Source organism: Solea solea, chromosome 10, assembly GCF_958295425.1.
Source record: "Solea solea chromosome 10, fSolSol10.1, whole genome shotgun sequence".
Lineage (NCBI taxonomy): Eukaryota > Metazoa > Chordata > Actinopteri > Pleuronectiformes > Soleidae > Solea > Solea solea.
In genome coordinates this window covers 271,602-393,497 of record NC_081143.1, presented here as the reverse complement: position 1 = coordinate 393,497, position 121,896 = coordinate 271,602, and the positions used below count along the sequence as shown (strand labels likewise).

Sequence of the window (121,896 nt, the reverse complement as noted above, 5' to 3'; positions counted from 1 at the left end):
TTCACTCTCACACTCACTCCTATGGTCAATTTAGAGTGTCCAATTTACCTATCCCCCCTTGCATGTTTTTGGACTGTGGGAGGAAGCCGGAGAACCCGGAGAGAACCCACGCACACATGGGGAGAACATGCAAACTCCATGCAGAAAGGCCCTTGTTCCAACCTGGGCTCGAACCCGGGTCTTCTCACTGCAAGGTGAGAGTGCTAATCACTACACCACCGTGTGGGCCTTTTTATAAAGACAGTTTATTAAAAATATGTTGAAAATATATCATGTGAAAAGTGTCCATAAGGATTAAGATCCTCTTGCTGGCACATTCATTTTTCTTAAATGTTGTTATTTTTAATGACCGCCCTGTACGCCTTTAACTGACCCATGGGACAAATTGAGTAATGCATTACAACCACATCCAGTTCATTTCAGATATCGCCACAGTACAAATTGAGAAGGCAAATTGTAATCTGGCTCGTGCTTCCACTGCAGGGTGTGTGGGCCACATACAGTAGCGATAGCTGTGCCAGCTACATAAATAGCGTGACATCATACCATTTCAGAACAGCATAGACTGGCAATAAATTCACTGAAGAAGAGGAGCGTGACCCTGTAAACAGAGGACAACAATGGCAGACATCCAGCATTTTGAGTTCTTTCTTCATTAATCCTCTCACTGATTTTAATCCTCTCATGATTACATTTAAAAATGGCATGTCTCGTGTTTTCCCCCTTCCATTTTTATTATGTCAGTCGATGGACAGCAGCCAGTGTGTCCAGCTCTGCCCTTCAGGTCAGTGGTTCTCTATTATTTTCTGAGGACAGAAATGTTTCACGCCCCCCGAATTAAAATACCTGATCATTTTTATTTATTTATCTGTATAAACCACTGTATGAGTTGTCCTGCCCTGCCTCTCACGCACCCCTCAGGGGGGCCCACCCCACTATTTGAGAAGTACTGCTTCAGGTGCAGGGCCACTATTGGTGCATTTCCACCGGCTCTACTCACCTCGCCACGCCACAGTTTATTCTAGGCACAATCAAATCAAAAAAGAACCAAACTACTGGATGGAAATGGACCTTTAGTTGTGCCACATGCAGGCTAAGACGCTGCAAAGAGCGAGTCGACTTTTATTTTGAAATAGCCCAGCCGGAAGCTGTCAGCACTCACGTCTCATACACTGACAATTAAAATGTACAGACTTACTCTTGAACTCGAGCTCCTAACATGTTTTTACAGATGACTCGAGCAGGTCCGGGTCTGAGGACACGACCGCGAGCCTGTGGAACAGTCATGTCTGCTGTGGACAAAGTGTTTGTTTTGGGAGGTGGACGACACCACGTTCCACGCGGAGGGGGGCGTTTTAAACAAAACACTTCAATAATACAGAAATGAGCTTCATATTATTAAACATAGCTGATTTTATTCTCCCACCACAGGACAGACAGACAGACAGACAGACAGGCTTCTCTTCCATTGGAGGGGAGGGAGACACACGAGGGGGAGGAGGTGAAGTGAGGGGGGGTTGTTTAACAATTCCACTAACCGTCTTTATGCCCTGTTTATCCGCCATACAACACCCTCCCGCCCGGTAACGACACCAAACTAACTTCCTGGATGCGGTGCGGGGTTACCCGGCGGGATTCACGGGCTGAGCGGCGACCGCTGCCGTTGTCCGCGCGGGCTCTTCTCCTCCTCCTCCTCCTCCTCCTCCTTTTCCTCCTCCCTGTGGATGGTGCGCAATAAAAAAAAATCACCCGGAGAGGCCGAGGCCGACATTTTACCCCGGTCCGGAGGAGCCTTAACTCCAAGGGGACATCCGAGGACACGCTGTGAGGTAAGAGTCTCCCAGCGTTCCTCTTGTTCGCATTCAAACCCACGTTAACGTGAAGTTTAGCGAGCGAGCAGTGAGTGACACAGTAACACGGGACATATTACTGTCAGCTAATGTACGCTTTTAACGCTCTTCAGTCATTAAAATGGCTACTTTCACATAGATTTACACACACTATTCTGTATCTTCCTGCTACAGCATGACACGCTGGACTTGGGATTTTCAAAATGCACCATGTTTAAATGTTACTGTTCGCTTTATGTAAAACATTGTAACGTGTGCATTTATCAAAAACATGAAGTATTTTGCGCTAAAAGTAGCTTTATTTCAGAACAAGCCGCCTTTCACAACACACTTCTACTTTACTGTACATTTAATGTCGATACTACTACATACACACGCCTTATGTTTCAAAGTGTTTCAGTTGTTTTCTTGTTTCTCCTGAAACGGTCAAGTGTTGTGTTTATAGCAGTAACACGAACCACCACCAACCGGCAGCAGCAGCACCTGCAGGTGGACAAACAGCAGCCAAACTTGTTGGCTCGTTGGTCATTTATCTATCCTTCACTTCAACTTTATTATTTCACTCAAGTGTCGAGAAGAAAACAGCGTGGACAGGGACACACGTGACAGCTTAGACGCCGAAGCCGAGCCCACATGCTCACAAACGAGCCCTATTAACAATTAATATTGGACATCCGGTGGCACTGCCAGCTGCGCCCCATTTTTTATTGTTGTCTGTGCGCTGAAAGGAGAGCCGTTGTCTCGGCTGGGATACTCCCGCGACCCGAGGAGCGCTGGCTGCTGTTGGTAGGGATTGTTCTTCTTTATTTGATCATCATAAATGAAGAGAAATGGAGGAGAGGGGTGTGTATGTTCGCCGTGCCATGCGGGACTCGCTGCTGGCGGCTCTGCCACCATGGCACCGTCTCCGGCTGCTGTATCCAGCTGTGCGGACACTCAGCACCGCCATGTCTCTCTGCTTCTCTCCCGCATGGTCGCCACCATCGCTCTGCTTGTGTTTGTTTATGTATTTGTCTGAGATCGTTTCGGAAGAGAGTTGTGAAGGCGCGGCGCAAGGCGAGGCTGAGGGCGGCAGACATGGAGCCACTTTGGCTCTCTCCATCGGCTCCATAGGAAACGGAGCTCCAAGGACAAGGACAAGGGGGGGCGGGGGGGGGTCTTTCGGTTCATGATTTTCTTTAAGTTGTTTATTGTAATTGGAGGGTGAGGGTTAGATTTCCTAGGCGAGACGGAGCGTTGTCCACCGCCTGGGTTTTTCTTTTTTTGTTGGGGAGCTTTAATTTAGTAAATTGGTTTCCAGACAGACGTCAGCCAGATCATCTTCCCCCGATCTCACTCTGCTATGCAGCCTCTCTAAATGTTTTTTTTTAAACTTTTATTCTTTAAACTCTCTCTGTCCACCATCATTTTAGAAGCATTGATTCTTAAAAACATGTTTAAAAAAACAACAAAACTCTTGCTGAAGGTTTTTGTGGTTTCACAATCAACTTTCATTCAATCACACAGAAACTGCATGTGTATTTAAGATTTTATTTCTTTGAGTAAAAAATATCACACCAAATAAAAACTAAAGAAAGAAACAAGTGATAAAATTAAAAATACAAAATAAATAAGGCAAACATATTAAGCCGAACACTGCACATGAAAACAAGTGACATAATTTGAATTAAACATACAATATAAATATGCACAAAATAATAAATTATGAAACCAGTGCATACACAACATAAGAAAAAAAAAAGAGAGACCTCTTGATTCACTGCTATTTACATGATTCCAATAGAGGGGGCTGGGCTGTGCAGAGGTAGACGGGACAGCAGCACCTGATGCTGTGTCACTGGGCTGTGCAGAGGTAGACGGGACAGCAGCACCTGATGCTGTGTCACTGGGGGTGGTACTGAAATATTTTAAAAGTGCATCTGAAGAGAGAAGAGAAGTATATGTGACGACTGCATGTTACATTTTAATAAAAAAAACAGATGCTTGGTGTGCTACACATGAGACTAATATAGACTAATAATGAAAAGGTGATGAGATTCATTCAACTTTATTGTCATTGCAATGCAATTCAGTCTAACTAGAGTGAAAAAACCAGTAAAGTGCAGTGAAATGAATATATATATGTATATATATAGCCTATGAATGATATGGGAAAGCTAAGGTATGAAATATTAACAGTAATACACTTTAACTGCACTTTAACACTGATGTAAACTTTAACAAACATAAACTATGACACATAAAACCAAAGGCTTACAACCACCCTGTTACAAAGGGGATGGACAACAAAAAGCATTTTAACTGACATACAAGCAGGAAAGACCCCTGTAAAATAACACCTGAACAGGCCTAACGTTAAGCTTCCAAACGTCCCTGATGAATTTAAGGTGCAGTAACATTAACACACGTCCACTCAGCTATTTATTGATTATTAAACAATGTTGCTATCGTCCGAAGTAAGCTAGCAAGCTAACACTCTGCTCCAACAACGGTAACTACGATGCATTAAACTATTCATTTCATGCACTTCAGTCTTTTGGACATAATTCTGATACAGTGTCATTAATCTTTTTCTTCGTCTCTGGGTCACGGTCAGGTCAGATTCAGGCAGCTGGCCTCTTGACCCCGCCCCCCTCACAGAGGGCAGGTACAGCGCAACGGCTCGTTGAACCCAGAAAAAAGGCTTCTGCATTATTTAATAGTCTTTGCTATGACTTTATGTTGCTGTGGGCCTATATAAAATTCGAAATAATAGTAATAATGGCACTGGTAAAAAAAAAAAAAAAAAAAGTAGTATGTATTTATTTATTTATTTATTTATATATACAGTGTATATATATATTTCCCCCCCTGTTTTCGGCGCCACCTGCGAATGACGGCGCCCCTAGCATTTGCCTATACTGCCTATGCCCAGGGCCGGCTCTGCTGCAGAGAAACACTACGTTGTTCTTTTACACTATTGATAAGCATGTAACTCACTTGTAGTTTTAACCTGTTTGTAAAAGTCATCCATTTGTCATTTAATCTTTAGTAGTGACTATTTTGTTAAATGAATCAATAACTGATCTAGTAACTGATGAGTGTTTGGTTTTTTTAAAATAAGTCACACACAAAGACATTATGGTTTCTTTGGTCCCACATGACAATAAACAGAATTTCATTTTGATTTTATGGACTAAACAACTAGAGCTATTTTCATTACTTATATATAATTAATTAATTATAAAAGATTTTAGTCAACCAAAGTGAACAGGGCAGGTTATGCATCATAAATTCCATTACCTGTATTTAACAAAATACATGTAACTAACTAAATCAGCTGTCCAGTCCCTGAGAAAGGCCGTAGAATTCCGAAAATGTAAATAAATTACATATTAACCAGCGCTTACATTTACAGTATGTAATAAACCCTTTAGAATTCCAATTTTTCCCAGCAAGTTGTCATCAGCTGTGACTATTTCACATGGAAAAGTGCAAGAAATCTGCTTTTAGTTTATTGATGAACAATTTTGAAAAAAAATTCAAACTCTGGACATAACAAAGTGCAAAGCCCATAAATAAAACGTTCACGCTTGCACAGAGGTTTGGGATAGCCACGTAGCGTGGTTCCAACAGATTAACAGAACTCAGCATTTCATTCACGTTCACACGCTCACACACCACACATGACATTTCTCACGCTAAGAAGTGATCAAACTTCACCGCACATAAATCAGTAATCTATGAATCCATGATGCAAAGGCAGATTGCTCTGCGTAGTTCGTTCATACAGCGGTCTTGATTTAGCGACCTATCAGCCAATCAGAAAATAGTATTTGTTGTTACTGGGTAAAGTCTGAAAATAGGTTTCTGCTCTAAGCACTTGAATGTCTTCATCACGCTGCCAAACCTAGTTCTCAGTCGGAGAGTAAAGCCTTCACGCCGCAGTGAAAGGTTTGTATTAAAAGGTTGATCATGGGTTTTATGAAGCGTGATAGAACATACCATAAATGAAGTCTTTGTATTTAAGCTTCTGTCGAGAGAATTAGTTGCAATTGATTTTGTCTTAGGTGAAAGTGAGTTAAAATGAACTGTTGGTCAGTTGGATAAAGTTATCACATGGCATTTATTGATGTATTTCAACTGACAAAACAAATACACATTTATGCAAGTGTTAATTAATTAAAATAAAATTGCACTTTTTTAAATGGTAAACTGAAAGGGTGTAGACTGATGTTGATTAATTATTAAATCGTCACAAAAACAAAAGATCAATTGTTTTCATTATTGTCGGTCATAGCATTAACAGACATCCATTAACTGAACCATAGTCTATATTGTAAGATTAAATTAAAACACTTTCTAACAAAAACTCAGTAACCCTAAAAATTGAATGATGAATGAGTCACTGATAAAATAATCCTTTAATCCTTGAACGTAGCAGGATGTGTCAAAGCATGTTTCACATTCATTTGAATACCCTGCTGCCCTATGTTACATAAGTGGTTGTTGCTATGCTAACAGGGTATATTTTCTTCAGGATTACAATTATGTTATTCATATGAAGTGTGCAAATTTATGGAAAACAATCTCTATTTAGGTTGAGAAGACATTTGCACATTTCTTTTCTGTCCGGCACTAACCGGATATATATATATATATATATATATATATATATGAGAGAGAGACTTTATTCATCTTACAGAGAAATTCACAGTTCAGCAGCTCCAGAATATGTTACAAGATAGAAACACAAGAGGCATGCAAGTCTATGTACAGTCTAAATATAAACTGAAACATATGTATAAAAAGGAAAAAAGAAAAAATATATAAAAAATATAAAGACGTTAAAAAGAATGAGATGAACCTGTACATGTGTGCTTGCGTGTATGTGTCATGTATGATGCAGGTTGAAGAGTATATGTATGTATGTGTATATATATATATATATGTGTGTGTATATATATATATATATATATATATATATATATATGTATGTATGTATGTGTATGTATACATGTGTGTGTATATGTATGTGTGTGTGTATATATATGTATATGTATATATGTATGTATGTATGTGTATATATGTGTGTGTGTGTATATATATGTATATACACACACACACACACACAAAATCCACGGCTTCGGTTCGGTTGTGTTTTTTTTTTTTAACACTCATACCATGTATCAGCTCTAGGGATGTTACTGGTATGACGACGGTTAGTACTACCGTTTCAAATTTTAATTATCATTAAAACCGTGATTGATTACCGCAACTGATTGCAGAAAAACTCTGATACTGCTTATTTCCTGGAGAAGCAGCAGCACCTGAACGGCACTCGCTCAGAAGCGGGCGCGCATGCGCAGTTTCCACTGTCTGTCCTGTGACAACACGGCTGAAGCCACCTGCGCTCCAGAGATCCCCCCCCCAGTAAAAAAACAAGATCAGAAGTCAGGGCATATTTTTGTATCTTTAAAGGATGTTGACAGTAAAATAATTGAAGACAATCAACCCTTGTGCAGAAAATGCAAAAAAAACCCAAAAAACTCCGCAAAGGGGGGTAACACTTCCAATTTGATGAGCCATCTCCGTGACCACCACCCACAACTTTTCAGCGAGTAAGTCAACAAAAAACGGGACTTCGGAATAGTGGGAAACGTCATGGTTTGTCTGTAAAACGTTCCTATTTTCTCAATAAAGGAAACCTAAGTTAAGCGTTACCTAACGTTACTCCTGTAAAAATACATGTTATTGGGCGCTATCAGCGAAAGCGAGTAGTGTGTGCACACGACACGTACCGTAGCAGAGCAAAATGTGTTTGTTTCTGTGTTTTTTTATTTTTATGCTGTGTACGACTGCTGCTACTTCATTATTGTCCGACACAGAGTGTGTGTGTGTGTGTGTGTGTGTGCGTGTGCGCGCGCGCCGGTCAGTCAGATGATAATTAATAATAATAATCATCATCATATAATATAAAATATATTTTTTTTAAATAAAACTTTGTTAAAAGATTTCAGTGTGTGTGTTCAGTACTCTTTGAACATTTTGAACACATCTAACAATACCGTGATAATATTGATAACCGTGATCATTTTGGTCACAATAACCGTGATATGAAATTTTCATATCGTTACATCTCTAATCAGCTCTATAGCCTAATAGTTAGATTTTTTTTATCAGATATTGTTAAGGACATATCATGCAATCTTGCAAAAAGTAAAAAATGAGGCAGCTTGATTACAGATTAAGAACATCATTGTAACAATCCAGAGACATTTCTATATTTATTCTAGTTTCCATTGTGTCACTGCTTGTGTCAGTGCTTCACAAAGATGTTCACTTGTGCGTCTTTCATAAAGTGGGTGGGTCATCTTCTCCTCTGAATGAATGAGCAGTGACAGTTAGAAACCTTTCAATGGCCCTGGAGCTCCATCCATGTAGTCAGAGCCACGTCAGCTGTGTGTTTGTCATCGTGTCTCTTCATAAAGTTCAGGAGTCACTGTGTTGCTGAAGTGACGGCTGGATGGAATATTACACCACGGCTCAACGACACCACGGCAATCCTGCGCCCTCCACCACAACATAAGACTGCATATCTTTCACTATAAACACCCCCATCACTTGACTATCTTTGTCCTGTCTGACTTCTCACCAAGCGTCTTTTTAAATGCTGTCAAACGTCACACTGGGGTGACGTCTCCACAGATGTGGTAGCATGTTGTCACTAGCATAAGTAACACGTGTTGTGCAGTGCTTACATGTAGTTACAGTTTTGTCCACCAACAGTATATCTGAGAACGACACCATGCTGCCTGCACATTAGAGATGTTCCGATACCATTTTTTCCCTCCCGATACCGATTCCGATACTTGTGCTGTGGGTATCGGCCGATACCGAGTACCGATACCGATACCAGTGTGTTATAAAAAAATATATATCATACTACGCCTGCATGACTGTGATATGATTATCATCACCAAATCCTTTACCGTATCAGTCACGGGTGTCAGACAGTGGAATAATCTGGATGAGGAGATGAAAAAATCAGCAAAACGGAGTGTATTTAAAAAGAAGTATGTAGAGATGACCATTAATCGATACAGAATGACCCAGGAGGAAAGTATGACAAAGGTCAGAGACAGAAATCTGTAGACACCATGTGGATACGGCAGTGGAAGCAAATGTAACCAAACAACAGCTGACATACATGGAGTCTGATTGACTGTCTAGAGCTAGACTGCATCTCTGAGTGCTACCTGATGCTGAAACATGTTTTTGTCAAAATGTCATAAGAAAAAGAAAAATGATGTATTGTATGATGAAAATATGTATTCTGTGGGTAATGGGGACGGGACTAGATAAGCTTTTGCTTCTCCGGCTTTCCCTTTTGGTTATGTGTATTGTGTAGACTACGCTAAGATGATGTGTGATGATGAGTGATCTAACTGACATGACCGAAATAAACATATATATATATATATATATACATATATATATATATATATATATATATATATATATATATATATATATATATATACATATATAAATAAATCATTGGTGGTAAGGTTTGGCTCAGGTTAAACCCTCTGTAAAACATGAACGAATACAGCAAATGGACATCATTTATTGTTACCAGTGATATGTTATTTAGTTTTTCAGCTTGTACGTTTGTTTTCACTCTGGTCCAAACACCGCAGCACTGGCAGAGCTTCATGTTTCCATGACGACTGACCGGGAAAGGACGCGCGTGACATCATTTTTACTTGTTAAAATGAGTCTCTGAAGTAACGTTAAACTTTAAAAACAGAGGCATACATACGCAGGACACAGGTACGCTGGTTAGTTGTAGCGCTGCTCTTTTCGTTTAATAAACGGGCCGCTCCAGTTTGACGTTAGACGCGCTAACGGAGCTAGCGCAGCTAACAACGCTAACGGAGCTAACTGGTAAATACTGCCAAACCGCCGACATGATGAGCTAACGTTAGCTCCTTGTCTACAGGTGTCGGGTGATCCGTTCTTCTTCACGCCTCTAAAATAGCACAGCGCAACTGTTTCAAGAGCGGCGAAGAAGAACTGCGTCAGAGCTAACGGAGCTCTATTAAATAACGTGGTATCGGATCGGTGCATGGACTCCAGTACTCGCCGATACCGATACCCACATTTTCGGCTGTATCGGAGGCATTTCCGATACCGGTATCGGAATCGGAACAACTCTACTGCACATCCTCCAACTCTGGGGCTCCTGACAGGAATGAAATGAAAAACTTCACTGAGTTACTGGTGCAAGGCTTACACTGTGTGTCATAAACCCAACGGTACACATGTGTCCTGAACCATGACACGCGCACCAAACGGGACGGATTTTTTGAATGAACTGTTTCACCCCTAATATATATACATATATATATATATATATATATATATATATATATATATATATATTGATTAAAAATGAATGGAATTGACAAAATTGTATTGAAAAAAAGTCTTTAATTTTAAGCCTAAAAATTTGTGTTACAGCAGAATTTGACCACATTTATAGTCAATATCATACGTAAATATCCCTCATTTAAAGAAATAATGCAGGTATTATCTGAAATGAAGGATAAGAAGTGATTTTTAAGATCATGTAATACAGATAATTAACAGTAGATATTATATTTTATAGTGTATTTACATGGTACTGTATTGTCACTCCAGATAAAGTCCAGAGGAACAACCTGTGTGCAGCTTTATATCCACATATATCTGCATAAGACTTAAAAAATATCCATATATTATTATTATTATTATTATTATTATTTACAAGCCCAGCTCTAAGCGAACCCACGTGTTTGTTTACATTCTGTGTTTTGAGTGTTGCATAAGCAGGTGTGTTGTTTATAGAAGGATCCAGATGGTTATTGACCTGCTGGCTGAGCTTTGAGATAAAGCAACTTCCCTTTGCCTCCCTGTTGCACAGCCTGACTCTTCCCTGAGAACTCTTCCCTGATGTGTGTGTTTATGATCAGCAAGCAGACAAACTTGACCAATGCTCGCGTTGAATCAACACACAGTAAATCAGCGCAAGAATGCTTGCTCCTATACGAGCTGCGGAATGAGCAAAAAAAAATGTATGTGTATATGAGTGTGTGTATACACATACAATATATATAATAAGAGTTTGTTTGGCACATTGGGTTTTACTACCTAAATTTACCAGCTAATACACAGAAGAGCAATGCAGTGAGATCACATGATTTTAAAGGGAAAGTTCAGATGTTTAGAATTGTGGTTGTATTAGATCCTGACACACAGTCAGAGCTGACAGTTTGCTGTGTGAGCCCCTGCAACTATATTGAATATAATATAATATTAAAGAAATCAGTAATAATCGAATGTTGTCATTACTGTTGGAATGTGTATTTGAATTTTTTTTTTGAATACACGTGTTAAAACGTGGCGACACAAGCCTGGACCTCTTTTCTCTGCCTATCCACGTGTGAAAAACAAAATGCTTTGCTCACCACGTACGACCCCTCGCAGAACAATAACTGAATAACAACAATCTCACGTTCAGTCAGAAACAACGGCGGCAGTACACCCACGGAGGTCACAACTCCTGACCATCTAAAAAGCGATGTGTGGAAAGTTTTTGGCGTTCTATCAATAAACTGAAAATAACAAATAAAGATATCGTATTCTGCAGAATATGCAACTTCGAAATGAAATATCACTTATCACAACATTAGGGGGACACCTACCGTCAATGCACCCTGACAAACGAGCCGAGTTTATGTCCAAGCAGTCAAGAATCCCTCCACATCGCAGAGCTCACAGCTGCTCGTCAGAATGCTCTTACAGACAAACTGGTACGCTTTATTTGCAAAGACATGAGACCGATTAACACCTCGCAGGGGTCTAATTTCACGGACTTCATCAGAGAGAGCCAAGGTACACGGTTCCTAGCCTCGAGACCATCAGCGACAGAGTTGCCACGGAGGCAAATGTGACACCGCACATTTCATAGACATAGATATAATTCTCAAAACTCAGACAAGCCACACGACTGAAAACGTTGCCATATTAACGCCGTCGCGAGGCACCTGCAGGCTACCAATGTCCCATGCATGGCCCAGTGGAAAAGCACATATTAAGTTAAAATGTATTAAAATTTTCATAAAAAATTCGAATATAATTCTTAAATTCTTAAAAATAATAAGGAATACAATCGGACATCAAAAGTCTTGCTATAGATCACACACACACGTCGGCAGGAATGCCATTGACATTCAGCCACAAAACTCACAACATTAGCAGCACGTAACACCTCCCACACCAAAGCCCCTTTTCCACCTACGGTCCCAGCTCAACTTGCCTTGACTTGGCACGGTTTAGGTTGTGTTTCAATTACAATATAGTCCCTTCTCAACATGGGCGGAGTCATCACTGCACGGTTGCATGAAACTGCTGTGAGTTTGTGACCAGTGACTGTAAAGCAGTTGTTTTCAGTGAATCATTAGAATCAGTTCATTAAAAATAGTCTGTCCTTCGTGACCAGCGGCAGGGTTTGTGATGCGGCTCGCCAGTCGTGATCGGGATCAGCAGTAAATACACCAGACTCCTCTTTTAAATATTGAGATTTCCCTGGTTACTGTTGGAGATTAACCCATGTTTTTAGGATTGTTAAGTTTTTGGCATTGTTCTCTCTGATTGTTGTGTCGGCACTCTGACCAATCAGTGGCCAGCAGTCTGGCGACGTCACGCATAGTATTGCCCTTGGAACTTCACCAGAGCAGGTACTAAAAATAGTTCCTTGTACTATAACTAATGGAAACAAAATAATCGTACCGTGCCGAGGTGAGTCAAGTAGTGCTAGTGGTAACACACGTTACAAGCAGAACACAGGCGAGCAAGCAGAACAAAGGCGCTCCGATGTCAATCACTGCATAGCAACTGCCAAGCCCATGGAAACCATCCCCAGCAGCGTCGCGCTTTCCTTTAGATTCCAATAAATAATTATGACGTTAGCATACATTAACCATGTTTGGAAGGCCAGGCTACCTGGACGGCCGATTGCTGAAGTGTATCAATTTCACCGGCATGAACCATTTTAGAAGCATGCCTTGCCCCGTTCTCAATTAATGTGTCAAGCACGCCAACGGAACTTTGCTTGTCAGCTCCACTAAATTGCTTTATTTTTATTGAGGTACTTAAAAGTGTTATCTCTGTTTTTGGGCTGTCTCTGAGTTTAAATATCTTGTGTCAAGGTCACACACTGCCAAGATACAAAGGTATAAAAATGACCCATCAAGAGTATATGGTGTAAAAAGAACAATGTTCCCTTTGGTACCCTTAGAATGGCCAATTTTCACCTTAAATTCCAAAAACTGCACCAACCCCCTGCTTGATCGCTTCGCTCCCTTGCCATCACCATTACGCTAAAATAAAATCATGGCTACCTTAAGTTGGAAAAGGCTGTCCAACGGTGAGAGAAAGTGACAAATCTATTCATATTTATGTGAATCCTTTGTTAAGTGGCTGAAATCAGTTTACCCTTGTGTCCATGTTGTTGATGATGTCGGTCTGTCTGCCTATCAGCCTGTCTGTCTGCCTGTCAGTGCAGAGTGTGTGTCAGTCCGTACGCTTACATGCACAGTTTAACTGAGCTAAGGCCGTAGTCTTGAGTACACGTGCAGAGGAGAATAACAGTCTGACTCTGTTAGATGGTGCTGTATATCTCTATAAGCTAGTATGTATTCAATCAGTTTCTTGTAAACAAACACCGAATGGTTCTGTATGTGTTGTACATGTTAATCATGATACAAATGAGGCTCTTGTGTTGTGTTGTCTGAAGAAAGAAGCCACCACCACATCATTTCTGGCAACGGTACTGCAGTGTAATGTCGTCTCCTTCTACTTTTGGGTCAAAGACAGGCGAGGACATTTTGGTGAATGTCTGACTCCAGTCCGACTAAGTGTATACATGCAGGAGTAATTGGACTCTATGCATTATCTAGGTATGTTAGTCCGACTAAGACTAGCCCAATTTAAGTCAGACTAACGTGTTTACGACATTAAGAAAATGGAATTATTGTCTTAGTCTGACTAAAATCTGACACACAAAGTGCCTCATCCAATCACACTTCAAAAAATTAAGAACAATGTCACTGAGATAATAGATAAGTTTGCTTCTTTTGCAGTGTCCCTGTCCTGCATCATTATGTGCTTCTAAAATAAAAACACAAACACTCGTACCATGAGCGAGTCAACTGTGAACTCATATGAAACAGAGTGGAAACCTGTAAAACTGAAAGGTTGTTACATTGGTTCTAGGCGTTTGTTATCGACTTAAAAGTGCTGTATGCTTTGAGCAGTGTCTGTGTACACTGTCTCTCTCTCTCGCTCTCTCTCCCTCTCTCTGTGTGTGTGTGTGTGTGTGTGCCAAACACCAGTTTTCCATGTGGCTCGCCAAGGCAGTGTCATAACTGCTGCCTGTGCTAGTCCTCATTTCCTCATTCTTGCAATACAGCATTGTTCTCGAATCAATAAACTGAGGTCAGCGTGAACTGGTTTCTCCTGGTTCTCCACAGGTATTGAACAGTAAGTCTGCTCTGTGTGTGTGTGTGTGTGTGTGTATACGAGAGAGCGAATGAGCTAGTGAGTTAAAAATAAGGGAAATAAACATATCTACATGCTCAGAACTCTTGCTCTGCGCTTTCATGCAATATTTTCCGCTGCCGAAAACAGTCGTTCTTGCGGTGCAGAGGTTTAATTAATGCACAGCAACAGTAGATCTAAAATAAACTCACACTGTCTCAAAGTTTGGTACAAATAAACGCACCCTGAATGAATTAAATTAATTAGTGTGTGTGTATATATGTATACATATGTGTGTGTATATAATAAAAAAGTGTGAGTAGACTTTTAGTTTAGTTACACTGTTGGCATTACAACAGATGAGTGACAACAACAGTTGCAGCAGTACAGTAAACACTGTGACATGTACTTTGTGATTGATTTTATTGAAATATTATATTAGCCTTTGCAGCAAGACCCGGGTTCGAGCCCCAGTTGGAACAAGGGTCTTTTTGCATGGAGGTCCCATGTTCTCCCTGTGTCTGCGCGGGTTTTCTCGGGCTTCCTCCCACAGTCCAAAAACATGCAATATGGGGATTAGGTCAATTGGGCACTGTAAATTGACCGTAGGTGTGAATGTGAGAGTGAATGGTTGTTTGTCCTGCGATGGACTGTCCAGGGTGTGACTCTGCCTATCACCCTATGTCAGCTGAGATTGGTACAGCTCCCCCCATTTACTACTTTGTTTAAAGAACTATAAGTAAACTTTCCTAGTTCTTAATCATGCTGATCCAAGACTCAAGGACAGTGGTGATACGTCACTGTATTTTCATTATTATTTTAAGAATGTGTATTGAATTTGGCACACATGTTAACTTGGTGTCATACATGCAGATTTTGACTGCTTTGGAGAGTGAAGGCAAACAGCAGTTGGGCAGTGATCCTAGTGTGTTGTTATTTCTGTTTGCTGCCATAGTCTACCTACACATGCTATGGTCATTATGGGCTGTTAACATATGTAACTTGTACAACTCTTCATCCTCACCGCAGTACGAAGATGTCAGAGGAGCATAGCTCACTGACATTGTATTGAGTTTGCTGTCGCTGCTGTAGAGACAGTGGTTATTAACATGTTTGATTTCATGGATCTTCATGCTGTGATAAGTATGTTTCTCCATGTCATGCTTTGTATCCGTGGTTTACAGTTTTTTAAATAGATCAAGCATGTGCAGTTGCCAAATCTAACTGTAATAAGTATTCATTAAGCATTGGGACTTGAGCTTGAGCTTTGTGTCTGCTCAGTGCATGTCTTCCTGAACTCCTCTCCTTTATTGCTCCATCATTTTGTCGCGTGACACATGGTAGTTGGTAATTAATGTATGCCGTCGTCTGTCTCAGAAGGTCAGCTGGAGTAAGGCAGCAGCCACATGTTGGGGTGTCATGTTAGATAGAGTAAGTTCATGGGTCATTGAAATGGCAGCCAGTTAAAGACGTACTTCACCGGTGGAAAGATGAATGTCTATTAAATATGGCAGAAAAATGTCATTTTGGCTCATGTAGATGAACGACAACAACTCCCAGCATGCACTGTGCTCGCTGCCCCGCGAGAGTCTCGCTGTCTCAAGCTTCGAAGCAGACAGCACTATTTGTGTCAACACAAAAATCCCTGTGAGGAATTAAATATATAAAAATATAAAAACACAAAACAAAATGTTTTCACTGAAATGCAGGTCTTTCTTCCTGCAGCCACATCAGTTTGAAAACGATCATTGTTGTTCTCGGTTTACTCTGCAGAGCAAGAGCCAGTTAGCTTAACTGTTAGATGATGAAGAAGAAGAAGATGGCAGACACCGTGTTTACATTCTGGCAATGAAGTCTCGCCCCCTTTGGGTGAGTGTGAAAAGTGCAGAACTGGTGTTTTACTTTCAAACCTTGCATCGCGTCATGTGACTCAGCGTAGGAAAAAACTGAGGGAGGAAGCAGAGTTTTTAAAAATACTACTGCTATTCTAGCAAAACAACAAGCATTGTCACTGTTTTATTGCTGTTTATTTGACTTTGTGTCCTCTGACTGTCCTCTAACTGTCCTCTAGGCTGGGAGGCGGAGAGCTGCAGGACTGCGACATGTGAAACAAGCTCCACCCCTTGACCCTCACAACTCTCGACTTAAGTAACCTTTCTTCCTTGTCTCCTGTTCACTTTTTCTCGTGCTCTCTCCCTTTTCCGCTCCTGTGTCCTTGATCTCTGTCAGTGTTGAGATCTGAGCTTGATTGTGTTCTCTGCAGCAGAACACACTTGATCCTGCGCTGTGACTGCGGCCTGACGCCCTCCTGCCTCGGGCATGCCTCAGGTAAAGTCGTCATGTTGCTGAAACTGTCACATCTGAGTCATCTCTCTGCAGCTCATGGTCTGTGTGTGTGTGTTTGTGTGTTTCCTCCCTCTCAGCCGGGTATGAATGGGATGGAGCCTGCGTTTGGCGAGGCATATGGGGGACACAGGGGCTTGCTGAGCCCCTATCCTCTGGCTATGTCGCCACAAGGGGGCAGGACTGAGTATGATCAGGTGAGACGATGGATACATCCTCAACCTTTGATTTACATTTACAAAGAAAACAGTGATGAAGTGACCTGCGTTCGCCTGCTAAAATGGTTCCTATCAACTCAGTATTTCTACTATTTCTATTTCTATTTCAACTTTCTATTATTTTGTTGGTCTCAAAACAAAGAGACTGAAAAGTCTCTGGTGATTTGAAACTCGGCCATATTTAAGTATATTCCTTTCTCTCTCCCCTTCAGAGCGTGCTCCTCATGCTGGGCTCCCCGGCGTCACCACGGAAACGGCCCTTCGAGTTGCTTAGCGACCTGGTGGACGATGGTGGCTTCGGCGAGGACCTACACCCGGAACGCTGGGACGTGTCTGCGCTGGATGAAATGGCTAGATATACCAAGCTGGGCCTCGGCGTAGGAGGGGAGCTGCTGGCCTGCTCCGAGGAGGCCGTCCTGATAGGCCGCTGGGGGAGGAGCCAGGAGGAGGAAGAGGAGGAGGAAGAAGACCGGAAGAGGAGGAATAGACACATGCCACCTCCCATTACCCAGGAAGTCCAAGCCATTGCCGTGGGTAAGGAAGTAGGGCGAATGTCTGTTGCCGTGACAACGGGAAGGGAGTTTTTCGTTGCAGAAAGATTGGTGGAAAGAGGTCAGGATGGCGGGATGTCAAAGGAGCGTATGGTGGAGGTGTATCAGGTGGCACAGGAGGAAGAGGAGGCAGTTGCAGCAGTGGCCGCAGGTTTGGCTCTGGAGCACTGCAGCGAGGAGCACAACTACTCCCTGAGCCAGGGAGGAGAGCCAGCAGCAGCTCACAGCTCTCAGACTGAGGAGGTGCAAGCTGTGGAGATACAGCAGCAGGAGGTGCGGGGCGGGGAGGAGAGCCAGGCCAATACTAAGCTACATCTGGAGGACGAGGAGCAAGAGGAAGGCGGGGAGGAAGAGGAGGACGAGGACGAGGAGGATGAAGGGGAGGAGGAAGAGGAGGGAACAGAGGAGACGGCAGTGGAAGCTGAACTCTCCAGCTCCTCAGAAAGTGAATGTGGTGAGTTGTTTGACGATGTCTGTTTGAGCTCCGCCCCCGTCTGAATCTGTCCTCGGTCCAGACCAAGAGAAGCGTCTGTAACCACAGCACTGCTCTGTTGTTTACTGTGTGTGAAAGTTGGTTCAGATTGTTAAACAGTAGAAAAACGCTTCACGATCGATTCTCAGTGCGTTAAATCAGCAGCTGCTCTGATAACTGACGAGGGTCATGTGACGTGTGTCTGGGTAACGCTGCTCCTGAAAGGTGAGTGATAGATGTGCTGTATGAAAGTGTGGCTGAACTGTTGTGTAAAGCACCTGAGAAAAGTGTTGTATAAATACAGACCAGTTACCATTTATTCATTTTTTAAGTAAAGGATTATTTGATCATGATAATTCTGATATACTCTCTTTCATACTCAACTGTTTCATACATTGACTTTTTCATGGAAGGAGAGAATAATAATGAAATGAATGTAGTTGTTGTTGAGAAGCATGTCTGTTACTGATCACATGGTGAAAGTAAACCAGTATGCACCCTGAATGTGAGGAAGAGAAATGGAACTCATTGGTTATTTACACTCCTGTCATTTGTCAAACTGCCTTAATTCAGCTGGTGTCCTCAGCTTTGACCTTTGACCTTTCTTCCACGTGCAGTGATGAACTAAACAAAAATATTCGACCCCCATGTTTTGATATTTTGAATAATCTCATAAAAGATAATAATAATAACCAGTTGTCATCTGTGCCTCATGATGGCCGTACATGTTTATACAGGTCTGGAAGACGGGGCATTTAATGGACAACACGTATGGAGTTGCACTCTGGGAAAATGTAGGACAATAGTAGTTAGGTTATCTGAACCTCTGAGTTTTGAATTGTCCATATTCATTTTCTCTGCTTTTTTATTTTTAAAGGAAAAGTTGAGCTGTTTTTGAAGTATGTGCTCACTCACCTGCACCAAGAACCACCATGAGACACTGAGACACACGCTCACTGAAAACATGGCTGCACAACAGCCTTCTGTCTGTACTTCTGTCTGTACTTCTACTTCTGTCTGTACTTCTGTCCATACTTCTACTTCTGTCTGTACTTCTGTCCATACTTCTACTTCTGTCTGTACTTCTGTCCATACTTCTACTTCTGTCTGTACTTCTGTCCATACTTCTACTTCTGTCTGTACTTCTGTCTGTACTTCTACTTCTGTCTGTACTTCTGTCCATACTTCTACTTCTGTCTGATGTAGAAGTATGAAGTATACTTCTGACTTCTTGTCCCATTTCTACCACACAACACTGGAGACCTGGAGTGAGGAGTGCATACAATGGTGCTGATGATATGGTGTTACATACTACATCATAATCTGTGTGTGTGTGTGTGTGTGCGCGCGCACGTGCGTGCGTGTGTGTTAGGCGTTAGGCGACCTCTGTCTGTCTCTCTCTCTCTGTATGTCTATCTCTCTCTCGCTCTGTATGTCTGTCTCTCTCTCTCTCTGTCTGTCTGTCTCTCTCTGTGCTGGTGGAGCGTTGGTTGCATGTTGTATTATTCATGATGTCATCATTCATGGCTGTGTGACGTGAGTCTGCAGCTGCTGAGTACACCCAGGCATGTGTTTCTGTCTTCATGTCTTCATGATTTCATACCAGGCAAACATTAATATGTGCATCTGTCACATGACATTGCAGGATGGGTGGCTTTCATGGTTTCATCTCCTTAGTTAATGGTTATTCAGTTTTTTGACATGATGTGATTCTGGAGCAAGTTATGTTCATAGATTTTGTAAATATTTATTTATTATATGGACTATTGAGGACATCTTTGCTACAAAGCTGTGGAACTATAATAGAATTTGAACTTAATGCCTGCACAGTATCTCATCTCTGAATCTGAAATACTGTGTGTGTATTGTAGATGGGACCAAATATCAATATAGCAGCAATATATGATCATGAATGTGCTGCTGCCAGCCAAATACTGTCATTTTAATGAAGAAATATTGGAACACGGAGCTAATTTCCCTGCCAGTGCAACTCAGCAGCATCACAACATCATGGAGCTTACCATGGTCATGAAGGTGATGTAAATGTCAGTGAATTTGCTCGTGTAGAGGTTGATGATGTGATAATGAATAGAATTCCTCATAGTCCGTACTTTTCATTTAGAGAGATATTGCATAGTTTTAGGATCATCTTGCAACATGTCAATTCAAACCAAAACCAACTTATTATTTTTTCATTACTCTTGTCAAGTCATTTCTAGTCACTACATCAATAAAATGTCAGAAATAAGGTAAATAAAAATAATACTTTGTGTTTCCCAAACCTCAGTCTGTTACAGTCAGGTCCATCGACACAATTCTCTTCTTTTTGGCACTATACACTACTACAATGGATTTGAAATGAAACAACAAGATGTGCTTTAACCGAGACTTCCAGCTTTACTTTGAGGGTATTTACATCCAAATCAGGTGAATGGTGTAGGAGTTACAACAGTTTCTATATGTGCCTCACACTTTTTAGGGCAAATAAGTGGAATGTTATGCAATGGCCAAGTCAATCACCTGACCTGAATCAGACTGAGCATGCATTTCACTTGCTGAAGACCAAACTGAAGGGAAAATGCCCCGAGAACAAGCTGGCAGAGCATCACCAGGGAGGAAACCCAGCGTCTGCTTTTGTCTATGCCTTCCAGACTTCAGCCTGTAATTGACTGCAAAGGATTTGAAACCAAGTATTAAACATTGAAAGTTTGATTCATGATTATTTAGTTTGTCCCATTACTTTTGGTCGCCTAAACATTGGGAGGCACATATAGAAACTGTTGTTCACCTGATTTTAAAGCTGAAAGTCTGCAGTTTTTTTCATTTCATGTATAGAGCCAAAAAGAAGAAAATTGTGTCGATATTTATGGACCTGACTGTATCTTGTTTTGTCCATAAACCAAAGATATTCAGTTTATTGTGTTAGAAGAGCAAGGAAACAGAACATGTCCTCAACATTAGGGTCAACAGAGGCTGTCACAGGCTAAGAGGCCTGGACAGGGTGCACATCCATCACAGGAGACAAATCCCTACGGTCCATTTAGGGTCCAATTAAGTCCAATTTATCTCTTCATGTTTTTGGGACTGTGGGAGGAAACTGGAGCAAACCCACACTCACCTTATTAATAATAATAATAATAATAATAATTATAATACATCACATTTATATAGCGATTTTCTCGACACTCAAAGACGCTGTACAAACACAAAACAAAAACAAAGGACAGGACTGAAATAAAACAATGAGAAATAGACAGTTAAGTGTAAGCAGTTCTGAACAGGTGGGTTTTGAGTAATGATTTGAATGTCTGTAGTAAGTCTGAGTTCCTGATGAGTTGTGGGAGTGAGTTCCAGAGAGTGGGGGCGGCTGCAGCAAAGGCTCGGTCCCCCAGGGTTCGGCGCTTTGTCCTGAGGGGAGTGAGGAGGTTGGAGTCAGCGGATCTGAGGCGGTGGGTGGGACAGTGCAGGTGGAGGAGGTCGGTGAGATATGAGGGTGCCAGGTTATGGAGGGACTTGTAAGTGATGAGGAGAACCTTGTATTGTATGCGGTAAGGAACAGGGAGCCAGTGGAGTTTTTTGAGGATGAGGGTGATGTGGTCACTGGAGCGGGTGTGGGTGAGCAGACGGGCAGCAGAGTTCTGGATATATTGTAGTTTTTGAAGGTAAGTGGAGGGGAGACCGTAGAGGAGGCTATTGCAGTAGTCGAGTCTGGAGGTAACGAAGGCGTGGATGAGGATTTCTGCAGTGGATTGTGAAAGGCAGGGACGGAGACGGGCAATATTGCGGAGGTGGAAAAATAATGTTTTGGTAATATGGTTTATGTGGGGTTTGAATTAGAGGGTGGAGTCCAGGATAACGCCGAGATTGCGTACAGAGGGGGAGGGAGTGACTTAGTGGCCGTCTAAAACCTTAAACCCACGCTCGAACCAGGATCCAAACTGCTGACCTTCTTGCTGTGAGGCAACAATGCTTGCCACTGCAGCACTGTGTGCTCCCCATTTAAAACAAACACTAAAACTGGTCATTGATTGTCAAAGTAGTTGACTATTCATTTAGTATGAATTGTTGACTGAAGCTGATTTTGTAGAGTCACCGTCATGTTGTTGTTGTCGTCCATGTATTGGTTTTGTACCATTTTGTTTTTTATTGTTTGTGAAATATAAGCAGGAGATAAGATCTACAAACCAGTATTACAAAACAAATATACAAATACACAAACACCTTTACAAAAGCCACAGTTCCTACGGAAAGGGAATGACCCATTTGCTGTGAGTGACCCGGAAATGATACCGTGAGCGCTCGGTTGTGACTTGTGTGTGTGGTAAGAATGGATACTTGTGAGGTTTTGTCATGGATGTATTACAAGAACTGGATATTATTGAGCTCGCCAGACCATCTGACCAACGCGCAATGCATTCTGGGGGGTAAAGGCAAAATGCCAGTAGTCCGACTGTTTACTACTTTGGTACAGTAATATGTAACAGCAATAGTTAAAGAGACACCTATAAAAATGTCCACAAGACACCTGGAGACATGGACACAGTCATTTATAGATCTTTATATTCTATATTTTTAATTCATGGAGTTTCACAAAGGCTATAAAAAGCCCAGAAAGAAAATCTTAGAGTGACGTCACAGCTGTGTACGAGCACAGCAAAGCACGGTCATGTGACGTCTCGGGAACGGCTACTGTCAGGGAACCGTACCAAAACCTTATGAGAAATGTGAATAAATGAAGACAATGATGGGTTTTCTTTTACATTTTTAAAATATTACAACAAAACAGGTTTTAGTTATTCATTCGTCACTCATGAGGATTTATTTTCAAACTTATCGATGTATTAACAAGCTGCTGTGTGGATTCATGCTGACATCGTGAACACGGGGCAGATGACGGTGTGATGACCTGAGACCTGCGCTCACTTCACCACTGATGAACACATGAATTACACTATCTGTTCATAAAGTTACTGATAAATGTGATGAACATATGAATTAGAGTGAAATAATCTCGAGTTATAAAACTACTTTTAACACAATGTTATTGTTCCAGCAGCTAAACAAAGAAGTAAACCGGACTACCGGCATTTTGCCTTTATCCCCAGAATGCATTGCGTGTTCCGTACATGGTCTGGTGAGCTCAATAATATGATCATGAGTCTACACAACTTTTTAACATATGTGAGTGAGCAACTCTATAGGAATGAAGGGTGCCAAAGGGGCGGAGCTACATCCAAGTGATCGACCGAGTGCTCACGGTCACTCGCAGCAATTGGGACATTCTCTTTCCATAAGGATTGTGGCTTTTGTTCATTTGTTTGTGGATTTGTAGTAAAAGTGTTTTGCACTTCCAGGCCACCGTAAAGATCAGACAAGAAAACACAGCATCAGAGATCATTGTGTGTTTGTTTTGGTTTTATACTGGATGGAGAGCCACTAATCTAGACATATACTACAAGAACAAAATGGCTGTAATTTTGAAAATGTGCTTCTAGAAGACAAAGTTTGGAGAATAACAAGGTACGCGTGTAATATTAAAGGGGACATATTATCCAAAATCAACTTTTTAATCATTTTAATACTTATATTTGGGACTCTGGAGGCCCTACCAATTCAATTCAATTCGCCTGCTAAATGACATGTAATGTAATGTAATGTAATTCAATTCAATTTTATTTGTATAGTGCCAAATCATAACATACATTATCTCAAGGCACTGTACATAGACAACATCAAGGAGAGCAAAGAACCCCAACAGTTCACACATGAGCCAACACTAGGCATCAGTGGAGAGAAAAAACTCCCTCTTAACAGAAGAAGAAATCTCTGACAGTCACACATTTTTAAGAAAAGGTCAAATAGAGCTCATAACTGACCATTCTGACACGTCCTAATTAAAAATATTTGTTCAGTACATCCTCCATGACCGGAGCACAGACTCAGTCTGATACAGTCACATACAGCGGCAGTTTATGCAGCGATCAGCGGTGGCAATCAGCGGTGCTGTCCCTAAGTGTTTTTAACTGATTTACAGTTGGTCAGTGTTCGGCTTGATCCTTGTGTCGGACGTCTCTTCCTGTGACGACACTCTCGCTGCCATGTTGATATTGTCAGAGAACTAGTGGAGGGAGGGGGAGAGGAATGGAGCGGAGGGAACAGGAGCTGAGCGAGGGAGCGCAGTAAAAAGGACAAATCAGAAACCCCCTGGAAGAAGTGGGCGTGTGTTTGCCTGTGTCTCATTTGCATATAAAGGGACCATGCACAAAACCGAGTGTTCTGAAAGGGGCGGGTTTTGGCAGGGTTATTGAACTGCTATGGTGCTTCATCCTTATGGTATTTTGACCAAAGCATGTCACAGACATGTTCATTAGGACACCAGGGAACTATTTTAACTTGGAGAAATAGGGTATAATATGTCTCATTTAAATAGTACAAGTTTGTAAAAATAATAAAATCAGAAATAGTCAAAAAAGATTAGTTCTTTTTCCTCTGATTGCATCTTCTTCTTGTTTGAATTTAAATAACATCTCCTGAATAAGAATTTCACTCCTAAACACCAGCGACCCACTACACTGAAATTACAGATTCAATCTCCCAAAGTTTTGTGCCAGAATTTAAACTATTATTTATTTGCGTCTCCAGAGGTGGAGGCGGAGCCAGCCAGGCAGCCAGGGGAGCGGCCACCGAAGCGCCGCTGTTTCTGGGAGTACAGACGTGCTCGAGAGTCGGCCACGAAGAAGAAGCTGAGCGGAGACGTGCACTGGTCTCTGTCCTGGAGCTCCAGCACTTTACCCAGCACACTGTACCGCAGAGAAGGTGACAATCACACACACGCACACACACACACACACACACACATCAATCAATCAACAAACAACACAGTTTATGCACGGAAATTCTTACTGTTTCGTTAGAAAAAGCACAACATTTTTTATTTTATTTCAAACGAGTACTTTGACAAAATGAACATTTCAACGTTCTGATGAATAATATAGATAATCAATAGATTTATTGTTAATTGCATTCCAAATCAATGAGGGGTTAAATAGAGAGCAGCACACTGCAGCAGCGTCCCATTTCTCTTCTTTATGACACAAATCAGATTGGGACCCTCAGGCTTACACTACATTCAAGTTTTATGTTGAATTCTGAATCTTTTAGCAGCAGCAGCGTCTCACTGGAATGCACATGAATGTTTTTTAATATGAATCTAATCAAATCTACAGTGAGGTCATGTTGGGGGAGGTGAAGGCAATTCTTCTATCATGTAAATTAGGGGATCTGACTGAAAACTTGAAATTTGTTTCCACCCTTTTACCAAACAATTGGTTATAATTACTAGTTACTCCTCCCAAAATGTACCTGAGTTACTGCATTGTAAAAGTAACTAGTAACCAGGCAAAGTAACTACTACTACATTTAGTGTAGCAGCAGTTAACAGACATTGTAGCAGACATTAAACTACACTGCTGAGATGTGTCACTTCAGTTCATGTGTTTTTAGTGCATCAGTGCAGCAGCACACAGGCTACAGTCTATGGGTCTAACTTTAGCAACTGTAGGAAAAAGAAGACTTTGAACAATCATTGCGCTTGTTTCCATCCCGGCGTCAAACACCAGTGTAGAGCTGGAGAGACTCCAAGTTGAGAGTGACAAAATCGGTTTTATCCTTCTCGGTCCATCTTGGTCTCGCTGGTTTTCCGCAGGAGGACTGCGCTGAAATGGAGCGGGTTTGAGAATGTGAAATTGTGAAGGGAGTTCATTTTAATTACAGACCTGTCAACTTCTGGACAAAATGTAACGTTAATGATGAGGCCGTTTTAATGTAATGCTAATAAGATCGTCAACAGTTAAGCTAGAAAGTAGCGAGAGCTGCGGCCACACGGCTGCGTCTCTGATTGTTAAGTGTTTCTAAAGTGTAGCCCGCACTCCGGGGGCTGAAGTAATAAATCCCTGGTAAGTTGCTACTCAAAAAATGTTTTCAAGTTTGGCAGGAGGTCTGTTAATGTTCAACTATGACAAAGAATCTGCATTTACTCTGGTGGAATCTCACAAGTGTGATCTGTATTTTGATACCAAGCTAATTCACATAGAGCTTGTAATTGCAGAGATAGACTCTGTTTAGTTTGGGCACGTCAAAATATCTGAGAAAATATGCCTTTGTGTTAGTACTTGTGTTACACATCAAGTAGGGATGTCCCGATCCGATATTGATATCGGATATTGCTCCGATATCAGCCAAAAAACGCATATCGGATTATATCGGAGTGCCACTAAAATCTCCGATATAAACACTCCAACAGTCCATTCCGCTCCAGCTCTTCTATCCGGCAGCGGCGCGTGTGCGCGTGTGTGTGCGTGCGTGCGTGTGTGCGTGTCTGCTATTTCAGAGGTTAAACATTTTAATTTAACCTCTGAAATCAGAGGCTACGAAGCCGCACAACGAGCGCGAGTTTGCCATTAGCACCATGCTAGCTCATCCTGAGGCGAGCTGCTAAAACGACATTATTTCATAAACCAGCGCCCCCTGTCGACTTTTAACAGCCTCTGCTTGTTAATTATACCCAAAAAAACAGCCATGCCGAGAGCTTTGTGTGTTTTAAATGTGTCCTGAAGCTCCACACACCGAGCTAAGTACGTCTGCGGGGCCGGTCCTCGGGCTCCGGGTTTACCTGCGGTACGAGTCACTCACCCTGTGGGGGTTGGGCTAATCCAAAATAGTGAAAACAGGGAGGGTGTTCTCTGAAGACACGCTGTGACCTGTGAAACACAGCTGCTCTGGAAACACCCCCATTAGCACTTGGTACTTTCCTCCTGATGAAATTAACCATAGACTGTATGAAATTAACATGGAAAAAAAATCCAATATTCTTATGTTGAAGGTTAAAATTTAACCTTTGGTTAATAATAAATGGGTCAGTTTTTCCATATACCTACTGTTGCTGACTATTGTTCTCTGTTTATGTAATATCACTTGATCAAGCCTATTCTAATATTTCACACTACAAAATATGTAATTAAAGTATGTATGATTCATGCTGATATCAAATCGGATCAATATCTGTATCGGCCAATACTCAAGGCTGCAATATCGGTATAGTATCGGAAGTGAAAAAGTAGTATCAGGACATCCCTAACATCAAATATTACAAGCTTCAGTATTAAGATGAAAAGATGCGACTAATGATTTATTGAATCGATTGATATCCCTTCGTTCCTCTCTGCACAGGCAAAAAAGGACGCCGCAAAGCTCGCAAGACAGACGCCAGCGACTTGACCCCAAACCCCCAGAAGCTCCACAACATCGGGGAGCAGCTGCAGAAGCTCAACGCTGCCATAGACGGCATGGGTCCGGTCAACGACCTCCCCGCTGTGGCTCGGGCACGTTCGAGAAAGGAGAAGAACAAGCTGGCCTCGAGGTATCTGACTCTACTTATTGCCCTCACACATGTTCTGCACCAAGTCACAGCCCCAGAGACTCTGTATGCATTCATCAGGCGTGAGCAGGCATTTTCAAGAGCTTTCTATGTTTCTACGTGCCAGAAAAATGGAATGCTGGAATCAAAAGAGAATTCTTTTTTTCTCTGTGTGGTTTGGTATCTGCAGTCTACACTGTAGCCTCGTTGAGATTGGTTTTCAAATATGCAGTGCATTTAAAATGGTTGACCTTCTAATGCCATTTCTGAAAGACACAGAGAGGGAAGAACACATAAGAAAAGAACATTGCAACTGACGTGAATTTGTCTTATTTGAGGCATCAAGCTTTTTACATCACGATTTACAGTAAAAATGCTTTATAAATTTCATACAGTGTTCACACAAACATGCTTTAAATCATGGGTGTACTTTGTGTTAACCGTCTCTTTTTAACGGATTTGCGATGGCTGTCATCAAAGTGGAATAAATGAGGGAAGGATGGAAAGAAGCCAAGGAAATGAGATGGAGGAAAGCAGGATGAATAGAAAGAAATCAGGGCAGGACTGAGGAGGCAGACAAGGATTTAGATGAGGGAGGAGAGTGGGGTTATTTAAAGTTCATCTGTGGAGGATGGGAGGAAAAGAGACGGTTTAAGTAGGAGGGGGACTCAGGGAATATCCTATTATTCCAGTCATACTTCATACAAGCAGAATGTTGGCAGGAACATAACGTGGTGAAGGGAAAGGAGGATGTTTACCAGCGGTCACTGAAATATCTAGACAAAATCACGTCCTGCTCACTGACCTAGTATTCAGTCTCACAAGCGCACACTATTGTTAGGGAAAACATGAGGAAGTCGATATCACTTTCATCTGTGTGTGTTCAGACCAATTCAAGAAATATTTACATGAGTTTAATTTCAACATTATTCCAATGTACAAAATGCAGTTTGAATAATGTATTGATAAAGCAAACACAAAGCAATTCATTTAAAACAAAACAGTTTTAGATATTTTTGAGTTGAAGGTCTGACCAGACTCTGTGGAAGGTCCTTGTTCTTAGTGCTCCTTCAAAACGAAAAAAAAATTAAGTATAGTAAACAAGAGCATTCTCAATCTCCAAGTTATGCAACCTTTCACATATATGACATAATTAATCAATCAAGTCAGTGAATCAGTCAAGTAAGGGGACATATTATGCTAAATCAACTTTTTAACCATTTCAATACTCATATTTGGGACTCTGGAGGCCCTACCAGTCGCCAAAGTGTGGAAAAAGAATACTCAGTCATGTTTTCGTGGTCCCCCTTAGTGTAAGTATAGGCGTTAAAACACTCGATGTTGAATTCCCTGCGCTTATGACGGCAGCATGCGCATTTCACCGCGAATGTTACCACCCACCAGTAAGTTTACTTGGAGAGCTCCACCTTAGCTCCACCTTAGCTCCACCTTAGCTCCACCTTAGCTCCTCCTTGTCCCTGCGAGAGTGCAGGCGAGGGAGGAAGAGCGGTATTATGTCAACGTGGAGGGACAAGTGTGCTGTTGGTGGCTGCACAGTGGAGCACAGTGTGGCGATCAGTCACATACAGCGGCAGTTTATTCAGCTCGCCCGCGCCGCTGGCGATCAGTGGTGCTGTCCCTAAGTGTTTTTAACTGATTTACAGTTGGTCAGTGTTCAGCTTGATCCTTGTGTCAGACGTCTCTTCCTGTGACGACACTCTCGCTGCCATGTTGATATTGTCAGAGAACTAGTGGAGGGAGGGGGAGAGGAATGGAGCGGAGGGAACAGGAGCTGAGCGAGTGAGCGCAGTAACAAGGACAAATCAGAAACCCCCTGGAAGAAATGGGTGGGTGTTTGCCTGTGTCTCATTTGCATATAAAGGGACCATGCACGAAAACCGAGCGTTCTGAAAGGGGCGGGTTTAGCAGGGTTATTGAACTGCTATTGTGCTTCATCCTTATGGTATTTTGACCAAAGCATGTGACAGACATGTTCATTAGGACACCAGGGAACTATTTTAATTGGGGAAATAGGGTATAATATGTCCCCTTTTAATAAATGAAGTAAACCAATCAATGCATGGATAATGAATCAATAAATAGAACTGAAAAACAATATTACATGTGTATCTGATTTATTATTATTATTATTATTATTATTATTGTTATTATTGTTATTATTATAATAATAATAATTATATTATTAATATTCTTTATGTGCTGCATTTCTTTTATTTCTTATCCCAAAAACCTCAAAGTCAGCACTGCACATGCTGGTTCTCTTAGTGAGCCGCCTGCCAAGTTATGACATTAACAGACAGTTAATGAGTGGTAGAAAAGGCACTGTATGAAAGTGTGAGTGAATGGGTGAATGTAAAGCAGCTTTGAGTGGTCATCAAAACTAGAAAAGTGCGAAACCATTTCCTGGTCCTTGCATTTATCCTTAGATCTTATGCCGCTTAGGGCTGTAATCAACCAAAGAAATTCATGGTCAACTGAAGCCCTGAAATTTGGACTCAAAATCGACCAGCCTTTCTGTCTCCTGTGGGCTGGGCTAATCCAAAATACTGAAAACAAGGGGGATGTTCTCTGAAGACACGCTGTGATCTGTGGAACAGGGGTGCTCTAAAAACACCCCCATTAGCACTTGGTACATTCCTCCAGATGAAATCAACAGGGCAACGACTTATCAGAATCTGAATCGAACCAAAACGTATCGACTGATTAATGGACCAGTCGACCGGGACTTTACAGCCCTAACGCCGTTTTTCCACGACATGAAGTCAGCACGACTTAACTTAACTTGACTTGGCACGGCAGGTTTTTTTTAGTACCTGGTACCTGATCCTTTTTTAGTCCCTGCTCTGGCGAGGTTCCAAATGAGCTGAGCTGATACAATGTGTGATGTCATCAGACCTAACAATGCCGAACTGTAGATCCATTAAAAAGACTTCAAATTCCTGAAAACTTAATATCGTTAACGGATGAAGTGTGTGCTCTGGTCATGCAGGAAGTACTGAACTAATCTATCGAATGAACTGAGTCTTTACACGTCACTAGTCACTAGTTTGTGTGTCGCATGTAAAACTATAGTAATTTGACTTTTTATTGGCTCCGTTTGTGAATGCAACATGCACAATAAACATATGTGTCATAAATAATAACTGGATGGAGCTAAAATAGTGGATAGTTTTCTTTTAAAATCTGTAAAAACCTGTAAATGTAAGTGAAGTCTTGACAGCGCTGAGGTGTAATGGATCATATCACTGACATATAACACACACAGCATGTTGCATGGTAGAAATCTGCTTATATTAACAGCAGTGACATATTTTCTTGTTATGCAATAATTGTGCAAATTGACACTGTCACCAGATATTTAGTCTCACCGTCATCACACAGTGCATATGCAAATACAATGTAACTGTGCCACACTCACACACAGTTAAGTGAATTAAAATGTCTCATTTGAGCTATCTTCTGTTCTGAATCACTGTGATTTGTTGGTGGTTCCTCGTGTTGACACCTCAAAGCATCTTTAAGGAAGAGCAGACTCCATATTCAAGTATATTTTCAAATACGGAGTAAATGTAATGACAGTCTCTCTGCTAGTCACAACACTGAAGTGAGAAGTTAATAAAAGTACTACAGAACCAGAAACCATTTAACAACCCCTGAGTGAGTGAGTGAGTGAGTGAGTGAGTGATGGATAAATAAATAAATATGGAAACCCTGAATAAAAAATGAAGAACCTGAGTCATTAAAAAGTGCACTGTGCCTCATGCCACAGATAAACAGTAGTAAGTTTATCTGTGGCAGTGTTGATGGCCTTTTTCAGTTCAGGCAGTGCTTTATTCTCATTAAATCAATCTGCAGATGTAGCCATCACGATGAGTCACAGCATATCAATGTTACATTATTGGGACTGTGGGTAGTATAGGGAACAGGATGAAAAATATTGATCAGTGTTTGTCAAACCTGGAAATTATGTTCTCAAATTTCTTGTTTTGTCCACAACCCAAAATGATTGAATTTTAATTATTGTTATATGGAGCAAAGAAACCAGAAAATATTCACATTTAAAATAAGATTATCAAAGTAGTTGATAATCAATCCCTCAGATCCACCTCCTCCCGCTCCCTAAGATCCACCTCCTCCTGCTCCCTCAGATCCACCTGCTCCACCTCCTCCTGCTCCCTCAGATCCACCTGCTCCACCTCCTCCCGCTCCCTCAGATCCACCTCCTCCTCCTCCTCCTCCTGCTCCCTCAGATCCACCTGCTCCTTCTCCCTCAGATGTAATGCTTCCTCGGGTTTCATTCAGCACTCACAGCTGCAGGAGTGTGTAGATTCGTCCCCATGAGAGTTTATTCATTTTAAACAGGCAGTGATTTAGTGAGTTATTCGCTGCTGTATTTAGTTTTTTTAAACTTCAAATATCATGAAACCAAACCAGCATATCTTTTTTATACTTTCATCCTTTTCATGGTGTGAATGGTACTTGGAGAAGTGGAGGGACACAATGCCTCCTCATACATCCCAGCTGCTCACAGTGAGAGAGAATGACGGTGGTTTGTTTTCCCCTGTTTTCAGGGCGTGTCGGCTGAAGAAGAAGGCCCAGCATGAAGCCAACAAGATCAAGCTGTGGGGGCTCAACCAGGAGTACGGTCAGTATCTTTAGCCCTCTTTAGCACAGCAGGGCACGGTACAGTTTAGTTTGGTTTTCCACTACAAAATTGTACCATCACTGCACGGCTGCATGAAACTGCAGTGACTGTGTTTTAAACACGACACACAAACGAGTGACCAGTGACTGAATCATTAAAACTACGACGGCACTCTGACCAATCAGTGGCCAGCAGTCTGGTGACATCACACATATTATTGCCTCAGCACGCTTGGAACCTTGCCAGGTTATCGCCTCGAGTTGAGGCGAGGCGAGGCGAGGCGAGCCGGCTGAAACACATCATTAGACAAAGAGCTGATCATTCAGAGAAAGGCTTTGAGAAGTGGTTTATTGTTGTTGCTGTAGTGCTGCTAGAACCAGACAAAGTGATTTAAAAATCCACTGAAATTCTGGGCCAATATCGATCTTTAAAATTACAATTTTGCCAAAAATGACACTTTTTAAATCTATCTTCAAATCTCTAAATAAGTGAAGTGTTTTAAAATCCTGTCATCGCTTGTTACTATCACATTATCTCTGAATAATTACAGCTGCAGTGATGCATAATAACCTTTATTACTACCTTCAGTCCCAAACAATGACAGTATTGTTAGAGGCCTTTCAACCTGTTATTCAACTAACAGCAGTGTGAGTGTCAGTGAATCATCCTATTAGCTAACATTAAACAAGGTAACACACACACCAGCATACAGTGGTGCAAACACGTCACACACACATACACACACACACACACACTCACGCACACACACACACACCAGCATACAGAGGTGCAAACACGTCACACACACATACACACACACACACACACTCACGCACACACACACACACACACCAGCATACAGTGGTGCAAACACGTCACACACACACTCACGCACACACACACACACACACACACACATTAGCATACAGTTGTGCAAACACGTCTTACACACACACACACCAGCATACAGAGGTGCAAACACGTCTCACACACACACACACCAGCATACAGAGGTGCAAACACGTGTCACACACACACACACACACCCCAGCATACAGAGGTGCAAACACGTGTCACACACACACACACACACCCCAGCATACAGAGGTGCAAACACGTGTCACACACACACACACACCAGCATACAGTGGTGCAAACATCTGTTTCAACAACAACACGTGTTTCCCATGTGTGAGCTGGCCAGCACATGCAGCGAGAACCTTCCCACACACTCCGTCGGGTCCAGTGGCTTTCCTCTGGTTCACCTGGCGCAGTACTCTCCTCACGTCGTGTTCTTGGAGAGTCAGTGAGGTGGTGCTGAAGGCTGGCGGGGGCACTGGTGGCCTGTGGGCCTCAAAACGAGCAAAGAAACTGTTGAGTTCCTCAGCCATGGAGGCATTAGCGCTGGTGGTGGGGGTGTTAGTGCCCTTATAGTTGGTCATGCGCTGGATCCCCTGCCACACCTGCTTGGGGTTATTGTCCTGTAGGTGTCCCTCTATTTTCCTCCTGTGTTGGTCCTTAGCACCTCTGATGCCTCTCTTTAGATCTGCTCTGGTGTGGGAGTACAGCTCCTTGTCCCCCTTTTTAAAGGCTCTGTCGCGGGCTTTGATGAGGTGTCGCACGTCACTTGTCATCCAGGGTTTTTGGTTGGGGAAAACCCGGCAGCGTATTTCCACTGTGACGTTTCCATAACAGAAAGAGATGTAAGACGGAACAGATTGTGTGTACTCTTCAACGTTCTTACTCTCAAACAGGGTCCAGTCGGTGACACTAAAGCAGTCTTGCAGTTGGGAGAAAGCGTGTTCTGGCCAGGTGTTGATCCTCTTTATGAGGGGTTTGGATCTCTTTCTGATGGGGACGTAGGCTGGGACGAGGTGGAGTGAGAGATGGTCTGATTGTCCAATATGAGGCTGTGGCACTGCTCTGTATGCCTGTTTGATGTTGCAGTAAACATGATCTAAAATGTTCTTCTCCCTGGTGGGACATTTGACAAACTGATAGAATTTAGGGAGAACTGTCCTTAAGCAGGCTTGATTAAAATCACCAGCGATAATGCGTGCACCGTCTGGATGAGTCTTCTGTAGCTTAGTGATATTGTTATGGAGGAGAGACAAAGCTATGCTAGTGTTAGCATCGGGGGCTATGTAAACAGCTGTAATAGTTACCACCGTTAGCTCCTGTGGTAGGACAAAGGGCCGACACAAGATGGTCAGATAATCCAGATGAGGGGAGCAGTCGTGTGCAGTCTAGCACACGACTGTGTGTGCACCAGTTGTCATTGGTGTAGATCAGCAGCCCTCCTCCCTTGTTCTTACCGGAGTCTCTGTTTCGATCATGACGATGTGCTGAGTGTCCCGCTAGCTGCACGGCTAGCTCCGGTATCACCGGGGAGAGCCACGTTTCTGTGACGATCATCACGGGCAGTCATGCACAAAGTTATGAGTAGCTAACCGGAGCTCCAGGTCGGGCATCTTGTTTGTGATGGATCTGATGTTCGTCAGGAAAAGGCTGGGGAGTGGAGGTTTGTGTGGGTTCCTTTTTAGTCTGGCTAGTAGGCTACCACGGCAACCTCTCCTTTGTTTCCTGTCTCGCCGCTGTCGGCGCCTCTTGGTCGGGATGACGATCCATGGAGAGCTCTGGCTATGTAGTCCGGGATGGTGTACTGCTGTTGAAAGTGGTCCGTAGTTAGCGAACTGCATTATAACTCACATTTATCAGGTCCTGTCTGTCGTAGGTAATCTTTGTGTGTTATAGTGTGGTAGAGAGAAAAAAAAGGAAAGCACAAAAGTAGAAAAAACACATAGTGGAGAGCAAGAGCCGCAGCTACTACGAGCGCTGCCACCAATAGAACCTGACTGAGTCATAGATGAATAATGTGCTCAGAACTAGAGCTGAAACAATTCATCGATGAATCGATTATTAAATTAACCGACAACTATTTCAATAAGCGATAATCGGTTCAATGCTTTTTTTCATGATTAAAACAAGATTTCTGATTGTGAGTATTTTCTTCATTTCTTTGCTCTGGATAATAAAGAAATCATTCAAAGTGAATCATTTTGGTTTGTGGACAAAACAAAACATTGGAGAACATCATCATTTCCAGGTTTGACGAACACTGATCAACATTTTTTAAGGTTTTCTGATATTTTATGGACCAAACGATTCATGGAGAAAATAATCGACAGATTAATCGATTATGAAAATAATTGTTAGTTGCAGCTCTACTCTGAAGTTCACTGCTCCGTTAAGACGACTTCCTGCCATGAGCAGCTCTTTGTAAACAGACTGTCCTGGTACTTTTTTAGCACCTGCTCTGGCAAACTTCCAAGCACATTGAGTAGGTACAATGTGATCTGTAGATCAGCATTGTCGGCTCCAGAGGAGTCTGGTTTATTTAGCACTGCTGATCACGATTGTGACCGGCGACCGGCATCACTGTACTTCAGTCCAGGGACTGTGTCAGGCGGAGTCTGTGCTCTGGTGATAGAGGAACTGAGTTTGCTCTAGACCAGGGGTGTCAATCTCAAATGACCTGGGGGCCAATGAGCATCTAGTCTGGTCAAGCGGGGGCCGCCATAGAGGAAAAAAGGGAAAAAAAATAACTATTTAGTAGCCGGTGGTCAATATAAGATATTCATTATGATATTAGACAGAATTGCAAAGTAAATGTGCTTGTTTTGATATAAAATGATTCACAATAAAAACATATTTATGATGCACAAAAATGGAGAATTAAATTGAAAATTTTGCAAATGAGGAGGATAATTGTGATTAAAACAGCTTAAATATATGTAATTTAATGTTGAGTGTAATACATTTAATTAAGCAATGATTACAACCGAATGTCTTATTACTATTATAAAAATATTGCCGGCAAATACATTTAGTCTTATATTCTGTCTCTATTCCATCACCTCGCACAGTGGTGGGCGGGCCGCATGTAATTGTTTGACACATGTGCTGTAGACTGACAGACACAAAGTGAAAACCAGCTGTGATCATCATCATTTTCATCTGATCACCAGGGTCTGCCATGCATTAGAAAGGTAAGTGTGCTGAGTGATGTGAAGAGTGGCCCTCAGAGAATATTATACAAAGTGACATGTCCTTCAAAAACATTCCCAGCCTCTGCTCAGAACAGTAAATCTAGTAAGTAAGTAAGTATATATGTGTGGCTTTTGCTACATGATGATATATGATTAGTTTACTCACTATATTTATGTTGTGAGTATTAATTGTCTTAGTCAGAATGTGAGTTTGAAAAAAACTGGTTGTTGAACCAAAGTGTTCAAATATCAGAGTGCAGAATGAGCATTAACATCTGTCCCCAATGATCCAATCTCAGCCACATTACGCTGAGTACCTGGCATTAGAATGAGTTCTGGATAGATCTCACAAAACCTGCCCCTTTATTCAAATACACAGTCATGTTTAAAAGAACAGAATTACACTTTTAATGAGCCTGAATGCAGCACTGTGTTTCCACTGTCACTGTGTTTCCACTGTCACTGTGTTTCCACTGCCAGTGAACCATTAGAAAAAGGAAATGAAATAGTGAACAGTGTTAATATTGTGGGGCTGCAAATAAATGAATCAGACAACGTCAGCTGAAGAGGTGGACTCTCATCAGTCCTTAGGACAGATTAGACAGATTTTGCAGAATGTGGACAAATGTGTCCTCAAACCACCACAGAAAGTAGTTTTTGTGAGGACACATTGGGAGCATTCAGACCTGTTTGTCTCCACAATTTAAACACAGACTGACGGTAAAACCTGATAACAATGACCTTGTTTTTTGATAAACCACACCTCCACTCTGCCAAGTTTGTCAGCCTGGTCCCGCCCACTTCCGCCCGCCCCATCTCCTTGTCTTTTAACTTGAGCCTGACCAGTCACCATCCAGCTTCCTTTGTTCCCTTTTCCAACATTCCACTTCAAACAAGTGGGCAGCCTGCCAAAGCCTCACAGTGTGTGTGCATGTTATACATCTTCCCACACACACACTCCCCCACTGAGCAATTCACACAATGACAAGTCAAATCCATCCCAGAATAATGAACGCCCACAGGAGAGGTGTCATGTCACATGGCCCCCATAGGGAGGGAGGAGTCAGTATCACTGATGATGTCAGCTGTCAGCAGTGGATTCTGTGGAGAGAAAGACTGAAAAAACAAATATGAGAACGTTGATTTCAGCTTGTCTTCATGTTAGAGCAGCTGTAAGATTGTAAGACAGCAGCTGTAAGATTGTAAGACAGCAGCTGTAAGATTGTAAGACAGCAGCTGTAAGATTGTAAAACAGCAGCTGTAAGATTATAAGACAGCAGCTGTACGTGCACATTTGTAGCTTGTGCCTGAAACACTGTTAAAATGATGAATCGATTTTGTATCTGTTGGATCGTTTTTGTGTCCAACGTGATTTTTCATTTGCAGATATTTCAGGAACAAACTCACGGATAAGTTGGCTAGAAACAATTAAGTCAATGGATTATCAGAGGTTTACAGCTGTGAAGTGATGACAGTCACTCTCATCCTACCATAGGTTTTATTTTCATTGATGTATGTTCTTGGCATTTTCTCTTGAATGTTCATCAGGAGGCAAAAATGATATTTGAGGTGTTTTGTGATTCTTATGTACTGCAATTCAGCAAGTATATAAGTACAGATGCATCTCGGTCAATTATAATATTGTGGAGAAGTTCATTTATTTCAGTAATTCAACTCAAATAGTGAAACTTGTGTTGAGAGGCTTGTCGAGCAAAATCAACCATTCAAGAATTTGGATGAACTTCACAAGGAATGGACTGAGGCTGGAGTCACAGACTCTTGTTAAGCCACTCCTGAACTGCAGACAACGTCAGAGGCGGACTGTGGTCCAGCGTCCTCTTTTCAGATGAGAGCAAGTTTTGTTGAACCATAGTCCTAGAGTCTAGAGCACATATGTCAGAGTCAAGGCCCGCGGGCCGGATCCGGACCGTGAATGAGTTGTCTCTGGCCCGCGGGATGATATTTAATTACTATTAAAACTGGCCCCCAGTATTATGTGCCCGCAGCACCATAATACTACAAATCCCAAGATGCACTGCGAGTGCCCGCGTCTTCTCTTCATGAGCAGCAGCACAGTCACAGTGGAGGACTAAACATCGCCGTTAATTTTCATCTCCCTCTCCCCCAAAATGGCAAGGTAGAAGGTAGACGCTGAAAACATGGGGTTTCAAGACAGGTGGGAGACAGAATACATGTTCACCGAAGTAAAAAGTGTGTGGAGACAGCGTGTCTGTTATGAAAGAATATAACTTAAGAAGGCAGTATGAAACATCAATGAAACACACAGACGCACAGAAAGACAAATCTTGCCTAAGAAATTAATGCAACTGTTTTGCACTTTTTCAAGTTTGCACTAACTTTTCTAATTTTATTATAAAAGACAGACATTGGTGAGGATCAGAGCAGCACACTGATTTGTTTTTAATGCATGCTGTTTCATTTTTGCATTTATCTTGCCATTGAGCTTTGAAGGAAAATTACATTTTGCTGTTTACCTGTTAAAAAAAAAAGAAGAAGAAAAAACGTTTTCAATTTGTTACTGAAAGAGCCTTGAGAAAATATTGCAACTGATTTTATTTATGTTTTGCTTAATTTAATTCAATGATTAATGTTAAGTGCAATATAGGCTGTGTTATTGGTATTGGTTCAATATGTGCAATAATTGCGAGTTTTAATAAACATTGAACCAGCCTGGCCCTCCACTTGTACCATTTTTTTTTATTTTGCCCCCCGGCCGCTTTCGGCTGCTCCCTTCAGGGGTCACCACAGCGAATCAACCTCCTCCATCTCACCCTGTTCTCTGTATCCCCCTCTCTCACACCAACTAACTTCATGTCCTCTTTCACTACATCCATAAACCTTCTCTTTGGTCTTCCTCTGGACCTCCTGCCTGGCAGTTCCAACCCCAGCATCCTTCTACCAATATACTCACTATCCCTCCTCTGTACATGACCAAACCATCTCATTCTGGCCTCTCTGACCTTATCTCCAAAACATCTAACATGTGCTGTTCCTCTGATTGACTCATTCCTGATCCCATCCATCTTCGTCACTCCCAAAGAGAACCTCAACATCTTCATCTCTGCTACCTCCAGCTCTGCTTCCTGTCTTTTCCTCAGTGCCACTGTCTCTAGACCATACAGCATCGCTGGTCTCACCACTGTCTTGTATATCTTTCCTTTCATTCTGGCTGATACTCTTTTATCACACATTACCCCTGACACTTTTCTCCACCCATTCCAACCAGCTTGAACACGTTTCTTCACCTCTTTTCCACAATCTCCACTGCTCTGGACTGTTGACCCTAAATACTTCAAATCCTCCACCTTCTTTATCTCCACTCCCTGTAGCCGCATGGTTCCACTTGGGTTCCTCTCATTCACACACATATATTCTGTCTTGCTGAGACTAACCTTCATTCCTCTCCTTTCTAGAGCATATCTCCACCTCTGGAGCTTTTCCTCCACCTGGTCTCTGCTCTCACCACTGATCACAATGTCATCTGCAAACATCATAGTCCATGGAGATTCCTGTCTAACCTCATCTGTCAGTCTGTCCATCACCACCGCAAACAAGAAGGGACTCTGATGTAGTCCCACCTCCACCATGAACTTCTCTGTCACACCTACAGCACACCTCACCGCTGTCTCACAGTTGGCATACATGTCCTGCACCAGTCTAACATACTTCTCTGCCACTCCAGACTTCCTCATACAGTACCATAGATCCTCTCTCTTTTTCCAGATCTACAAAGGCACAATGCAGCTCCCTCTGACCTTCTCTGTATTTCTCTACCAGCATTCTTAAAGCAAATACTGCATCTGTAGTACTCTTTCTAGGCATGAAACCATACTGTTGCTCACAAATGCTGACTTCTGCTCTCAGTCTAGTTTCCACTACTCTTTCCCATAACTTCATTATATGGCTCATCAACTTTATTCCTCTATAGTTACTGCAATTCTGAACATCTCCCTTATTCTTAAATCCTAATCTCTGCTACTTCATGGTTCACAGTAGTCACCTCTTCTACCCTTTGCTCTCTTTCATTTTCCTCATTCATTATCTCTTCAAAGTACTCTTTCCATCTTCCCATTACTTCTGTGGCACCTGTCAACACATGTCCCTCTCTGTCCTTAATCACCCGAACCTGCTGGACGTCTTTCCCATCTCTATCTCTCTGTTTTGCCAACCTGTATAAATCATTCTCTCCCTCCTTACTTTCCAACCTAGCATACAAGTCATCATAGGCCCTTTGTTTGGCCTTTGCCACCTCTACTTATAAGAGTGGAGGTAGGAGCACACAGGTAGACTACATCTGGTATAGACGATGTAATCTGAAGGAGATCAGTGACTGCAAAGTAGTGGTGGGTGAGAGTGTAGCAAGTCAGCATAGGATGGTGGTTTGTAGGATGAATCTGGTGACCAGGAAGACGAAGAGGACAAAGGCTGCATCTTGTGCTGCATCTCCCTGTACTCCTGTCTGCTCTCTTCAGTCTCCTCAGTGTCCCACTTTTTTTTTTTTCTTTCTCCTTATCTACTTTCCTTCCAGACGACACACCAAGTACTCTCCTACCTGTCTCCCTGATTACATTAGCTGTAGTTGTCCAGTCATCTGGGAGCTCTCCCTGACCACCCAGATTCTTTCTCAACTCCTCCCTGAAAGCCACAGAACAGTTCTCTCTTTTCAGCTTCCACCACTTTGTCCTTTGTTCTGCCTTTGTCCTCTTCGTCTTCCTGGTCACCAGATTCATCCTACAAACCACCATCCTATGCTGACTTGCTACACTCTCACCCACCACTACTTTGCAGTCACTGATCTCCTTCAGATTACATCGTCTATACCAGATGTAGTCTACCTGTGTGCTCCTACCTCCACTCTTATAAGTTACCCTATGCTCATGCCTCTTCTGGAAAAAAGTATTCACTACAGCCATTTCCATCCTTTTTGCAATGTCTACCACCATCTGTCCCTCTGTTTTCTGTCCTGGATACCAAACCTGCCCATCACTTCTTCATCACCTCTATTTCCTGCACCAACATGTCCATTGAAGTCTGCACCAGTTACCACTCTCTCACCTCTGGGAATATTCTGCATCACTTCATCTAACTCACTCCAGAAAGTTTCCTTCTCCTCTAATTCACATCCCACCTGTGGGGCATAGCCACTAATAACATTTAACATCAAGCTTCAGACTCATCAGCCTATCTAACACTCTTTTCACTTCCAGGACATTCCTAACAAACTCCTCCTTTAGGATAACCCCTCCTCCATTTCTCTTCCTATCAATACCATAGTAGTACAACTTAAAACCTGCACCTAAGCTTCTCGCCTTGCTACCTTTCCACCTGGTCTCCTGGACACACAGTATATCCACCTTCCTTCTCTGCATCATGTCAATCAACTCTCTAGCTTTTCCCGTCATCGTCCCAATATTCAAAGTCCCAACTCTCAGTCCCAGACTCTTGCCTTTCCTCTTTTCTCTCTCTTTCTGAACCCGCCTTCCTCCTCTCCTCCTTCAGCTTCGACCCACAGTAGCCCAATTTCCACTGTTACCCTGTAGGTTATCGGCACCAATGGCGGTCGTTGTTAACCCGGGCCTCGACCGATCCGGTATGGAAGTCATAGGTTTGATTCGCAACGATTAAATTCAAATGTTTTTTTTAAATTGGTCTTTTTGAGATACTGAATTTTGGGTTCTTGTTCAATGTGAGCCAAAATTATTAAAAACTACAATTAAAACTTACTTCAGTCTGTGTATTTAGTTTATATAATACAGAAGTTTCACCATTTGAGTTAAATTACTGAAATACATTTTCCATGATATTCTAATTTATTGAGATGCACCTCAGAAATGATATGATATTTTAAATTGTATGTATTTAAACACAGGTCTGACCTCGACTACAACAAAAAGTGCCGCTCGGTTTTGAAGAAGTGTACAGCGAGCTACAACTAAAAAACACAAATACTCGCTCGTATTTAAATATACTCATTGTCGTTTTCAGTAAACTCTGCAGAGCAAGAGCTAGTTAGCATAACTGTTAGCAAAGATGGCGGACACTATGTTTAAGTCTCGTCCCCCCATGGATGAGTCTAAAAAACCTTGAACTGACTTTTGCCATTGGCGTCATGTGACTCAGCGTAGGGCAAAATTGGAAAAGGAAAATTAGATTTTTTTTACAACTCAGTGGAAAACTGAGGGAAGCAGAGTTTTTAAAAAATACTACTGGTATTGTAGCAAAACATGCAAATCGGTGACTGCATGAACTTTAGAGGAATCTACTTGAACATGTATGAAAACAGTTCGTACAACAATGATTACGACACCATGCCTGCACAAACATACCACATTTAGTTAACTAAGAACCCATTTATGCTTAAAGGTCCCACAGAATGGTCCTTATAATGAGACATTATATCGACATCTAGCGGCGCTGCCATTACTGCAGTGGCGTCGTCTGTCACTCTCTGCTCTGCTCAGTGGTCACGGTCACTTCTCCAAACTTGTGTCTGCTGTCTGGATATTCATTCAAACTGTCGCCTACTCAGTAGTAAGTTATATTTAAAAGTAACTAAGCAGATGACAATGGAATGTAAAATTACAGACTTAAGAAAAACTCCACAATAAATGACAGTGAGTAGTAATTATTTACCTCCACCACTGATGAACTCAGCGTGAAGTTTCCTCACGGCTATTGGAGCAGCTGAGAATTGCAAAGGCTCTTCCCGACCTCCTAGACATTGTTGTCAAAATGAAAGCTGCATAAATTCATTAATTCATTTATTTAGAACATATAAAACTTAACATTGATCATGTGAACAATCTTTAAACTGTCAAACAAAACAAACACTTGCTGTCCATAACCTTGGCTCATGCATTCTGCACTGATAGTCAGCTAAAACTCAGGCAGCTTGACACTGACACTCTGCACCCTGCCTTTGGACACCTAATGTTTCTAGACTTCACTCTGACATTTGTGAGAGTAGAGCATCATATTTTGGGGAAAAACTAAAACAAGATTTCTGATTGTTTAAACTTCTTAAATGTGAATATTTTCTTCATTTCTTTGCTCTGGAGAACAAAGAAATCATTAAAAGACATTTGAGAACATCATCATTCATTTCACACTGATCAAGATTTTTTAGGATTTTTAGATATTTTATGGACCAAGCGATTCATTGATTCATCGAGAAAAGAATCGACAATTTAATCGATTATGAAAATAATCGTTAGTTGCAGCTCTAGTTGGTTCAAAGTTGGTAACAAACACAAAACCTTCTTCACTCAGCTGGTTTTCCTGACTGAAAGGTGCTAAATGAAACACTATAAAAACAACAAATGTGTGATAAGTAGTACCTGTTGTGCAAATCAAAACCCTGATCTTCTTGCTGATGGGGAGCGTTTGATTTACAAACTGCAGGCTCACCTGAAAAGACAAATAATATGTTTACATATATTTTACTGGCTCATACATTACATTACATGTCATTTAGCAGACGCTTTTATCCAAAGTGACATTTTATTTTTTTTATGTCTTAGTCAAGGTAGAGTCGAAAGAAATGTGTTTTAGTCGGCGGCGGAAGATGTGGAGGCTTTTCGCTGTCCGGATGTTGATGGGGAGCTCGTTCCACCATTTGGGAGCTAGGACAGTGAACAGTCTCATTACATTACATTACATGTCATTTAGCAGACACTTTTATCCAAAGCGACTTACAATGGAATCAAGTACAATTAGCCAGGGGTGGAATCGAACTTGCGCACACGCAGGGAGACCAGCCAGGAGGGAGTTGCAGTAATCCAAGCGTGACAAGAGCCTGGACCAGAACCTGTGCCGCCTTCTGGGTTAGGAGAGGCCGTATCCTTCTGATGTTGTACAACATGTATCTGCAAGATCGAGCTGTTGCAGCAATGTTGGCAGTGAGGGAGAGATGGTCATCAAGTGTCACACCCAGGTTCCTTGCGGTATACCACAGAGTTGTCGAGGGTGATGGTTAGATCTGTGGGGGGAGAGCCCTTTCCTGGGAGAAAAAGAAACTCCGTCTTGTTGAGATTGAGTTTCAGGTGATGGTCAGACATCCACTGAGATATGTCGGTCAGACAAGCGGGGATCCGTTCTGCTACATGTGTCGGAGCTGGGAAAAGAGAGAATGAGTTGGGTGTCATCGGCGTAGCTGTGATAGGAAAAACCATGAGAGAGAATAACAGAACCAAAAGAGTTGGTGTATAGAGAGAAGAGGAGAGGGCCCAAGACAGAACCCTGAGGGACCCCAGTAGCTAGAGGACAGGGTTCTGACACAGATCCTCTCCAGGTTACTCTGTATGTTCAGTTTTGAAGATAGGACTAGAGTAGGGTAAGTGCAGATCCTGAGACACCTAGTTCTTGAAGGGAGGAAATAAGGATCTGGTGGTTAACTGTGTCAAACGCTGCAGAAAGGTCCAAGAGGATGAGCACAGAGGAGAGAGAGGCAGCCCTGACTCAGTGACAGCAAGAAGTGCAGTTTCAGTCGAGTGACCTGCTTTAAAACCAGACTGAAGAGGATCAAGAAGCTTGTTCTGGTGAAGGTAGGAGGAGAGTTGATTAAAGATAGCACGCTCCAGAGTTTTAGAGAGAAAAGGGAGAAGAGAGACAGGTCTGTAGTTATTTACTTCAGACGGGTCAAGGGTGGGTTTTTTAAGGAGGGGGGTCACTCTGGCCTCTTTAAGAGAGTCCGGAAAGCAACCAGTTGATAGAGATGTGTTAATGAGATGGGTGAGGAAAGGAAGAAGATCAGAAGCAATTGACCGAAGAAGGTGAGAGGGGATAGGGTCAAGGGGGCAGGAGGTGGAGCGGGCAGAGGTTATTGGGGAAAGAACTTGATCCTGATATCTCATGATCAAGTAGGCTCTTGACATCTTTCCAACAAAGAGAAATCAAGCGTCTAGCCTGTACTAAACATAAATCAGTAAATTTCCTCTCCTTGCTGTTTAACATACAATCCTTTGGATACAAATTAAGAATACAAAGTATAGGACAGTTGGGTACTGGATTCAAGGTCATCTGAGAAGTGCATTTTATAACTTCATTCCAGAACTTTCGTATCTCAGGACAGTCCCACAGACAGTGAAATAAAGTGCCCTTTTCAACATTACATTTAACACAGCTGTCAGGAATATTTGGATTCATCTTATTCAGTCTATCCGAGTGACATAAGTTTTCATAATCCAATTATATTGAATCAGCTTGAGATGGGTATTTATTGTTAGCAGTTGAGCTCTCGAACACACCTCTCTCCATTCCTCCTCTGAGATAACTTTTTGCAAGTCATTTACCCATTGAGTTTTCCTATGCTCAGTAGAGTCTTTATGATTTTTCACCAGTAAGTTATAGAGTAAAGATATCTGACCCTTACCAGTACAATAATTCACTGCTAGGTTTTCTAATATGGACAAATGGGGTTGTGTATAGGAGTGCATCTGTGCATAAACAAAACTCCTTAACTGTAAATATTTAAAGAAGTGCGTTTGAGGTATATCATATTCATTTTTAAGTTCCTCAAATGAAGCTAGTTTCATTCAGCTTTTTTTATATAAATCCATAACTTTACAGATGCCCTTTGTTGCCCACATTTTAAAACCTTGGTCTTTTTTGCCAGGAGAGAAGCTATCAGTCCCCCATATTGGTGAGAAGCCTGAAAACTAAGCAGATTCACAGAGGAATGGCTGTACATTGTGCCAGACATCAATTGTGTTTCTCACAAAGGGGTTATCAGTGAGCCGCTTCAGTTTGTTGACAGATGCAGAGTATAAATAAGTGTCGAGTCGCAGGCCTTTAGTGCATATACTTTCAATTTGTACCCATGGTAAGTAAGGTTCAGGCGAAAACCAGTACATTGCAGCTCTAATTTGAGCAGCCCAGAAATACCATTGTAAGTTGGGTAATTGTAACCCCCCTCTCTCATATGGCAGGTAAAGAAGTGATAGTCTCAACCTTGACCTTCTGTTATTCCAAATAAACTTTGTAAGTAGTCGCTTCATTTTTAATTTATCTTTAAAGATCTTATGTGTTGGACTCAGCAACACATGTCCACGGCCTTCCAGTTGATATCTATCAACTGGAAGGCCGTCTGGGCCTGCAGCTTTACCGCCCCTCATATTGGCGTCAGCAATTTCTGAGGCATCTAGTTCCCTATCCATATGTCCTTTAAAATCGACTGTTATGGAAGGAATGCAAAGACCATGCAGGAATTCAGATGGTTTTTCCAAACTTTCTGGGAATTCAGATGTATATAATACTTTATAGTAGATAGAAAAAGTATCACTAATTTCCTGAGGGTCTGTTGATATTGCTCCACTCTGAGTTTGAATTGCAGTAATTGCCCTGTCTGATGCCAATTTCTTTATTCGCCAGGCCAACAATCTCCCTGCCTATTACATGTTTATTCACTGAATGTCTACACTGAATGATTGGGTAGGACAGGTTATGCATGTGCAGACCAGAGCGCTGCCTGCGGCTGAAACTCAAGAGAGAAGATGGGAAATCAGTCAGTCGGTGGAGGCATTTGGAACGTCCTGAAGAAGAAAGAAACCACTGGTGTACTCAGCAACACATGTCCAACATGTAGACCAAAACATCAGAGACATTGTGAGAGCTGTAAAGAAAGAGCCTAAAACAACTGTTAGTGACATCAGAGGGCAGGAGTGAAGCTATCACAGAAGACTTCATGAACAAAGCTACACCAGAAGATGCTAACCACTCATTAGCAAGAAGAACAGGAAGGCCGAAAAGTAAAGAGACGAGCCTCAAACATTCTGGACTGGTGAGACAAAGATGAACTTTTACCAAAGTGATGGAAAGACTAACGTTTGGAGAAAGAAAGCATCATCTGTGAAACACAGTAGAGGTCATGTCGTGGCTTCTCCTGGACTCATTCATCTTCATTGTCCTGCGCAGTGCGTCACACACAGTGACCTGCTCGTCACATAAGGAAGCTTATTTCACAGCTCCACCCTTTTCCCCAAATATTCCATGAAGGGGGAAGAATCAGAAGAGTCAAAGTGTCCTCAAACCCTTTACAGCTTTAGAATCATTTTAGGGAATACTGTGATTTAACGTGGAGCACGTTGCTGTGTAGCTGTTCTCTATGGACGACAGTTGTCCATCTCATCAGTGACGTCTTTGCACTTGTCTTTGTAGAGAACCTGCTCGGGGCTTTGCTGCGGATCAAGGATGTGATCAGACGACGGGTGGAGAGCAGCGAGGAAGAGGACACAGACGAACGAGGAATGACCCAGCGCCTGGAAGACATCCTCCGGGAGTCCAACGGTGAGAGGAAACACACACACACCACCACCACCATCTTAATCATTCACAATGTAGCACTTACAACAGGGCTCTCAAATTCAAATGATCATCTAGTCTGGTACATACAGTATATTGTAATATCAAGCACATGCTTGATATTACAATATACTGTATGTATATATATATATATATATGTATACATATATACACATACATATATATGTATTGAATAGTATTACATTACATTACATGTCATTTAGCAGACGCTTTTATCTAAAGCGACTGACAATAAGTGCATTAAACATTTGGGTACAAACAAGAGCTTCAAGTAAGCCAAACTATAAAGTGCTCGTCATAAGTCCGATGTATAAGCAAGTTTTTTTTGTTTTTTTTGTCGTCGTCGTCTTAGTCGAGGTAGAGTTGGAAGAAATGTGTTTTTAGTCGGCGGCGGAAGATGTGAAGGCTTTCCGCTGTCCGGATGTTGATGGGGAGCTCGTTCCAACATTTGGGAGCTAGGACAGTGAACAGTCTCGAGTTCTGCGAATGCCTCTGCGATCCTCTCAGTGAGGGGGCAGCGAGCCGATTTGCCGATGCAGAGCGGAGTGGGCGGGCTGGGGTGTAGGTTTTGATCATGTCCTGGATGTAGGCTGGACCGGATCCGTTTGTAGCATGGAACGCAAGCACTAGAGTCTTGAAGCAGATGCGAGCAGCTACAGGAAGCCAGTGAAAGGAGCAGTGTAGTGTGGGAGAATTTTGGTTAGTTGAAGACCAGTCGAGCTGCTGCATTCTGGATCAGTTGCAGAGGTCGTATGGCACACGCAGGGAGACCAGCCAGGAGGGAGTTGCAGTAATCCAAGCGTGGGATGACAAGAGCCTGGACCAGAACCTGTGCCACCTTCTGAGTTAGAAGAGGCCGTAAAATGTATCTGCAAGATTGAGCTGTTGCAGCAATGTTGGCAGTGAGGGAGAGATTGGTCATCAAGTGTCACACCCAGGTTCCTTGCGGTATGAATAGAATAGTATGATTACTCCTGCATGTATACACTTAGGTCGGACTGGAGTTGGATTTGGCGTTCTGCACCAAAATGTCCTCCCTGAACTTTGATCCAGAAGTAGAAGGAGACAACGTATCAGTACTCAGAAGGAAATCATACCACACTGTCTTTCTCTGACTTGATATGACCTGTTTCTCCACCTGTTCCAGTGGAGATATCCTGTATCCATGTCCTCCATGTGCGTTAGCATAGTTTGACAACACGAAGTCTTGTCGGGGAACGCAAAATATTTGCACACCAGTGATTTCAGAGAAGCGGGATGTGGTTCGAGTTCGGTCAATGTGTCACCCAAATCAGCAGTTGCCATGATTACTTTTATTTGGCAGCAGCTTTGGGTTAGCGAGAAGAGGTAACGTGTAGTCGTGCAACAAAAACTGTGTTTTCCCCTATGGCACTCCTGTAGGACTTCACACTTGGGGCGTGGTTAAATCCTCAATTACACCTTTGCTTTCCAAGGTCGAGATTTGACGTCTTTTTGATCAAAATTTCGAGGTTTAAAAATAGCATATATACCTGCTCCACAAAACTCCACAGAATGCCCCGACATTATTATCTGGATTTCATATCTGAAATGGCTTTTATTTGTTTTTTCCTGTTATGTCCCTTTCTTTAATGTGATTTCCTGACTCATTTCCATGACAACCACAGGGCCTTTAGTCGCCGGACGGACCAAAGACTTTGTGCAGAGGATTTTGGCAGCCAGCGCGGGCAGTCAGAACCAGCGCAAAGACCCCCCGCAGGAAGGAGGGACAACGGGGTAAATTCTCTCAGCACCCGCCTCCTCTCCCCTTTTCCTCCTTACTCTTCCTGCACCAACCAACCTGACCTGATGGGGCTTCTCCTCACCTTCACCTCCACACTGTCATGTTGTTAAAGTAAGAGCAAAGAGGTGAAGCAGAGGCTGGGAAATAGAGGAGGAGGAGGAGGATGAGGATGACGAGGACGAGGACGAGGAGGAATAAGGAGTAGCCTAAACAAAACAGGAGTAAATTGCCACCCTGCTCCCTGTCCTCCTCCAAACAGCAGCCTCCTCCTTCACTGGTCTAACGGCTGCACCACAACCACCACCAGGCCAGAGCTGCTGCTGCTGCTGCTGCTGCTGCTGACGTTTTTGTGTTCTGTCTGTTTCTGTGTGTGTGTGTGTGTGTGTGTGTGTGTGTGTGTGTTGGACATGTACTTATACTGTATGAACATATGTGACATACTGTATAGTGTTCTTCTCTCCCTCCATGTGCTGTATTTGTACCCCATTGTGCCTCTGAATAGACATTGCACTGTTTTGTAGATGGTTGTAGTTGTCAGCAGGGAGCGGTAGTGAGCTGAGGGCGAGGGGGCGTCTGAGGTCACAGGAAGTGCTAAAATAAGGAAGTGGGAGGAGCCCAGGTCAAGAAAACAACTAGACGTGTGTGCATGTGGGTTGTTTTTGAATATGACTGGGCTCCTATAGAAACACTACATACAGGACTAAGCAAGTGACAGCTGTGTGTGTGTGTGTATGTATGTGTGTGTGTGTGTGTGTGTGAAAAAGTAAAAGTCCTCACACCATCAAAAACATAAGAGAAAACTGCACCTTAATTCAAACTGACCAAAGATAAGTGAGACTGCTGAATCACTGATGCTGCAACCATCACCACATCGTGACATCACCACATCGTGACATCACCACATCGTGACATCACCACATCACATCACAGCATTAATCACACATACTTTAATGACTTATTTTGTAGTGTGGAATGTTACAATAGTCTTGATCAAGTGATATTACTTACACAGAGAAAAACTAACCCATTTATTATTAACCAATGGTTAATATAATAATTTGGTTATTAACCAAAATTAACCAATTTTAACCTTCAACATAAGAATATTGGATTGGACCCGTGTTTCACAGGTAACAGCGTGAACACCCCCCTTGTTTTCACTATTTTGGATTAGCCCAACTCACACAGGGTGAATGTAAATCCTGGGGCCCGGGGCCCGAGGACCGGCCCCGCAGACGTACTTAGCTCCGTGTGTGGAGCTTCAGGACACATTTAAAACACACACAGCTCTTGGCATGGCTGCTTTTTGGGGTATAATTAACAAACGGAGGCTGTTGAAAGTCGACAGGGGGCGCTGGTTTATGAAATAATGTTGTTTTAGCAGCTCGCCTCAGGATGAGCTAGCATGGTGCTAACGGCTAACTCGTGCTCGCTGTGCGGCTTCGTAGCCTCTGAAATATCAGTAGCACACACACACTTGTTGTGATCATGTGATCTACATGCATCCAACACGCAGAGCCCACGTGATCACAACAGGCGCTGCTGGAGCGGAATGGACTGTTGTTTTCAGACTCCATTATATTGGAGATTTTAGAGGCCGTCCGATATAATCCTATATGCGTTTTTTGGCTGATATTGGAGCAATATCCAATATCGGATCGGAATATGACATCATGACATCATGACATCACCACATCACCACATCATGACATCAAAACAAATGAAGGAACAAAGGATGACATCACTGACTTAAAGCCCCTTAACCTGAATGCAGTGTGCGTGCGTGTGTGTGTGTGTGTGTGTGTGTGTGGAGCCTGGTACTCCTCAACCACATGACTTTCACTCCAGTAATTGTGTAAATGATGAGTTTTACATAGTTCTATCAGTTTGATATAATTCCACAGCTCGTCTCGGTAGGTCGGTTGTTGAGTGTGACGTATTCAAAGCCACAGCCGGTGCTTTACCGACAACAGAGACTGTGTGAACTTTAGCAGTGGCTTCATTTTCAGCCTAAAAGGGAACGTGCCCTCAGTGCCTTCCCCAAGCCCTCTCCTCAACCCCTGCCCTGGTTATGTAGCGCACCTTCCTGAATTGCAATGACAAATAGATGGAAAAAAAAAACAAAAAAACACTTGTAGATCTAGAAAGCAAATACATTTATTTGTTTTGGCTTTTTTTATATTATTATAATTGTTATTGTTCTGATTTTGTTTTTGTTTTTTTGGCAATGCCACAGCCCACAGAGAGAGATGAAATCTGTGGTCTTTGCTGAAGCTGTAGACTAACTTATACACGGTCTCTAAACATTGTCTGACATAAAATGTCAAGGACCCTTTTGATTTGCACTGTGGTCAGAGCAACTAAGCACCTTTTGAAGTGTTCCTCCAAAAGAGAATAACAAAGACTCTTGGCACCTTTTCTTTCTTCTTCTTCTTCTTCTTCTTCTTCTTCTTCTTCTAAAGACAGATAATGATTGAGACACTGTCTAATGTCTAATGTTCTGGGATGGTTTCAGTAAAGTGCGACTGTGTGACAGACCAAACTAAAAGCATCAGGCAGTAACCCTGTGGGCTCTTATTGTTGTAACAGGCAGTTGTTTTTCTGAAGTGCCTGAAGCTTAAAGCCACAGGGATCTGTGCCGTTATGCCTGATCTGAAACCGACGACTACTGCTCCAGGCTTCAACCAAAATATTCTCCTCTCAGATTAAACCCAAGCTGGAACTGGTTTCTGTGAACATCATCTCTGGGCTAAATAATCCTCTTATGTTTTTCAACCTTGACAAGCTCCTGACTTGGCTGCATTCCAAAGCCGTTTGCCTGATTTCCTGCCACAGCCTGAGAGAGGAGCCGTTCTTTCACTTGTGGTCGGTGTGAAAGTTCAGGGCAGTTTACTGTGTCTTTTTTTTATGAAATTTGAGAAATGTAGGCTCATGCTCGTGTGAGTACAGAACTGTACTGTAAACAGGATTCCTGTCGATGATCTGGAAAAGTCTGAGTCTGTGAGAGGCTCATACATGACTGAGGCTTTTCAAACACAGCCATAGAACCCTGGTCAGGTTTGGCTGTGTTTGATTTCACGGCAATAAAAACTAAAAAAGAGATGGGATGTAAAAAGGTGAAAGGTGCTCTCTGCGCTCTTCCTCCTGCTGAGAAGGCGGAGAAGAGTCGCATGATCTGTCACATGATCAGCAGCCTCGCTCACATGCCGTCACACAGCAGCAAACAAAACAACAAACAAGTGTACACATGATTTAAATGTTGTGTCTGTGAATACATTAGTGGTTACGCAACACAAAACAATAACTGCTATATGCATTTATCTTTATGCCAAAACTTAGACTGAAGAGGAAACTGTTGTAAAACAGTCAATTCATGATCCTGTGAAAGATGCTGCTGGATGTGATGTGACTAATGTGAGAACATGTCAAGGTTTTAGTGATTTCCTCTTCATAACATGGTACGTCCCTTAAACTGTGAGGCTGTCGTAGGGAGGGGCCAAATGTCTCTGCTTTACATTCCTGACTGAGTTTTGTGTGTTTGGACCTGGAAGAAGGAGGACGACGATCTGCTGTTTGACCACGTCTCTGTGTCCTCCTTCATGATGATGGTCGTGATGGGGTCAACTGAGGAGACAGAAGCAACACTCTGACCTAATATAGACAAATAATATGACCCTTACACTCTGATCTCTGTGTGTTCACCTGCATGTACACCGTCGTGTTCACCTGCGTGTTCACCGGCGTGTTCACCTGCGCGTTCACCTGCGCGTTCACCTGCGCGTTCACCTGCGCGTTCACCGTCGTGTTCACCTGCGCGTTCACCTGAGTGTTCACCTGAGTGTTCACCTGAGTGTTCACCTGGGCGTTCACCTGCGTGTTCACCTGCGCGTTCACCTGTGTTCACCTGCGTGTTCACCTGCGTGTTCACCTGGGCGTTCACCTGAGCGTTCACCTGCGCGTTCACCTGAGCGTTCACCTGGGCGTTCACCTGCGTGTTCACCTGCGTGTTCACCTGCGTGTTCACCTGAGTGTTCACCTGAGTGTTCACCTGAGTGTTCACCTGAGTGTTCACCTGTGTCAAGGCTGACATGTTTTTACACGTCTGATCCACTGAGCTCAGTGTCATTTAACCTGAAAACAGACGATTCATGTGGAACCAAACATTCCTGACAGTCATAGTTAAAAAAAAAAATTTCAGAGCATCAAACTTTAATAGAGCTGCTGCCTTCAGAGAACTACAACTGTCACTTTATTTTCTCTCCCTTGTTGAAAGACTTGACCCGTCCACTCCAATGACCACACTGTGTACATGTTAGTTAGTAACACTGTGTTCCATTTACATCGGAACATGGAGCCGGGAGTGATGTCACCTCTGAGTTCACTGCAGAGGGAAATTCCGGGAGAGTCATTGTCAACAATACTTGTCATTAATACATTTTTACAGTTTCAGAGTTTGAAATTTTGAGTCACAAATGGAAAACAGTATTTGCTCTTATAAGGTAAAAATGCCTTCATGGACGTAATCACCCTACATAAACGGCTTTTCTTTGAGCTTCTTTGTTCTCAGTTTTTTAGTTTATTGTTGCTGCCTTAACACTTTATCTTCTAATAATAATAATAATAATAATTTCCGTCAGGCTTTTACAAGTAAATATCTCAGGTCAGTCAGTTTAATTTTGAATTGACCAAATGCAAATAAGCCATGTCATTCTTCTAATGTTACTAGTTTATACATGTGACATTTTAAAGTCGTAAGAATGAATTGATTAGAAGTTCAAATTGTTACATAAACAGTTGTTACAGTCGGGCTCTGATGAAACTCTTTTTCACTGAGGCTGGTCTGGCCCGGTGGACTGAATGGACCATCAGTAAACCTACACTGGTGGGACACTGCTGACCTCCCGGTGTCTGTCCCAGCTCTGCTCCATGCTCACAATGTCAGTGACATTCAGGCTTCTCTGGTTTCAAAGACAAGCAGGACTCTCGGGGCACTAGAAAACCTTTTACTCCTCTGACCTGAACTCACCTGAACTCACCTGATCTGACCTGAACTCACCTGAACTCACCTGACCTGACCTGACCTGAACTCACCTGACCTGACCTGACCTGAACTCCCCTGACCTGACCTGAACTCACCTGAACTCACCTGACCTGACCTGACCTGACCTGAACTCACCTCACCTGACCTCACCTGACCTCACCTGACCTGACCTGACCTGACCTGAACTCACCTGACCTGAACTCACCTGAACTCACCTGACCTGACCTGACCTGACCTGACCTGACCTGACCTCACCTGACCTGACCTGACCTGACCTGACCTGACCTGAACTCACCTGAAATCACCTGACCTGACCTGACCTGACCTGACCTGAACTCACCTGACCTGACCTGAACTCACCTGACCTCACCTGACCTCACCTGACCTCACCGGACCTGACCTGTGTGTCTGGGATGGATGAAGGTGTTTAGCTCCACATAGTGTCTCATCTTTGTGTTCACTTCTTCCAGCCAAGCATTTGATTTTTTTTCAGAAGATAATAATTCTGCCAAGATGGTTGCTAAAAATGACACGTACTTTCTACCATGAAAACATAAACGTGTTATTGTATCTATGAAGAACTTGGACACAATAAGTGTTCTGATATAAACCTCTTAACACTGAAACTATAACACCATTGTTGGCTCAGATTGGTATATATTACTATATTATTGGACATCATGTGAACTTTGAACTAAATAGTGAGATGTGACGTTTACGGAACATTATTTATCACATTTGTCAATAATTACTGATTATTCATCAGTAATTCAATAATAACTGTTCAGCATAAAGTAAATCAAGTGATCTGCATCCTCGCTCAGTTCAGAGCTGCATGTGAATGTCCCTTCACGTCTATCTTTGTAACAACTGTCTGCAAACTAACTGCAAAGAAACCTAAAATAAGGAAAAATAATCTTTTAAAAGAGTCAGACAATAAACACCATTAAACATTAAACACTCATTGTGGGTGGAGCCTATCAGAGATGGAAACTACATCCACACTACTCTGAAAACTGTTGTCTGAAAACAGGCAACAGTGTGTGGCAGAAGCAGCTATCGTAACATCCTAAAATGTTACGATTTAATCACGTGGAGATGAGACAATCCATCACGCTGATGATCCTGACGACTTCAGCTTGAAGAAGCATCTGAACTCAACAAAGTGACGAGCACCTTTAAACTTTAAATTGACAAAAATGACATGAAAATTGGACTATTTCCTGGCTGGAAGTAAATGTAGACCATAGGAAGCCAACCTTGAAAGTAACAATCTGGTGATTAGCCACCAGGGGGCGACACCTTGGTTGCAAATATAATTCTGTTTGATGGGAAGTTTAATTTCTAAACGTCAGTAAACACATTTCCAGAGGAGCTAGTTGTTGTTTTTTCTTTAGTAGAACATGATGTTGATTTTGTGAATGATGTTCCTGTTTCGAGGAAAATCGATGATAAAGTAAAACATACAGTATATGACTGGCTGATTATTGCAGGTGACGTCTGTGAATCTTGAGGATTCAGAACGACTGGTTGTCACACAACTTTATGGAAGACGATCAGAGATCTGAGACTCCCTCAAACACACATCCTGGCTTCAACCAAAACCAAGTCAGACGGGCTCGATAGTTCCAGATTACTGTTTGGAATCAACAATAATCATGTTGAATCCTGATGTTTCTGTAAAAACATTCCATTATGTTTCTCCTCTGTGTCTCAGTCATCACATCCTGGACCTGTTCACACCTGTTAACACATTAACACACACTCTCATTGTCGTCTTTACGTTACCTTTAAGAAAATAGTTTTAAAAAGAAAACAACACACAAACAAAAAAAAAGTGCCGTACAAATAGAAGCCTAAAATTTTTGGTTTTGGTTTTGTGTGAGTGTACTGTACACCTGTATAATGTATATTTTAATATTTATATGCAGCTGTTGTATTAAAGTATATTTTTAAAATAAAAGTACGTGGCTGATTATTTTACGATTGATTCTGTCCCCCACCTCCTCCTCTGAGTTTGCTTCTGTCAGAGACTGATTTTGACAGTTTGTGTAAATCTGAAGGATTTCAAATGAAAACTTTTGAACTTACTGATGAAGGCAGCAGTGGATCAACATCTCCTGTGTGCTGTCATGTCAAATCAGGAAGTACACGTTTATAAACTGATACAAACTTAAGTTTCCAGTCAAAAAAGTGGGCTCAGAATTTAGCATGTGACCTGGTTCTTGTTGGTGGGGTCAGTCATAGATGCTGCACAGCACCACCTGCAGGTCAGTTAGGAAAGTGGTTTTTACATGACTTCAATGAAGGCAATGATTATGCCACAAAATGTGCATTTCACCCTCAGTGTTGTCTTCCAGGAAGCTACAACCTCAACCCCAGCCTGTGACAACCTCAGGTTACACTCACACTGACGTCACTAAACTGAATCTGATGTGTTTTATTCTGAATTTGTTCTGTGATTCAAATTAAGTCAAGCACCTGTGTCCCTGAGAGGACAGTCACATGTTAACTGACCAGGACAATCATCGGTCAAATATAACCCTCAGACATTACATTACATGACATGTCATGTAATTATGACATGTCATAATTACATGACATGTCATGACATTTAGCAGACGCTTTTATCCACAACAAAATATTATTTAATGTATCTTCATTTGAACATTGCGGTTTTGTATTATGTTGTGTCTATTTTGTACCATTTGTGATGCTCTGAATATTTCAAAGATAAATCCGGAGAAACTCAGTACTTGTACTCTTGAGTAGTTTTTTCACTATATACTTTTTTACTCTTACTTGAGTAATTCTTTTCATGAGTACTTTTACTTTTACTTGAGTCATAATGATCTTAAAGTAACAGTACTTTTACTTGAGTCATAATGATCTTAAAGTAACAGTACTTTTACTTGAGTCATAATTATCTTAAAGTAACAGTACTTTTACTCGAGTAATAATGATCTTAAAGTAACAGTACTTTTACTTGAGTCATAATTATCTTAAAGTAACAGTACTTTTACTCGAGTAATAATGATCTTAAAGTAACAGTACTTTTACTTGAGTCATAATGATCTTAAAGTAACAGTACTTTTATTTGAGTCATAATTATCTTAAAGTAACAGTACTTTTACTCGAGTAATAATGATCTTAAAGTAACAGTACTTTTACTTGAGTCATAATTATCTTAAACAGTACTTTTATTTGAGTCATAATGATCTTAAAGTAACAGTACTTTTACTCGAGTAATAATGATCTTAAAGTAACAGTACCTTTACTTGAGTCATATTTATCTTAAAGTAACAGTACTTTTACTTGAGTCATAGTTATCTTAAAGTAACAGTACTTTTACTTGAGTCATATTTATCTTAAAGTAACAGTACTTCTACTTGAGTAATAAGGATCTTAAAGTAACAGTACTTTTACTTGAGTCATAATGATCTTAAAGTAACAGTACTTTTACTTGAGTCATAATGATCTTAAAGTAACAGTACTTTTACTCGAGTAATAATGATCTTAAAGTAACAGTACCTTTACTTGAGTCATAGTTATCTTAAAGTAATTTGAATTGAATTGAATAATATTGAATGAATAAAAAAAGAAAGACAGACAGACAATCCTGTCTTTCTTCAGTCTTTTCTTCCACAGCTCCATCTCTTCACTGACAGTAATATTAAATCCTGACAAAACAGAAGAGGAGACAGGAATATAAACAAACTCAGTGATCAGTCTAACATTTACTCAGCTGTGTAAAGCTCCACAGCAGCCACTCAAGTCGTTTCCACAACAAGACTCAAGAGTCTAACAATGAGAGTTTAATGGGACTAAAGGGAAGTTTGTGTGGATCAGTAATGATGCAGAAAAAAACCCACACAAACGGACCAGAGTCAAGACTTAACACAAGAAAAACGGAATGACGTTAAAGCGATTTCATGTTCAACACTGCACGTCGCCAAACTCCATCACTGTTTGCTGAGCTCATCGCGAGGAGCAGCAGAAATCAACATCAGGAAGAGGTCAAAGGTCACTGACTGAGGAAAACAAGGAAAGAAAGCTGCTCTGAAGAAAGTTTGGGTTTGTATGAGGTTGTGACTTCACTGTTCATACTGAAATCATGGCTGAGTGCGTTAACAGGCCTGGTAATATAAAGCCTTGTCAAATCTATAAATATGTTACTCGTCTAAACACAGTCCAACAATGCAATGTGGGGATTAGGTCAACTGGATACTCTAAATGGACCATAGGTAAATGGTTGTTTGTCCCTGCGATGGACTGGCAGTCTGTCCAGAGTCAGCTGAGACTGGCACAGCACTCCCTTGGATGGATGGATGGATGAATGGAATTTCAAACATTGAAGACATAAAATAAGACATTTGAACTTAGTGATGGAGGCAACAGTGAGGCAACAGTGGGTCAACAACTCCTGTGTGCGGCTGTGTAAAATCACTCAGTCTCTTTATGGAGTTTGGTGCACTAGGTAGAGGAGTTTATAAAGTGACACAATCCAGAAAATCCACTGACCCATAGTTGAGAGAGAAGCAGCTGATTTAACATTACGCAATAATGGCTCAGCATACAGTAAAGGTCAAGACATAAAATAAAATGGAAATTCTGTTTTCTTTTGCTGAAAATGATGAAAGTATTTACAGGTAGAACAGGTTGTTCCGCTTGATAGAACTTGTGCAGCCTCTGCCACACACACATTTAAAATGAATGGGTTTCACTGTAATATAACAAACATGCTAATGAGGTGATGAAGGAGGCAGGACAGGAATGTAAGGACAGCAGCAAACAGGAAGTTAGTGAAAATATGACATCACTAAGAGGAGCTGTAAGAGTGACAGGTTAAAAACATCATCATTGCGCTGACTACATTACTGGGAAATTACAGACATTGTTATTGTTTGTTCATTAATATTATTATTGTTATTAACAATAACAATAATAATAAAAAGCTCCCACTGTGGGATCAACACATGATTCAACGTCTCGAGTTTAAACTTGTCTCTCCAGGGTCTTGGTCTGTTTTCTGGTCCTGACACTGAGCAGACTTCGGCTTATCATAGCTCAGACTCAGTTTGGCTCGGTGTTAAGGCTGACAGAATGGGGACATCCTGGCAGGATAACAGTGGTATTATTCAAGTATCAAAGCCCAACCTGAGGCTAGAGCTCCACAGCTGACATCATTGCTCTGCAGGAGGACGTCATCCCGTCGGAGATGCACAGATGCTCAGAAGAAACACTATCTGCCGATGGCGGACGCACACTCACACTCACTCACGCTGAAGATCAGTGTGTGGCTGTGGAAGCTGGTGGTGGTTCAAAGAAAAATCAGCACCAGCTTCATCTATGTTTTTTCCTTTGTTTGCAGCACAGAGCAGCAGTGATGAGACGTCACACACAAACACTGACAATGAAGAGAGACAAGGAAAATAAAAGCAGAGTCTGTGGTTTTTTCGCCAAGCACCCCCATGACCCCCACGTCGAGGATAAAGCGAGAGAAAATTAATGGATAGTTTTTCCAGCTAAATGTGACGTTTACACTAATCAATAATTAATGTGGTAACATGCTAAGTGTCCTGTTAGCTCCAGGTTTAATGACATCATACTAACATTTGACATTGTGTAAAGCTAGCACTCATGCCTTCAAATGTGTTTATGAGAAGAATCCTCCCTCATGTCAGTCCATGAAGCTCATTATTTGGCAGATGGTAAAGTCAATATATTGTAGTTCAGGATATTTTAATGTCTTTTTCGCTGAACAATGGTGTTTTTACATTTTTACTATCTGAATGTCAAACATGTGACAGTAAAGTTCTTATTTCATAAGATCATCTCGTCATGTATATCCTTGGCATGTGTCGCTCCATGTAAACATGTACATAGCTCTCAGTCATGCTGCCCTCAGAGGAAACTCATGAGCTCACAGTTATGGGTGTCAATCATGAGAAAACTGCTGCTCGGCAACAACACGGATGCCAGTGTTACTGTAACCATCACCACGTTGAAGCCACAGAGGGAGAGCTGCAACTAACCATTATTTTCGTAACCGATAAATCTGTTGATTATTTTCTCGATTAATCGAGTAATTGTTTGGTGTTTGTCAAACCTGGAAATGATGATGCTCTTATATGAGCAAAGAAATTAAGAAAACATTCACATTAAAGAAGCTAAAACAATCAGAAATCTTCTTTTAATAATGAAAAAAGCATCAAAACCTATTAATCAATTATCAAAATAGTTGACGATTAATTTAGTAATCGATTAATCGAGTAATTGTTTCAGCTCTGACAGAGGCTAACATTTAGCATGCTAGCAGGCAGCAGATGAGGCCTACAATGTCTGAACTGGAATCACAGATTAATGTTGTTCATTTGGGTCGACATTGATGAGAAAATAGTTGGGTTGTGAGTATGAATGTGATTGGTCATGTTATTGAGCAGCACATTCAAGCAGCCACCACCATAACATGCACCTTTCTGAAACAAGTGTTTGTCACAGTAGAGCTGAGACTAGACCTGACTTAGTTTGCATCTCCTCGTCACTGATTATTACCGGAAGCAGTAAAGACGCTGAACTCAGTTTCTCTGTCCTCTGTAGCAGAAATGGTTTGTGTTTGATCGTGCAATGAAGAGGTGATTCTTTTTAGCCCAAATTGTCATGAAGAGAAGAAAGTGAAAGCCAGAGAAACCCTGAGATGAGCGCTGAACTTCAAGCTGCATGATTAAAGAATAAAAAGAGGAGTTTGATTTCCAGGCTCATTAAACCGTTGCAGAATCGCCCTGCAACATTAAAGAGTGATCTTTGATGTTGTTGGTGGGTAAAAAGAACCATTCACAGGTGTCTATCTCAGGGGAGGAGGGCCTCTCCCTCCTCAGCCCACAAGAGGTTGAGGGCCTCAGCCTGCCGCTGCTCCCGCTTATGGATCCTCTGCAGGCGCAGGATGTAGAGCAGGATGGCGAGGACCACTACCAGGATGCAGAGTGAGAACAGGTGGTGGTTGTAGACAAAGGACGAGTGCAGCCAGTTCGGGTGGCTCTGCCGCAGTGTTTCCTGCTGCAGATCCCTGGAGGAGAAACATATTGGTACATGTCTCATTAAAGAAGAACACATCTGATGTAACAGTGTCCTCCTTTAACATGATTTGTCTGTTTGATTCATCCACCCTGGAAAAGACACAAAGTTTCATGTTTAAATATGATTGTGTGATTGAAGACATACTTTACAGGGATAGTAGTAATATATATAGTCTACTGAATGTCTGAGGTGTAGGCGCCCCCTGCTGGATTCCTGCGCCAAGAAAAGGCATGAGAAAGACATGCATGCTCTCAGTGAAAACATGGCAGTCAGCTCACTGACTTAAATGTTTCTCCCTGTTCTCTCTGCCTTTTCTAACTGAACTATCTTTGTCGCTGTGTAAACCACTCACTCTCCCACACCAAAGTCCATAGAAAAAATATGTGATTTTACATCAGTAAGCTCTTATAAGGTCTTATAAGAGCTTACAGTTGTAAAATGAAACATAAGGTCTCATGAGAGGTCCAGTCCCCTACAGCTAACTACTGACGAATATCAATAGGATTAAGTGCCAAACATATTCATATTTGTTTTCTTTGTGTCCCTGAAGGCAGCAATGTTATTTGTTTGCTCTATTTTTGCCAGCAATGCCCAATTTCAGGTGCAAAACTACAACACAAAATTATTTTCCAGTGGTTAGCACTTCCATTAGCTAACCATTAGCATATGCTATGAAATGTTTCAATTCAATTCAATTTTATTTGTATAGCGCCAAATCATAACATACATTATCTCAAGGCACTGTACATAGACAACATCAAGGAGAGCAGAGAACCCCAACAGTTCACACAATGAGCAAACACTAGGCATCAGTGGAGAGAAAAAACTCCCTCTTAACAGAAGAAGAAATCTCTGACAGAACCAGACTCACACCTGTGCAGTCATCTGCCTCGACCGATTGGGGTGAAAGGAAAAATGGGGGACAGAGGAGAGGAGGGGGACAGAAAGGGGGGAGAGAAAGGACAAGAGGGAGATGAGGTAGAGACAGAGAGAGAGAGACCAGGAGCAGATACACAACAACTGTATCAAGTTACAAGTTTATACAGTCAATGATATTGACTTTTAATTATAGCACAATAATAATGGTGATGATATGTATGATATGGATCCTGCAACCTGCAAGATGAGAATACAGAGAGAGAGAGAGAGGGAAGGAAGGAAGACACAAACTAGGGAGAGAAAGAGACAAGGTTAATGACATAAAAAGTCATATTCATACCCTGAGTGTGAGAGAGTGAATGTGCGTGCACCACAGGGAAATCCCCCAGCAGTCTAGGTCTATAGCAGCAGAACTAAGAGCTGGTCCAGGTTTCCCTGAACCAGCTCTAACTATAAGCTTTATCAAAAAGGAAAGTTTTAAGTCTAACTTTAAATACAGAGAGAGGCTCCGCCTCCCAAACTGTCATTGGAAGCTGGTTCCACAGGAGAGGAGGAGCCTGGTAACTGAAGGCTCTGCCTCCCATTCTGCTCTTACAGACTCTGGGAACCACAAGTAAACCTGTATTTTGTGACCTAAGTGGTCTATTAGGGTGATAGGGTAAGACTAGGTCTTTGAGGTTTGAAGGGGCCTGACCATTAAGTACTTTGTACGTGAGGAGGAGGATTTTAAATTGAATTCTAAACTGTGGGTGGAGCCAGTGTAGAGAAGCTAACACTGGAGTTATATGGTCTCTCTTTCTAGTTCCTGTCAGAACTCGTGCTGCAGTATTTTGAATTAACTGAAGGGTTCTAACAGACTTGTTGGAACATCCTGATAATAAGGAGTTAGAGTAATCTAATCTAGATGTAACAAAAGCATGAACTAGTTTTTCAGCATCCTGTAAAGACAGAATGTTTCTAATTTTCATAATGTTCCGCAGGTGGAAGAAGGCTGTTCTGGAAATTAGTTTAATGTGTGAATCAAATGACATTTCCTGGTCAAAAGTAACTCCAAGGTTCCTCACAGTGGAACTGGAAGCCACGGTGATGTCATCTAAAGTGACAATGTGATCAGAAAGTTTTTCTCTGAGGTGTTTAGGGCCGAGTATAAAAGTTTAAAAGTAGAAAGTTACAGGTCATCCAGGACTTAATGTCTCTGAGACATTCCTGGAGTTGAACAACCTGATTTATTTCATCCGGCCTCATTGATAAATATAGCTGTGTGTCATCTGCATAACAATGAAAGTGTATGTTGTGCCATCTAATGATGTTCCCTAGAGGAAGCATATATAAGGTAAAAAGTATAGGCCCAAGCACTGAGCCTTGTGGAACTCCACAGTTAACTTTTGTTTGTAGTGAGGCTTTATCATTAACATGAACAAACTGGAATCTATCAGATAAGTATGATTTAAACCAGCAGAGGGCAGCACCTGTGATACCAAGAGTCTGTTCCAATCTCAGGTCGAGTAAAGAAACTAGACCATTATCTGAAGCCAAGAGAAGATCGTTACTAACTTTAACTACAGTCCCTGACAAGTCTTGTCACATCCATTTTTTAGAAACAACAGCTTATAACCTGACTTTTAATTAATCCATTGGTTTTAGAAATGGCTCATATAAAAGCTAAAACCCTCCCAAATTATGTTAAATATACTAAAATAAATTTGCTTCACTGAAGAAAGACTGATCATTTAATGAACACAGAAAGATTTTGGCCAGACAGAAGTATTGTCGCCTACAGAGAGTAATGTGAAAATTGAACAAATAATTTACTTCAAATACAAAAATATGTTGCATAACATCAGTGAATTAAGTAGTAGATCCATATTTAATATCTTGTATGACTTCCATGAGCTTGAAGGACTTCATCCATGCTGTGTCTGTGCTATGGTTTAACCAAAACCTGACTGAAGATCTTCAAACAGGCCAATAATGCGCAAATATTCACATAAATGATTAGCAACTGCCTTTTCTAAGATTTTAGAAACAAAGGGAAGATTAGGTAATTAGCTAAAATATCTGGGTCAAGGGTCGCTTTTTTGAGAAGGGGTTTAATAACTGCTATTTTAAACGTATGGGGCACCAGTTAATCCAGTTAATAAGGATAAATAAGGATCGATTAATTTGAGTCAATATAGAGCTGCTAATTAAAGGAAACACATCTTTAAAGAGTTTGGTGGGGATAGGATCTAACTGACAGGTTGATGGCTTGGATGATGAAACTAATGATGTTAACTCAGGGAGATCTATAGGAGAGAAACCGTGAGTATTGGAGTTAAACCACGGTGCTCTCATCTGATTCACCACTTTCTTTTTCAGAGGGGCAACGTAATTTAATGTAGTACGGAGTGAGGCCGCTGTACTATCAACAAGGTGATCTATGAGGGCGGGAGTAAAATCACAAAAGGTACCTTCAGATGTACTGACATATGGCACCGAGTTAAATAAAGGTTGCACTGTCTCTTTATTAATATTATTATCAGACAGTATTTCTTATTTATGTTATTGTAGTTCATTATTGTACAATTAAATGTGAGTAAATACTGATCAGTAAGGAGAGGGTTTTGAGGAAATATGTTTAAGTTATCAATATCAATACCGTAAGTTAAAACAAGATCGAGGGTGTGACTAAGGCAATGATAAGATATTCAGAGAACTCTGATAGGAACTATGAATAAGGTGCAGGAGGACGATAAACTGTGACTATCATAATTGGTTTCTGTGATTTCCAACTAGGATGAGATAGATTAAGAATAAGGCTTTCAAACAATGAATATCCTGGTTTGGGTTTGGGATTGATTAATAATCTAGTATTTAAAACGGCTGCTAAACCTTCTCCTCGGCCTGAGCTTCTAGGAATATGGGTATTAGCATGAGTGGGTGGAGTTGACTCATTTAGACTAACATAATCTTCTTCATGTAACCAAGTTACAGTTACACAGAATAAATCAATACAAGGGTTAGGGTTAAAATGTCCTAGGCTGCTAGATAAGAGAGCTGCTCCATCCAAAGTGGGATGGGCACTGTTCACAGGACACCTGGAGACATGGACACAGGCATGTACAGATCTTTATATTCTATATTTTTAATTCATGGAGTTTCTTATTTGTAAAACCTTCCTAAAGGCCATAAAAAGCCCAGAAACGTCTTATTTCCCAGAGTGATGTCACAGCTGTGTACGAGCACAGCAAAGTGCGGTCATGTGACGTCTCGGGAACGGCTACTGTCAGGGAACCGTACGATGTGAAAACTTTATGAGAAATGTGAATAAATGAAGGCAATGATGGGTTCTTATACATTTTTTAAAATATAATGACAAAAAAGGTTTTAGTTATTTATTCGTCATTCATTAGCATTTATTTTCTTATTATTTATTAACTTATTATCAATGAATTAACGATGATTGAGGAGAGGAGACTGACATGCTGCACTTTATCGCTTTGTTCCGCCCCGGACATCGTGACACAGATGATGGTGTGATGCACTGAGACCTGCGCTCACTTCACCACTGATTCCCGGGGAGGCTGCTTGTCTTATCCTCACTATCGGTTCATGAAGTTACTGATAAATGTGATGAACACATGAATTGAGTTGAAGATAAACATGTTGAATACATTTATAAAACGCCTTTTAATACATTGTAATTGTTCCTAATAATTTGATCATGTTGAGAGTCTGCAGATTTTCTGGCCTGACTTTATTTTAATATTGTTTGATTACTATATTAACCATATTACTAATAATAACGATAAGTTAGCTTCATTTGAGGGGGCGCCGTTGAGCAACCGATCAAGATGGCGGCTTAGAGTGAGTGCTCCCCGCAACTCTGCTAAAAGTTTACAAAATCCTAGTCATTAACACTTCTAATTAGTTCTAAAAGATGTCTAAACAGACGACACTTAAAGACTGTGAGTGCAGCACCAGATCCCGTGGTTCTCAGAGACCCAAAACGATGCTAACGAGACGGGCGGCCCACGGGATGACTTAGCTGCGGTGCTAAATGTGCTGCAGTCTCTTCGTAAGACTGTCATTGCGATTAACACCAAAATAAGTACTCTCGATGACTTTGGGGAAAAACTTGACAATGTGGAGAGACGTATAGCGGAGATGAACGGCTCTGTTGATGCAGTGCAAAAGAGTTTTACGGATCTTCAACAAGATATCACCGCAAACGCTAAGCGGCTCACGGAGGCAGAAGGGCGCATAGGTGACGCCGAAGACGGCTTGCAGAGTGTGAAATCGAAGTTGACTGACGCTGCTAAATGCATCGCTTGTTTGGATTCGAAGACAGAAGACCTGGAAAATCCTGTTTGGAGGAAGAACCTAAGACTGGTAGGTCTCCCCGAAAGCGCTGAAAAGACCCAGCCCATGACCGATTACATCCAGCGTATGCTGCCGGCCTGGCTGGGACTCGACGCCAACAATTCGCTCACATTGGAAAGAGCTCATCGCACTCTGGCGAGACCAAGACCGGACCAAAGCAGATCGTTTCCTGCGATTTCAAGATTGTGAGTTGGTCTTCAACACATCCAAACAACGTTCCCTCATCCACGATGGTCACTTCTTCGCACAAGATTTATCAGTGGAAACCATGAAGGCACGGAGCTCATTCAATGCAGTGAAGAAAAAGTTCATTGAAGCTGGAACGTTTCGGGGATTCACCTTACGTCCCTGCAAAATGAGAGCTCTACACAATGGAAAGATGATCCTTTTTTCCACACCAGAAGAAGCTGAGAGCTTTCTCCCAAACTCCTAAAATCTTCTAAATGCCGAGGAGTATAGGTAACTACTGAAGGACTTTTATGGACAATACAGGTGCATTTTAGCTTAATATAGGTTTTATTAAGTCAGATTTACATATATTTTGTACTTTCTCATTTATTTTGATTACATACAAAACTGCTACTACGATTTTGGTGGACACTTTATTTTATGTTTATTTGACACAGGCAACTGAGGTAGTTACATTAAGGAGCGTTAATAACACTATGACTGACAGACAGACAGACAAACGACTTTATTGATCCCTTTGGGAGGTCCCCTCGGGGAAATTAACTTCATGTCTATCATTTTAGGACTATAAATGTTTGAATGTTAAGGTCGAGTTGCGGGGCGCCGCATGGGCTGCCTGAGAAAAGTGATCACAGTTAAACCACTCCTCAGTGTGGATTGGTATTTGCCCTTACATTGTTTAGTTTAAGTAAGGGAAGGGGGGAGGGGGGGGGTTCAATGGTTATGTGTTTTTATATGTTTTTTTATTTTTTACTTTACTGTTTTCATTTATTTTTTCCTCTTGTTTTTGGTCACACTCGACATGGTCATCCCTCTTACTGCACTTGTAGTAACATGGAAAGTTCAAAATTGTTTGATTTAAATTTTACAAGCTGGAATGTCAGGGGACTCAGTAAGCCAACTAAACTGAAACAGGTAATGAACAGACTTAAGAACCTACGATCGAAAATAATTTTTCTTCAGGAAATTCATATTACAGTCACTGAAATTAAACAAGTGCGACGTAGGTGGCCTGGCCAAGTCATACATGCCACATATAATAATTATGCTCGGGGGGTATTAATACTTATTCACAAAACGATCCCTTTTCAACTTACTAATACTATTCGGGATCCTCAAGGAAGGTTTGTAATCGCTCAGGGTAGGATCCTGTCTCTCGCATTGAATTTGGTCAGCAAATATGGTCCTAATTTCTTCTTAACTTTGTCTTCACTGTATGGCCTAAATATTATTGGTGGGGATTTCAATTGCACTTTGAACCCTTCGGTAGACCGCTCTACAAAATGTGATCCTCATAAAAAATTATCTAGGAAAACTATTTTACAATACATCACAGACCTAAACTTATCTGAAATTTGGAGAAAACTTCACCCAGATAAATTGGAATACTCATGCTACTCAGGAGTATATAAGTCCAGGTCTCGTATTGATTATTTCTTAGTATCACAGGAACTGGTATCTAGAGTTAAGAACTGTTGGTATGATTGTATAGTCATTAGTGATCACTCCCCCATTTCCATTTCTGTACAAATGGAGAAACTTCAACAGTCTCCTCCTACTTGGCGACTGCAAGTGAGGTGGCTTAAAAATCCAGAATTTGTTAAATATGTAGATGAGATTGACTTCTACTTTCAGGTCAACACTAACCAAACTAACGCATGCATTAGATGGGAAGCCTTCAAGGCTTATATTAGAGGGCAAATTATGAGTTTCACGAGCACTAAAAACAAAAAGCCGAAATTAATAAATTAGAGAAAAAAATAAAATCTTTGGAAATAGATATAAATGATGAAGATGACACTGATAAACAAAAACGGTTATTGATTTTGAGAACGGAATACAATAATAAATATACAATAATAATCGGATGCAGCAGCAAAAAGTTTACTGTGGTTGAACCAGGCCTTTTATGATCGGGGAGAAAAAGACGGCAAATTATTAGCTTGGAGAATTAAAAAATTACAATCTGAAAGAGCCATTAATGGCATAACTACTCAGTCAGGGGAGATATCAAACGATCCTCAAGATATTAATAATACATTTAAAGAATTCTATCAATCACTGTATAGTTTAGAAAGCTCTTTCTCTCCTCCTTGCAGAGATACTTTTCTTAATCAACTCCAGTTTAAAACACTTACAGAGGAGGTGAAGGTGAAATTTCTGAAATGGATAAAGTTATTATACACTAATCCTACAGCATGTAAGAACGAATAACATTTTATCAGGCCCGTTAAGGTTAGAGAGGTCAACCCGTCAGGGCTGTCCCCTCTCCCCATTATTGTTTATTTTGGCCATTGAGCCTTTAGCTATGTCCATTAGAGCTGAAGCCAATCTATCAGGTATAACAATTGGAGGTCATGACCATAGGATATCGCTGTATGCAGATGACGTGATTCTTTTTTTGTCAAACCTATCAAACAGTGTCCAGACGTTATTGCATTTAATTAATAAATTTGGTCACTTTTCTGGATACAGTATTAATAATGAAAAATCTTCTATACTTTTCTTGAATGAAGAAGAGAGAAATAATTCGGTTATAGATACACCTTTTTTTAGTGCGAGGGAGGGGTTTACCTATCTTGGGATCAAGATTACTCCCCAAATGAATACAGTTGTTGAAGCAAACTATTACCCGCTGATGAAAGAGGTACAAGATTCACTTGAAAAATGGACGACAATGCCAATATCAATGATTGGCCGGATCAACTTAATTAAGATGACTATCATGCCAAAATTCTTATATTTGTTTCAGTCACTCCCATTACCATTGCCAAATTTTTTTTTTTTAAAGACATTAATAGTGCTTTTTGTAGATCTATCTGGAACGGTAAAAAACCTAGATTAAGACTAAAATGACTATATTTGCCATATGATAGGGGTGGATTACAATTGCCCAATCTACAGTGGTATTATTGGGCTGCTCAGCTGCGCAGTGCTATGTTTTACTTTGTCACACACTCTCCTCCAGCATGGGTTTCTATTGAACAAGCATCAGTATCTGTTGCCATTAAGCCTATACTTATATTCAGCAGATTTAAAAACTTTTAAGAAAAAAAAAAACAATAAATCCCTTTCTTAAAAACTCTATTGATATTTGGTTTAGGGCTCATAGACATATTGGTGATACACCCCCATCTCTCAATTTTCACCTTTATGGGATAATGCGCAGTTCACTATTGGCAGGGCAGATGGTGGTTTTCGGGCTTGGGCCGACAGGGGGATACAAAAAAAATGGGAGATTTCATCATCATCATCATCCTCTGCTTATCCGGGGCTGGGTCGCGGGGGCAGCAGTTTCAGCAAGGGACCCCAAACTTCCTTTTCCTGAGCCGCATTGACCAGCTCCGACTGAGGGATCCCGAGGCGAGTGGAGATGTAATCTCTCCACCTTGTCCTAGGTCTACCCCGAGGCCTCCTCCCAGCTGGACGTGCCTGATATACCTCCCTCGGGAGGCGCCCAGGAGGCATCCTCACCAGATGCCCGAACCACCTCAACTGGCTCCTTTCAACGTGAAGAAGCAGCGGTTCTACTCCGAGCTCCCCCCGGATGACCGAGCTTCTCACCCTATCTCTAAGGGAAATGCCAGCCACTCTCCTGAGGAATCCCATTTCGGCCGCTTGTACCCGCGATCTCGTTCTTTCGGTCATGACCCAACCTTCATGACCATAGGTGAGGATAGGAATGAAGACTGACCGGTAGATCGAGAGCTTTGCCTTCTGGCTCAGCTCCCTTTTCGTCACAACTGTGCGGTAAAGCGAATGCAGTACCGCACCAGCCGCTCCGATTCTCCGGCTCCCTCGTGAACAAGACCCCGAGATACTTGAACTCCTTCACCTGGGGCAAGGAGTCATTCCCTACCTGGAGAAGGCAATCCACTGGTTTCCTGCTAAGAGCCATGGCCTCAGACTTAGAGGTGCTGATCCTCATCCCGACCGCTTCACACTCGGCCACGAACCGATCCAGTGAGCGCTGAAGGTCGCAGGCCGACAAAGCCATGAGGACCACATCATCTGCAAAAAGCAGCGACGTGATCTCAAGCCCGCCAAACCACAATCCCTCTCCCCCACGACTACGCCTCGATATCCTGTCCATGAAAATCACAAACAGGATTGGTGATAAAGCGCAGCCCTGGCGAAGGCCAACACCCACAGGAAACAGGCCTGATTTAGTGCAGAGAACCCTGACACAGCTCATACTTTGGGCGTATAGGGATTGGATAGCCCTAAGTAGTGCCCCCCTCACCCCATACTCCCGCAGCACCTCCCACAGTATCTCCCTGGGAACCCGATCATACGCCTTCTCCAGGTCCACAAAACACATGTAGACCGGATGGGCGTACTCCCAGGCCCCCTCCAGGATCCCTGCAAGAGTAAAGAGCTGGTCCGTTGTTCCACGACCAGGACGGAATCCGCATTGTTCCTCTTGAATCCGAGGTTCGACTACCGGTCGAACCCTCCTTTCCAGTACCTTGGAGTAAACCTTACCAGGGAGGCTGAGAAGTGTGATGCCCCGGTAATTGGCACACACTCTCAGGTTCCCCTTTTTGAAAAGGGGGGCCACCACCCCAGTTTGCCACTTCTTCGGCACTGACCCCGACCTCCACGCAATGTTGAAGAGACGTGTCATCCAAGACAGCCCCTCCACACCCAGAGCCTTCAGCATTTCTGGGCGGATCTCATCAACCCCCGGGGCCTTGTCACTGCGGAGTTGTTTAACCACCTCAGTGACCTCCCTCAGGGTGATTGACGATGATCCCCCATCAGCCTCCCTCTCTGCCTCCACCACAGAGGGTGCAGATGTCGGATTCAGGAGTTCCTCAAAGTGTTCCTTCCACCGTCCGGTTACCTCCTCAGTCGAGGTCAACAGTGTCCCATCCTTACTGTACACAGCTTGGATGGTCCCCCGCTTTCCCCTCCTGAGGCCCCGAATGGTTTTCCAGAAACGCCTTGGTGCAGACCAATAGTCTTTCTCCATGTCCTCTCCGAACTTCTCCCATACCCGCTGCTTTGCGACTGCCACAGCAGAGGCTGCCGCCCTTCGGGCCTGTCGATACCTTGCAACTGCCTCAGGAGTCCTCCGGGATAACATATTCCGGAAACACTCCTTCTTCAGTCGGACAGCTTCCCTGACCACCGGTGTCCACCACGGCACCTAAAGCCCTGGAGCCACAGCTCTCCACTACAGCTTTCACAATAGAGTCTTTGAACACTGCCCATTCAGGTTCAATGTCCCCAGCCTCCACAGGGATACAGGAAAAGATCCGCCGGAGGTGAGAGTTGAAGGCCTCTCGGACAGGGGCATCCTCCAGACGTTCCCAGTTCATCCGCACTACACGTTTGGGTTTACCAGGTCTATCCAGAGTCCTCCCCCATCCTCTGACCCAACTCACCACCAGATGGTGATCAGTTGACAGCTCTCCCCATCTCTTCACCCGAGTGTCCAGAACATGCGGCCTTAGATCAGATGAAACGATCACAAAATCGATCATCGACCTTCGGCCAAGGACACTCTGGTACCAAGTACACTTATGAGCGTCCTTATGCTCGAACATGGTGTTTGTTATGGATAGTCCATGACTTGCACAGAAATCCAATAACAAACGACCACTCTAATTTAGATCAGGTAGGCCGTTCTTCCCAATCACGCCTCTCCAGGTTTCCCCATCGCTGCCCACGTGCGTGTTGAAATCTCCCAGCAGAACTATGGAGTCCCCCGACGGAGCCCCTTGCAGGACTCCATCTAGGGTCTCAAAGAAGGCCGGGTACTCCGAGCTGCTGTTCGGTGCATAAGCACAAACAGCAGTCAGGGCTTTCCCCCCCGCAACCCTAAGGCGCAGGGAGGCGACCCTCTCGTCCACCGGGGTAAACTCCAACACAGCGGCGCTCAGCCGGGCTTCCTCCGGGCAGGGTCACTCTCTTCCTCTGTTGTTTTTTCATGAGGTCTTTGAACCATTCTTCGTCAGGCCCCTCCCCGGAGACTTATATGTTCAGGGCAATTTATTAACATTTAACGACCTTTGTGTGAAATAGTCAATCCCAAAAAAAAACATTTTTTAAATATTTACAGTTGAGGCACTCTCCAAGCTACGCATGAGCCGCGGCTGTCCTGTCTTGAGGGTATTGTGTTAAAACACATGAATAGGGGATGGCAAATTTCTACACTTTATACAGCAGAGGAATGTAGTCTTGATAGAAGGAGGGCATGGAGTTTGGATATTAAGGAAGATATTGAAGAAGCTGAGTGGGCGAAAGCTTGTTTAAAAGCTCAGTCTCAAACCATTAAAGGGGACATCGAATGCTTGTATCACACACATTGCCACACGCCTGTTTTGCACCGTGGTCTGAGAGGACTGCAATTTCATCTGTGCTGTATGTCGTACATATAGTACATTTGACAAATAAACTACTTGAACTTGAACTTGAACATATGTTAGTTATGGAGGTCTACTTACATATATTAACTTGTTTTCATGGTTAAAAACCTCCTAATCGCTGCAAACGAGCCGATCAAAATATCTCCTCACTGACACTCCCGTCAGCCGCGCTGTTTCAGACCAAAATCACACCCCCAGAACGTGGACTGTGTTGTGATTGGCCAGCCAACGAGAGCTTTCCCACTGTCCTGTGATTGGCCAGGTACCTGGCAGTGACGTAATTGGTAGGCCAGCTCTCAGATACACAGCTCCCCACTGCTCTTCTCCCTTTACACTAACGACTGCACCTCGAGTGACCCATCTGTCAAACTCCTGAAGTTTGCAGACGACACAACAGTCATCGGCCTCATCCGAGACGGTGACGAGTCTGCATACAGAAGGGAGGTGGAACAACTGGTCCTCTGGTGTGGTCAGAACAACCTGGAGCTGAACACGGTCAAAACTGTGGAGATGACAGTGGAATTCAGGAGTAACTCCCCTGCTCTGCCCCCCCTCACCATCCTCAATGTGACACTGTGTCTGCTGTGGAAACCTTCAGGTTTCTAGGATCCACCATCTCCCATGACCTAAAGTGGGCACCAAACATTGACTCCATAGTCAAAAAAGCCCAGCAGAGGCTGTACTTCCTGCGACAGCTCAGGAAGTACAACCTGCCCCAGGAGCTGCTGATCCAGTTCTACACAGCAATGGTCCAGTCTGTACTCTGCACCTCCATCGTTTGGTTTGGATCAGCCACCAAACAGGACAGAAACAGTCTGAATCGCACCATCAGGACTGCAGAGAGAATCATTGGTGTTAAACTGCCCACCATCCAGGACTTGAACACATCCAGAGTCAAGAAACGGGCAGGTAGTATCTCTGCAGATCCATCACATCCCGGAAATAACCTGTTTGATCTTCTTCCCTCTGGCAGGCGTTACAGAACACTGTACACCAAAACTGCTAGACACAAGAACAGTTTTTTCCCCCAGGCCGTCACACAACTGAACACTTGACTTGACCAGTTTATTTATTTATTCACTATTTTGCACCTTATCGTTTATATACTTAAATATATATATATATATTTAAAAATAGACCGGACCTCTGGACACCTTATTTATTCACTTTTGTTGAATGTATGTTAAGTTATGTTGATGTTTACGTTTCATGTACAGCGTGTGTTTGATAAAACCGGAGTCAAATTCCTTGTATGTGTTCACATACTTGGCCAATAAAGCTGATTCTGATTCTGAGCTACATCCAGGTCTTATAATAAATCCATGCAGGAGACACACACAGCGTAACACCAGTGGAAGAACAGGAAGTGACACAATACGTTACCGCCAAACCCAAACACTCAAATTCCTTGAGTTTGATTAACCAAAAACTTATGACCTTAACACCTAATTCATAATTTTAATTATTAACAATGAGGAATAGTGTGATATGATAAACTATTACCAGGCAGCAGATGAACACTCACACTTAACTTTCTAATTTCTAGATTCGAGAAAATAAATAAACTTTTCTTAAAGGGGTCGTTCATAATTCTTGACAAATAGAAAACATGTTAACTCCTATTGATATTCACATGCTGCAGTAAACAAACACCATGTCTCTAGAGCTGCAGCTAACGATTATTTTCATAATCGATTAATCTGTCGATTATTTTCTCGATTAATCGTTTGGTCCATAAAATATCAGAAAACCTTAACAAATGTTGATCGGTGTTTGTCAAACCTGGAAATGATGATTTTCTCAAATGTCTTGTTTTGTCCACAAACCAAAATTATTGACTTTTAATGATTTCTTTGTTATCCAGAGCAAAGAAATGAAGAAAATATTCACATTTAAGAAGCTTAAATAATTGAAAATCTTGTTTTAATCATGAATAAAGCTTCAAACTGATTCATCGATTATCAAAATAGTTGTCAATTAATTTAGTAATCGATTAATAATCGATTCATCGTTTCAGCTCTACACGTCTCCCTGTCACTCTAGTAACAGTTGGTAAATAACTTGTCTATGGTGATAGTTGAACGAAAGTTTGTCAACACAATGTGATAAATGTATGTTGTGTGTCTGGTTCTGCAACAACAATCATATTAATTGTGTCTTCTGAACATACTGTGTACACAGTATACAACCATATACACCCATATAGCGCACAGACTGACTTGCAAACACCCTTACACATGTCTAATTAAGTCAGATAAACAATAAAACCACTGAACAATAACACTAGGGATGTCACGATTGTAGATTTTCTTGCTACGATTATTGTATTACAATTATCACGATTATTATGTGTTAATTGATTTCACAACACTATGAATGTGCAAAATCACATAAACACTGCTTAAAGGTCTTAAAGTTTCATTTATTTATATCTTTTGATGCCAACATAACAAAATAATGTAGCAACAAAGTTAAGTAACCAAAAAGTAAAAGTACAATAACGAATAACTCCTTCCATTTCAATAAGATTCAAACAGTAAAACAAGGAAGTAAGCTGCTGTTCCATTTGAAGAGATCATACTTGTGTACTCCCGTACTTGGCGAGTATGTAGTCCAGTCGTACTTCCCAAGTACGCAAGTACATACTTGCATACTTGAGTTTTGAGAAAGGGCCTCCCACACAGCAACACAAGCGGTAACACACGGTTGTTGTGTAGCTTTGTTTTTGTTACGTTTGAGTTGCGCTGAACTACTATGGTTCCGGGCTTCCGGCATAATCTTTCTGACTGTATTGAGGAAACGTTACGATTAATATACTGTAGTGTTTACGACCACAATTAATTATTAAATCAAGTCATCGTGACATCCCTAGTTAAGAAATCACATATAAGGACTGTCTTAAGGAATAATAAAGTGACTAAAGTAAACTGTAGCACTTTGCAACAGCTGAATCCCCTGGCAGAGCTAGCGGGTTAACCAATTAAACATTCAGACATCTTAAATTAATTCATAAATAAGTCACAGAAGTTACTTCTCTCAAGACACAAACACAACAGAGAGTCACTGAGGTGGACACTCACTATGCTTTTCTATCTTTCTCCTTCCACTTGTTGCCCTTTGTGCTTCTCGGTTTCTTTCCTCTGTCACTCTCCTCCTTTTCTCTGCTCTGTCACTTTCTGATCATGCTGCTCATTTGCATTCACATGACACATGTCTAGAGAGCACCGAGTTTGGATCCAGCCCCCGCATAGAACAACTAACAGCTTTTGTACTAGTTAAATGGATTGGATGTTATCCGTGAAAAGACATACTGAAAGCGTTTTGCATCTCGTGCATCTGTGCAATATCATAGCGCATGATTTCCGAAAATATACTACACAGTCATGGCTAAAAGTGTTGGCACCCCTGATTTTTTTTTCCAGAAAATGAAGTATTTCTCCCAGAAAATTATTGCAATTACGCATGTTTTGTTATACACATGTTTATTTCCTTTGTCTGTATTGAAGAAATACGAAAAAACTGAGAAAAATATATGAATTTGACATAATTCCACACAAAACTCCAAAAATGGGCCGGACAAAATTATTGGCACCTTTTCAAAATTGTGGGTAAAAACTTTGTTTCAAGCATGTGATCCTCGTTTAACCTTACCTGTGGAAAGTAACAGGTGTAGGCAATATAAAAATCACACCTGAAACCAGATAAAAAGGAGAGACATTGAGTCAATCTTTGCATTGTGTGTCTGTGTGTGCCACACTAAACATGGAGAACAGAAAGAGGAGAAGAGAGCTGTCTGAGGACTTGAGAACCAGAATTGTGGAGAAATATCAACAATCTCACGGTTACAAGGCCATTTCAAGAGATCTTGGTGTTTCTTTGTCCACGGTGCGCAACATAATCAAGAAGTTTAAAACCCATGGCACTGTAGCAAATCTCCCCGGACGTGGACGAAAGAGAAAAATTGATGTAAGGTTGCAACGCAGGATAGTCCGAATGGTGGATAAGCAGCCCCGATCAACCTCCAAACATATTAAAGCTGTCCTGGAAGCTCAGGGTGTATCAGTGTCAGCGCGAACTATCCGTCGTTGTTTGAATGAAATGAAACACTATGGAAGGAGGCCCAGGAGGACCCCACTGCTGACACAGAGGCACAAACTAGACTGCAGTTTGCCAAAATGTACGTGAGTAAGCTAAAATCCTTCTGGGAAAATGTCTTGTGGACAGATGAGACCAAGGTACAGCTTTTTAGTAAAACATATCATTCTACTGTTTACCGAAAACGGAATGAGGCTTACAAAGAAAAGAATACTATACCTACAGTCAAATACGGTGGAGGTTCAAAGATGTTTTGGGGTTGTTTTGCTGCCTCTGGCACTGGGTGCCTTGACTGTGTGCAAGGCATCATGAAATCTAAAGATTACCAAGGGATTTTGGGTCGCAACGTAGGGCCCAGTGTCAGAAAGCTGAGTTTGCGTCCTAGGTCATGAGTCTTCCAGCAGGACAATGACCCCAAACATACCTCTAAAAGCACACAGAAATGGATGAAAACAAAGCGCTGGAGGGTCCTAAAGTGGCCAGCAATGAGTCCGGATCTTAATCCCATTGAAAATCTGTGGAGGGAACTTAAAATTGCTGTTGGGAGAAGGTACCCTTCAAATATGAGAGAACTGGAGCAGTTTGCAAAAGAAGAGTGGTCCAAAATTCCAGTTGAGAGGTGCAAGAAGCTTGTTGATGGTTATAGTGAGAGATTGATTTCAGTTATTTTTTCCAAAGGGTGTGCAACCAAATATTAAATTGAGGGTGCCAACAATTTTGTCCGGCCAATTTTTTGAGTTTTGATTGTAATTATATTCATTTTGGGTTTTTCCCCCTCTCTTTTTGTGTTAATCCAATGCACACAAAGGAAATAAACATGTGTACAACAAAATGTGTAAATGGCATTCATTTTCTGAGAAAAATGGTGCATTTTCTGGAAAAAATCCAGGGGTGCCAACAGTTCAGCCATGACTGTATACTATACTACACTACATTGATATCAGCACGATATCAACTGTTGAGGAATATTTAGATGATTTGTCTCATGTCCTCACACAGAGACACTGAACACAGGAGCTCAGCTTCGAGACTGAGACACAAACAGATCGCTGCTGTTGTTGTGGGCGAGTGCGTCTGCAGTTATAAAACCAATCAATGATTATTAGACTAAAACATTGAAATATGCAGATTCTTATCTGATCATGTACTCAAAACAGACATAACGTATGTTATGATTTGGCGCTATACAAATAAAATTGAATTGAATAACACAGACGAGTGAGCTTAGTGTTTTTATATGATATGTTTGTAGTCGAGCTGTGATATGAAAACTGTTGCTGGCAAACTTTGCATCTATTTTTGGAAAATGCTGCCACACTGTGATGTCTGTGACATGTTAGAGGACGACTGACTGTAGCTAGGGATGTAACGATTACCGGTATGACGATAAACCGCGGTAAAATTCCCGACGGTTATCATACCGTTTCAAATTTTAATTATCGTTAAAACCGTGATTGATTACCGCAACTGATTACCGAAAAACTCAGTGATACTGCTCATTTCCTGGAGAAGCAGCAGCACCTGAACGGCCCTCGCTCAAGCGGGGGCGCATGCGCAGTTTGCACTGTCTGTCCAGCGACAACACGGCTTAAGCCACCTGCGCTCCAGAGATTACCCCCCGTAAGATCAGAAGTCTGGGCATATTTTGTATTCTTAAAGGATGTTGAGGGTAAAATAATTGAAGACAATCAATCCTTGTGCAGAAAATGCAAAAAGAAAATTTCCGCGAAGCCACTTCCAATATGATGAGCCATCTCCGTGACCACCACACACAACTTTTCAGCGGGTAAGTCAACAAAAACGGGATTTCGAATAGTGGGAAACGTCATGGTTTGTCTCGCGAAAGCGAGTAGTGTGCAAACGACACATACCGTAGCAGACCAAAATGTGTTTGTTTCTGTGTTTTTTTATTTAATTTTTATGCTGTGTACGACCGCTGCTACTTAATTATTATCCGACACAGAGTGAGGACCTGTGTGTGTGTGTGTGTCAGTCAGTCAGATGATAATTATTATTATTAATATTATTATTAATAATAATAATAATAATAATAATAATAATAATCATATAATATAAAATATCTTTTTTTAAATAAAACTTGGTTAAAAGATTTCAGTGTGTGTGTTCAGTACTTTTGGAACATTTTGAACACATCTAACAATACCGTGATAATATTGATAACCGTGATAATTTTGGTCACAATAACCATGATATGAAATTTTCATATGGTTACATCTCTAACTGTAGCTCAATGTTAAATAAAACCACCGGACGTTCTGTAGTCTTTCTGTCTCCTGTGGGTTGGGCTTACCCAAAATACTGAAAACAAGGGGGGTGTTCTCTGAAGACACACTGTGATCTGTGGAAAAATTAAACAAATCTCTTTCCTGCCTGACAATAATATACAGTAACTAATTAAAAAATACAATACCGTTACAATTTAACAGAAATAAAAACAGACTTAATAAAATTGGAACAAACATGACTAATAAAATAAAAATTGTATCTCTGAAAATGAATGCTTGATTGGGTTTGAACAATGTTCTTAATTATTTCACATAGATATTTAACACAGCTTGTTGATATGATAATTAAATAATGTCTTATATTGTATTATCAATATTGACAACTTCAGGCTTCCATATGTCCAAAAGTGACTGACAGTAATGGAAAATAAGTCAAAACTCTATAGTGTGTGAACTATGAACCAGCTAATTCCCACCTCCTCAGCGCGAGCTGAACAATAAATCTAACTCACCAAGAGAGGCGGGACTTAAGGCAGAACAGCCAATCATCAGCTGGTCACACTCAAAGCCGGTGTCATGTTTGAGGCAACGACAGGAGAGGAGGGGGAGAGGGGGCGGGAGAGGGGGAGGCAGCCGCCAGAGATGTAGTGACAAATGTAGTGACAAATGTAGTGAGGCGTTTGTGCAAAACTGAGGAAAAACTGAAAAAGTGTGGGTGTTGAACCCTCTCACCGGGAAAAGTGTGGGTTTTAAAACACCCACATCCCCCACGGGTACGACGCCCCAGTGTGTGTGTGTGTGTGTGTGTGTGTGTAGGGAGGCAGGGAGAGGGAGAGGAGAGATAGGTGCGAACTTGCGGCTCATGTATTGTCATTTTAACGCAAAATTAATTGTATCGTAAGTGATATTGTCCCGTGTTATATCTCGTTTAGAAATATAACGATATATCGCCCAGCCCTACCATTAGCCCTTGGTACATTCCGCCAGATGAAATCAAATTAACCATAGACTATATGAAATTAACATAGCAACAAGTCGACTTATCAGAATTTGAGTCGAACCAAAACGTATCTACTGATTAATTGACCAGTTGACCGGGACTCTACAGCCCGGGTAAAACCTGACGCAGTCAAATAGCTAGTGGTTCAATAGCTAAAGCAAATAAGAGGGGGGTATTTTCACCGGCTCTACTCGCCTCACCTCGGCACGGCACGGTTTAAGTAGCGTTTCCACTAGCAAAGCACCTGATACCAGGTACTATTTTTAGTACCTGCTCCGGCAAGGTTCCAAAAGCGTGCTGAGTAGGTACTATGCGATGATTGGTCAGACTGCCGTCACAGGAAGAAACGTCCCACACACAAATCAAGCTGAACAGCGCCAAACTGTAGATCACTTAAAACTACTTAACAATCCTAAAAACGTGGGTTAATCTCAAACAACTACCAGGGAAACCTCTATATTTAACAGAGGAGTTACAGTATAGGGACAGCACCGCCGATCACGAGCAGCATCACAGACCTGCCGCTGTAGTCTGTGGAGTAGGAGTCTGTGCTCCGGAGACGTCTGACACACAGATCAAGATGAACAGCACCGAACTGTAGATCAATTAAAATTACTTAACAATCCTAAAAACATGGGTTAATCTCCAACAACTACCAGGAGTCTGGTGTAAAGTCAGTAGTCACTTGTTTGTGTGTGTTTGTGTGTGTGTGTGTGTGTGTGTGTGTGTGTGTGTGTGTGTGTCGCGTATAAAACAAAGTCACCATAGTTTCACCCAGACGTGCAGTGGTAACTCAACCCACGTTGAGTAGGTACTTTTTTTGTAGTGGAGATGCAACCTAAACGTGCCGTGTCGTGCTGTGTCGAGGCGAGTAGAGCCGATGGAAATACACCAATAGACCGCATTTACTCGTGTCCATGTATCAATTCCTATCGGTTAATCTAGTCATCCAGAGTAAATTCTGTGAGATGCGTTTGGTTTTCTCATCTCACACAGTAACTATGATGAAGAACAAATGCTCTGACAACAAATAGATATTGAGTCTCTATATCTATGTTGCTCTATAGAAAAACAAAACCATGTCTTCAGGGACATTTGAACCATAACATACCTCACAGCGACTGAAGGAAACACGCAGACCATTTGTGTACACTGTTTGTAGTTGTCGTTGTTGTTGTAATGATGGATTTACCTGAGAGGCATGAAGCGGGTTTTATACAGGATGGCTCCCAGAGTCCACTGCACCTCCTTGTCATAAACCAGCTGGGCTGTCTTCAGACTCGGGTAGTCAGAGGGGAAACGGAAACCGCGGTGCAACACCTCGTACATCCAGGCAGATTTGAAGCACTGATGTCTGGGTTAGACAGAGAGAGGCAGACTGAGTCAGAAAGAGATAAAAGTACAGTTTCTTACACTGCTGTTTCTCTGAATTAAATTGATATTTTTCCTAAAAAAAAAACAAGTTCTGCCTTTTTATTACACATCAACATCACTTTTCTATAAAGGACATATAAGTCATATACTACATTACTAATTCTCATCCTTGCATTTGAGTATAGGAGTAGTTCATATATAGATGGTACCTTATGAAATACTTCATAACATTTCAAATTGACAGTAATTATTTAACTGAAAACTGATCACATATCAAAGTTGAAAACATTTTTTTGACATATTTCCCAAAGATTGTTCTGCCCCACAAAAACACAATGACTGAACTGCTCCTCTCTGTGGTTAATCTGCAACTTACTGCATGCATCTGTAACAGACTTTCAATTAAGAAGTGACAAGTCGGTGACAGTCTGAATGTCCATTCCTCCTTTAACTATTGATTCTTCTAACAGAACAGTGAACTGAGACTTGAACTGTTCTCAAAACTGTCTGTAAAACATGGCTCACAGTCAGTACCTTTACATGACATTAGCCTTGTTGTGTTTATCTACTGTTGAATGGTTAGCTGGAACAACTTGCCATTTTATTGACACACACAGAAACACCTCACTTATCGGCTCAGACCCAGAATTCCCCGCATACTCCCCATACTATTGGCTTACACAACAAGAAACATGAATGAGTGTGTTAGTCTGAGTAAAACTGGACTTTTAAAATACATATCAATTATCAACATGTCAGTCTGACAGTAGTGACCACGGGATCCTATTGCTTTTGTTCCAGTTGTGTGAGTCAGTCTTGGGATGACTAAAATAAAAAAGACACTTGTTTTTGCTTGAAAAAAATTTTACCGAAATGTTTCTAAAAACAAACGTCTGCTGCAAAACAGAGAGCATACAGCTCTCCCAGTCAGCCACACCACAAGGCTGCAGCACCTGTCATAAAGCACATATTATTCTCAAACTATTCATGAGCACACACCTCTGAAATGCTGTGTAAATGAGCAATTTAAATTAAATAATAGCAATAATTAAACACAGGAATTGGCTCCTATACTGACTTAAATTGCACTTAATCAACCTTCTCAAAGACGGACAAACACACCCAGATAATGCCATTTGGAGCATGTATTCTTTCAAACAGTGTTAGGTTCAAACTCACCTGGGCAATCTGTGCACACACTACAGTTCCAAACTCCAGCTAATACTTAGTTATAAAAGAAGTTGTTAACTACAGAATAATTCAACAGTGACAAAAGCAGGGTGAATCTGAAGAAATAAAAACCTCAAAATTACCTACAGAACCTTAACACATTGGAGAACATGATGCACTCATGAAGACTACAATTTGGATGAAGAGAGATGAACCTACTTGAGTCTGCTGACGTCAGCCTGCTGAGCGAAAAGTTGGTTGTCCAGACGCTGCTTCAGCATTGACCACTTTGTGGAGCAGTAGTCCTTATAAATTTTTAAAAGAAATTTAAAATCTTCAGTCCAAATACTCACGAAAAGTTGAAGACTTATATTCAACAGTTGTGTTTGTGGTTACCTTAGCAGCACGGGAATATTTAGCACTGTTGTACTGTCCTCCCATCCTCAGCACGTCCTCCATACAGTAATAAAACTCAGAAAAGCCGTAGAACTCACTGTTGCTGAAGTTGATGGGCGCCTGAAAAAAAAAAAGTCTGTAAATTTAGCAGTTCTTGACATCAAGTTTCGACATGAGGCTAGAGTAAAACAGTCGCCACAGCAATGAAGTTTGAGGAATGAGGATTGAGGATTGGATTTTAGAGGTGGACCATCGTGGTGTCTCAGATTTATGAGACGTAAATGCCTGTCCATCAGGGTCTATACCCTGATGGACAGGCATGATGGACGGCTTGATTTCTGCGTGGGAGGTCTCTTCCTGCGACGGGACTCAGCGGCCGGCAGTCTGACCAATCATCGCATAGTACCTGCTTTTAAGCACGCTTAGAACCTCACCTGAGCAGGTACTAAAAATAGTACCTGGTACCAGGAACTAGGCTAGTGGAAACGCTATGTAAACCGTGCCGTGGCGAGGCGAGGCGAGCCGGTGGAAATGCGCCATTAGTAGCTCAGTGATGACATTGGAGTCAACTCACAAGTGAAAGTCAGTCGTACCTGATATACACCCCCTGGGGACATGGTTCCGTTGTGGAGTCCCAGGAAAGGCTGTACAGCCTGCTGACATTGCTCCCAGTCGCCCTGACCCCTCAGGTAAACAGTCTGGTTGTCCCTGACAACAGTGTCTGAAAGGCCGACCGGCAGACAAGGATCCAGATACGGTTTGTCCTCGCTCAGTCCCGACTGCAGGGTTAGAGCCCTGGACAAACAGAGTCAATTGTAAATCTCTGTCCGTCTCTCTTTCCGTGGCAAGATCATAGATCATTAAAGATGATCACTGAGGTCAAATCTGACAATGCAGACTTCATCTGATGAAGCGTGAATCATATTCATGAGGAGATATTAGTGTCATTGGCATAAACAACAGATTGCTGAGAGTGACAGTGTTTTGCATCATGCCATCAGGCAATACCGATGAAGGGGTTGTGAGTAATGTTGTAATGATTTTTAATAATGCCAGTAATATAAGTTCCTGGGACCACTGCTCTAATCCCATTGTCTGTCATTAAGTCAAAAGTAGACATTGTGATCCAAACAATAATACTGTGTGTAAGTGTTGGTGTGTGTTTGAACCTGTTCTTGGCGAGCGTCACATTGACCAGCTGGTCCTCGTACCGCTGCCTCGCCATGTTTCCTCCAAAGCCGAGGAACGTTGTGACGTAGACGCGGTACACGTGTTGTGTGTGCTCAACGTCGCAGCCCAGATTGAACTCTGCAAGAAGACTCTTCCCCGCTTCCTCCTGGAGAACATACACCGTGACTTTACACTGTTGCAGAAAAAATGGCTTCACAGATGATTTCAACTCATTTTTTTACGCGAGTACAATTTTTTTTAAATTAATTGGAAAGAGAGAACAGAGCATCTGTTGTTTTACTGTAAACAGAAATTTGAGGTTTTACACATAAAACACTTGATGACATGACATATATTGATTACATTGTCTAAATGATCGATGACAGAAATAAAAAGTGGATATGAACTATTTGCAACCCTTATCGTTAACCTCGTTACCTCTTGTGGTGAGTGGAATGTGATGGCACTTGGCACCTCATACGCAATCTGCAGAGAAGCGCCACCCATGTCCATGATTCCCACTGTGCGCCTCCTGCTGATTGACTGCTGGTTCTGGGACCCAGTGGTCACCTCGACAGTGGCTTCCTCTGAGAAACAAACATTAAGCAACTTTAAAAGATGATTATTACTCAGGAAAAGCACAAGACTAGATACACTCAGTTTTTTTTTAAATTATAAATTTAAAAGCCCAAAACTGCATACAATGAACACGTTAAAGTGTTTCAGAAATATCTTGTTGCCTCAACTCACCCTCATCAGCGTGATCAAAACGGCCCAACACAAAGTTAATGCCAATCCACGCATACACACCTACAGTGGAAACACACACATAACAGGCAGGCAATCATAATGACACCAGGACATAACAACATTGTAAATAAAGAAAAAGTCTCTCCTCTCACCCTCCTGTTTCCCAGAAATGACCTCAGCATGTGAAACGGAAAAGAGAAAATCAAACTCCAAAGGAACATCACTGACCAGGTCTTCCAAAATGGCCAACTGTTGGCTGCACACAAGACACATAGTAAAACAAATGAAGCATGTACTTTGTAGCATAGAGTATTTCTCTTATTTTGTATTAGAGGGCGGATTAGTGACTGGGTACATGAATAGACAGGTCTTGCTGGGATGGGATAACATTTTTGCAAAAATATGATATGTTGGCTAGGCAAGGCAATTGTTTTACATGACGAACAGCTATTTTTTATATTTTGGGAAAAAGAAATAGAAACTCAGCCCGACATTAGCCTAGCTAAGGATGGAATGTGTGACTGTGTTTATTGGGGGGTTTAACTGCAGTTTTCTTTCATGATATTGCATTACTGCCATCTTCTGGAATTAGAAAACTACTACACTACCCACACTCTTTCTTCCTTCTCATGTCTTGTCCTTTTCTTAGTTGATTTTAGAGTTGATTTGGAGACAAGAACCAGAATGCCGTTGGGTGTGAGGAGTTTTCTCACTCGCTCAGATTCTTCAACAGTAGCTTTTACTTCATTCAGATTTTACATCTTGCCTTAATGCCTTGCATCAATAAAGGCAAGTAAACAGACATCATACATGTGACATATTTGTAGAGCTGAAACAATTAATCGATGAATCGATTATTAATCTCTTACTAAATTAATTGACAACTATTTTGATGATCGATTTAAAGCTTTTTTTCGTGATTAAAACAGGATTTCCAGGATTGAAACAATTTTCAGCTTCTTAAATGTAAATATTTTCTTAATTTCTTCGCTCCTGATAACAAAGAAATCATTAAAAGTTAATAATTTTGGTTTGTGGACAAAACAAGACATTTGAGAACATCATCATTTCCAGGTTTGACAAACATTTTTTAAGGTTCTATGATATTTTATGGACCAAACGAGAAAATAATCGACAGATTATTCGATTAAGAAAATAATCATTAGTTGCAGCTCTACATATTTGTTATTAAAATATGTGATATAAATAACAGATTTTTTTAATAAAATGCATAATAAGTCACTCTTCACCGTGTACCTCTCTGGCAGCAGCCTCATGCCAGCAGTGCACAGGATGTAAAGCGGCGTTTCCTTGTGTTTGTTCTTCGGGACATGAGCAGCAGCAAAGCTGAGGAGGGGTTGGAGGTAGTCGCTGCTCTTTGTCGGTGTCTTTGCCAAAGTGGAGATACCTGGGAGGAGTCAGACAATCAGAACACTGATATTTCAGTACAACAAGATAAAAACAGGTTTTGTTTTAATAAGACATGAAAGATAAATCTGTTTCAGGTTATGTTTCCAAAGGTAGCAGTTATGTGTTTAAAAATATACGGAATTTTACAGGATTTGTTCTTTGATATTTGTGAGCTGTATATATGTATATATTTGAATGATGTGTTGCATTTACTGATGCATTTTTGAGAATTGTACAGTAGAAAAGCCTAACCAGGGACCTGGATTACAAATTATCCATGGCTAGAAATCATATACATGCAATGCATCTATCTGTGATGTGTTCATTTAACTTGTTACAATGTTTTTGTTCCTGACAAATAAACTAATAAAATAAAAAATAAAATAAAATATTAAAACATTATATGAAACATTTTAAGTGAACCAGTGGTTCCACAAAGGCTAACAGTACATGATGTCTCAGGGTTCAAAAGACCATGTGGCGTTAAACTGCTGCTGCTCCTGGAACAAACACAGTGTCTCTAATTAGTCTGCTGTGACTGTGTTTTACCTCAGTCACAGCAGTACCTCAGCTAATAAATTAACACTTTTATGATTTATTTTCTGTCTTTCCACTTAGTATTCTGCATGAATGTTTTTCATCTGTTTAATTCAGACACTCAGTATATCATATGGCTGTGAGCCAAAAGGACAAACAATGATAAGCAATGATCCTCTTGTCGGCAGAAAAATAACTCTGTCTCCCATTGTAAAGTCACACAATGATGTAACAGGAAAAGTTCAAGATACAAAAGTCAACCAAGGCTCTGCAGAATTATCTCCATTTGGCAGTTTTACACTGTACATATAATTTTGGTAACACTGACAAAACCCAAATGAATAGAGCTGCTGAGAGTTGCTGCTTTTGTCCTCACTGATCAACAACTGCAACAACTATTTTTTTGTGACGCACAAAGAAATTAAAGTTCTTGATGGATTACAACAAAAATATGAACACAGACTTTAAACCACTGTAAATCAATAGCAGGGCTTTGACTGTATGCATACAGCTTGAAGCATGAATTTAAAAACAAAACATACTTCCCCAGTGTTTCTTAGTGCTCATGAATGTTAGGTGAAAGGACTGGGGACAGAAAAAACTAACAATATGATCCACCTCCTCACCAGGTTTGATCTTCTTGACGACAGGCTTGTGGTCATGGTCCCTCATCTGTCGGATGTCCAGCAGGGTGTGGGGGTTCCCATTGTGTGGGGGCCAGTAGTACACAAAGACTCTAGAGCCGCTGCTGCCGCAGTCCACCACGATCCCATAATTCAGAGCTGGGTTGAGGACGTCAGTGGCCTCCATTGTCTCTGCAATGGAGAGGTACCTGGAGGAGAATAGCCATCTTTAAACTCAAGGGTTAAACCCTAATACTGCAACGAACCGAGGCCTGAAAATTGCAAGGGGTGAGATATATCAGTTTGAGAGGTGTAGTCTGCTCTTGTAGCTCACCAGAACGTATCGACTGATTAATGGACCAGTCGACCGAGACTTTACAGCCCTACTAATATGCTTTAATGCTTTGGGGGAAGGCCCAATTACATCACAGAAAAAATATCCAGATATATATCGGGTATCGCCATTCAGTTAAAAAATATTGAGATATGACTTTTAGTCCATTTCGCCCAGCCCAACTATGGCGTAAAGAATTATCAAGTAAAGAATGAAATAAAGTTTCTCTCTGAAGGGGACCGAAGCTGCTGTTGCTTCTCTACATGTTGGCTGAACAGGTGATTTGATAATGGAGGTTTTATGTTTATATTCTGACCAAACACTGACAGTGATATTTACCTGTTTTGGTTCCAACTTAAGTACAGTTCAAACCAGAAGTTTACATACACTATATAAAAAGACACATGCTTTTTTTCTCACTGTCTGACATGAAATCAGACAATCACTTTTCCTGTTTTAGGTCCGTTAGGATTACCAAAATGATTTCTATTTGCTAAAGGCCAGAATAATGAGAGAAGGATTTTTTTTAGACATTTTTGACACACTCTTACCAGCTTCAGCCACCATCTTCACAATGTCTTTTGCTTTTGTTCTTGGGTTGATATACACATTTCGGACCAAAGCACGTTCATCTCTGGGACACAGAACCCGTCTCCTTTCTGAGTGATATGATGGCTGGACATTCCCATGGTGTTTATACTTGCGTATAATTGTTTGAACAGATGAATTTGGCACCTTCAGGCATCTGGAAATTGCACCCAAGGATGAACCAGATTTGTGCAAGTCCAACATTCTCTTCCTGATATCTTGGCTGATTTCTTTTGACTTTCCCATGATGTTACACATTGGAGCATTAGAGTGTCTCTAATTAACTCAAATGTTGTCATCAGAAGCTTCCAAAGACATGACATCTTCATTTGGGCTTTCCCAAATTGTTTAAAGGCATAATAATCTTAGCGTATGTAAACTTCTGAAGAAAGTAATAAAAAATTGTCTAAAAAAAATCCTTCTCTCATTATTCTGGCATTTAGCAAAAAGAAATAATTTTGGTAATCCTAACAGACCTAAAACAGGAAAAGTCAGTCAGTCAGTCATCATCTACCGCTTTATCCTCTGCCAGAGGATCGCGGGGGGTGCTGTGCCAATCTCAGCTACATCGGGCGATAGGCGGGGTACACCCTGGACAGTTCGCCAGTCCATCGCAGGGCCACACACTGATAGAGACAAACAACCATTCACTCTCACACTCACTCCTATGGTCAATTTAGAGTGTTCAATTTACCTATCCCCACATTGCATGTTTTTGGACTGTGGGAGGAAGCCGGAGAACCCGGAGAGAACCCACGCACACACGGGGAGAACATGCAAACTCCATGCAGAAAGGCCCTTGTTCCAACCGGGGCTCGAACCCGGGTCTTCTCGCTGCAAGGCGAGAGTGCTAACCACTACACCACCGTGTGGCCCTAATCCAGGAAAGTGATTGTCTGATTTCATGTCATGTTTGTATACACTTGGCTATTCCAACATACACGTCTCAACATTTCAGGGCCATAAATGTTGCTAAATTTTCCATTTTTTGCTCAACTTTTTTTTCTAACACTTGGTGACCATTTAATCATTTAAATTTGGTAAGTAACACATTGCCTTGAGGAGGTGACAAAGACAGAGGAGATATTTTTACTTCAGTGTGATCATGTTTAGCTGTGTGACCGTTACTGGTACAAGTTTAATTTATACTGGTGCTTCCCACAAAAAAACAATTCGACAGCAGGAGGTTCCGGGAGTGACTGTACAAATTTCAAGTAAAATGTTGCAAATGTGGCAAACAACAAAATTCTCAGACAGAACCTGTTGTAAAAGAGTTAGAAATTAAACATAACAAGTTATCTTTGGAATTATATCAGTCAGTGTTGAGTGGAGGCAGCACCTGCAGCTGGTCTCACACACTAAGACACTTCAAGCCAAAAATACAACTGATAATGATCTCACAAACATGGTTATCTGCTGTCAGTGTTGACCAAGTCCAGCAGGGACTAAATAGGAGTTTATATAAGAGAAGACGAGCCACTTACACGCAAAGTAAGCTCTGTACAATTCTCAACATTAGTGGAATGTACTGTATAATAATGAATGAGCAGCAGTACTTAAGTGTGATAACAGAAACTTTGTCAGTTGCTCTCTTCATTGAATTGCACTTACACACCATCCTGTAGCAAGACAGAATGAGTACTTATTTTCCTCCTTTAACTTCTTTTGTTTATGAAGTTTGTGCGATATTACCTTGATTCTAGAGCAGAGGTCTCAAACTTGTGGGCCGAGGGCCACATGCTGCCCTCCAGTCCATTTCATGGGGCCCACCACTTATTTATGTATTTTATTTATTAGTAATAGATTCATTTTGCATCATAAATACATTGTGAGCACTAATTGCCATATCATGGTGGAATTTTGTGACATAATTTTGAGTTCATATCACCCATCCTCCTACTGAATAGTTTTTGAGTTTGAGAGCCCTGTTCTAGAGGGTGAATTTAGTTTTCTAGTCCTTGGTTCAAGGATAAAAGAAAATACTGTAATATCCACTTTCTAACAGCTTGACATCATAGGATCTAAAGCTTGTTGGTATCAAATGGAAACATACTGCACCTGGAAAGCCCAAACTAGCATATCAGTAGAGTTGTCACGATACCAAAATGAGTAACCACGATACTATACCAGACAATTATCGCAGGTATTATCGTGATACTTTTTATTATTATTATTATTATTATTATTATTATTTTTATGAACTGTAATGTATTTGTACAAGTTATAAATACTTATTAATTACTTATAATGTTGTTTGGTGCATGATATGTTTAACTAATATAAATAAATCAACTTAGGATAACAAATCCACTGTCTTTTAAAAAAATCTATTTGACAATAATGCTTCTTCTCCAACATAATAAACAATAGAGAACAAAATACAATAAATAGGAACTGATTCCCTTTGAAAACTATATTTTTATGCATTTTCTATGTGCTGTATACTTGGACATCCTTTAACTCTTCATTCCTCAGCCTGTACACGGAGCCATATTAATAATATTAGCCACTGAGTAAATAAACAGGGTAATGCTGGTGTCGCTGTCCTGAATTTATGTTGGGTTGTTATGAGATGACATTGCAATGAAAAAAAAGTGTGTGTGATTTCCCTACTATTTCTTTCACTTCACCATGTCTGTCCACTCACTTGTTGAATTGGGCCCCAGGCCATCGCTGGGGGCCCCACAGTAGGCGCTGGTGGGTCCCCAGGATGACGAGGGTGGAGATAAGGAGGAGCAGCAGCAGCAGTAGGAGCCTCTGTCTGGGAGCACACCCCAGAGATAGCAGGGACACACTGCAGTACCATGAGGCTGGCAGATAGGACAAAGAGATCCTGCACAGGAAAAAAACAACATTCGGTGGAGGGCCACTAAATGTAATCGGATGATGTCCAACAACAAAAGTTACATCAGAGTCAAAAACATCAGAGTCTATTTTCAGATTGTTACCTTGCCATAAGTCCACGTCAGAAAAAAATACAAGCCGCAACAGTCGTCACCTCATGGCGTCTGCACTCTGATCAGGGTCCTGTTGAGATGCAGTTTCTTTTACCTGAGGGAATAAGAGAGAAACAACCATAAGATATAAAACATTTTTTAAATTGGCATTTTATCATTGATTGCATAATTTTTTGGTTTTCTTTACTTTTCACATATGCGGGCAAATTGTACATAAACCATAAATAAGGTATTAGTTTCCTTATAATGCATGCATTTTCTTTTCATATTCACATAAGCCTACAAACAGTATCTATACATTAATGTGCCCAATGTAGCAGTAGCACACAGGATTAAGGAGAAAGATAACATAAAAAAACAAAAACAAACTAGAGACATTACAAAGATTAGAAGATGGGCTTTGGTATTTCGTAAAACATTCCACTTATAAATAAATTGTGCATAAACTTTGCTTCGCTGAATAATTAATTTTATTCATTTTGTAAGTTAGTTTGTGTTGCTACAGTAAAAGAGAACTATTCCACTTTTAGTGCTTTCCCACTGTGACTCCTCTGAGAAAGTAGGTAAAACAGAAAATATATCTTTTTTTAATAATATAGGCTGCAGTTTTCCTTTAGATGACCACAGATAAATAGGATTATTCAATTCAATTTAATTTAACCCTCGGGTCGTGTTCATCTCCCGCCTCTTACTTTAGTGTTCCCGGTCAAAATTGACCGGTCTGTTTTAACTGCTTTTTTCACCACAAATTTTTATTCAACATACTCTTTAGCTGTGAACAATGTTGCAAAGTAGTGTTTAACTTGAATTTACAGCATTAGACATAAAATAACTGCAGTGAAAATACAAATCGGCACTGAAAATATATTACAAAATGAACATGTAATGGAAAAAATAAATGGAAAACCAAAAACAAAACTCAGCATGAAGGTGTGTGTGTGTGTGTGTGTATTCATGCACATGACTGGCATGTGACACTCAGGTCAGAGTGGGCCTTGCAAACAAAGGCATCACATTTGCAGCATCTCAGGCTTGTTTTGTTGTCTCTAGGTGCACAGAGCTCACAACGCTTCCTTTTCTGCCCATGTCCTTGTTGAGGGAGAGCTGGGGCTTGCACACTCCTGACCAGACTGGCAGAGGCCTCCTATATCAACAGACCTATGTAGGCTTGGAGTTCTACCAGGTCAATTTCTTTCCAGGTGTCCCCAAACACACGCTTCCCTTCCAGGTTTGTCATTTCGAGTATAATTCCCTCAATGGACTCTGGTAAAAAGAGTTGGAAGCTGGACTTGATGTCATCGACACGATATATTGCATATTGTGTTGGCCCTGGCGTCATCTTTATGACATTTTCCACTCTAGCTCTACTTCCTCTGTCCCGGGGGGATGAAGACCAGAGCAAGTCTCCACTCTTGGACTGGAAACTCTCTTTAGGTGCCTGTTCTTCAGGTGCCTCTCCCTCTCCATCTGTTGACTGGGCAGTCTCCTCATAGTTTGGATCCAAATCAGTGTTGTCTTCCACTTCGGAGACATCCTCCTCTATCTCTGGATCTATTTCAGTGCCCTCTTCATCGTGTCCAAAAAGCTGGACGAGAACCTCTTCCACAGAGAACCTCTTGGTCAGTCGCCTACTCATTGTGCTCCGAGTAAAAGGAGTGCAAGGCAAACATCAAGCTATATATAGAGGGGTCTGTGTGAAAATGATACATTAATTATTCTGGAAGGTGTGGTTCACATGGGGGACAGGCACAAAAGCGCAGGAAAGAGAGGGGTTCACATGACAGACACCTGTCTAGTTTGTGAGAAGATATGATACATTGTTTCATCTGGAAGTTGGTTCACGTGGAAGGATCGGCACATAAGCGCGGGAAAAAGAGGGGTTCACATGACAGACACCTGTCTAGTTTGTGAAAAGATACTATAAGTTGTTTCATCAGGAAGTTGGTTCACGTGGGAGGATCGGCACATAAGCACGGGAACGAGATGTGAACCCACAAAAGACATTGTTCAGTCTGAAATGTGTGCGTGAGTGCGTGAGTGAGTGAATGAGTGAGTGAGTGAGTGAGTGAGTGAGTTGGGGTGGTGTGTATGGGGATGTTTTCTGTCTGATGGATGAATATAGCCTGGATTCCCATTCATTTCCTATGACGGTCACTTTTGACCGGGAACACCACAGGTGTAACAAAGTTGATTAAAACACTCAAAATTCAATGAAAGAGGTGATCGTCACTTTTTATATGTTCAAGTGCATTGTGTGGAGGATATCATGAGGCCTTGAGGCAATCGGATGTAAAACACAATATTTATGAGTGTTTTAAGTTTAAATCGGTCAGATTTGTCCCGAACACGACCCGAGGGTTAATTCAAAAAACTTTATTGATCCCCAAGGGGAAATTCAAGTATAATAAGTATTCCAGTTCCTGATTAACAAAAAAGCCAAACATTCACTGGTCAACGCCTCTCTTACTTAGTTATTTACTCTTTTTCTGTGTGGTATTAATGGAACTATTGTTCGGTTATAGTCTGCTACAGGCTGATAGAAAAACACGAAATTATACTTCGGGAAACTGTGACACTATTAACATTATTGTCGTTATTTCCACGCAGTTAACACAATACTTTTTCAGCAGTTGCAGCCACTGAACCTGGTACAACTACTACATAGAGACACTTTAGTTGTGTCTATTCTCGGATTTTAATGAAGCTATTGAAAGGGCTACAGGGAGGAATACATTTCAGATAATAATGGTTAACAAAATACATTTAATAAATTATAGAGCAGTAAATGCTACCTATTTAAGATAAAGCAGTTATATAAAAACACAGAAGTGTGACTGATGAACAAACACCAGTCTTTTTATAAAGGCTGCTACTGTCCCTGCTAGCGAAAACACAACAGATATGTGTTGGCTGACGTGTTTACGGTTCACATGCTAACATCGTGTGACATAAACGTACCTACTGACGCCTCTCCGCCGCCATAACTGTCAACTCCCTCAGCCACATTTTCGTTTTTCCTGGACAGTAAAGACGCACAGAGATGTTTTCTAGTCGTCCTGTACTTTACGAAGACAATCAAGCTGAAGTAAAGGAAGTGAACGACAGCATGAAACCCGACATTTTCCGGTCGGCGCTTCGATTACTTCTTCCTTCTTTTCTTCTTTCTTTTGGCAAACAACGATTTGATGCACTACCGCCACCATCTGGTATGGAGTGTGGATCGAAAATGTTGATCAGTTTCAGTAGTACTTCATTCTCACACGGAGGGGGGGGGGGGGGGGGGGGGGGGGTAAATAGTAAAATAATAAAATAAACAATAATTAGTATACATATAATTATATATATATATATATATATATATATATATATATATATATATACACATTTATATAATTATTGTTTATTTTTATTATTTTACTATGTAAATAAACAATAATTATGTATATATATATAAATATATATATACATTTATATAATTATTGTTTATATTTATTATTTTACTATGTAAATAAACAATAATTATGTATATATATAATTATATATATATATACATTTATATAATTATTGTTTATTTTATTATTTTACTATTAAGTAATAGTTCAGTTTCAGTGGTTCTCTATTATTTTCTGTCACCCCCCCCAGGATTGAAATACTATTGATAGTATTGATTGAGTTGACGCTGGCATGTATGTTGCCGCTGCTCACCGGTAGTTTTTTATCGCTTTTTTGAAGGACACCTCATCCAAGATCTCCTCACTGACCGTAAGCTTGATTTTCTCTTTTTAACAGAAACTTGGCAACAGCCTAATGACTTCTCCGCACTCAACGAATCCACTCCTCCCGGTTTTGTTTACAGTTGCCGTCCCCGAGGCAACGGCCGTGGAGGAGGTCTCGTGGTAATTCACTGCGAGAAGTGGAAAGTCCTGCCAGTCTCTGTCCCTGCATATAGCTCATTTGAATGCCTTGTTTTTAAGCTTCCTGGACCCTCACCAACCATCATCGCTACAGTTTACCACCCCCCCAAGCCACACAGTGATTTTATCTGTGATGTGATGTATTACTACTCCGGCCTCGTCCTCTCCAATGAAGGAAACTCAAAAAACCTCTTCTCTGTTATGAACAAAATCCTCCAGCCACCCAATTCTCTACCCCTCCACCTGTATTCCACAGAAACCTGCAACTCCATAATGGACTATTTCAACCAGAAAATCCATAACATTCATCAGCACCTACATCACAATTCGCCACCTCTCTCCCCATCTGAACCTTCTCCTCCTTGTCATCTCTTCTCCAGTTTTTTTCTTCCCACTACCTCCGAAATCTTCAACCTCATACACAAATGAAAGCCCACCACATGTCAGTTCAATCCCCTCCCCACAACCCTAGTCAAATCCTGCTCCTCCTCCCTGCTCCCCCTCATATCCGCTATTATCCACTCCTCACTTTCATCCGGAATAGTCCCTTCACTTTTCAAAACTGCCGCTGTCACCCCCATATTAAAGAAACCCGGTTCAGACCCCAACAATTACGATAACCTCTGCCCCATTTCTAACTTATCTTTCATTTCCAAAATCCTTGAAAAAACTGTTGCCACCCAACTTCACTCTCACCTATCCCTCCATTCACTACACGAGCCTTTCCAGTCTGGTTTCCGCTCCAGTCACAGCACAGAGACCGCCTTAATCGAAATCACCAACGACCTCCTCATTGCAGCTGATTCTGGTTCTGTCTCCATCCTCATCCTCCTTGATCTGAGTGCTGCCTTAGACACCATCTCACACCTCATCCTCCTCAGTAGACTCTCCTCCATTGGCCTCTCCCACACTCCCCTCAGCTGGTTCCACTCTTACCTCACAGGCCGCACTCAGTTTGTACAGCTCAAATCGTTCACTTCAAAACCCTCCCCAGTCACTACAGGTGTGCCCCAGGGATCTGTCCTGGGGCCCCTTCTCTTCATCATCTATCTCCTCCCCCTTGGCCACATCCTCCGTAAATTCCATATCCAGTTCCACTGCTTCACGGATGACACCCAGCTCTACCTTTCTTGTAAACCAAATTCCACACTACTACCCCCCTATCTCAAAAGTATCTCGTGCTCACAAGAAAGTATCTCGTGCTCACCAGAAAGTATCTCGTGCTCACCAGAAAGTATCTTGTTATCACCAGAAAGTATCTCGTGCTCACAAGAAAGTATCTCGTGCGCACCAGAAAGTATCTCGTTCTCACCAATAAGTATCTCGTGCTCACCAGAAAGTATCTCGTTCTCACCAGAAAGTATCTTGTGCGCACCAGAAAGTATCTCGTTCTCACCAATAAGTATCTCGTGCGCACCAGAAAGTATCTCGTTCTCACCAGAAAGTATCTCGTGCGCACCAGAAAGTATCTCGTTCTCACCAATAAGTATCTCGTGCGCACCAGAAAGTATCTCGTTCTCACCAGAAAGTATCTCGTGCGCACCAGAAAGTATCTCGTTCTCACCAGAAAGTATCTCGTTCTCACCAGAAAGTATCTCGTGCTCACAAGAAAGTATCTAGTGCTCACCAGAAAGTATCTCGTTCTCACCAGAAAGTATCTCGTGCGCACCAGAAAGTATCTTGTTCTCACCAATAAGTATCTCGTGCGCACCAGAAAGTATCTCGTTCTCACCAGAAAGTATCTCGTGCGCACCAGAAAGTATCTCGTTCTCACCAGAAAGTATCTCGTGCGCACCAGAAAGTATCTCGTGCGCACCAGAAAGTATCTTGTGCGCACCAGAAAGTATTGTATGCGTGCGATGTCCCGAACGCAGTTTTAAGATCATTTGAGGTGTGAAATTAGTCATTTAGAATTAAAAAATGTGGTTTGTGTATTAAGATATGACGTATTTATAGTTTGGCAGCGACGGTATCGGAGGTGATCAGCTCCGCCTCAGCGGACGCTCGCTGCGCACAGTGCGTGGGGCAGAGCAGCGTTACCTCAGCCTGTCCTGATGAAATGATCAGCTGACATCGCAGTCATTAGATTAAGCCTCATCACAGAGTGTTGATAAATGAACAATAAATAAATAATAATACATACTTTTAATAAATGCGTATATATCTCATTTTAAATATTTAACTTAATTTATTTGTATAGAAATATACAGTACTGTTAGGTTGTGTGTTCTCATGTATTATTATTCTGTGCTTTTATTTTGAAGTTGTATGTTCAGTGAAGTGTTTCCTAAAATGGCAGAAGAGATAGAAAACGTAACAAGTACCATGTGGAAAATAGATATATTACAGCAGTGCAGTGTATGTATATGTATGTCCACAGGAGGATTGTGTATGTGTGTGTGTGTGTGTGTGTGTGTTGGGGGGGGGGGGGGGGTGCTGTGCTGTGCCAATCTCAGCTGACATTCAAAGTCAAAATAAATAAAACATTAATAATATACAAACTTTCAAACTGTCAGGTCGGAACGTTTACATTAAAAACAAAATAACGGGTCAACAACAGATCTATCGATCACACCAAGCATCTAATGACAGCGATGTCAGCTGATCATTTCATCAGGACAGGCCGAGGTAACGCTGCTCTGCCCCACGCACTGTACGCAGCGAGCGTCCACTGAGGCGGGGCTGATCACCTCTGATACGTCACTGCCAAACTATAAATACGTCATATCTTAATACACAAACTACATTTTTTAATTCTAAATGATTACAGTTTTTCTCAATTGCTAAAACACTAAACCCTATTGTCTGAACCAAATGCTCAGTTGCCTGAACCCACTGATTGAATCAATCACTCTTTTGTCAAAACCATAAGCACTTTTCACCTGTTTAGACACAACTTGCCAACACATTTTCACTGTGATGCACCCGTGCTGCATAATGGTGAGCACAGGTGACACAAGTCAAACACAATTAAAGCCCAAGTGTCACCACGTGAACACAACAACTCAAAATTGATCACACTTGTGGCTAAAGATGTGAGGGAACATATAAGCCAGTTCCCTAGAATGGATAGAAGTCTAAGAGGAAGAGTTTGTGTGAGAGGAGGTCGAGGTGGTCAGTGAAGACAAGGAACAGTAATATCTGGTGAAATCAGAGCTACTGTGATTGACCATGTTCTTGTCCATGGTATGAGCATGAGGGAGGCCGGACAAAGGGTACAACCAAACATCAGTAGATTCATTGTGTCCACCATAATCCGAAGATAATCCGAAGAGAACAGGTAATTACCTTTTTTGACATTATAGTACAGTATGTAAATGTTGACAGCAATTACTGTATGACATACTATATACTGTACCACAGTATACTGTAAGTAAATATATATTTCAGTACATCACTGTACCAATGTACTGTAGTATTGTAATGGAGGGTTGGTCTAACTGTTTGTAGGCCTAGTATTCCATGTATATCTTTTGTAACTGCATGTTCTCTTTTTGTAGAGTTGAAGGACTGCCACATGGGGGTGGGAGGACAGGTATGTTCTCCCCACACCAAGAGACCCTAATTATTGATATGGTCCTTGAGAACAACGCCATTAAACTGAGTGAAATTCAGCAGAAGATCATTGAGGACCATGTAAATGTTTAGGGTATCAACAGTGTCAGCCTCGCTACTGTTGATCGTGTCAGACTGCACATGAAACAGCCTGGATACAGCATGCCAGAGGTTTTTTCCCCCATTGCCTGGCCAGACAACATGTGGCCTGTGATGTGGATGAAGTCCTGTGGCCTGACCCAGTACAGAGACATGATGATGTGGCTGAGTAATGCACTTATTTGTATATTTGTGTACTTTATTTTTACATGGGCTTACTGTAAACAAGTGGCAAATGCATAAGATTTCTGTTTGTTTTTACAAGTGCTACGTGTAAATATTTCTGTTTTTTGTCTATTGCTATTATATATTCTATATTCTAAATGCACAGGTTTTTTGTTTTGCAACATGCATTTAGCCTACAGTGAACAACATTTATTTCTCAAGCTTCATGTCCTGAGCATTGTGAGCATTTCTATTTTTCTACGTAGTGTTTAGTCACTCGACCGAAACTGCACTTCTTGCTGTCACTGAGCAACTCCACACTGCCAGGGCTGCCTCTCTCTCCTCTGTGCTCATCCTCTTGGACCTTTCTGCAGCGTTTGACACAGTTAACCACCAGATCCTTATTTCCTCCCTTCAAGAACTAGGTGTCTCAGGATCTGCACTTACCCTACTCTCGTCCTATCTTCAAAACCGAACATACAGAGTAACCTGGAGAGGATCTGTGTCGGAACCCTGTCCTCTAGCTACTGGGGTCCCTCAGGGTTCTGTCTTGGGCCCTCTCCTCTTCTCTCTGTACACCAACTCTCTTGGTTCTGTTATTCTCTCTCATGGTTTTTCCTATCACAGCTACGCCGACGACACCCAACTCATTCTCTCTTTTCCCAGCTCCGACACACATGTAGCAGAACGGATCTCCGCTTGGCTGACCGACATCTCTCAGTGGATGTCTGACCATCACCTGAAACTCAATCTCGACAAGACTGAGTTTCTTTTTCTCCCAGGAAAGGGCTCTCCCACCACAGATCTGACCATCACCCTCCACAACTCTGTGGTAACTCCTTCTCATACCGCAAGGAACCTGGGTGTGACACTTGATGACCATCTCTCCCTCACTGCCAACATTGCTGCAACAGCTCAATCTTGCAGATACATGTTGTACAACATCAGAAGGATACGGCCTCTTCTAACCCAGAAGGCGGCACAGGTTCTGGTCCAGGCTCTTGTCATCTCACGCTTGGATTACTGCAACTCCCTCCTGGCTGGTCTCCCTGCGTGTGCCATACTACCCCTGCAGCTCATACAGAATGCAGCAGCTCGACTGGTCTTCAACTTACCAAAATTCTCCCACACTACACCGCTCCTCCGCTCCCTTCACTGGCTTCCTGTAGCTGCTCGCATCCGCTTCAAGACTCTAGTGCTTGCGTTCCATGCTACAAACGGATCCGGTCCAGCCTACATCCAGGACATGATCAAAACCTACACCCCAGCCCGCCCACTTCGCTCTGCATCGGCAAACCGGCTCGCTGCCCCCTCACTGAGAGGATCGCAGAGGCATTCACAGAACTCGAGACCGTTCACTGTCCTCCCTCCCAAATGGTGGAAACACATTTCTTCCGACTCTACCTCGACTAAGACGATGACGACGACAAAAAAAAAAATAAATAAAAAATAAATAAAAAAATACATCGCACTTACGACTAGCACTTCATAGTTTGATTTACTTGAAGCTCTTACTTACTTCTAGCTCTTATTTGTACCCAAATGTTTAAATGCACTTATTGTAAGTCACTTTGGATAAAAGCGTCTGCTAAATGACATGTAATGTAATGTAATGTGAGCATTTCTATTTTTCTACGTAGTGTTTAGTGACTGTTCAGTAGTGTTTTTAATTTTGATTGACTTGGGGCACGATTTGACAACAAAGTTCAGTTTTGAGCACAGATTGAACTGTTTTGAGGTGAAAGTTTGGTTTTGCAAGAAGAGTCTGAGGTTTTGTGAATGTAGCTTGAAAATTGTTCACAGTTTAGAGAAAAGGAGAGCAGCTTTCAAGAAATGTGTCTTAGCAATCGAGAAAAACTGTAGTTTTATGCCTCAAATGGTCTTAAAACTGCATTCGGGGACATCACGCCAGCATACAACACTTTCTGGTGCGCACAAGATACTTTCTGGTGCCCACGAGATACTTTCTTGCGGACTGACTTGAACCGGCGACCTTCCGATTACAAGCCAAGTTCCCTTTCCACTTGGCCACAGGCTGCCCTAGCATACACTACTAAGTATCTGGGTATTTAGTAGTGTTGTTGATTGATCCAGGTCCAAATCTTGACATTTTAGTGCAAATAGTTTAAAATATACATTTTGTGTTCAAATATCCATGTGGAGTACAGGTTGAATGCTGAATATTACATTTTGGAGGCAGCTGATGTCATCAACTATCCACCCCCTCAGCTTAACCCACACTCCTTCCACGTCCCCTTACTATAAAAGCTGGTTGCTAGCCAGCTGCCTGCTGAGCAGTGTTGCCAGATTGGGCTTCTTTTGTTTACGTCAGGCGGGGAAAAAATACATTGGGCGGGTGAATAAAATTTGGGCTGCTTTTGTCCACATTTGGCGGGTTTTTTAATATTGTAAAAACAGCTCTCTCTCTCTCTCTCTCTCTCTCTCTCTCTCAAATAAATAAATAAATAAATAGTTTAAATAAATAAATAATTGAGGTAGTTGTGGGCTATTCAATCGGCATGGCAACGTACCGGTCCGTGACGTCAGTTCAGCACTGTAGCCGCGCTAAATATGAAGCGGGTGACCTAGCTAAGCAGCAGCATCATGCCGAAGTGGGGAAAATATAAGAAATGCTACAGGAACGAATGGGAGACAGACCCTGAACTTAAGACCTGGATCGCGGCTGTCACAGGAGACGACTCTAAAGCCTGTTGCAAGTATTGTAACACAGAAATAAGAGCTCAGCTTAATGATTTGAAAGAACATGGCGCCACAAAAAAACACAAGTCCCGCTGTGCGCCGAGTGTGAAATCTTTTGCTGTACCGGTGGGATCTGGTGTCGGACAAAACACAGTCAAAGATGACCAAAAACGCCGTGAACTTAGGATTGCAACCTACGTTGTTTGTTTTGCAAGTAGTCCTCATACGGGTCATTTGTGATGTAAATAATTAAATATATTAGGCCTACACGGTTAAAAGTGCACCTTTTTACGTGCAGCTGTTATTATTACTAATCTGGGCCTGGCGCTAGGATGCCAGAGGTTCATCTTGCAATTTGTGTAGCCAATGGTTGATTTACTGCGCTCTTGTTGGTTGCATTAAACCTGTTAATCTATCATTTATGTGTGGCTATTTGATGCTATATGAAGCTCTGGATGTCTATGTGTTATGATTTTACGGGTTTACACGAGTGTCTGGCAACTTCGTGGTTTGGGCTGGTTTTTATTGGATTGGGCGGGTTCTACGATGTGATTGGGCTGGAAACTGTCAATCTGATCTGGCAACACTGCTGCTGAGTTCCAGCCAGGCAAAGCTATTGTTATATATGGTCCAGTCAACCACCTGCCAGCAACCAGTTTAGGAGACAGGGGAACCCACTGTAGGTTGTCAGTATGTAGGTTTTGTGTATTATATGTCATTTACATGTCATGATCATGTCATCTATCCCTTGAATCAGCTTGTGCGAAAGCCTACCACCGCCCCTTTTTATGTTCAAATTCTTATTTTATCTTGTTCATTGGATGTTGCATTTTATGTGTTTTCGATAGATTTAGATGCTGCTTTATTGTAATTGTGTTTTTGTTTGTTGTTTTGTCTTTTTTCATGTGTTGCAATTTTCTTTTGGACGATTTGCTCATGATTGATTTTGCTGTTGTATGCACTCAGGTCTCTCTTGTAAATGGGATTTCATCTTAATAGGATCACCTGTATAAATAATGGTTAAACATTATTTCTCTCAACACTATATATGATGTGTGTGTGGGTATGTATTTTTCAGTACAGTGAAGTGTCTGGGTGGTTGTGTATATAGCTCCTGTGTGTCTATATCGATACATGTTACTAGATTATATCAGACAGTGGTCATGAAATTATTCGCATTCTTTTTTTTTCTTCTTTTTTATCTCTTCACTTGCACTACTAGAGCTGTCTTTTAATCTCGTTGTACACTGTATAATATCAATAAAGGTGATTCTGATTCTGAGCCTGCTGTGATGATTACTTTCCCCTTGGCAACACCTCAGGTCCCACTGAGCATTTTCAAATTCAAAATGTGTGAAGATGTGTAAATACAGTGCATCTGAAAAGTATTCAGAGCCCTTCATTTATTATTACATTACATTACATTACATGTCATTTAGCAGACGCTTTTATCCAAAGCGACTTACAATAAGTGCATTTAAACATTTGGGTACAAATAAGAGCTAGAAGTAAGTAAGAGCTTCAAGTAAATCAAACTATGAAGTGCTAGTCATAAGTGCGATATATATATATATATATATATTTTTTTTTTTTTTTTTTGTCGTCGTCGTTATCGTCTTAGTCGAGGTAGAGTCGGAAGACATGTGTTTTTAGTCGGCGGCGGAAGATGTGGAGGCTTTCCGCTGTCCGGATGTCGATGGGGAGCTCGTTCCACCATTTGGGAGCGAGGACAGTGAACAGTCTCGAGTTCTGTAAATGCCTCTGCGATCCTCTCAGTGAGGGGGCAGCGAGCCGGTTTGCCGATGCAGAGCGAAGTGGGCGGGCTGGGGTGTAGGTTTTGATCATGTCCTGGATGTAGGCTGGACCGGATCCGTTTGTAGCATGGAACGCAAGCACTAGAGTCTTGAAGCGGATGCGAGCAGCTACAGGAAGCCAGTGAAGGGAGCGGAGGAGAGGTGTAGTGTGGGAGAATTTTGGTAAGTTGAAGACCAGTCGAGCTGCTGCATTCTGGATGAGTTGCAGGGGTCATATGGCACACGCAGGGAGACCAGCCAGGAGGGAGTTGCAGTAATCCAAGCGTGAGATGACAAGAGCCTGGACCAGAACCTGTGCCGCCTTCTGGGTTAGAAGAGGCCATATCCTTCTGATGTTGTACAACATGTATCTGCAAGATCGAGCTGTTGCAGCAATGTTGGCAGTGAGGGAGAGATGGTCATCAAGTGTCACACCCAGGTTCCTTGCGGTATGAGACGGAGTTACCACAGAGTTGTCGAGGGTGATGGTTAGGTCTGTGGTGGGAGAGCCCTTTCCTGGGAGAAAAAGAAACTCAGTCTTGTCGAGATTGAGTTTCAGGTGATGGTCAGACATCCACTGAGAGATGTCGGTCAGACAAGCGGAGATCCGTTCTGCTACATTTGTGTCGGAGCTGGGAAAAGAGAGGATGAGTTGGGTGTCGTCGGCATAGCTGTGATAGGAAAAACCATGAGAGAGAATAACAGAACCAAGAGAGTTGGTGTATAGAGAGAAGAGGAGAGGGCCCAAGACAGAACCCTGAGGGACCCCAGTAGCTAGAGGACAGGGTTCCGACACAGATCCTCTCCAGGTTACTCTGTATGTTCGGTTTTGAAGATAGGACGAGAGTAGGGTAAGTGCAGATCCTGAGACACCTAGTTCTTGAAGGGAGGAAATAAGGATCTGGTGGTTAACTGTGTCAAACGCTGCAGAAAGGTCCAAGAGGATGAGCACAGAGGAGAGAGAGGCAGCCCTGGCAGTGTGGAGTTGCTCAGTGACAGCAAGGAGTGCAGTTTCGGTCGAGTGACCTGCTTTAAAACCAGACTGAAGAGGATCAAGAAGGTTGTTCCGGTGAAAGTAGGAGGAGAGTTGATTAAAGATAGCACGCTCCAGAGTTTTGGAGAGAAAAGGAAGAAGAGAGACAGGTCTGTAGTTATTTACTTCAGACGGGTCAAGGGTGGGTTTTTTAAGGAGGGGGGTCACTCTGGCCTCTTTAAGAGAGTCCAGAAAGCAACCAGATGATAGAGATGTGTTAATGAGGTGGGTGAGGAAAGGCAGAAGATCAGAAGCAATTGACTGAAGAAGGTGAGAGGGGATAGGGTCAAGGGGGCAGGAGGTGGGGCGGGCAGAGGTTATTAGGGAAAGAACTTGATCCTGAGATAGAGGGGTGAAAGAGGATAGAGAAGGAGCTGAATTAGTGGTTGGTAGAGAGGTGAGATCAGGAGGTGGGGTTGAGAAAGAAGAGCGAATGTCATCTACTTTCTTTGTGAAGTAGTTGACAAAGTGAATTGGTAGAAGGGAGGAGGGAGGAGGGGGGGTGGGGGGATCAAGGAGGTTAGAGAAGATCGAGAAAAGTTTTTTGGGGTTAGAGAAAGAGGATTGAATTTTAGTCTGATAGAAAGATTGTTTGGCTGCAGAGATAGAGGCAGTGAGGGTGGAGAGAAGAGAGTGATAGGAAAGCAGGTCGTCAGGGAGTTTTGATTTCCTCCATTTCCTTTCTGCTGCCCGTATCGTGGCTCTCTCAGTACGCACTGAGTCCGACAACCACGGGGCTGGGGAGGACTTACGAACCCGCCGTGAAGTAAGAGGACAGAGAGAGTCAAGAGAGGAGGACAGAGTACAGAGGAATGTGTCTGTGGCAGAGTTGGGATGCATGAGGGAGAAGGAGTCAGCTGAAGGAAGTGCTGATAGAACAGTTGAGGAGAGAGAGGAGGGAGAGAGAGAGCGAATGTTGCGACGGACAAGTGCAGTATCTGATGAGATGAGATCATCAGATTGGGAGAGTGGGAGAGAGTAGGAAATGAAGAAATGATCAGAGACATGAAGTGGAGTTACCGTGAGGTCGGAGGTGGAGCAGTTTCTGGTGAAGATGAGGTCAAGGTGGTTGCCAGCTTTGTGAGTTGGTGGAGAAGGAGCAAGTGAGAGAGAAAGAGACGAAAGTAGAAATAGTAGATCGGATGACTTCTCTGACTGGATGTTGAAGTCACCAAGAAGAACAAGTGGTGGGCCATTTTCTGGGACGTTTGAGAGGAGGACATCTAGTTCCTCCAAGAAGTGTCCTAATGGGCCTGGTGGACGGTAGATGACAATAATGATTAGTTTGACTGGGTGAGTTACAGTTACAGCATGAAATTCAAACGACTGTGAAGAGAAGTGTGGCAGTGGGTAAAGAGTGAAAGTCCAGTTGGGGTTGATGAGCAGACCTGTCCCACCACCTCTTCCAGTAGATCTGGGTGTGTGGGAGAAGGAGTGGGCGGAGGAGAGAGCTGCAGGGGTGGCTGTGTTGGAGGGTGTTATCCAAGTCTCAGTGAGAGCAAGGAAGTCCAGGCATTGCTCAGTAGCAAAGCCGGAAATGAACTCAGTCTTGCGGGTAGCTGACTGGCAGTTCCACAGGCCCCCTGCGACAAGGTGTTGGATGTGTGTGGAGCGGGTGGGATAGATAAGTGAGGACAGGTTACGGTGATGCTGTGAGTGATTGTGAGGTTTGTAGTATCTATGAGAAGAGACATGAACAGGAATGGGAAAAAGGCACATATGTGAAAGGTCGAAAACACTTGCAGACAGGTACTTAGCCCCGTTAGCCTCCTTGTTAGACTCCGGTTTAGACTCCTTTGTCTTTGCCTTCCTGGGTTAGGGTTAGGGTTCCAAATGCACGCATTATACTTGTTTATGTGTAGAGACTTGATTTAAATAAATAGCATAGCATTAATTTTTTTGTCATAAATTTAAAAAAAATCCCTTTAAAAAACTTAGATTTTAAAAACGTAATGATTAGATTTACATAAGAACTGATCAACTAGCTCATGTATTGTTTTTAAGCTGCATATCCTTTGTTCCTTCCACATTCACATGGATCAGATATTACATAATTTAGGCAGCTGACAACACAATACTGTGGAATTACAGTTGCCTGCTGGCCAAATCAGACATATACACCAACACAGACGGCTTATGTCAGTGTAAGTAGGCTTTAACAATACTGATACTGGATATTGGCAGTCAGTTGCATTACAATAGAATGTGTCTCAAGACCAAGAGAAAAATGAACCGATTCAACATTCCCTTTGTCTCTCATCAAATGTCCTGGCCGAGGGCGAGTGTCAGGTGACGTTGCCAGAAGAACTTCTGCCAGGTTCAGCAGAGGCTGCTAATCTCTACCTCCAAGAGAGGGGGCCAAACCTGACCAGGGAGTCAGCATTTGGCACCAATCCCTTTCAGTCTCTGGAGGAGCAGCAAAATGCAGAACAACAGTTCAACACAGCATACCCAGACTTTGGGAGTGTGTGTGACAGTGCTGTGAGCCAACAGCCTCGGCACTTCCAGGTTGCTGTGATGGAGCTGATCTCTGTTTCGTGGAGATAGCAAATCTAGAGGGAGAGATGTTTTATTAGTTAACTGAGAATCTTAATATATTTTGTTCATAGTTTATTTTAGTGGTTCTTTTTGTTACTTAGTTAGACATAGTTGTAAAAGTGAAGGTTTAAATTGTTATTAGTGTGTGTGCGTGTTATAGTAATCTGCAGCGATCCAGACATGGACCCAGAAGTGAGGAGGAGGACCAGCACATTGTCCATCCAGGGTCCTCAGGAAGAACAATCTACACACCAAACTGCTGAAGACCTTCTACCACTCTTGTACTGAGAGCCTGCTGGCAGACTGTATCACAGTATGGTCTGGGAACTGGTCTGGGACTTGGTCTGGGACCAACAGGAAGAGGCTTCAGGATGTAATCAAAGCACCACAGAACATTGTTGGGTGTCCTCTCCCCTTGTGTCACACTCCAGTGTGGTAGTTGTACATCAACCTTTTCCACTTGACTTGTGACTAAAAAACTGACTTCACTGATTTTGACAACAAAATATTGAAACTAAATGGAACAGTTTATAACAGAATAATGTTATTTAATGTCAGGGACACTTTGTTTGGTCTTTGTATTTTTTTCAGATGATATTATGATCAGGATCAGGAACACAGAGCCTGGCTATGCTGAGCTTCCTCTGTAAAGCCCTCAGGTCTACTCTTCACGTAGCTAACGACTGCGCCACCTTGTGGGAACGTACATCTCTCAGGGCCCCACATGGGGGACTAACTTAACTTAAACACAAGTTCTCATTTTCAAAGGATTATTCATACTATTATTGGAATTTGAAGCTGTGTCAGTCTTGACTGTGGGTGATGGCGACCTCTGCTGGTGACTTTAGATGCTCTTTATTTAGACAAAACCATACACTTTGTATTTGAATTTGGGTTGTTTAATCACTCTGAACTGATTCCAAATTGACAGAACAGAACATTCCAGTGCTTTTGTTTTTTCCGTCAATCAGCTGAGCGTCACAGAGGAAACACATGGCTACTTTACATGAGGCTCGTTACTGTTACTGCTACTTCGTGTTTTCACCATTGAATGACGATTATTTGATATCATAGCAGCAGAAACAAAGGGTAGTTTGATTTGTGGGGGAGATTTGAATAATTATTATTATTAAAAACTATCAACTAGTCACAAAAAGAACAAAATGCATTTGACAAGATTCATAAATACATCTGGAGCAAATGATAGATGTATGGAGGTAACTACACCCAGCTTACCCAGCAGCACGTTAAGTCCACTCAAGGATGGATTACGTTTTCATGAATGTAGAAAGGAATGTATAATAGCGGGTGCGGACTTGTCGGATCACGACCCACTCTATTTTACAAAGAATACTTTCTGTCATTATTCTGCTTCTTAAAGGTGAATATTTTCTAATTTGTTTAATTTCTCAGCTTCTTAAATGTGAATATTTTCCACTTTCTGCCATTTTCAGCTTCTTAAATGTGAATATTTTCTACTTTCTGTCATTTTTCAGCTTCTTAAATGTGAACATTTTCTACTTTCTTTCATTTTTCAGCTTCTTAAATGTGAATATTTTCCACTTTCTGTAATTTTTCAGCTTCTTAAATGTGAATATTTTCCACTTTCTGTCATTTTTCAGCTTCTTAAATGTGAATATTTTCTCCTTTCTGTCATTTTTCTGCTTCTGGAATGTGAATATTTTCCACTTTCTGTCATTTTTCAGCTTCTTAAATGTGAACATGTTCTACTTTCTTTCATTTTTCAGCTTCTTAAATGTGAATATTTTCCACTTTCTGTCATTTTTCAGCTTCTTAAATGTGAATATTTTCTCCTTTCTGTCATTTTTCTGCTTCTGGAATGTGAATATTTTCCACTTTCTGTCATTTTTCAGTATCTTAAATGTGAATATGTTCTACTTTCTTTCATTTTTCAGCTTCTGAAATGTGAATATTTTCTACTTTCTGTCATTTTTCAGCTTCTTAAATGTGAATATGTTCTACTTTCTGTCATTTTTCAGCTTCTGAAATGTGAATATTCTCCACTTTGTGTCATTTTTCAGCTTCTAAAATGTGAATATTTTCTCCTTTCTGTCATTTTTCTGCTTCTGGAATGTGAATATTTTCCACTTTCTGTCATTTTTCAGTATCTTAAATGTGAATATGTTCTACTTTCTTTCATTTTTCAGCTTCTGAAATGTGAATATTTTCTACTTTCTGTCATTTTTCAGCTTCTTAAATGTGAATATGTGTCATTTTTCAGCTTCTTAAATGTGAATATTTTCTACTTACTGTCATTTTTCAGCTTCTTAAATGTGAACATTTTCTACTTTCTTTAATTTTTCAGCTTCTTAAAAGTTAATATTTTCCACTTTCTGTCATTTTTCAGCTTCTTAAATGTGAATATTTTCCACTTTCTGTCATTTTTCAGCTTCTTAAATGTGAATATCTGTCATTTTTCAGCATCTTAGATGTGAATATTTCTACTTTCTGTCATTTTTTAGCTTCTTAAATGTGAATATTTTCCACTTTCTGTCATTTTTCAGCTTCTTAAATGTGAATATTTTCTACTTTTTGACATTTTTCAGCTTCTAAAATGTGAATATTTTCTACTTTCTGTAATTTTTCAGCTTCTGAAATGTGAATATTTTCCACTTTCTGTCATTTTTCAGTATCTTAAATGTGAATATGTTCTACATTCTTTAATTTTTCAGCTTCTGAAATGTGAATATTTTCTACTTTCTGTTCCAGTCATTCAAATTAATAAAATGCACATGGAAAGAGTGACACCACTATTGTTCATGAAAGATTGCACCAAAACAACTCAAAATTAAGTGAACTCATTTCAAATGTACCAGTTTCTTAACAGTTGACCTTTCACAATGGCAGCATTCAGTGTTTTTTTTCTTTTTCTGGAGCCTTTAACTCAAATAATGCAATAATATATGTAGAATATTATCAAACCTCTTACTGAACTGAATGATGGTGGTCTAATAATGACCACTGTAGGCATGAATGATTGTAAAATTGATTACAGTCAAAATAATATAAGATGTAGCTACTTGTTTGAATGACATACAGCATAATATTTTCATGGGGGTTAATTCAATTATTTACCAATCAGAGTGACAGCTGACCAAATGGAATCATCAGCAGGATTAATCTCTACTGGCTCTTACCCTGGTCTGGCAGAGCTTCAGAGAATAAATCTCCATGGCAACCTAACTTTATCAATTTATTAATTTTTGAGCAAGAGTCCAGGATATGGGGCAATATCCCAGCTTAATCCCTTCTGTGCATGGTCCTCTGATATTTTCAAGCCTCAACTTGCCAGCTCCATGTTTATTTTTATTTTTATTTTTATTTAACTGGACAGTACCGGGCCACTTCAAGCACTAGTTAATAATTGTACTGTAGTGACAGTGTTGGTGTTTTCTGTACACTGAATGTCTCTTATGTTGATCTTATTCTTCAACAAACAAGTGCACAATAAAATTCACTGTGAATTCTAAACAGCACATTGCAATTTCTGCAATTATTATTATTATTATCAGTAATACAGTGAAAATGAGAGGAAATGTTTAAGGTGTGCGCCCCTAAATGTTCTGCTTGCTCTCCTAAAACATTCAGTTATAGGGGGGGCTACTGTGCTCCTAGTAAAAAGTTAGTCTGGTGCCCTGCATACATTGTTCTAAAGGGTTTATGGTCTTAGTTCCTCTTCAGTAGAGCTGCATGTCCACAATGTAAATTTAATTTTACATTTAAATGCAGAGCTGTCAGTCCCACCGTGTGTGATTGACAGCTCAGCATTTCATGTTTGCAAAGTTGCGGTTATAGGTGGATTTGTAGTGGACAAGCTATCAGTATCCATCCCTTCCTTATAACTATGGTTGTTTCTGGTTTCAAAAACTAACATGGTGTTGCCCAAAATACTTAAACTCCAACATTTAAACAGGGGAGTCTACCCATCAGTGGCAACCCAAATAGTTGACACTTCCCAACCTTATGAGAACCTGCCTCTCAAAATGGGTTATGGATTCATATTTTATCTCTGACAAATGGAATGTGAACTATGATGAGGAAGGCATGACAATATTATAGCTATATCATGACATGAGACAAGATATGATCTTAGAATTTTGATGTTGTCATATCGTGATCGGGTATTTGTGATGAATTTTCCTGGTTTGAGAATTTTGGAGAAAATCAAGCTCAAAAGTCAAGATTTTGACAATTATTTTGCAACAATTTGTGACTTTGCACTGCCCTCTAGTGGCCTAATATGATTTCCCATGAAATATGTCACCTGCTTTGCATACTACAGCTCCTTATTTTTCCAGTGATCCCCTATATGTCCATATCTACTGTGGACTATAGGAGGAAGTCCATCTCAAATATGAATGCTGACTGAATTCTATTGCAACCATTCCTGAATTTGCACTTCTCCCTACTGGCCGAAACGTGCATTTTTTTTAAGGTGGAATCGAAACTTAATGAAAATCGGAAGCGAATGCTGAAGGTGGCCCTTCAGCATCATCATGTCATTGTTCCCAATAGAATGAGTGCGCAAGTTTTTGTTTTTTTATGTTAATATAATGTCAATGTATAAATGACATAAATATAATGATGGTGATGATAACAATAATAATATTAACAGCAATAATAATAATAATAATAATAATAATGATATGATTACAACAATAATGTGTGCTGTGAAAGCAACATTTGTTGAAAAAAACATTGTAGAAATATTTTTTTGAAGTTTGATTATGACAAATAACCATACAGTTAACTGAACAAATGAAATGTACATCTTATAAGATATACTTCTGTACTCTCAGTGTTTGATTTTGCAATGATTTCACTGTTTGGATGTGTTTTTCTATTGGTGTCTGTTTGTGCCCCATTGAGCTGAGATAAGGCTGTTTTCGGATTTTTTTTAATTTTTCTGCTGTCCCATAACATAAACCACACAAATGAAGTTAGCATTTTACAATATTTAGTTCTGTACCCTCAGTGTTTGATTTTGCAAAGATTTCACTGTTTGGATGTGTTTTTCTATAAGTGTCTGTTTGTGTGCGCATTCAGCTGGGATAAGGCTGTTTCCGGATTTTTTATATTTCTCTACTGTCCCATGACATAAACCTCACAAATAAAGTTCATATCTTAAAAGATTTAGTTCTGTACACTCACTGTTTGATTTTGCAAAGATTTCACTGTTTGGATGTGTTTTTCTATAAGTGTCTGTTTGTGTGCGCATTCAGCTGAGATAAGACTGTTTCCGGATTTTTTTTTATTTTTCTACTTTCCCATAACATAAACCTCACAAATGAAGTTAACATCTTAAAAGATGTAGTTCTGTACCCTCAGTGTTTGATTTTGCAAAGATTTCACTGTTTGGATGTGTTTTTCTATGGGTGTCTGTTTGTGTGCGCATTCAGCTGAGATAAGGCTGTTTTCGGATTTTTTTCATTTTTTTACTTTCCCATAACATAAACCTCACAAATGAAGTTAACATCTTAAAAGATTTAGTTCTGTACACTCACTGTTTGATTTTGCAAAGATTTCACTGTTTGGATGTGTTTTTCTATGGGTGTCTGTTTGTGTGCGCATTCAGCTGAGATAAGGCTGTTTTCGGATTTTTTTTAATTTTTCTGCTGTCCCATAACATAAACCTCACACATGAAGTTAGCATCTTACAATATTTAGTTATGTACCCTCAGTGTTTGATTTTGCAATGATTCCACTGTTTGGATGTGTTTTTCTATTTGGGTCTGTTTTTCAGCTGGGATACAGCTGTTTTCTGATTTTTTTAATTTTTCTACTGTCCCATAACATAAACCTCACAAATAAAGTTAAAATCTTATAAGATATAGTTATATACCTTCAGTGTTTGATTTTGCAATGATTTCACTGTTTGAAAGTGTTTTTCTATTTTTGTCTGTTTTTGTGCGCATTCAGCTGGAATACGACTGTTTTCTGATTTTTTGTCATTTTTCTACTGTCCCATAACGTAAACCTCACAAATAAAGTTAACATCTTATAAGATATAGTTATATACCTTCAGTGTTTGATTTTGCAATGATTTCACTGTTTTGGATGTGTTTTTCTATTTGTCTCTGTTTTTGTGTGCATTCAGCAGGGATACGGCTATTTTCTGATTTTTTTCATTTTTTTATTGTCCCATAACATAAACCTCACAAATAAAGTTAACATCTCATAAGATATAGTTATATACCTTCAGTGTTTGATTTTGCAATGATTTCACTGTTTGAATGTGTTTTTCTATTTTTGTCTGTTTTTGTGCGCATTCAGCTGGAATACGACTGTTTTCTGATTTTTTTTCATTTTTCTACTGTCCCATAACATCAACCTCACAAATAAAGTCAACATCTTATAAGATATAGTTATATACCTTCAGTGTTTGATTTTGCAAAGATTTCACTGTTTGGATGTGTTTTTCTATTGGTGTCTGTTTGTGTGCGCATTCAGCTGAGATAAGGCTGTTTCCGGATTTTTTTCATTTTTCTGCTGTCCCATAACATAAACCTCACAAATGAAGTTAACATCTTAAAAGATTTAGTTCTGTACCCTCAGTGTTTGATTTTGCAAAAAATTCACTGTTTGGATGTGTTTTTCTATGGGTGTCTGTTTGTGTGCGAATTCAGCTGAGATAAGGCTGTTTCCGGATTTTTTTCATTTTTCTTCTGTCCCATAACATAAACCTCACAAATGAAGTTAACATCTTAAAAGATTTAGTTCTGTACCCTCAGTGTTTGATTTTGCAATGATTTCACTGTTGGGGTGTGTTTTTCTATAAGTGTCTGTTTGTGCCCCATTGAGCTGAGATAAGGCTGTTTTCGGATTTTTTAAAATTTTTCTGCTGTCCCATAACATAAACCTCACAAATGAAGTTAGCATCTTACAATATTTAGTTCTGTACCCTCAGTGTTTGATTTTGCAAAGATTTCACTGTTTGGATGTGTTTTTCTATTGGTGTCTGTTTGTGTGCGCATTCAGCTGGGATAAGGCTGTTTCCGGATTTTTTTCATTTTTCTCCTGTCCCATAACATAAACCTCACAAATGAAGTTAACATCTTAAAAGATTTAGTTCTGTACCCTCAGTGTTTGATTTTGCAATGATTTCACTATTTGGATGTGTTTTTCTATTGGTGTCTGTTTGTGTGCGCATTCAGCTGAGATAAGGCTGTTTTCGGATTTTTTTCATTTTTCTGCTGTCCAATAACATAAACCTCACAAATGAAGTTAACATCTTAAAAGATTTAGTTCTGTACCCTCAGTGTTTGATTTTGCAAAGATTTCACTGTTTGGATGTGTTTTTCAATTGGTGTCTGTTTGTGTACGCATTCAGCTGAGATAAGGCTGTTTTCGGATTTTTTTCATTTTTTTACTTTCCCATAACATAAACCTCACAAATGAAGTTAACATCTTAAAAGATTTAGTTCTGTACACTCACTGTTTGATTTTGCAAAGATTTCACTGTTTGGATGTGTTTTTCTATGGGTGTCTGTTTGTGTGCGCATTCAGCTGAGATAAGGCTGTTTTCGGATTTTTTTTAATTTTTCTGCTGTCCCATAACATAAACCTCACACATGAAGTTAGCATCTTACAATATTTAGTTATGTACCCTCAGTGTTTGATTTTGCAATGATTCCACTGTTTGGATGTGTTTTTCTATTTGGGTCTGTTTTTCAGCTGGGATACAGCTGTTTTCTGATTTTTTTAATTTTTCTACTGTCCCATAACATAAACCTCACAAATAAAGTTAAAATCTTATAAGATATAGTTATATACCTTCAGTGTTTGATTTTGCAATGATTTCACTGTTTGAAAGTGTTTTTCTATTTGTGTCTGTTTTTGTGCGCATTCAGCTGGGATACGGCTGTTTTCTGATTTTTTTTATTTTTCTACTTTCCCATAACATAAACCTCACAAATAAAGTTAACATCTCATAAGATATAGTTATATACCTTCAGTGTTTGATTTTGCAATGATTTCACTGTTTGGATGTGTTTTTCTATTTGTGTCTGTTTTTGTGCGCATTCAGCTAGGATACGTCTGTTTTCTGATTTTTTTCATTTTTCTACTGTCCCATAACATAAACCTCACAAAAAAAGTTAAAATCTTTTAAGATATAGTTATATACTTTCAGTGTTTGATTTTGCAATGATTTCACTGTTTGAATGTGTTTTTCTATTTTTGTCTGTTTTTGTGCGCATTCAGCTGGGATAAGGCTGTCCCTGATTTTTTTCATTTTTCTACTGTCCCATAACATAAACCTTACAAATAAAGTTAAAATCTTATAAGATATAGTTATATACCTTCAGTGTTTGATTTTGCAATGATTTCACTGTTTGAATCTGTTTTTCTATTTGTGTCTGTTTTTGTGCGCATTCAGCTGGAATACGACAGTTTTCTGATTTTTTTCATTTTTCTACTGTCCCATAACATAAACCTCACAAACGAAGTTAACATCTTATAAGATATAGTTGGGTGCCGAGTTTTAGACCTTTGCAACCTTTGGAAAGGTCAAAGGTCAGCCGTTCTGGTGTGTTTTTTGTAATAATTTGTAAAAGCATTAAGCCAGGAGTCTGATTTTTCCGTATGTGTATCAGGGACTAATGCTAATCTAGGGTGCTGAGTTTCAGACCCGTTCAACCTTCGGAAAGGTCAAAGGTCAGCCGTTTGGGTGTGTTTTTTGTAATAATTCCTAAAGGCATTAAGCCAGGAGTCTGATTTTTCCGTATGTGTATCAGGGACTAAGGCTGATCTTGGGTGCCAAGTTTCAGACCTGTGCAGCCTTCGGAAAGGTCAAAGGTCAGGCTGAAATTGCACCAAATATTTTGCTAGAGGACTTTATTCATATTTTTTGTGCGCATTCAGCAGGGATACGGCTGTTTTCTGAATTTTTTTTTCATTTTTCTGCTGTCCCATAACATAAACCTCACAAATAAAGTTAAAATCTCATAAGATATAGATATATACCTTCAGTGTTTGATTTTGCAATGATTTTACTGTTTGAATGTGTTTTTCTATTTTTGTCTGTTTTTGTGCGCATTCAGCTGGGATACGGCTGTTTTCTGATTTTTTTCATTTTTCTACTGTCCCATAACATAAACCTCACAAAAAAAGTTAACATCTCAGAAGATATAGTTATATACCTTCAGTGTTTGATTTTGCAATGATTTCACTGTTTGGATGTGTTTTTCTATTTGTGTCTGTTTTTGTGCGCATTCAGCTAGGATACGGCTGTTTTCTGATTTTTTTCATTTTTCTACTGTCCCATAACATAAACCTCACAAATAAAGTTAAAATCTCATAAGATATAGATATATACCTTCAGTGTTTGATTTTGCAATGATTTCACTGTTTGAAAGTGTTTTTCTATTTGTGTCTGTTTTTGTGCGCATTCAGCTGGGATACGGCTGTTTTCTGATTTTTTTTATTTTTCTACTGTCCCATAACATAAACCTCACAAATAAAGTGAAAATCTTATACGATATAGTTATATACCTTCAGTGTTTGATTTTGCAATGATTCCACTGTTTGGATGTGTTTTTCTATTTGTGTCTGTTTTTCAGCTGGGATACAGCTGTTTTCTGATTTTTTTAATTTTTCTACTGTCCCATAACATAAACCTCACAAATAAAGTTAAAATCTTATAAGATATAGTTATATACCTTCAGTGTTTGATTTTGCAATGATTTCACTGTTTGGATGTGTTTTTCTATTTGTGTCTGTTTTAGTGCGCATTCAGCTAGGATACGGCTGTTTTCTGATTTTTTTCATTTTTCTACTGTCCCATAACATAAACCTCACAAATAAAGTTAACATCTCATAAGATATAGTTATATACCTTCAGTGTTTGATTTTGCAATGATTTCACTGTTTGAAAGTGTTTTTCTATTTGTGTCTGTTTTTGTGCGCATTCAGCTGGGATACGGCTGTTTTCTGATTTTTTTTATTTTTCTACTGTCCCATAACATAAACCTCACAAATAAAGTTAACATCTCATAAGATATAGTTATATACCTTCAGTGTTTGATTTTGCAAAGATTTCACTGTTTGGATGTGTTTTTCTATTTGTGTCTGTTTTTGTGCGCATTCAGCTAGGATACGGCTGTTTTCTGATTTTTTTAATTTTTCTACTGTCCCATAACATAAACCTCACCAATAAAGTTAAATCTTATAAGATATAGTTATATACCTTCAGTGTTTGATTTTGCAATGATTTCACTGTTTGAAAGTGTTTTTCTATTTGTGTCTGTTTTTGTGCGCATTCAGCTGGGATACGGCTGTTTTCTGATTTTTTTCATTTTTCTACTGTCCCGTAACATAAACCTCACAAATGAAGTAAACATCTCATAAAATATAGTTATATACCTTCAGTGTTTAATTTTACAATGATTTCACTGTTTGGATGTGTTTTTCTATTTGTGTCTGTTTTAGTGCGCATTCAGCTAGGATACGGCTGTTTTCTGATTTTTTTCATTTTTCTACTGTCCCATAACATAAACCTCACAAATAAAGTGAAAATCTTATAAGATATAGTTATATACCTTCAGTGTTTAATTTTACAATGATTTCACTGTTTGGATGTGTTTTTCTATTTGTGTCTGTTTTTGTGCGCAGTCAGCTAGGATACGGCTGTTTTCTGATTTTTTTTATTTTTCTACTGTCCCATAACATAAACCTCACAAATAAAGTGAAAATCTTATAAGATATAGTTATATACCTTCAGTGTTTGATTTTGCAATGATTCCACTGTTTGGATGTGTTTTTCTATTTGGGTCTGTTTTTCAGCTGGGATACAGCTGTTTTCTGATTTTTTTCATTTTTCTACTGTCCCATAACATAAACCTCACAAATAAAGTTAAAATCTTATAAGATATAGTTATATACCTTCAGTGTTTGATTTTGCAATGATTTCACTGTTTGGATGTGTTTTTCTATTTGTGTCTGTTTTAGTGCGCATTCAGCTAGGATACGGCTGTTTTCTGATTTTTTTCATTTTTCTACTGTCCCATAACATAAACCTCACAAATAAAGTTAACATCTCATAAGATATAGTTATATACCTTCAGTGTTTGATTTTGCAATGATTTCACTGTTTGAAAGTGTTTTTCTATTTGTGTCTGTTTTTGTGCGCATTCAGCTGGGATACGGCTGTTTTCTGATTTTTTTTATTTTTCTACTGTCCCATAACATAAACCTCACAAATAAAGTTAACATCTCATAAGATATAGTTATATACCTTCAGTGTTTGATTTTGCAAAGATTTCACTGTTTGGATGTGTTTTTCTATTTGTGTCTGTTTTTGTGCGCATTCAGCTAGGATACGGCTGTTTTCTGATTTTTTTAATTTTTCTACTGTCCCATAACATAAACCTCACCAATAAAGTTAAATCTTATAAGATATAGTTATATACCTTCAGTGTTTGATTTTGCAATGATTTCACTGTTTGAAAGTGTTTTTCTATTTGTGTCTGTTTTTGTGCGCATTCAGCTGGGATACGGCTGTTTTCTGATTTTTTTCATTTTTCTACTGTCCCGTAACATAAACCTCACAAATGAAGTAAACATCTCATAAAATATAGTTATATACCTTCAGTGTTTAATTTTACAATGATTTCACTGTTTGGATGTGTTTTTCTATTTGTGTCTGTTTTAGTGCGCATTCAGCTAGGATACGGCTGTTTTCTGATTTTTTTCATTTTTCTACTGTCCCATAACATAAACCTCACAAATAAAGTGAAAATCTTATAAGATATAGTTATATACCTTCAGTGTTTAATTTTACAATGATTTCACTGTTTGGATGTGTTTTTCTATTTGTGTCTGTTTTTGTGCGCAGTCAGCTAGGATACGGCTGTTTTCTGATTTTTTTTATTTTTCTACTGTCCCATAACATAAACCTCACAAATAAAGTGAAAATCTTATAAGATATAGTTATATACCTTCAGTGTTTGATTTTGCAATGATTCCACTGTTTGGATGTGTTTTTCTATTTGGGTCTGTTTTTCAGCTGGGATACAGCTGTTTTCTGATTTTTTTCATTTTTCTACTGTCCCATAACATAAACCTCACAAATAAAGTTAAAATCTTATAAGATATAGTTATATACCTTCAGTGTTTGATTTTGCAATGATTTCACTGTTTGAAAGTGTTTTTCTATTTGTGTCTGTTTTTGTGCGCATTCAGCTGGAATACGACAGTTTTCTGATTTTTTTCATTTTTCTACTGTCCCATAACATAAACCTCACAAACGAAGTTAACATCTTATAAGATATAGTTGGGTGCCGAGTTTTAGACCTTTGCAACCTTTGGAAAGGTCAAAGGTCAGCCGTTCTGGTGTGTTTTTTGTAATAATTTGTAAAAGCATTAAGCCAGGAGTCTGATTTTTCTGTATGTGTATCAGGGACTAATGCTAATCCAGGGTGCCGAGTCTCAGACCTGAGCAACCTTCGGAAAGGTCAAAGGTTAGCCATTTGGGTGTGTTTTTTGTAATAATTACTAAAGGCATTAAGCCAGGAGTCTGATTTTTCCGTATGTGTATTAGGGACTAAGACTGATCTAGGGTGCTGAGTTTCAGACCCGTTCAACCTTCGGAAAGGTCAAAGGTCAGCCGTTTGGGTGTGTTTTTTGTAATAATTCCTAAAGGCATTAAGCCAGGAGTCTGATTTTTCCGTATGTGTATCAGGGACTAAGGCTGATCTTGGGTGCCAAGTTTCAGACCTGTGCAACCTTCGGAAAGGTCAAAGGTCAGGCTGAAATTGCACCAAATATTTTTCTAGAGGACTTTATTCATATTTTTTGTGCGCATTCAGCAGGGATACGGCTGTTTTCTGAATTTTTTTTTCATTTTTCTGCTGTCCCATAACATAAACCTCACAAATAAAGTTAAAATCTCATAAGATATAGATATATACCTTCAGTGTTTGATTTTGCAATGATTTCACTGTTTGAATGTGTTTTTCTATTTTTGTCTGTTTTTGTGCGCAGTCAGCTAGGATACGGCTGTTTTCTGATTTTTTTCATTTTTCTACTGTCCCATAACATAAACCTCACAAATGAAGTAAACATTTCATAAGATATAGTTATACACCTTCAGTGTTTAATTTTACAATGATTTCACTGTTTGGATGTGTTTTTCTATTTGTGTCTGTTTTTGTGAGCATTCAGCTGGAATACGACTGTTTTCTGATTTGTTTTATTTTCTACTGTCCCATAACATAAACCTCACAAATAAAGTGAAAATCTTATAAGATATAGTTATATACCTTCAGTGTTTGATTTTGCAATGATTCCACTGTTTGGATGTGTTTTACTATTTGGGTCTGTTTTTCAGCTGGGATACAGCTGTTTTCTGATTTTTTTAATTTTTCTACTGTCCCATAACATAAACCTCACAAATAAAGTTAAAATCTTATAAGATATAGTTATATACCTTCAGTGTTTGATTTTGCAATGATTTCACTGTTTGAAAGTGTTTTTCTATTTGTGTCTGTTTTTGTGCGCATTCAGCTGGGATACGGCTGTTTTCTGATTTTTTTTATTTTTCTACTGTCCCATAACATAAACCTCACAAATAAAGTTAACATCTCATAAGATATAGTTATATACCTTCAGTGTTTGATTTTGCAATGATTTCACTGTTTGGATGTGTTTTTCTATTTGTGTCTGTTTTTGTGCGCATTCAGCTAGGATACGGCTGTTTTCTGATTTTTTTCATTTTTCTACTGTCCCATAACATAAACCTCATAAGATATAGTTATATACCTTCAGTGTTTAATTTTACAATGATTTCACTGTTTGGATGTGTTTTTCTATTTGTGTCTGTTTTAGTGCGCATTCAGCTGGGATACGGCTGTTTTCTGATTCTTTTTTATTTTTCTACTGTCCCATAACATAAACCTCACAAATAAAGTTAAAATCTTATAAGATATACTTCTGTAACCTCAGTGTTTGATTTTGCAATGATTTCACTGTTTGGATGTGTTTTTCTATTTGTGTCTGTTTTTGTGCGCATTCAGCTGGAATACGACTGTTTTCTGATTTTTTTTCATTTTTCTACTGTCCCATAACATAAACCTCACAAATAAAGTTAACATCTTATAAGATATTCTTCGGTACCCTCAGTGTTTGATTTTGCAATGATTTCACTGTTTGGATGTGTTTTTCTATTTGTCTCTGTTTTTGTGCGCACTGTTGTACTTTTGTCCTGCATCAGTCCTCCTCAAAACCACCAAATATTCAATCATTTCCATATTACAAATTAAGAGGGGAGGGAGTACATG

At 40.9% G+C, this 121,896-nt stretch overlaps 2 protein-coding genes across 4 annotated transcripts; one reads left to right on the top strand and one right to left on the bottom strand.

The window, feature by feature from the left end:
• The first annotated feature begins 1,278 nt into the window (after window positions 1-1,278).
• LOC131466626 (CREB3 regulatory factor-like) lies at window positions 1,279-54,037 on the top strand. Of its 3 annotated transcripts, none has more exons than XM_058640008.1 (10): window positions 1,279-1,829; window positions 16,486-16,562; window positions 16,681-16,742; window positions 16,838-16,954; window positions 17,188-17,980; window positions 24,641-24,814; window positions 27,227-27,416; window positions 32,006-32,079; window positions 47,304-47,432; window positions 49,115-54,037. In XM_058640008.1, the coding sequence occupies exons 3-10, from the start codon at window positions 16,734-16,736 to the stop codon at window positions 49,225-49,227; spliced, it is 1,599 nt and encodes a 532-aa protein (XP_058495991.1). In that variant the 5' UTR covers window positions 1,279-1,829; window positions 16,486-16,562; window positions 16,681-16,733; the 3' UTR covers window positions 49,228-54,037. The 3 variants fall into 3 exon arrangements, with proteins under 3 accessions (XP_058495991.1, XP_058495990.1, XP_058495992.1); XM_058640007.1 differs by having other exon boundaries at window positions 16,678-16,742; XM_058640009.1 differs by lacking the exon at window positions 1,279-1,829 and adding an exon at window positions 2,516-2,636 and having other exon boundaries at window positions 16,678-16,742.
• A 4,034-nt stretch (window positions 54,038-58,071) lies between these two features.
• LOC131466625 (ectonucleoside triphosphate diphosphohydrolase 7-like) lies at window positions 58,072-94,944 on the bottom strand. Its single transcript, XM_058640006.1, has 14 exons — window positions 94,761-94,944; window positions 91,794-91,896; window positions 91,493-91,678; window positions 87,927-88,132; window positions 86,611-86,761; window positions 85,506-85,609; window positions 85,354-85,413; window positions 85,042-85,190; window positions 84,603-84,769; window positions 84,027-84,228; window positions 83,434-83,553; window positions 83,257-83,342; window positions 81,686-81,847; window positions 58,072-61,337 (listed from the first exon to the last, which is right to left on the bottom strand). The coding sequence occupies exons 2-14, from the start codon at window positions 91,799-91,801 to the stop codon at window positions 61,121-61,123; spliced, it is 1,818 nt and encodes a 605-aa protein (XP_058495989.1). The 5' UTR covers window positions 91,802-91,896; window positions 94,761-94,944; the 3' UTR covers window positions 58,072-61,120.
• Window positions 94,945-121,896: the final 26,952 nt, after the last annotated feature.

Bases quoted from the DNA above. Each gene is read 5' to 3' on its own strand.
- LOC131466626 (XM_058640008.1), top strand. The intron at 16,955-17,187 runs GTGAGACGATGG...TCTCCCCTTCAG, and splicing joins GCAGGACTGAGTATGATCAG to AGCGTGCTCCTCATGCTGGG. The intron at 24,815-27,226 runs GTGACAATCACA...CTCTCTGCACAG, and splicing joins CACACTGTACCGCAGAGAAG to GCAAAAAAGGACGCCGCAAA.
- LOC131466625 (XM_058640006.1), bottom strand. The intron at 86,762-87,926 runs GTGAGGAGGTGG...GACTCCTCCCAG, and splicing joins CGTCAAGAAGATCAAACCTG to GTATCTCCACTTTGGCAAAG. The intron at 85,414-85,505 runs GTGAGAGGAGAG...TTTCCACTGTAG, and splicing joins CATTTCTGGGAAACAGGAGG to GTGTGTATGCGTGGATTGGC.